The sequence below is a fragment of the Symphalangus syndactylus genome, chromosome 19, assembly GCF_028878055.3.
Source record: "Symphalangus syndactylus isolate Jambi chromosome 19, NHGRI_mSymSyn1-v2.1_pri, whole genome shotgun sequence".
Classification (NCBI taxonomy): domain Eukaryota; kingdom Metazoa; phylum Chordata; class Mammalia; order Primates; family Hylobatidae; genus Symphalangus; species Symphalangus syndactylus.
The window spans coordinates 29203955-29348133 of record NC_072434.2 but is presented as its reverse complement, the minus strand read 5'-3'; the positions used below and the strand labels follow the sequence as shown (position 1 = coordinate 29348133).

Here is a 144179-nt window from a genome sequence, read left to right as displayed (position 1 = left end):
AATTTGAGTTGATGCTTGAGGTGAAACCTAAGGCATTATTAAGTACTAATAGTGAATAGAGAAAGAAAGTGATTTCGACTAACTGTGGCACAGGTCAGATTGACCTAAAAAATGAAATGTGTGATAACAAATATCCAATAGTAAATAAAGGTCGATTTGGAACTGGGTGTAACAAATACTGTTGATGCACCTCCCATATCCTGTGGGCTCCCTGATTTTTATTATACCCATGTACAGTCCCAACCCACTGACAGATTCCCACCTTAAGCAACTGCATATTTCCCTTTCCCTAACTGAGGGCTTTCTCATTGTTACTAGAGCTTGCTCAGCTGTAAAAGATAAACCAGAAAGTTTGAGGGAGCTAATCCCTGGGAGGAAATCCTTAATCTATAAGGGTTGCAGTGGTGGACACCTGCCGTAGCCTCCCTGTCTTGTAGTGATAGGGTCCTGGGGTCCTGAAGTTTGGCTCTAGGGTTTCTCAGAGGATCTCCAGCTAGATTGAGCTCCTCTTGCTTTTTATTCATTTTTCTACCTTCCCTGTCTCACTTTCCTAACTTTCTTACCTGTCTTTCTGAGTTTGCTTTCCAAATTGTCTATCTGCCTCTAAGTCCTTGTCTAAGCATCTGCTTTTAGAGGAGCCCAACTTAAGAATCAAGGTTAACAAACTAGTATAGGAATTATTAAAATTTTGATTATGTAAGATGAATAAGTTCCAGAGGTCTGCTCTACAACATAGTGCTGTTGACCAAAATATAAAGGTTGTTAAAGCAGAAATAATTTGATAAAAGTTTATTGGAAGCCAAATGTGAAGATTGGCCTGGGAAGACACACCCACAAAGTTAGGTGTGTTTCAGAGTCTGTTACACATTGGAAGGCTTTTATAAGAAAGTTTAGGAGAAGTGAGGGGGCTCCTCATATCAGAGTTGTCGTTTTTCTTTGGAGGGTAGGATACATATGCAACATATAGGCTAAAATGTGTACATGCAAGACAATCATTAAAACTTCATGATTCAGAAACAAATCAACAAAACTTCATGGTTCAGAAATAAATGACTGTCCTTTTCAGTGTCAGTAGTTTACATATTAATCAGTACATCAACAATTTGAGGGACTCACAATAAGATTATTTACTCAGTGACAGGATGTAAGCCATGAGTCATAAGACCTCCCCCAGCTGGTTAATTTGGAAGTCTGTCAAATGTGACCTATAGGTTATCAGTGCCTATATTTAACAATACTGTATTGTACACGTGTATTAGTCTGTTCTCATGCTGTTATAAGGACATACTCAAGACAGGGTAATTTATGAAGGAAAGTGGTTTAATTGACTCGCAGTTCCACAGCGCTTGGGAGGCCCCAGGAAACTTAACAATCATGGTAGAAGGGAAGAAAACACGTCCTTCTTCGTATGGCAACAGCAAGCAGAAGTGCTGAGCAAAAGTGGGAAAAGCCCCTTATAAAACTATCAGATCTCATGAGAACCCACTCACTATCACAAGAACAGCATGAGGGTAACCACCCCCATGATTCAATTACCTCCCACTGGGTCCCTTCCAGGACACATAGGGATTATGGGAACTATAATTCAAGATGAGATTTGGGTGGGGACACAGCCAAACCATACCATTCCACCCCTGGTCCCTCCCAAATCTCATATGCTCACATTTCAAAACCAATCATGCCTTCCCACCAGTTCCCGCAAATCTTATTTCAGCATTAAATCAGAAGTCCACAGTCCAAAGTCTCATCTGAGACAGGGCAAGTCCCTTCTGCCTATGAGCCTGTAAAATCAAAACAAGTTAGTTACTTCCTAGATACGATGGGAGTATAGGCATTGGGTAAATACAGCCATTCCAAATGGGAGAAATTGGCCAGAATAAAGAGATGACAGGCTCCATGCAAGTCTGAAATCCAGTGGGGCACTCAAATCTTAAAGCTCCAAAATGATCTCCTTTGACTCCATGTCTCATCCAGGTTACACTGATGCAAGAAGTGGGTTCCCATAGTCTTGGGCTGCTCCACCCTGTGGCTTTGCAGGGTACAACCCCCTTCCCAGCTGCTTTCATGGGCTGGCATTGAGTGTCTGTGGCTTTTCCAGGTGCATGATCCTAGCTGTGGGTTGATCTAACATTCTGGGGTCTAGAGGACTGTGACCCTCTTCTCACAGCTCCACTAGGCAGTGCCCCATATGTGGGGGCTCCCATCCCACATTTTCCTTCTGCACTGCCCTAGAAGAGGTTCTCCATGAGGGCTCTGCCCCTGCAGCACACCTTTGCCTGGATATCCAAGTGTTTCCATACATCCTCTGAATTCTAGGCAGAGGTTCCCAAACCTCAATTCTTGATGTCTGTGCACCTGCAGGCCCAATACCACATGTATGCTGCCAAGGCTTGGGGCCTGCACCCTCAAGAAATGGCCTGAGCTGTATGTTGACTTCTTTTGGTCATAGCTGGAGCATCTGGGATACAAGGCACCAAGTCTGAGGCTGTACATAGCATGGGGGTCCTGGACCCAGCACAGGAAACCATATTACCCTCCAAGGCCTCTGGGCCTGCGAAGGTCTCTGACATGCCCTGTTGTGAAGGTCTCTGACATGCCCTGGAGACATTTTCTCCACTGTCTTGGCAATTAGCATTTGGCTTCTTGTTACTTATGCAAATTTCTGCTGCTGGCTTGAATTTCTTGGACAATGGGTTTTTATTTTCTACCTCATCTTCAGGCTACAAATTTTTCAAACTTTTATGCTCTGTTTCCTCTTGAATGCTTAGAAATTTCTTCTGCCAGATATCCTAGAACATTTCCCTCAAGTTCAAAGTTTCAGAGACCGCTAGGGCAGGGGCAAAATCTGCCAGTCTCTTTGCATAGCAAGAGTGACCTTTACTCCAGTTCCCAAGTTCCTCATTTCCATCTGAGACCACCTTAGCCTGGGCTTTGTTGTCCATATCACTATCAGCATTTTTGTGAAAGCCATTCAACAAGTCTCTAGAAAGTTCCAGACGTTCCCACATTTTCCTATCTTCTTCTGAGCTCTCCAAACTGTTCCAGTCTCTGCCTGTTACCCGGTTCCAAAGTCACTTTTACATTTTAGGTTATCTTTTCAGCAGTACCCCACTTCTGGTACCAATTTACTGTATTAGTCTGTTCTCATGCTGCAAGGAAGGAAAGAGATTTAACTGAAACACAGTTCCACAGGGCTGGGAAGGGCCCAGGAAACTTACAATTATGATGCAGGAGGAAGCAAACATGTTCTTCTTCACATGGTGGTAGCAAGAAGAAGTACTGAGCAAAAGAGGGAAAAGCCCCTTAGAAAACCATCAAATCTCATGAGAACTCACTCACTATTATAAGGGTAACCTCCCCAGTGATTAAATTACCTCCCATTGGGTCCCTCCCAGGACACCTGGGGATTGTGGAAACTACAAGATGAGATTTGGGTGGGGACACAGCCAAACCATATCAACAGTTAAACATTTTGTTAAGAGGGTAGATTTCATGTTGTGTTTTCTACCGTAAAACAAAACATAACAAACAAACAAACACCTACAAGGTGGCATGAGGAAACTTTTGGGGGTGATGAATGTGTTTATTACTTTGATTGTGGTGATGGTCTCACATATATATATGCATGTGTGCAAACCCATCAGATTGTATTCATTAAATATGTACAGTTATGTGTATATCAATTATACCTCAATAAAGACGTTAAAAAGAAAACTCTTATCAATATCACTTTTAACATCTACATGGAAGCCATTAATGTTATTGTTCAACTTTTAGAGTTGGAGGCACCAGTGGTAGAGAATTACTCATTTCCTCTCCCTGAAAGAAGATTATACAGCCCTACTCTGTTGAGTTCAGGAGTGGCCATGTGACAACTCATGATTTTCCATATTATTTTTTCCTCTGGTTAAGGCAGGCCAAGTTCCAAGTGAAGCTACACTGTCAGCCTGGGCTCTGGAGTGAAGATGATAGACCTGGAGCAGAGCCTTAGTTGAACTATAATATACATGTATTAAGAATAAGAATACATGTATTAAGTGAATAAGAAATAAACTTTTTTCCTTGTAAATTACTGAGACTTTGGAGTAATTTGTTGCCACAGCATAACTTAAGCTAAATTGACTAATATGGAATCTTTAAATATAATTTAGTACAGTGGTCTCATCTTGATTAATCATAAGATTAATTAGGGAGATTTACTAGGGAGATTTTTACATGTATAGATTTAAAATTCTGATTCTAATTCAGTAGGTTTGGAGGGGAATGCAGGAATCTGCATTTTAACTGTTTGAAACCCAATCACTTTGCTTATTTTAAAGGTGAAAAGAGATTGACAATTTGAAAAGTTTTCTATTCTTTTAATTAATTTATTAAAAAAAACATTGTCATCTAGATCAGAGTTTGAATTAATTATAAAAATCTTTTCTCCTGAAGAACAGAAAGGTAAGCTCAATTGTACACCTGAATAGGGGAAGTTCTGAATTAGTATTATCAAAACTAATATATTTAATTGTATGTCATACATATAGGCCACCTGGGTTCAAATCTAATCAAAAATTATAAATGCTTCATGTTACTAAGGCCATTAGTAGGCCAGAAAGACAAAGAGTAGTAAGTCTTTAATAAGAGAAGGTAAATTTGTTGTACACATGCACCCAGAAAAATGGTATCCTTGCTATTAAGAGAGGATGTGTCTAGAAGGAGAACTCACTGTGGAGAGCAGAGATCAAATTAAAGGTGGTTCAAGGTCAGCTGATGGAATTTTCTAGCATCACACTTGACAGCTCTATGCCATTCACTCGATTAGGTCACTGTATATGTTTACATTGTAGAAATTACTTATTCAATTTAATTTTGACTTTTTACTTTGTTGTCTCTAATCCGAAGAAGACATTTTAATAGATGTAGCTGATGTCCTAAGTTCTTCTCTCTCCAAGGAGGAGAGAGAAGAGGCAAAAGATTGGCCGACATATAAGTTAATACAAGGCAGAATTTGATAATTATAATAAGAAAGGAACTCCCTCTGATATGGATTGGATCTGTGTCCCCACCCAAATTTCATGTTGTATTATAATCCCCAGTATTGGAGGTGGGGCCTGGTTGGAGGTGATTTGTTCATGGGGGTGAATTTCTCATGAATGGTTTAGTACCATCCCCTTGGCACTGTCCTCATGACAGTGAGTGAGATCTGGTCATTTAAAAGTGTGTGTTACCTCTCCTCTCACTCTCTTGCTTCTGCTCTGGCCATATGATGTGTCTGCTCCCCATTTGTCTTCCACCATGATTGTAAGTTTCCTGAGGTCTCCCCAGAAGCTGAACTGATGCCAGCATCATGCTTCCTGTACAGCCTGAAGAACCACAAGCCAATTAAACCTCTTTTCTTTATAAATTACCCAGTCTCAGGTATTTCTGTTTAGCAATGCAAGAATGGCCTAACACCCCCCAAACTGACTTAGATTCTTTGCTGATCTATTTCTATAAGACAACTTCTGTTTGCAGGGGCATTTGCATATTGTTCAACTTAGGTTCCATAGTCAAGGATACTGCTACATATGTTCCACAAGAATCGTAGCTGCATGAACTGCTGCAAAAGATGAGTTACATTTCCAGCTTTGGCTTCCTCACCACCATTTAACCCATTGCAAACTGGCAGTTGATGGTGCTGTGTTTCTCAAACTAACTCCTCCAAAGATCACCAAGAACTTACCCCATTCATCATCTCTCTAGATTTTGACATTATTGATAAATCTTTTTTATTAAATGCCCTGAGGCAGTCTTCTTTGGGTTAAATCTGGCTGGTGTTCTATAACCTTCTTGTGCTTGAATGTTGATATGTTGCTCCGGGTTTGGGAAATTTTCTAATATTATCCCTTTGAATAAACTTTCTACTCCTTTCTCTCTACCTTCTCTTTAAGGCCAATAACTCTTAGATTTGTCCTTTTGGGGCTATCTTCTAGATCTTGTAGCTGTGCTTTGTGTTTCTTATTCTTTTTTCTTTTGTTCCCTCTCACTGTGTATTTTCAAACAGCCTGTCTTCAAGCTCACTAATTTTCCTTTACCAAGTGAACTACTTGATCAATTCTGTTGTTAAGAGACTGATGTATTCTTCAGCATGTCACTACATTTTTCAGCTCTAGAATTTCTGTTTGATTTTTTTTAATTATTTAAATCTGTTTGTTAAATTTATCTGATAGAATGCTTAATTACTTTTCTGTGTTATCTTGAATTTCTTTGAGTTCCCTCAACACAGCAATTTTGAATTCTCTGTCTGAAAGGTCACATATTTCTGTTTCTCCAGGATTGGTCCCTGGTGCCTTATTTAGTTCATCTGGTAAGGTCATGTTTTCCTGGATGATGTTGATACTTGTAGATGTTTGCATCTGGGCATTGAAGAATTAGGTATTTATTTTAGTATTCACAGTCTGGGCTTGTTTATGCCTGTCCTTCTTGGGAAGTCCTTCCAGGTATTTGAAAGAAACTTGGGCCCCAAGCCCAATAACACTGTGGTTTTTGCAAACTTGTAGAGGTACTACCTTGTGGTCTTGTATAACAGTCAGAAGAATTCTCTAGATTACCAGAGAGAGAGACTGGTTCTTTTCCCTTACATTTTCTCAAACAAATGGGGTCTCTTTCTGTGTGCTAAGACACATGAATTGGGGGGTGTGGTGATGCAAACACCCTGTGTCGACCACCACTGAACTATGCTGGGTCAGACCTGAAGCCAGCATGGCACTGGGTCTTGCCTAAGACCCTTCCTTTCAGGGCAGGGAATTCCCCCAGGCCCCATGCATGTCAGAGATGTTGTCTGGGAGCCTGGGATTGGAGTCAAAAACCTTAGCAATTTACCTGATGTTTTATTTTCCTGCAGCTAAACTGGCACTCAAACTGCAATACAAAGTCCTTCCCATTCTTTCCTCCCCTTTCCACAGGCAGAGGAGCCTCTCTTTGTGGCCATTAGCACTACTGGTTCACAAGGGTTCTGCCAGGCCACTGTCTATGTTCACTTAAAGCCCAAGGGCTCTTCCATCAGCTTGTGGTGAATGCTGCCAGGCCTGGGACTTACCTTTCAGGACAGTGGGTTCCCCTCTGACCCAGGGCAAGTGTAGAAATGCTGTCCAAGAGCCTAGGCCTGGATCCCAGGACCCCACAAATCTATTTTTTTCAAACATCTTTTTCTTGTAGATTTTAAAATACTACACTATTCATTACATGCTTATTATATACTTATCCTGTGCTTTAGAGATGTAACAAGAGTTTTCATTTACTAAGCACTTGTTACATGCCAGAGGTTTTATATATATTATTTTATTTAACACAACAATCTATTGAAGTAGCTAATATTATCTCCATTTCCCATATGAGGAAATTGAGGTTTAGAGAGTTTCAGTCTTTGTAAACCATGGTCGTACAACAACTATATATTAAAGGTGAGACTCAACCCAATGTCCAACTGTAAACTTGTGTTCTTCGCCACTATAGCAGGGTCTCAGAAACCCTTTGTGATAGTTAATTTTATGTATCAACTTGACTTGGCAAGGGGGTGCCAAGACAGCTGGTTAGACATTATCTCTGGGTGTGTCTGTGAGGGGATTTCTAGAAGAGATTAGCATTTGAATTTGTAGATTGACTAATTTGTCTCACCTGTTAAAGGCCCAAATAGAAGAAAAAGGCAGAAAAGCACATTTACTTTCTCTCTTCTTGAGTTGGGACATCCATCTTCTCCTATCTTTGAAGTGCTCCTCATTCTTAGGACTTCAGATTTGGACTAGGCTTTTGTGGTTCTCCAGCAAACAGACAGCAGGTAGTGTGAGCAAGTTCCAATAATAAGTTTCCTCTTCTTTGCCTTCTGTAGCCACAGGCTTGAAATTGCTGAAAATTAAATGCGGAAAATCATCTGTAGTTTACTAAATTACAACATAAGTTGAACTCCCAGACTTACTGAGTGTCTGCTGTTAAAGCGAAGGCATTGATTGGGAAAGAATAGGATCCTCTAAATTGGGATTCGGATTTGTGGGAAGACCCTGATGAATCTGGGGACATTGAGCACCTAGATTCTGTTGCATCCTGTTTGCCAGTGTAAGGGATCTCCTCACCCCTAGTGGAAGAGACATTCTCACCCCAAGTGGTATCTCCATCCCTAGTGGTAGTGGCCTCCCCACTCATAGCATTCTGGTCTTTCTACCTTAGTCTGATGGAATTAACCTTATGTTGCCTAAGGAAATGGTAATGGCCTTCCCTGAGGCAGTTGCCATGCAAGACAATGCTGATTCTCCTCAGGACCTGCTCCCATCACCCCTCTTTGTTTCTAAATTTACAACTAGACTTAAGGCTAAGCAAGTACCTAAAGGTGAGATCAAAGTGTCACCCGTGAGGAAGTGCACTATACTTTAAAATAACTACTTGAGTTTTGTAATTTATGCAAGCAGAAATCTGGTGGAACATGTGGGAATGGATAGTAAAGATGTGAGGGAATGATGGAAGGAACGTTAAGTTGAATCAGGCCAAATTTATTTGTATGAACTTGCTAAATAAAGATTTTACATTTAATGTTGCAGCTTGGGAGTTAGAAAGGGCTCTAACAGTTTGGTTACTTGACTGAAACATGGATCTAAAGATAGCTCACTGCATGTGACTTGGAAATGCCTGAACTACCTTGGATTAACATAGAGAAAAGGATTCAAAGGCTTAGGAGAATTGGAATGGTAGAGTGGATTTTCCATTTAAGATCTACTCATCCACACTGGCTGGGTCCAGAGGCGTACCTTTTATTTTGAGAAATAATTTATGAGGTAAGCCCCAATATTTTTGAAGAGTTCCATGGCCTTTCTTCTATGTTGACCATAAATTACAGTGAGAATTGCAGACACTCAGTTGTACAACTGAAATACAGTAGGAGTAATTGGATCCTGGGATAGTTTGGATGTATCTCTCAAATTTCACTTGTTGGAAACTTAATCCCCAAATGCATGTGTTGATTGGAGGTAAGGCCTTCAGGACGTAATTAGGATTGTATAAGGTCATTGGGGAGGGGCCCCCATGATAGAACTGGTGGCTTTGTAGGAAGAGAAAGGGAACCTTGAGCTAACATGCATGCTCTTGCCCTCTAATTATGTAATGCCTTCTGCCATGTTATGATGCAGCAAGAAGGCCCTCACCAGGTGCCAGCACTATGCTCTTGGACTTCCCAGCCTCAAGAATGGTAAGCCAAATAAGCCTCTCTCTCTCTCTCTCTATATATATATATATATATCTATATATATAAAATATATATATCTATCTGTATTATATATATCTATATATAATATATATCTATCTATATTACATATATCTATATATGTAATATAGATAGATATATATTATATAGATCGATATATAATATATATATCGATCTATATTATATATATCTATAAATGTTATATATATCTATATATAATATATATTGATATATATTATATATATAAAATTATTCCATCTGTGGTATTTATTCTCTTATAGGACAGAAAATGGACTAGGACAGAAAACTGGTACTGGGAATGGGATTGTTGCTAATAACGGATACCTAAAAATGTGGAAGCGGCTTTTGAACTGGATGATGGGCAGAGGCTAGAAGAATTTGGAGGATAAGGCTAGAAAAAGCCTGTATTGCTTTGAACAGAGCATTAAGGGTGATTTTTGTGAGGGCTCAGGAGAAGACATGAAAACTAGAGAATATTTGTAACTTCTTATAGATTATTTTACTGGTCATGCTCAGAATGCTGATAGAAATATGGGTAGTAATGGCCATTCTGATGAAGTCTCATGGAACTGAGGAACAAGGTATTGGAAACTGGAGTAAAGGTCATTCTTGTTATAAACTGGCAATGGACATAGCTGGGTCGTGTTCATAATGCAGAACTTAAGAGCAATGAATTAAGATATCTGGCAGAAGAAATGTCTAAGCAGCAAAGCATTCAGGTAGCTGCTTGGCTACTTTAAATTGCTTACATTAGGCTATGAAGAGGAAAAAATGACTTAAAGCTGGAATTTGTAATTAAGAGGGAAGCAAAGCAGAAAGACTTGAAAAACTCTCGGCCTGGTCATTTAAAGAGTAAACAAGTGTATTCAGAAAAGGAAACCAAGGGTGTAGCCCAGGGACTCTTTGCTAAAGAGATAGAAGGGATCATCAGGACAATGAAAGAAAGAGTCCAAAGGTATTTCAGAGATCTTTGAGGGTGCCCCTCCCATCACAGGCTCAGGGCTCTAGGAGGGCAGAATGGTTTTGGGAGACAGGCCTGAGAACCCTCTGTGGCCTCACTGCCCATGGCTGCCTTGTGTCTCTGCTCTCTGCATCCCAGTGCAGCAATCCTTGGCCATTCCAGTTGTGGTTCAAGTGGCCCTGGGTATAACTTGACCCCTCTGGGTGTGGCTTGACTTGCCACTCTGAAGGGTACAAGCCATAAACTTTGGCTGTGTCTACATGGTATTAATTCTGTAGACCAACAAAATGTAAGAGCTTTGGGGGTATAATTGCATCCACCTAGATTTTAAAGAATGTTGCAGACTGCTTGGGAGTTCAGGAAGAGACTTGTCTCAGGGTTGGAGTAATCAGAGAGAGCCCTCACTGACGCAATGCCCAGCAGAACTGTGGGGTTGGAGCTGCCATAGAAAGTTCCCACTAAATCAATGCTTAGTGGAGCCCTGGGAGCAGGACTACTGCAGGGATCCCAGAATTGTACAGTCACTGGCAACATGCAATGCCAGCCTGTGAAAGCTGCAGGCACCAGTGTGCAGCTACAACTTGAGAAAGCTGAAATGTGGCCTAAGTCCAACAAAGCCATAGTAAAGAGTGAGGCAGTTTTGGGGCCCAAAGCCTGCAGTGTGTCTAAGAAGCAGCACATACAGTGAAAGATTAACTTAATGTCTGCCCTATTGGGTTTTGGACTTGTTTGGGGCCTGTTACTTCTTTTTTTCTGGACTATTTCTCCTTTTTGGTAAGGGAATATGTATCCTATACTCTTCCACTGTTGTATCTTGGAAATGAGAAATGGTTTAATTTCACAGGCTTACAGCTGGAAGAAATTTGCCTCAAGGTGAATTGTGCCTTGAGTTTTACCCATATCTGACTCACATAACTTTGGACTTTTAAGTTTGTGCTGGAACAAGAGTTTGGGGCAATTGGGATTAAATTATTGTGTTTTGCATGTGAGAAGGACATAAATTTTGGAGGTGGCATGCTATGGTTTGAGTGTGTCGCCTAAATTTCATGTGTTGGAAACTTAATCCCCAAGTTCTTATGTTGGTTGGAAGTGATGCCTTTAGGAGGTAATTAGGATTAGATAAGATCATCAGAGTGGGACCCCATGGCTTTATAAGAAGAGAAAGGGAAGCTTGAGCTGATAGGCACACTCTTGCCCTCTTGCCATATGAATGTCCACTGCTATGTTATGGCAAGCAAGAATCTCCTCACCAGATGCCAGTGCCATGCTCTTGGATTTCCTAGTCTTCAGAATCATGAGCCAAATAAACGTCTTTTCATTATAAATTATCCAGCCTGTAGTATTCTGTTGCAACAGAAAACAGAGTAAGACAGGGAGTAAGAGCCAAGTGGCAACGCTCAACTGCCAAAGGCATGGTGAGGATAGTTACTCTAAGGGACAGTAGGGTCAAAGCAGTAATCAGAATAGTCTGATTCTTGCAGACTGGTAAATTTGGCTTGTTAATTATAGTGTTCCTAGAAGTGAAATACATAGGAAGCTATTAAATTCTTACTCGATCTGTATAAGCAGAAACGTTCCAGGTAAAGTGAATCATAAAATTCTAATGTGAATCATAAAAACAGAATCATAGCCCCTCAATCAGTTCTCAGACTTGAGCCAGTTGACAGACCCAGAGCCCCTTGAATGAAGGGAAGACTGGGTCTCCTTGAGGAATGACCCTTGAACACAACTGACAATATATACTGCTGATCTCTCTCTCAGCCTTCCTTCAAAGGACCTAAAGCCTATTACAATGATAATTGTACATTGGAAATAGGGCAATAATCAGGATTTGAGAGGAGGCTCTTGAACATTGACTCTGAACTAACACTGATTCCATGAGGCCCAAAATGTCACTGTGGTCCTCCAGTCAGAGTAGGGGCTTATGGAGGTCAGATGATTGACAAAATTTAGCTCAAATTCATTTCGCTGTGAGTCAAGTGTATCCCCAAACCCATCCTGTGGTTGTATCCCCAGTTCCAAAATGCATAATTGGAATAGACATGCTGAACAGCTGAAAGAATCACCATACCTTTTCACACTTAACAATTATTAAGCCCAAGAAGTTGTGTATGAGTTATATCTATTCATATTTATCACAACAGAAATTTAAACAGGAAATTTGAGAAAATCTATTAATTTAAAAAATAATAGAAGCATTATACATTAACATAAATATTATTATGCCATAGAAATAATGATTGCTAAACAAAAATTGTAGTAATAAAAGTGGCACTCCTTTATTTTTTGTAAGCCTTGTTGGTGTCTATCTTGAAGATAGCTGAATTCTCATACCTGCTTCTGCATTCAATCTGTTGCTGTACGATATGTGGTTGAAGTGTGTGAAGAAAATTCAGCCTCACATAAATATGTGGCTGGACAAAGGAAGACTATTGTAATGGCATTTTCAGGTAATTGTGTATTTCTTTCTTTGATAGTACATAAACATTCAACAAGTGGAGGTTTTTTAAGAGTTAGTGATAATGTGGACCTGAAACCATGTCAGTGAACTTCTTGTGTTCTTTTATATCAGAATTCACTGGCCTATTTTGTGTAATGCTTTGAATGGATATTTTACCTGGGCATGAAGCTAATCCAGAGCTCCACTTACAACACTGCCGTTTATAACATTCTGAAGAGACTAAACATGAATAACAAAACATGAAACTCAGCATGAATTATAATACATGAAATGAAATAGGAATTTACATGAAAAGAGCTAGAGGTTTCTAAAGCAAGTTGATGAAAACTGATAATAAAACTACAGACACTTTAGGCAAATTTCTGATTTTCGTGCCTATTGAATCAGACTGTGGACTTGGAACTGTCTTGATAGTGCTATGAGGCTAATTATACTATTTCCTAGGTGCCAAGGCATTCACTTTATTTGGCATTAAATATAAATAGCTATTCATCTGTTGCCATTAACCAGCTAATTAACTTTATTACCATTGATAGTTTTTAAATTCTTCAGGTCAAGGCTATTGAGTTCTAATTTTATTTTGGCAACATCTTAAAAATGTTACTTTGCCCATCTATGGCTGCTTTCCACCAACCCATTCAGCATAGGTGACATCTCCCTGCTATAGATTTTCTCTCCCTTTTACAGAGTGGAGATTCATCTATACTCATTAACATTTCTAAAGGCTACTAAAGATGAATATTCTCATAAAAGTGCCAGGTCATTTTGATTTTGTTATTTTTTATTTAAATGATATGTATGCCATGACTCTGTGTAAAGTGAATCAGGGCTGAAGACACCACACATTAGTTGATTCCCATTGTGGGGAGAAGCATATGACAGGTTTTCATTCTAGAGTCCTTTTCAGCCTCCAGTTGCCAAGAAGAGTTATGGATATACAGTTATGGATATACAGTTACATCTCGATGATGGGGATGCATTCTGAGAAATGCATTGTTAGGCAATTTTGTCATTGTGCAAACATCATCATGTACCTATAGGAACCCATATGGTATAGCCTGCTACACATCTAGGATATATAGTAGAGCCTATTTCTCTTACACTAAAAAACTACACAGCACATTATTGCACTGAATACTGTAGGCAATTGTAACACAATAGTAAGTATTTGTATATCTCAACATATCTTTAGCTGTTTACATAGAAAAGGCAGTGCATTGTGGCTATGACATTATGATGGCTATGCCACTAGGCGATAGGACTTTTTCAGCCTCATTATAATCTTGTGGAACCACTGTCATATATGTGATCTATTGTTGGCTGAAATGTTGCTCTGCAGCATGTTACTGTCAATTGTTTTCAGTAAGAAAGTATGTTGATTAAAGTGCAATTTTTGTCCATGAAGAGGGGGAAGCATATTACCTTTTCTATAATTTGGTTTTTGTGTGTCTTGTTTTCACTCAGAAGGCAAGGCTGTCTGTCTTTATACAGAAGATCCTTGACTTATTATGGGTTTAAGTCCCAATAAACCTATCACATGTTGAAAATATCATAAGTTGCAAATTCATTTAATACACTGAATCTACTGAACATCGTGGCTTACCCTAGAATTCTGTAAATGTGCTCACCCTTGCAGTACAGTATTTAATAAATTACATGAGATATCTAACACTTTATTATAAAATATGCTTTGTGTTAGATGATTTGGCCCAGCATTACCGGAGAATATTGCATCACATATTGCTAGCCCTGGAAAAGATCAAAATCCAGAATTGGAAGTACAGTTTCTATTGAATGTGAATCACTTTTGCACCATTGTAAAGTAAAAAAATCATAAGTCAAATTATCAGAGGATCCAGGGGCCCTCTGTACTTTCTGTTGTCTTGACTATGACAAAGGGAGACTGATTTTGTTGCTAACTTGCATAAGTATATAAAACACAAGATGTTGATATATAGTGTTATGTACATTTTAAAAATTACCAAGCACTTCAATGTCCTCTCAAACATGTGTACATATCTGTGGATCAAGTTCCTCCCTTAATTGTGGGTAAACTAAGCCTATTTATGCATAACAGGCTACCTTTCAGTTTTTAATAAGGTAAAATGCTGAATACTGTATTTTTATAAAATAAGGTCTCTCTTGCTGACCTTTGTGGAATTAGTAAATTATGTTGGTAGCTGGAACTTCATTTTTTTTTTTTTTTTTTTTTTTGAGACGGAGTCTTGCTCTGTCACCCAGGCTGGAGTGCAGTGGCGCAATCTCGGCTCACTGCAAGCTCCGCCTCCCGGGTTCACGCCATTCTCCTGCCTCAGCCTCTCCGAGTAGCTGGGACTACAGGCGCCCGCCACCACGCCCGGCTAATTTTTTTGTATTTTTTTAGTAGAGACGGGGTTTCACCGTGGTCTCGATCTCCTGACCTCGTGATCCACCCGCCTCAGCCTCCCAAAGTGCTGGGATTACAGGCGTGAGCCACCGCGCCCGGCTGGAACTTCATTTCTTAAGAGGTTTATAAACCTCTCAGGACCTTTGTTTTTTCTGCAAGTGGTAAAACCCAGGTAGAGCTGAGTAGAGAGATTTGTTTGAACTATCAGTCCTAGCAGGTGTGGGGCTCACTTTCACCTCTGCTATTCACAATGTTCCTACGAACTCTTTGGTTCATGGGATTGCAGAGAGTCCTGACCTTCATTGCTTGAGTTGTGTTCCATTTCTGTGTCACCTTTCATCTAATGTTCTTGGGGAGCTTTTACAGAAAGAAAGGAACACAGCGCATCACTGATTCCCTCACCCCTTCTATGCACAGCTGACTTCAATTCCTTTTTAAAGCCTCAGCTTGTGTCTCACCTCTGGCAGGAAATGTCCATCATCCTCTCTGCCCTCTGCTTCTGGGCCACATTCCTCTTATGGTATCTTTCACATGCCCCCATTATGACACAGTCCTCACACTGTGGAAAAAAACACATATCTTAAGTGTCTCTTTCTCTCTAGATCATGAGACAGAAGATTCATTTCTTTCTCTCTGGTGCCTGGTACTGTGTCTGGTATAGTCAGTGATGTGATCCAATGGTGCTAAATTGGCCCCACAGTACCAAGCAGGGAGTCTGTGAAACGTCACGGCTTAGCCTCCTGTACCTTCAGAGTCCTGCAAATTAAAGGGAGAGGCTACACTTGAGCCAGTGGGGAGTGGGGGTGGAGAGAGGAAGTTAAACAGAATTTCAGTAAAATAGGGTCAAAGGAGTAGCAGAGCATAAAAGGACACTATTCTCACTAATATTTCTGAGATACTTGTGTAGCTAAGTCTGTACAAAAAAATAGTTGTTGCTAGGGTAGATGAGTCAAATTTCACATTTTAAGGTAAGAATATCCCAGTAAGAGCAATGGGGTTATATTATCTGATGCGACTTTCTCTTGTTAAATGTTCTATTAATATTGCAAGCACATTGTATAAATTCCAGTTATCAACTATGTTGATAAAGAATGAAAAAACCTCTCTTATGTTGCTATTTTTTTGAAGAATTGGCGGCAGGAGGGTGAATTTTTCCATAAAGGCAAGGTGGGGATACACTTGAATCCCCAAGCTCCTTGAGAGGACTCTTTGAGCTCTTGTAGCACCAAAATGAAGCGCTCAGTGGCCACTTTTTTAATACTCTAGTGAAATCTGGGATTTAGCTTTTCTGTAAATTATTAAATAATTTCTTAAATATACATTATTTAATATTGATTTCTCAGGAGCTAGTACAATACTTAATATATAGAAAGAGGCCAGAAAATATTTGTAAATATCTCTCCTAGAGATTAACCCAGAGCAGCCATATGATAGTCCCATCTCTCCAATGAGTAGTGGTAACTTTTTCTTCTTATTTTTCCATTCCATCTCAACATCTAAGTTCATCTAAAATCACTGAAATTGGATAAGATCTTTTGGAAGACCTACACTTTTGGCATCTCTCCCTTCCTGTTCTTGCTGCCTCCTGTGGGCTCTTTATTCTTAGAATTGGAGGAAGTCTGTGGACATCAGATGAAGATGGAAAGACTTTCAAAGAATAATGCTGTCTATATACTGGCAATGAGAAGGAACTCATTAAAAGCAAATTTAATGTGACAATATCCAAGGAGGACACTATATATTTCTTTTCACTTTGGGCAGGCATAAACCTAGGTCAGCTATCTCCTCCATCTCCTTCCTTTGGGCAAATTTCTCGATTCAATTTTATCTTTTAGAAAAATGGTATGTCTGTGGAGGAGGGTGAGGGTTGAGATCTTAAGCAACACATTATGATATTGGAATGTTAAAAATAAATGCCTCACACAGCAGTTTGCCATTTGAAGAGACTATCATGAAAAGATTGAGAAAGTGGTTGAAATCAATTTAGCTGTTCTTTATTCTACAATGAAGAAAACAGAGTTCACATTATTTTGGTAAAAAATATTTTTGAAACAAGCAGCTTGTTAGGTGTGTGAATGAAATTTACCACTAAGTCGTAAAAAACCAAAAAACCCAAACCAATGAAAAACCTTACCCCAACTTAACCCTAAGCCTCAAAGGCACTGAGGCACACATATTTTAAGAATAGATATGCACACTGAATTTCTTCTCACACATCCATTTGTGAATTAGGGTCTGATTTCTCATTTTTAGATCTCATGTAAACTGGTTGACACCAGTGGGTAAAAGTGCTGAGCCTGTTTTATAGAGAATAATATTCTCGTTGTGTATGGCCTGGGGCGATGCTCTACAGATTTTGGTACCAACAAAATTGTTTCCGTTTGGGTGCCCACAGAAACGGACTTTCAGACAGGCTTTTAGTACAAAATAATTTATTTGAGAAATGTATGAAATGCCAGAAGGGAAATAAGGAAGTGAGATGGGAAAGGGAAGGCAACCAATAGAAGGCACATCATCAAGCCAGTTACTACTAATGGCCATTATCACTTAATACCAGGGGGAAATTGGGAAATGGTGTAGAATGTACACTTCACAGCTATCCCTCCTGGGGAATGAGAAATATATACATCTATATACCTATGTCTCTATCTATCATTGATCTATCTCTATCTATCTATTATCTATCTATCTATCTATCTATCTATCTATCTATCTATCTTCCATCTATCATCTATTATCTATTATCTGTCTTTAAATCTGTCATCTGTCATCTATTTAATCTATTATCCATTTATCATCTTTCAATCTACTATGTATCTATCAATCTATTGTCTATCATCTATTATCTATCAGTCTATATTATCATCTATTTTTCAATCTATTATCTATTTATTATCTATCATCTATTATCCATCTATCTATCTATCTATCTATCTATCTATCTACCTACCTACCTACCTACCTATTTCTCTATCTTATCATCTATCTATTGAGCTAAGTATAAATTCCTCACTCCTATCAGTCATTGGTTGAAGGTTGCTCCAGAGGAGTTAATTCCAGAAACTTCTGGCCTACTATTTGCTCAGGTAGTCCAGGCTTTCAGAAGCTTCAGAGAAAAGCCCTCAGGCAACAAGATTTTGACAGGTATGTACAAATTGGCCCCTAAACACTGAGGGCACCAGTATATGTTGGTGCATCTGAGGGGCCTACTCTGCATCTACTGTGGTAACCATTTGGTTTCTGAGAGGGCATTCCTGTGTTGACCACTGAAAGTGTGAAATTTCTTTAAAGTTTTGTGTTTTAAGATACCAATAAATGTAAAATGTGCATTTTGCTTCATAATATATTTGTTATTAATTATAAATATGAAATGTTTAAAATCACTTATCAGTAGAATAACATAATGTTTTGCCTAACCTAAAATTTTTTGACATGAAAAAAAATGTCTTAGCCTGATTTCCTTTGAAAGCAGAGCTTAAGACAAGTCTTGCTTGCAAGTTTATTTGGGAACTAATTGCAGGGGCCAGGGGTGAAGGGCTAGGGGCATAGCAAAGCTAGGGAAGCCAAAATAAGGATGAGCTATCAAGTTGGCTACTGCTGTGGGTTGAATGGTGCTGGATCTTGCTGGGATCATCTGAGGACCCTATCAAAATTAAATATATTTCAGAACTGTCCAGCGTGGGGACCAAAGTGGAAGCATTTATCCACTATCTGCTATTCCCCAGTGGCCAGTGGAAACCCCATAGGCATTAACTATGCTCCCTACAAGGTGGTGCACACCTGAGTGATGATCAGATTCAGAAAAGTCCTGGGATAAAAAGCACAGGTCAAGATGCAGAGTTGTCAGATTACATTTTGGGAAGGTGGTAGGAGCCTGTGCAGAACTGGTTGCTGTAGCAGGGGCTGAAGTGTGGGGTGGGTGGGCTAAGAAGACCTATAATGGTGCACGTGAAGTGCCAATACAGTGATGCTTCAGGAACATGTGAATAAAGGTTGAGGATGATAAGAGGCATGCTCTAGGGGGAGGTGTGTGGTTATTGATATGCTACTCCTTTGCCAAGATCCAGCACTCTTTTGCAGAATCCAGATGCATTTTGACAGTCTCTTTCTGTTAAAGAAATTCAAAATTCATTCTTCCTTTCCCCTCACAATCATTTATTAATTTTATGTTATTATATAGAGTTAATTTATTAGCCTTTCAAGGTTATTAGAATCATAAGTTTTAAGACCATTTGAGAAGATTCAACATATACAAATAATTTTTCTTTCAAAATGTAAAAACTCATTAATATGAAAGCATATGGTATATGTTTCATAAAACAAAACAGAAAATGTAATGACTTATAAATAATCTTCAGTTTGACTCTATTCTCATCATAGCCCACATTCTCCATTGTTACTCTTGAAAATGGAACCCTGCTTTTCCAGTATCCATGTAAAGGAAAGGCAATGAAGAGGTGGTCTAATTCCAACTATGCTGGCAGCTACAGCTTTCTTGAGCTAGAGACTCAGAGGGAGTCAGGAGAATCATTTATTAGAGTAAATATTCAATGTGTAGTGTCGTAAAGTAATCAATACCATATCAGCTGCTGCTGGCCCTCCCAGCTCTATTATCTGTGAAATGGGTTGGCATGACATTGGACCCAGGGGAAATGGGAGGAAAGTCTCTGGCCAAAGGATGCTTTATTTTACTCTACAGAGAGATGTAAAATGCATATAAATGAATGTTTAAATATTTGATTTAAGCATTTGGTTTTATTGGTTTGAATACACTATGTGTTGTATTACATCAGTGAAGAAGTCTTTTCAAGGAAAGATTATGGAAAGCCTTTTCAGCATGTGTGATTCCCCCCAAAAAAGATGCTTGTACTGTTTTTTTTAGTCATTCCTAACAATTAATACTACTGAGTCCTAATGAAGAGGATTATAAAATGTTCCCTTACTCGTGACCACTTCAAATCAGAAGGTATATATGATTTCCTCACCCATTAAGCAGGCATAATAATCATGCTTTAGTTTAGTATACATGAGATTTAGAACAGTGCTTGGCATATAGTAAGCTCTCAGAAATGGTAGTTGTTAATATTATTATGTTTATATGTTGTAACCCGCTTTGGTTACCATATGCTTGTCTAAATCTAGGCAGTAAAAACATCCAAACATTCCAAGCAAATTAACAGGCTAAATAAAGATGCTATTAACAGTACTACAACTATAGTTAATAACATACTGCATGCTTGAAAATCACTAAAAGAGTAGAATTGAGGTGTTCTCACCACAAAAAAAGATAAGTATATGAGCTAATGCATATGTTAATTAGCTAGATTTAGCCATTCCACAATGTATTCGTATTTCAAAACATGTTGTACACCATAAATGTATATAATTTTTGTCTATTAAAAATAAATTTAAAGGCCAGTCATGATGGCTCACGCCTGTAATCCCAGCACTTTGGGAGGCCAAGGCGGGCGGATCACGAGGTCAGGAGATCGAGACCATCCTGGCTAACACAGTGAAACCCCGTCTCTACTAAAAATACAAAAAATTAGGCGGGCGAGGTGGCGGGCGCCTGTAGTCCCAGCTACTTGGGAGGCTGAGGCAGGAGAATGGCGTGAACCCCAGGGGGTGGAGCCTGCAGTGAGCCGAGATCGCGCCACTGCACTCCAGCCTGGGCGACAGCGAGACTCTGTCTCAAAAAAAGAAATAATAAATAAATAAATTAAAAAAACCAAATAATAATAATAAACAAGAACACAACTATTTTTAAACCTAAAACTTTAACACCAAAGGCAATGCATAATTTTGAAAATGAAGTATGTGGAAAATTTAAGCCATATCTTCAATTATTTTTCAAATATCCTCTATGTATATATTATAGGTAAAATGTACCAGAAACAAATTTCTTCATTTATTCAGCAGATCTTTAGTGAATTTCTGCAATGTGCTAATGCATTAGGTGCAGAAGATTCATCAGTGATCAAGACAGTCAGATTCCCTGTCATCAGTGGGCTTCAACTACAATGAGAAAGACAAGACAATGAAAAATAAGCAAATATATAAATAAGGTAACTATGGATTGTAATTAGAGTTTAGGAAAAATAAACATAATGAGATAGACAATATCTGTGGGAGGCTACTCTAGAGGGAGGCTAGTGAAGACTTCTCTGAGGAGGTGACATCTTTGCCAAATGTTGAGAATGAGAATGTCAGTCAAGTGAAATGGGGGTAAGAGGAGAGGAGGGAGAGGAAGCATTTCAAATAGAAAGATCAGTACATGCAAAGGCCTAGAGGAAGAAAAAGATTTGGTGTGTTCAAACAATATACAGGAAGGAAGACCATGTTCTTGCACTACTGTGAATGAAGGGAGTGTTGTGCAGAGTGAGGTTGAATAGGGCACAAACCTATGGTTAGAAACTGGGTTTTATTCTGAGAGAAATAGGATAACATTGAAGGATTTTAAGCAAGGGATAATGCGATCTAACTTATCTTTTTAAATATCTGACTATTTTATGGGGAATGAGTAATTGGTATTGTGGGAGTGATACGAAACAGAAAACCAATTCAGAGACTGTGGAAGGAGTCCTGGAAAGAGACAGTGCCTGGAATATGGTGGCTGTACAGATGCAGAGCAGTGAAGTGACTTGAGATGCATTTTGGATCTGTAGGACTTGACGGCTTAGAAAGAATGGGGAACGAAAGAGTCATTGATTTTGGCTTCAATAATTCAGTGGACTGTGGTTCCATTTCCTGAGTTGGGAAAGACTTTTTTGTCTTATGAGATGCCTATTACACGTTCAAGAGGAGTTTGCAAGTAGGTGATGGTGAAGTCTGGAATTTGATCTAGGTATAAATTTGAAATTTGTTATCATAGTTAATATTTAAAAGTGCAAGAATGAATGTGACCACCCAAGGATGCTGCTGAAGAAATACGTGTAATAAGAACAAAAAAAGTAATCATGGATTTGGCAAAAAAAGGTTGTTGGCAACCTTAATAGATTGAAAAGTGACTTCAAAATAAGGAAGTAGAGCTAGCAGATGTAGACAATTCATTCAGGGAGTTTTGTTGAGGAAAGAAGGAGAAAGAGAACGTGCTGGATTGGGGACTATGAGCTTAAGAGAGTTGTTTTTTTTTAAGATGGAAGATCGTGAAAATATATGGGAGACAGTGAAAATATATGTAAAAATATATGGGAGATAGTGAAAATATATGCAGAAATGATCTAACGGAGAGAATGGGTGGATGGTAGGGCATGGGGAGATGGCTGAAGCTGTGCAATTCTTGAGAAGGTGAGAGGGTTGGAGCAAAAGCGCCTGTGGAAACAATTTCTTTTGATGGGTGTAAAGACACTTAAAATTGCAAAGAGGAAACATTGGCAGAATAGATTTGCGCTATGAAGGAATTCTAATCTAGTAGTTTCTATTTTTTTGATGACTCTGAGGCAACATCCTCATCGGAGAGGATAGACAGGAGGTTTAAAGAGAAAGGAAGGTCATCTTGGAAGGGGAAAAATAAACTTACTTGGGAAAAATTTTAACGTTGCTAGGCATTGGTATCTGATCATTTTAGGTCTGTTATCATAAAGTTACGGTGAAACCAAGAAGCCAATGTGTAATATTTTTTAGATTCAGCTGCTGAGTGGCAGGCAGAGAAGAGGAAGAGAACAAAAAAAGGTTCCCAGTTAATTACAATGGAATGAAATATGATGAGGAAGTTGAGGGTGTTTCCTAGAGAATGATTATAGTCATAGATCTTGACATCTAGTTTGAATAAGAAGGAAAATGAACAGGATGGGAATGAAAGTAGTGAGGCCATGGATGAAGGTCAGAGTGAAGTAGAATGAATGAAGTGAACATTCTAGAGTGAGCTAGAAGAAGAGAAGGATCGAAGTGGTAGATTTCAAATGGAAATTTTGGTGGTGACTCATTTACTGATATTTACAAGGTGTCAGTTGTAACAACAGAAACGGTTGGCTAAAGTGGAAGAGAACTATATGGAGGTGAACTAGAAGAACTGGTAAACCAAGGTTTCTGATGAGACATCATGTGGTTGCTGAAGGAATGTTAAATGGTGTAGGGGTAGAAGACATGTAGGGAGTCGGCAATGTCTTCAATAAATGGGAGGGCCATGGCCGGGCGCGGTGGCTCACGCTTGTAATCCCAGCACTTTGGGAGGCCGAGGCGGGCGGATCACGAGGTCAGGAGATCGAGACCACGGTGAAACCCCATCTCTACTAAAAATACAAAAAAAAATTAGCCGGGCGTGGTGGCGGGCGCCTGTAGTCCCAGCTACTCGGAGAGGCTGAGGCAGGAGAATGGCGTGAACCCGGGAGGCGGAGCTTGCAGTGAGCCGAGATCGCACCACTGCACTCCAGCCTGGGCGACAGAGCGAGACTCCGTCTCAAAAAAAAAATAAAAAATAAAAAAAAAATAAATAAATGGGAGGGCCATATGAATGAAGTCCATAGAGGAGAGCACAAGAAGGTGGGTGGCATAGCAAGATGGCGTAGCTTCAGAGGAGCTGTGGGTTTTGAAAGCTTTTGGAGAAATAAACTGTTTAGAAGCAGCTATGTGGGTCAAAAAGAACACCGGCTCCTTTTCTGTCCCTGAGACAGCTGCAGAGACGAATTTTAGATAAGCACAGTGCAAAGGGTTATTTAAAGAAAAGGTGAAAATATGAGTAGGTTTGTTGGTCACAGATCTGAAGTTTCAGAAGGCACAGTGAATAGGTGAAGGAGGGGTAGGAAAAGGTTACTTGGGAAAGGTAACCATATGTCACTCCTGTCCATACTGAATGTTTTGAAAAACTTGGATTTCAGAGAGTAATCGACTGTTCTCTTCTGAGTGCTGATGAGGTGATACAGAACACAAACCAGGGATACCCAGCTATTAGACACAGACATGCCCCGAGAAAATGTATGTAAAAACCACGCTGTGACACAGAATTGCATAAATGCTTGAAATCTTTGAACTATCACTCATGTGTATTGTGGAATGTTTGCATGATTAAATCTTAGGTTGCAGCATTCACTTAAGGAGTCTCATTGGATTCCCACTTCTGTTCTATGGCGGATCAGTTTTTAGGCTGGACTAGACTTGGAAATTTCTCTTGTCACTGAGAGGAGCTGGGTAGAAACTTAGAGAATGAAACTTTCGGGTTAGAATAGAAAACACATGTTGAGTTGCTGGTTATAGGCATTGTTTTTTTCATATTGCAGTGTAGAGGGCAAAACATCTCCTTAGGAAACAGTGGACTAAGACTGTTATTTTGAATGTGAATTCTGAGTGTCTGTAGACACAGAGCCTGGATTAGTGCTGTCATACAGAAAATCGGCCACAACAACACGCATATGGGAAAAGAACAGCATTGTCAGGAAAAAATGGACACTAAGAGAAAGAAGAAAGCAGAGGCAAGAGGCTCCAGGCTTCACTAATTCCTGGCGAGTAGATTTAATATAAGAACATCACTGTTCATTTATAGTTTTTTTTGCGTGTAATTATGCTAATGCATGTACAGTAACCTTTTAAATTTCAGTTCCCTAATGTTGGTTGTTATGCTCAACCACTTTTGTTTTTTTTCCTCCTAAAGTCCCAAGACAAAGAATATCTCTTGATACTATTAAATATAGATGTCTGGACTGAATTGAGCTTACACGACAATTGCAGTCAAGATTCTGCAACTCAGAACGGGCAAACCAGGTAAGCGGTGCCATTTTTAGAACGTTGTTTTAATAAGGTTTATTCCTGTCTTGGTCGGCTGCATTTTACATTTGTAATCGTCAGGCTGTGAGTGTGAAGAGTTATTGCCATGACAACCAGGACTGACTGACTTGCCTTTCAGAAATGGTAACGATTCAGCATGTTTGTAGATGATACCTGTGGTTCTCAATGACTTTCTAGAAGGTCATACGGTTTTGGCAGATGTTCCCAGTGGTGTGGAAAGACTACTGGATGAGAAAAAATGTGAACTGTGTTCTAGTCCTGCCTCTCCCTGAACCAGGTGTATAGCCTCAGGAAAATCTCCACCTACTGGGGGCCTCAGTTTCTTCATCCATTTAATAGGAAGCTATAGCTAGGTTATATAGTCTTTAAGGTTGTTTACAGTTCCAAATTTCTCTGATTTCTTAGACTTTTATATTTATGAGACTGTTGAGCAAGGTAGTCTATCTACTCACTTCAAAATCCTGTCTTCACTTTTAAATGTTTTGTGAATTCTCTATTTTTAAATCTTACCTTCAGAACTGGTTTGAATCACAAAGAAAAACACTTTCTTAATTTTATAATTTTGGATCCAGCTTACTCTCCAGCTTTTATTTTTTAAAAAACCAAACAGCTCCAAACACTTGCAGGTTAAAAATTATCCATGAAGAAAGAACAGGTCTAAAAATGTTTTGAGCAATTGCAGCTTGATTGGGATACAAGTGTAATTTTTCAAGGTAATAGATTTGAGTGCCTCAACTCATTTGATACACATGTGTACACTGGATTTTTAAAAAAATATCAAAGCCTGCACTTCAACCAGCGGTTGATTATTTTGATTATTGTTCGCAATAAAAACATGAACTAACTGCTTTGTGAATATGTTCTTTGTTCTTCTTGGCTGCGTATAGTGGCTGGCAATCCTTTTTAGCCATCATATATAATAGCTAGCTAACTCCTGATTTTTGTGTAACATAAAGTGGTGTTTCATAATGAATCATTTTGTCTGTTCGTGTTCAAGTGCCCTATCTATTCTATCATTTGAAAAGCTAGTTATGATAGTATGGTTTCAATTGTCAGACATTCTCTTTATTCTAAAAAAATAGGTTGACCCACATTTAGATGTTTTCCTACTCAAAGGACTTTGAAAGAACTTTTATATAACACTTAGTCATTGCCCTTTTCACAGTCCCTCTTCCGCTGCTTCTAATTAGGCTCCTTGGTAGCTGGAATCGTCATTTCCCTGGCATGAAGGCACATGGTACCAACTTGTTGGTTGCTTGATTTGGAGGGTCAAATATGGACTTGCTTCGTTTGGTCCACCTTGCTATTGTGCCTTTTGCAGGCAGAGTTGACTTAGGTTTGTCTTTTCACTTTGGCCTTTCTTTTCTATACATGTTTTCATCTTTATTTCCTAGTCTTCTCCCTCTATTCTCTGACACTCAGTTAATCTAACCCCTTTTATCAGGTCTTCCAATATTTCCCTTTCTCATGCCTTAAATGTTTCTAGACTTTCATCCGAATTTATGTGCTTATCTTGATCTTTTCTCATTTTATAATACTTATAAGCTCATGTCTTCATATCAAGGTGGGCTTCATGGGCACATGACCTACGCAGGTAAACACTCAGAAGGACCCCACATTTGGTTTAGTGCTCTGCTCTTACCATCTTATTTTTTTAATACGTTTTGAGCAAGACTGTTCAAAATGAACAAGCCTGTTCATTTTGTACTGGTCCCCACAAATTAGGTAGCTGTTCCTGATTGTATTTATTTTTTTCCCCTTGTAGTTGGGTAAGTGGTTTTTGTTTTAATCTTGAATTCTTTTTCATTCCTCATAATATTTTTAATTTATTCCCTTCCTGTGGTACATTATTCTGACTGCTATTTTAATGTAGTCATATTAGCTCCTTTTATTTCTCATGTCCTTCAGGAACATTTAGCTTTATAGAAAAATTGTATATGGTCAACTTTTTATTAGCCACGCTGACTAAGGAAGAAGAGAATGAGAGAATCAATAAAGATTACTGTTTGCAAAGGGAATAATTTTGGGAGAGCACTGTATGGTTTTTCCCCTTTGTGAGACTTATCTTTTTATTCTTGTTTGCTCAGGTTAATTGGTTTGCACTCCCTGAATACACAATAATTGGCGTTTGGGGGAGCCTGCTGAGTGGCAGAGGTTAGCTAACCTGAAGCTAAATATCTCTACTAACAAAGGAGATTGATTGTTCCCATATTTTCTGTTTTTAGACATAAGAAATAAATCATTTTTTGGTTTTCAGTTTTACTTGAGAAGATTGGTAGGATATAAAGACTTTTCTAATAATGTTAAAACACCATTTTTGGATTTGACAAACCAAATGTCCTATCCTTATCTTTTTGTCTGGTGGCAGTCTGAATCAATTTACCCTGTGATCCTGTCTGCTGGGAAGCATTGAAATAGTAAGGAAGTCTGATGTGCCTGCAGGTTAATCCAGCTGTCTGGGTGTAAGTTATTATTATTATTTTATTAAAAACATTTTATGTCACTTATTAGGTGCCAGGCATTGTTCTACACACTTAAAAATACAATTTGATTTAATCCCATGAGGTAGGTGCTATTAATTATCCCTATAATATAGTTTAAGAAACTAAGGGACAAGTAAGTCATATGACTTTCCCAAAGATACTGCCATTTAATGTTAGAATGAGGATTTTCACCGGGACAGCCTAGTTCAAGTTCGTGTGCCTACACCCTATATCATGCTGCTGTTCTTTTATTATTATTATTATTATTCTTATTTTTAATTCTATCTATTCAGCCCCTTATAGAGTTGGAAGTCTGGATGACTGATGGAATAAAGCCTTATCATGGTAAAGGACTTTCTAAAAGTCTCTATTTCTTTACTTTTCTTCAATTGGCAATACATAATAACAATGTAAGTGATTCACAATATGTAAACATCTAAACAAACCTAGATACTAAAACTGCATGTGACTCTAAAGTGAAAATATCTGAGATGCCACCTGGATCTTACTGAGACAAATACTTGACAGTATATTCCTGGGGACTAACGTTAAAGAGATGCTTCACTAACTGTCACAATCCCTTTTGGAAACTTGTGATCACAGCTGGTGACATTCCTGACATCTTTTATCTGTTCCTATACTTTTTCTTTCGACTAGACATTACAGAGTGTGGAGTTAGATGGCCAATCAATGTGCTGCATCAGAATCAATAGATCTCAGTAAGCATTCCATTAGGCCCAGGAGCCTTTCCATTTCTCAGTTCTGTCTGGGCTTTGCACATTCTTTCATGAAAAAAGAGAGTTTGGGGATTATTTTCTCTACCTGTACCTTCTCCTGGACAAATGAATCCCCTATCATTATATAAATCTAGTCAATAAAGCTGTCAGAATTCTTAAAACATTGACAGTAGAGCCAATTTCAGTGTACCTAACCTCTGTAGTAATTTCTGAGTGTGAAATATAAGAGGAGGAAATGATATTTATAAGAAAGTGCCTTGAAGTTAAAAAAAACACAAGGTAAAAATATTAGATGATAGAAAATAATCATGAGCTTGGAAGTTGGAAGAACTCAGTTCGTGGCTTGGTTTTGCCACTGAGAATTCTGGTTAGGTAAATCTCTGCAAAATGAGTGAATTTAACCTGATAATTGTTAGTGTTCAGAACAATTAACCTGATAATTATTAGTGTCCAAATGCCACATTTTTTAACTTTAAATAATTTTACTCCAGCAAGCCCATTTCTATCCCAGGTTCCCAGGCAGATAGACACCTGTGGAATTCGCATGTTCCAAAATGGTATGAGAAATGGCACAGGACTCTTGTTAGTATGGCCTCTGCTCCTTTCTCTTTCTAGCACCTAAGCATCAAGGGTGGAAAGGGAGACTGGAAGTGCAAGTCTGAAAGGAGAAAAAAGAAGGTGAAACCAGTCTGCGGGAGAAATGACTGGGAATTTAGAAGGAGCGGGCACCCACGAGAGAAGAGAAGACACGAAGTGAGAAAAGGCTGCTGCTTGCCAAGGCACTTTTAAGAACGGGACATCTTACCACTTTTCAGTTGTTTGAGCTTCTGTCTCCCCAAACTTTCAGTAAAATTGCAGCTGTTTTGTTGGTGGTGAAAAGAAAATGAGTTCTGTGTCTAGTTCAGTTTACAGCAGAGGCAAGAGGATGCCTGAAGTAGGTGGCAAGGAGTGAGAGGGGAGTGTGCATGGAAGTAGCGGGTCAGAGCCGGAGTTTATTATGAAAGTCTGAGCCCTCGCAAACATGGTTCATGCACAACCCATAAAATTTCATCAAACTCTCAGTCTCAAAAATTTGTGTAGGAAGAGCCTGACATGACTGCTGCAAATACATGATTATTATTCCTAGACATATCTAAGGGCATCTAAAATTATAAAATTTATAGAGATATTACTTAAATTACATTTTTGAATATCTCACTTCCTCATACATGTATTACCTATATTATTATACTGTTAATTACACCTTCATTAATTTTTTTAAATTTTATTCTTTTGTTTTAAGTTTAGATGTGGATGCATTTTCTAAAAACTACAAGATTACCCAAACAGAACAGATTGAATTTCAAGGTTAGGAAGTTTTTCTAATAATAATTTATGGTCCAAGTGTAATGTGATGCAGTGTGCTTGTAGGTACCAACCTGAGACTATATTTGGCAAGAGTTGAATAAAAAATGGGGGAAATGATTTCTAGCCTTGTTAGAAATGCCCTCAGAATGCATTGTTATTTCTGAAGAATGCTGCATTGTATATACGCAGATATTTTTCAGCCAAATCGCTGAATTTGTAGAGATTGCATATCACGTAAGATTTGTTTCCTATGCATTTTCTTCTGAAACTATAAGAAGACTAGCTTCTCTCTTAATTTCTAAGAAAAATGTTGTACACCTTTATTATGATGGTACAATTTATGAAACAATGTAAATTTTACATTTTCACCTTTGAGAGTTATTTTTCCCCAAGCTTCTGCCTTTTTTGAGTATTTGCAAAGCTCTGCAAATGACAGGCGCATCCACAATGCAAAGAATAATCTTTCTTTGGGGCTGTTCCTGGGGTAGTGATTAGTAGCGTCTTCACTGAATATTTAACTTCCTCAAAACTGCTTATCTGTGCTGTGGATCAGTGCAAGATCTGGGTGAGCTGTCGCTACTTTACATAATTAAATTTCTCTTGCCAAAAAAAAACAAAGTAACAAAATATGAAGCAAAAGAAGCCGAAAGTTGGACTTTTAAAACATTTTCCCTTCATGTTATTTTCTCATTGAAAATAACCTGAAACAAAAGCAAAATATTTGAAATTTAGGAGGGAGTTTATGCAGATCAGTCAGGTTGACAGCTCACATTTTCTTGCAAAACTCTTAGGAGTTTTCCTCCGCAAACCCCTCTGCAGTCAGTGATAAGTAGTAAATGCCTTAAAGAAAACAATTTCCCATTGTTCAAAAACTGACTGGTGAAGTATGTGGGTGAGGCAAAAAAGAAGGTAGGGAGAGAAATTCTATTGTAGGGAAACTAATGCCAGACAGAGCTATTAACTCAAACGTACTGAAATGATAGATAATTCAAGCTTCTCATGTCACTTTAAATGAGTAAAAAATCACTGCACAGGATTTGTGCTTAATCCCATTTTTTATATGTAGGAAATAGGCCCCAGAATTAGGTTGACGTGTACTTTTACTGCGTAGATAGGATGTCTACTCACTTTCTAGGCATGTGTGGATGAAAAAGACTTTGCTTGCTTAGTTGCACATCATTCTTAGTTCCTTCTCTTTTGAGTGTGCTAGCGTACCCAATGGAATCCCCTCCCCTGTATTTATTGAACGCTTTAATGTATGGGGGTGTCTTTTCCTGGTTAGTGTAATAGGAAAAATTGCATTTGCTTATCTATTGCAAATGAAAATCATCTGGGGAATATAAAAAGCATTTTCAATTCTGCTACCATTATTTCAGAAGCAATCAAATGTAGAGGAATGAAAGTCAAACACGGAGAAAAATGCTGATGGATTGGGCAATCTGCATGGCTCTCTGGGACCATCATTATTTCAGTATTCAAGAGGAAAATGCACATTTGAAAGATGGTAAATTCCATCACATACAATCAATCATTCATCTCCTCTAGCAACAATAATTGTGGAGGAGATAGTGTTCAGACATTAACTAGGTAGTCGTGCCTGCTTGTTTGTTAGTTTGTTTCAAGGCATACTAAATCTTACACAACATTATGTGGACATCTCAGATGATTTTCAGATATTGGTACTTAGTACCAATCACCTGCAAATAATGAGGTCAAAGTAAACACTGCAACCTCAAAGGGCAAGATGCTTAGCATTGTCTTCTGTCTAAAACATTTTGTCCTTTCATTCCAGATTTTAAAAATAGATTATCTGTCTGCATTTTATGCATTTTTCTATCTTTATAATCTGAAGGTGATTTTATTAATACAGTAAATCTAGGTCGAGTGATACTTTAGGAAGATGCTTTTTCTGGGTAAACTAAAAGCCTGACGTGGCTCTTCCTGATGTTCTTAAATATTTTATTAGCAATGTCTCTCCTCACCCCCTTCCTATTCATAGTCTCTTTCAGTTTAATGATATAAAGCAGGTGGTAGGGTTGTCAAAACTGGGTTTCCATTGGAAACAATCTCTGAGAATGTGGTGTATTCTCTCCCTTATTTTTCTCATTATTAGATATCTCAGGCTCAAAGGCCCATATGGCAGTTTGGAGAAAGATATATCCTGTTCAAAACCAATGTTCTGAGAGTTTGAGAGCCGTGAAATCAGATATCATAGTTTTTACACTTTTTTAAAGCTTTCAATTGTGAATTCTGGGTTTCTCTTTTTCTTTCAAACTCTGAAAAAAGCCCAATCTCTAACAGCACCTCCCCTCCCACCCCCTTCTGGTACTGGCTGTAGCAGTACTAGGAAGGGAAGAGTGTCTTACAGGAGGTGGAGACACATTTATACATCAGTCTTCATGCTTGGGAAAAAGCGATTTAGTCACTGTTAACTTCTTTAATTATTGATGGTTCAGAAAATTTTATCTTTCTTATCTTTTATTTGTAACACTTTTCCCTAAATAAAAGTGAGGCTGGATATTCAAATTATTATTTAGTGCAAGAAACTAAAAATAGCTTTCCCTCTTTTTAGATTTTTTTGACAACAGAGATGGTACATTATATATGTATATTTTACCTTAATAAAAAGACTTAAAAAAAAAAGAAAATTAACAAGAAAAATAGAAAGAAAGGTAGGAAAGGCATAGTAGGGGATATGACACTTTAGAATCTCCTAGCTTAGAATGTGACAGAAGGAGAGTGTTAGTAAAAATGAGGAGGCTGGGTGTAGTAGTTCACGCCTGTAATCCTAGCAATTTGGGAGGCTGAGGTGGGCCGATCACCTGAGGTGAGGAGTTCAAGACCAGCCTGGCTAACATGGTGAAACCCCATCTCTACTAAAAATAAAAAAAGTTAGCTGGGTGTGGTGGCAGGTCCCTGTAATCCCAGCTACTCGGGAGGCTGAGGCAGGAGAATCACTGGAATCCGGGAGGCGGAGGTTGCAGTGAGCTGAGATCAACCCATTGCACTCCAGCCTGGGCAACAAGAGTGAAACTCCATCTCAGAGAAAAAAAAAAAAAAAAAAAAAAGAGGGCCGTTTCCTGCTTTATTTGACGTAATCTAAAAGCTCCTATTATTTCCTCCTTTAAAAACCTTTTATTGAAATACAATATACACACAGAAAAGGGCACATATCATAAGTACATAGCTGGATGCATTTTCACAAACTCACACACCAGGTAATCAATACCCCAGACCAAAAAAAAAAGCAGGCTTAACAGCATCCAGAAGCCCTCCTCATATTTCCTTCCAGTTACTACCTCTCACTCCCAAGGGTGATCACTATCCCAACTTCCAGCAGCATAGCCTGTTTTTTGTCATTTGGCATATATAAATGAAAAATATTATATATACTATACATATATAGTATATATGTATAAATAAATGGTATATATAGTCTAGATATCTCATAGTGTATATACTGTATATATTACATATTGTATTACACTATATGACATATACTATATATAATAATGAAAATAGTATATATTACATCTATATATACTAGTATACTGTATATAATAAATGGAATAATGCAGAATACACTCTTTTGCCTGCCTTCTTTCACTCATATTGTGTCTGTGAGATTCCTCTATGTTGTTGCATGTTGTTTTAGATTGCTCATTGATCCACTACCCTCTAACTATTTTAATTTGATATTATACTTGTGAATAGCCATTATTTTTCCTTAGCGAGATGAGAGTGGTTAAAAGCACAGAATTGGGAACCAGGATATCTGTGTTGAAAGCCCAATTCTTCTACTTATTAAGTATATCATTTTAGGTAAGTTATGCAAGGTTTGTTGCCTTAATATCTTTATCTGGGGGGCGGATAATATCTTCCTTGTGAGGTGGGCCCTTAATGAGGTATATATTAACTTTCACTAATATGTGTAAAGCATTTAGAGTGTCTGGCATATGCATGGCACTATGTAAGTGTAAGCTATTATTGGTTCTAACTTGTGCTTCATTTTTCTCCTTCTATATTGCTTCAGTCTCTGAGCACAGAATGGAGGAATAATGTATGCTAACTCATCAACACAGGGAAGAGGTGCTTTTGGCAGAAATAAAAGAGGTTTTTGACATCACTTGCCTTTTGCTCCTACTCCGTCAATTTAGTTTTTTTTTTTTTTTAATTATTTTGTTGTTGTTGTTCAGACAGAGTCTCGCTCCATCGCCCAGGCTAGAGTGCAGTGGCGCAATCTCGGCTCACTGCAAACTCCGCCTTCCGGGTTCACGCCATTCTCCTGCCTCAGCCTCCCGAATAGCTGGGACTACAGGCGCCCGCCAGCACGCCCGGCTAATTTTGTTCTGTATTTTTAGTAGGGACGGGGTTTCACCATGTTAGCCAGGATGGTCTCGATCTCCTGACCTCGTGATTCGCCCACCTCGGCCTCTGAAAGCGCTGGGATTACAGGCGTGAGCCACCGCGCCTGGCCACCTCCATTAATTTTAGACATAAGTATATACATTTAATTTTCATTGGTTTATTGTTAATTAAAAACCATAATTACTCATTGGAAAAATAATAAATAATTACATGTAGCATATGGTGATGAAAATATAATTTACTACGACAACTGTATTTCCTCAAAAAACCATACAGAGAAGTATTAGCCATAAGAAACTTCATACTTTTGCTTTAATCCACTTCCTTGACCCATTATTTACTATTAGTGTTGACAGCATGGAACTACCTTTGCAGTATTTATGATTTGAAGTATTTTATGGAAATGGTGGTGAGGAAGAGGTCGTACCACCACCTGAAAAGTGACTAAAATATTTTCCACCTTCCCTTCATCTCTTCACCTCCACTCAACTTTTCTTCATCTACCACTCCCACCTCATCTCCCACTTCCTTACACCCTCCAGGGTGAGCTGGGAAAAATAGTGCAATACCATTTAGCTACAAAAAATAACACACTATTAAGTACTAAATAGTTTATTTTTTCCTATCTTTGGATATTGTCCCAACTAGTATCACATGTAGGAAAGAGTCTTCAGACTTGAAAAAGGTTTGTGGAACACAAAATTTTTAAAATAATAAAGGCATTAGAATGTGTATAGATATTATATTATTTAAATTGGACATTAAATTTTTCAGTATATAGCTTACATTTTGTTATTTCTGAAAACTTAGTTCTGTGAAAAAGTTCTAAATGCCATCGGGCGCTATGATTTTCTGAGAAAGTGGTTGAAGAAATTTCAACAAAAATTGGACTGCTATTGTCTTTTGCCTTAGCTTAAGAAATTTATTTCCCATTTTTATTGGTATAAAATGTGTGTAAACAGAATTTCTAGAAGACACAGGATGAAGATATTATAAAGCCTTAAGAGTAGCTTAGACTTCTCTATCTTATAGAGAATTTCTTAACCAGTTTCTCATATATAAAGTTGTAAACAATACTTTAATTTTAGGGTTTATCTCAAAATACAAATCACTGAACATTTCTGTCAAAGTAAATAACTACTTTGGTCTTATTAGCTCCTCATGCTGCGAGGAAGCAAGTATGCATATAGACATGTGATACTAGTAAACTTAGTTTTGAGTAAATTTATCTATATAAAACAAATGTTAAATATTTGAGTAAGTCCAGTTCCATAGAAATCAACCCAAGCATGGAAAAATGTAATCTTACTACATAATGTAATTGTATAGAGGCCTCATGAGTATAGCCAGGGTTCTCTTGAGTATTTCAAGGTGAAATTAGGTTAGTGATATTAAAAGCATGTTTGGGGGTTATATACTTTTCCTTTGCTTCACATTTTTATATAATCATCCATCTTTCTCAAAGTGTCTCCTCAATTAATGCTTATGTATGTGAGTTGGAGTGAATAAAACAATGTATGGCCTTTCTGTACTAGTAGATCAACCCCAAGGGAATATTACTGGAGTACTTTCAGAAGAGTTAGGATAGGGTTATTGTTCTAGTCCATTTTGTGCTACCATGACAGAATACCTAAGACTGGGTAACTTATAAAAAATAGAACTGTATTTCTCACAGTTCTGGAAGCTGGGAAGCCTAAGATCAAGGAACTGAAAGAGTTGGTGTCTAGTGAAGACTGGGTCACTACTTTCAAGATGGTGCCTTGAATGCTGCATCCTCCAGAGGCAGGGAGCGCCATTCCTCACATAGCAGAAAAGTGGAAGAGCAAGAGAGAGAACTCACTCCTGAAAGTCCTCTTTAAAAAAGCATTAAGCTTGCCCATGAAGGTGGAGCCCTCATGACCTAATCACCTCTTAAAGGTCTTACTTCCCAATACTATTACATTGGCCATTAAATGTTAACATGAATTTTGGAAGGAACAAGCATTCAAACCATAACAGTGGTCCTCCTTTGCCTGGAACAGTCTGCTTTTAGCACTGAAAGTCCCGTGTTCTAGGAAACCTTTCAGTCGGGGGCAAACTGGAATGGTTGGTCACCCTAACTTCTTCCTATCCCTAGATATCTCTACCATTGGCCTGTCACGGAATCTGGAATGAATCCATAGGCTAGCATTATGTTTTCACGAATCCTATGTTAAAATGCACCAAGATAATACATTAATACTAGTTTTCATTATTCATTTTTCAGTGGGAATATGTTTTTAGCTATGTAGCTTCCACTTCAGACAACAGAGAGCTGAGCCATGACTGAAGAGTAATTATTGATAGTAGGGAGGAAAAGAAAAGAACAACTATTTGTTAAGCACATACTATATTCAAGGAGTCTTGATGGGCTTTTAATATTAATAGAAACAGTTCAGAAATCAGGCACTGGGTACATGGAGAGGGTAGGAGATTGAGTTAGCGAGTGGGGAGATAAGCGAATCCTCTAAAAGAAGTTAAGTCATTACCTAGCTGAGTGGAGAAGATAGCCTTCAGGTCAAACCCCAGATTTGCATTTGAATTTTGACTCTGCAACTTTCTAAGAGTGGAATTGTGACCAAAAGTCTTAACCTCAACATTGAGTTTCCTCATCGCTAAAACTGTAATATAATACTTTCCTTAAGGGGTTCTATGTTTTGTGCAAATTAAATGAAGTAAAGTGGGAAGAATATTTAGTGCCTACTGCCTAGCAAGCACTATACACATTTGAAACTGCTACTCCTACTGTTACTGTTAGTACATTTATTCAAGGACGCTGTGCTCAGAAAGGCCTGGCTTCTTATTTATCCCCACTTTTGAGGGCCTATCATTGCTTTGTCTTTTTGACATGTGAGCTATTTGATGTCTTTGCTGAAAATCACTGGGTTTCTTGTTGCATATATGCACGTGGGCACGCAAACAGAAGAAAAAAATGAAAAGCAATTGACTTTGTTTATAAAATCATTATCACATTAGTATTGTTTTTCTTCTATGCCTCATTCTGAGTTCCATTCTATTGGGGTTTTCCCAGGCATCTATTCAATGCTTCCAATTTTCATGGGATTTAAGTTACATTTAAGGGGCTATATAAATGCAAAATAATAAAAAAAGGAACAAGTTTGGGACTTCCAGATCTGTGCTATCAAAAGTACTGCATGAAATTTTTCATTTTCTTCCACATAACTCTGCCTGAACGTTATTTATGGTTCAAGCAAAATAGTAGACATGGAATAAGAATTCATTCAGCTAAGGCGTCTCAGTTATTCATAGGTGAACTGAAGCCCTAAACTATCATCAAATTTCACTAGCAACATTCCAATGATACAGTCATATAAAATTGAAATTGTAATGAAATGTAACTTTACATGTATTCATGGATTTAAAAGGAAAAAAGAATACCATTTCCTCTTATTGGTGTCAGTTTAAAGTATACTTCCCTATTTTTTTTTTTAATCTAGGTGCCTGCTAAAGATAGGCCCAATATTTTTGGCAAGAGGAGAACTTTTTTCATTGGCGTTTATTCCCCAAATAAGAATTACATGTAAACACTTGTAATTGATCTTTAAAGCCATCTTTGACATAAATATAAAAAGCAGACTATCACAGATTGCCAAATTTGTAAGGTATAGCAAAAAGTAGTTGGGATCATCTATTCATGTTACATGTAAAAATTTTGCTTTGAGATCGCATACACATATTAGGTGAGTCACATCTGTGTCTTTTAATTTCAATTCTCTTTCTGTTACATTACACTGCTTTTCTTAATGAAAAATTTTAGCAAATGGTATTGAAATAGGATTTTAAGGAAAGAGTGTGAAAGCAGAGGAGTGCCTTCCAGAATGCCAAATAAAGTCCAGTAGTTTTAATAATTTTTAAATATTGCTAAAATAAAGAGTTAATTCATATTGTCAGGAAGAGCATAAGGGAGATTAAGCAAAGTAACATTTTTTTTTTTTTTGAGATGGAGTCTTGCTCTGTTGCCCAGGCTGGAGTGCAGCGGTGCAACCTCAGCTCGCCACAACCTCTGCCTCCTGGGTTCAAGCGTTCTCCTGCCTCAGCCTCCCGAGTAGCTGGGATTACAGGCACCCATCACCATGCCTGGCTAATTTTTTAATATTTTTAGTAGAGATCAGGTTTCACTGTGTTGGCCAGGCTGGTTTTGAACTCCTGACCTCAAGTGATCCGCCTGCCTCAGCCTCCCAAAGTGCTAGGATTACAGGCGTGAGCCACCGTGCCTGGCCACAAAGTAACCTTTTGAAATAGAATCTTAAGTGTCCCAAAATAGCTTTTTTTTTTTTTTTTTTTTTTTTTTTTTAAGAGGGAGTCTTGCTCTGTTGCCCAGGCTGGAGTGCAGTGGCACGATCTCGGCTCACTGCAAGCTCCGCCTCCCGGGTTCATGCCATTCTCCTGTCTCAGCCTCCCGAGTAGCTGGGACTACAGGCACCCACCACTGCGCCCGGCTAATTTTTTTTGTGTGTGTTTTTAGTAGAGACGGGGTTTCACTGTGGTCTCGATCTCCTGACCTCATGATCTACCTGCCTCAGCCTCCCATAGTGCTGGGATTACAGGCGTGAGCCACCGCACCCGGCCCCAAAATAGCTTTTTAATTAAATTCTAGTGAAAATTCTAAGGAAATGATGTGTTACTATTTACTTATTAACCTATGAGAATACATACTATGCTTTTTATTTTTCTCTTGAAAGTAAAGGAATAAAAGTAATGGTTAACCAAGCCCCATTTATTTCTGGTTTCTAATGCCATTTAGTTCAGAGTTTCTTAAAGCGAGGTCTTTAAACCATGAACATCAAAATTAATGTAATCCTTCTTAAAAATGCAGTTTCTAGGCCATGCTTCAAACTTACTGAATCACAATCTCTGAGGAATGGGGCCTACGAGTCAGTTCTTTAACAACCTCCCCAGATGACTCTGAAGTACAATAATGTTTAAGAACCATATTTAAATTTTACTCTTCCATGTTGATTAATGGTTTGATATCACAGATTAAGTAAAAGATGGTTTCTTTTGCATTACTTAAGTTTTAGTGCCATTTGAAGAAGTGGCTGTACTGGTCCTTTGCAGTGATTTTTAATTTTATTGTTACGTGGAATAAATATTTCATTGTATGTGGTAGCATCTGACAGCCTACCAAAGAAATTTCTTAGAACATTAACAGGTGAGTCTGTAAGCTGTGGCTCTGTTGGGGCAGTTCTTTTGCATAAACCAATGGGATTTGAGTAATGGGCTATATGTCTGTTACAATTCTGTAAAAAAATTGGCTTACTTCAGAGATGGAAAAATGATGCCATCAAGCAGGAGTTGACAATGTTTTTTTTTCTGCAAAAGGCCAAAGAGTATTTTAGGCTTTGCAGGCCATACAATCTCTCTCGCAGCTACTGAACTCCACTGCTGTAGTGTGAACACAGTCATAAACAATACATAAAAGTAGCATGTCTGTATTGCAATAAAACTTCAATTACAAAAACTTTAATTACAGTCTGAAGTAAGTCTGTGGATCACTGTTTGTTGATCCCCTCACATAGACCATTTAATATGTGATTCAGTCAATATTTAAGGTAAAAACAATAGCACAAATATTGAATATTTACAACCTGAACATATATGAGAACATTGACAAAATGGATTTAAAAATAGAGTGTTTGCTTCCTGTTCTATTTTTCTTTATTTTCTTTCCTATTGGTGATACAACGGCCCTACTGTGACTAATCAGTGTGGTAGACTGTAAATGTAGCCACAGATTGGCCTCTCATCAAGAGCTTAAGTCTATTTCCACTGCCCTTTAAGCTGGCCCTGTGATGATCTCCGTACAACAGGATGCAGCAGAAGTGTTGTATTAGTTCTAACTTTAGACTTAAGAAGTCTTTCAGCTTCCACTTTCATGCTGGGAATCCTGATGAAGAAAGAAAATTCATGTGGGGAGAGGTCTCAGCTGCCTTCATCATCCTAATTGCCTTTATGAGGCCCACATGAGGCCCACTCGTATAATTGGACCCACCTGAGGAAAGGTAAGCCCAGCCAAATTATCAAGCCCCAAAGTGGTGATCTAAATAAGACAGTTTTTGTTTTTAAGCCACTCTGTTTTAGTGTGATTTATTATGCAGCAACAGATAACTGATACAAACAGGTAGCAAGGTCATGAGCTGAGAATGAAAAGGGGTGGATGTGTTTGAAGTTTGCATCAAAGGTATGGCATGGAGAAAGTGTGAGATGGTATATCTGTGAGTGTCCTAGAATGGACAAGGGAAATACAGTAGGGTGCTGGAGAATGCTGAGTTCACTTGAAGTGAATAAACTTAACATACTTTATGAACTTAAAATAAGGCCAGTTAGAATGGTTGTGTGGTTTTTGCTCCAAAATGTTCCAGCTGTGCAGATACAGACAAAAAGTGGAGAGTTGAATTTAAATATGGGTGGCGAGGTTTTATCAGGTGAACATGATGAGGGTAGAGAGAGGAAATTGGACTAGGCATTTATTATAATCAATGAGGATGATTATAATAATAACCTGGGTACAGAGGAAACTGAGGCTGTGGCGACTCTGAGAGACTTTGTAAACATCAATGGATTGTTGGTCCCAGTGGGGTCAAAGAACTGTTGGGCCAAAGTTCTACAGGAAGTGAGCTGGTAAGATAGGAGCTGGGTTGCCGGAGAGTGCAATACTTGAAATTAAATCATGCAGAAGGCAATAGTTTTGTGATGTGGCAATTTGGCCCAGCTGAGTTTTTTTTTTTTTTTTTTTTTTTTTTTTTTTTTTTTTTTTTTTTTCCCAGAATTCCTTCCCTGCCTGTTTCTATTTAGGGAGGGTGGTTGTGAAGTAGCAGCCATTTTGTTTTTATGCTCAAAAGGTTGGGCAGGATGCTTTGGTAGCTCGCATACATTGTTACTTCTCTGCTGGCTCATTTGATGGCTATGGGGCAGCAGCTCGGCCTGCCACCACCTCTAGGTGTTTCTTCAGCTTCTCCAACCCCAAGGCTGGGTGAGTGTTTGCTCCTTAATGAGGTACACTAGCTTTTTCTGCAGGATGCCTATGTTATCAAGGTTGGAGGCAGCGAGAGACTGGTTGGGTTCCAGTCTGTCCTCACAGGTTTCAAGTTGTCCTTACTTTTCTCTACTTTATTTCCAGCCTCCCTTTTTAACTATATGCTCTGTGGACTTCAGGCTGCAGCCTCTGACTTGAAGACAAAAAAGCCTTACAGAGAATGAGTAGCCGGCTCTCTCAAGTCTGTATGGTTCAATCCCTGTTAATCTATCATCTAATTTGGCTAATCTTTAGTGCTGCTGTTTCTCTGAATCTTAACTGACATAGAGGGGATACTGTCTTAGTTATAGGTATTGATAACAAACTCCAGGATATAAAGATGTAAATGAGGGGATGGGGAAGAGTAAACAACAGGCTTATTGGAAGACAGAGGTCAAGCAAGTGAAATGCAAAGGTATTGCAAGGACTGTCTTTGTGGACATTGAACTCACCAAAAATTAGGACCAAAATAGTGTTGGAAAGAATAATACCAAACCCAGAAGCTAAAATCCTCAAAAACTGTGGAGTCCCCATTGAGAGGCTCTGGATATAACAGCTATAAGGAGGTGGAATCGGTGGTAGTGTCTGATGGCACAAGCTTTTAAGGGAGAGTTTACAGAGGCAGTTGTATGGGTGTGCAGTATGGCAATGGTGTAGACTAGACACAAATTAGTATTAAGGAGGAAAGCTACTAGGGCGCGTGGTTCCAGGTGTGTGGAAGAGTAAACACGTTGCTAAGTCCTGCAGCTCCTTTTATGCAAAGTCACTTTCCTCTTTTAGCAGGCCCAGCACTTTTCTGACCAGGTACTATTGTGACTTGACTTTAATTATTGGTCTGGTGATCAGGAGAATAATTTTAGATCATCTCCAAGGGTGAAGTGAATCTAGTTAATGGAGAAAGGTATGTGGTGATGAATATCAGTTGCAGCCTCAAGACCAGCTGCATCTAATGACAGGTGTGCAGGCCTCTTGCTTCAAGGTAGGGGGAGCTCTACAGGCCTATTCCAGCCTCTTGGGTCCCTATTGTGTTGTCTCCGGATCCTGTTGCCTTTGTATCTCAGTTCTCCCACTGCACTCCCCTGTGTTTCCTAGTTCCTTACTGGAGCTGATCCTGAGAGCACTCCCTAGTAAACCTTCTGCATGGATAGCTCAGTCTTGAAGTCTGTTTCCTAGGGAAACTGGCCAATTCTCTTGTTGAAATACATCCCTCTCTCTGCTTCTGGGACACCACATTCTCTTGGATCTTACCCTGACTCACTAGCCCCTCTTTCTCATTTTCTGGGTTTTTCTTATTTCCCAGGTATGTAAATATTGGCTTTTTTTTTCTTTACAGTCACTTTGAAGTGATATCATCCTGACTCATGGTTTTAAATACTATATATAAAAATGGACTGAATAAACCTGGGTCACTATATTAAGGAGAGGAGCCCACTTTTGAGGTTAATCATCATGAATTTGAAAGGAGACTAGTTGGCAAGATTGTCTGACATTTTTTTCCATGGTCATTTTCAGCTGTCTCATCATAAATAGGCATTTATTCATTCAAAAAATGTTTGTTCAGTTTCTTCCTTGCATCAGGCATTTTTTTTTCTTAGAGGAAACAGTAGAGAACAAAATAGACCAAAACCCTTGTCCCTGTGGGGTTTATATTCTGGTAGACATGATCCATTCAGTGGTCCACATTGGCCAGTGGGTAACCCACAAAAATTCTTTGAGCTTTAGTGTCCTAAACTGCTTATTGAAGAAAATAACATCCATCTTGCAGGTATGCTGTATGTTTAAATGAGAAAATATGTAAAATACTTAGAATCTTATATGTAGTGGGAATTCAACAAATAGCAGTCTATTTTTAGATCTTAGTTCATATATATATATATATTTTTGTTACAGCCTTAGACTTAGTTGTTTCTTATAACTGACTGGGATTTCAAATGTACTTTAATCCAACATATTTGTCTCACAACATTAAAAGAGTTCATTCTATTGATAAATATTTAATGAGTTTCTACTTTGTGCCAGGCACACAGGAACACAATGCAGCTTTTTATTCTCTTTCCCTTGCAGGTGAAATGACGAGTTAATATGCTTTGTACCCTAGAGCATGTTAAAAGAACACTATTCTCAACATTTGATGATCTGCCCTGTCATTTGTCTTGAACAGCCAGTTATGTTGAAAGATGGCTTTCTCTGTGAACTCCCCAAAGTTTTCACAATTTGCATCTCAGCTTTCAGCTGGCTACAATCCTCCCACCAGAATCTAGATTCTTAAAATTTAGTTTATCCCTTTCCTCTTTTGAATTAATTTTTAAAAACACACCCATAGACAATTTTACCATGGTTTCAAATTTCTAGTGGTATCTTAAACACTAACCAGTATTTTGTAGCTCTCTGCTTTTAGCCTAATCTATTCCATCTTTGCTTCTGCTTCCTCAACCTGGCTTCCTTCTGGTGAATAATTCTTCACAGGTTCTCAGTTCCTCAGTTCTCTTTCATTCAGTAGGATCTCTCCATTTGTTCCTTGGTTCTTATGCTTTTCCTTCCTGCCTCTTCTTCCATGCCTCCCCAGTATGGTGTTTCTCCCACTCTCTACACTTCCATTCTTTTACCCTTTCTACTGGAATTGTTTCCCAAGTCTGCTTTCCAGCCAGCTTCCCGTTAACTGCTCTTTCACTGTCTAGCTCATTCTTGCTCATATTTCTGATTATATTCTCCCCGTCCTCCCCATCTTTTCTCTTTTCTCCTTCCATCTTCCTGCCTTTCCTCTCTGATTCTCTTTTAACTACTGTTAATTAGGGCTACTTTATTTCAGAGGGTTAGAGAAGTATAATGAGACATGGACAAGAAGGAGCCTCGGGTCTTTATGCTTCAAAGCTTTATTCATTTATCTTTTTCCTTTGGATGTGAAGACTGTTTCTACTGTTATTTCTCATGGGTGTCAATATCCAACTTCTATTCCCTTTGCTATGTGGAAAAAATTTTTATCTAAGATTCAAAGACAGTCTTATTGCTAGAGAAAAATTTCATTTCTCCTGAAGATCTTGCTGCATTTTCAATGATTTTTCTGGAATATTCTTTATATACTATATCCCTTTTTACTTTTTTTTTTCCTGTCCTGACCCAAACTATAATCTGAATACTGACAACATCCTTAAACTGTAGTTCAGGATTTTTCCATATTTATTAACTTTCAAGTTTGAAAACAGTATGAACAGGTTTGGACCTAATTGCTTCTGTGTATTAGTCTTTAGGCTTTGTGTTAGTGAGACTACATAATCTATGAGGCTGATGTCTCGGACATTTAGCTTTTTGTGATGTTATTTCATGTTGAATTTATAATTTATAGATGGCAGTGTAAGCATTTTGCATAGAATATGGGGTTAAGGTGTGATAGGGTTTGGCTGTGTCCCCACTCAAATATCATCTTGAATTGTAGCTCCCATAATTCCCACGTGTTGTGGGAGGGACCTGGTGGGAGATAATTGAATCATGGGGGCAGTTTACACCATACTGTTTTCATGGTAGTGAATAAGTCTCACGAGACCTGACGGTTTTGTAGGGGGGGACCCCCTTTCACTTGGTTCTCATTTCTCTCTTGTCTACAGCCGTGTAACTCATGACTTTTGCCTTCCACCATGATTGTGAGGCCTCCCTAGCCACACTGAACTGTGAGTCCATTGAACCACTTTTTCTTTATAAATTACCCAGTCTTGGTATGTCTTTATCAGCAGCGTGAAAATAGACTAATACAGGGTGGAAGCCCAGAAGGAGCTAAACTAATTATTTTTTCTCTTGCTTTCTGCTTCTTTACTGTCTGAGATCTGATTCCATTTTTTTCTTCCAGGAGATAAAAAAAGGAAAAGGAAGAAAGAGGGGAAGTAGAAAGATGGTGGGCAGGCAGCTGTAGGAGATTTTCAAGTGCTCAAATGAAGGGAGTAAATGGAAAGATTATCAACAGCTATTCCAAATTTTTCTTTCCAGTGGGTTACCTCCATTCCTTAGAGGTTTTAGTGTTGGCCACTTGTATTTTAAAGGTTTGTTGGCCCCCAAACCTGCTTCTTTCATGGGGCCAACATGAATTGGTTTCTATTCAAGTGAGATTAGAGACTAAAATTTAGAGCTTTATTTACAAGCTACATAGATGAAAAATAGACTTTAAAATGTGTAGTTGTCTAATCGTTTAGTCAGTTAGCTAATTGGAAACAGCTGTGATAGCTCCAAGGCAAATGTATACCTTATAAAAGTCAGATGAGACCTACATGATAGGGTACCTGAAAGGTAGGCTTACAATACAGAAGAGGGAAGGGCTGTGTGCAAACATATTTTTTGTAAGAATTATATCAATTTATGAGAGATGACAGATTTATTTTTTAAGAGGTCAATTTCAGCTGCAGAATTTAAATCTGAAACTTTGACTATCCAGTAACAGACTGAGCCAGCATTTAGCAAAGCAATGAAGCAGGGAGGATCTTAAAGTCTTTAGCTTTAGTTTGGGATGGGGGTTGGCACACTTTTACTATACATGGCCAGATAGTAAATATTTTAGGCTTTTCAGTACACATGGTCTATGTAGTAACTACTTGTGTAAAATGAATATTAGTACACATATGCCTTGGGATGCAGGAAATTTCAGATGATATCATTAGCATTTTGGTGGGAGCAAATAAAGGTAAAGGCAAAGTGCTTGGTTTACAAACTTGAAAAGCTTCCTTAGGGTATTCCTTTATACAACTTAAATGTGTTGGAAACCATATAAATGAACAGGATGCTCTCCTCAAATTTAGGACTTCCTTGGAAAAGCCATATGGAATAGTGTGTTTCAAATAACTGACTTGTTTTTCTTTCTCTTGTCCATTAGAATATCCCACTGTAATATGCTGCATTACTTTAATAAGGGTCAAATCAGAAGTAGATTGTATTCTTGTTCCATTTTTGCACAGAACAATTTTGGATAGTAGGATTAATTCTGGTTTTCTGTGGTGTTTGGCTGTTTACTGGGGGAATTTGTTGATAATGTTTTAAAAGTATACGTTAGTGTTTAACTCTCATTCATACCAGTGATGCGTTTGGAAATAATAATGTGATTCACTTACTGTTACCCTTAGAATTCTAATCAAACTTATTTTAATACCATATGGAGAGTCATGGGTTGCAGACTATAATATAATCAAGGGAAAATAAGATTTCTAATAATCCAATTGCATTTGTCAACTGCTCAACTTATTGGTGCAGAACAATGCACAGGACTGTAATAAGTGGTACTATTTGGTAAGGGGAAGAAGAAGCCAAAAGTAATGTTTCCTATGACATATCAGAAGGTATTGTTTTTAAAGATTATATCTATGACTACTTATCTATATAAATTCTTACTCCATGTAATATTTTACTGGAAAGAAAGTTAATGTGGTATAATAAAGTTTAGTATTTAATAAAGTAATGTAATTAAAGTAATGTAATAAAGTTTAGTATTAGTTATCTTAATGGAAACCACTTATAGAAAATAACTATAGTAGGCATTTTGATCCCAATGTTATAAAGTTGACTTAGCCAAAATATGTAAGATTGCATTAAACTTTTGTAAGTGGTCCCCAATATTTCAAGAAACAAATGTGTGAATTGAAGAGAAGTCACTTTATTTTTCTGGGGAAAACATATAATTCTTAGAAATGTCAATTTGTCTATATTGACAAAGCTTGCTTCTTTTTCACATAATTTATCTTATTGTGGAGCCTGTCAACTAGGAAGAGGTGAAGACTAGACTGCAATGCAGTAAGACAAGGCATTTCTTGGGGTCTTAGAAATTGCAATTTGAGAGACAGACTGAGCTAGAAACTAAATTGTGTTCTGAAGAGAGGTAGGATGGTAGAGATTTGTAAAAGGATGCTGAGGGTAATCACAAGTTGTTTTGAAAGTTATCACTGGTGAAAGTGGTTGGCTTAGTACATGAGTCCACAGTTCATTGGTTGTCACCGTTTAGGACTTGCAGCATTGGTGAAATTCAGCTGTTTTCCAGGATGTTGTCATGGCGGTGTGACCCAGTTCAAATGTTAAAGACAAGTTCCTGTTTTGCAAGGTTTCAGGTCACGCAGGTAGTTCCTAGAATGGCTTCCTGACTGCATTTCAAGGCTCTGAACCATTTTGTATATCACATTTCACAATGATATGAATGATAACCTGAAAAAGAGAACCAGGTCTCTTTTTCTTAGAATAATAAAGACCAAGGGAGATCAATATTTATTAAATCATAAGCTCCAAGATATTATACTAGACAGCACTACATGAGGGAAAAATGATGAATCAAGCATAATGGTTTTCGTAAAATACGTACAAAAGGAAATAACAATATATGTTAAATAATGTAATTTACAGCTAAAGGCACAAGAGAAGAAATGTCTTTGGGCAATTGTAAATGATAATTAATAGTCAATTAAATTCTACAGATAATTTCCTATTTAATTCTTGTGGATTGGCCACTCAGATTTGCAGCCCTAGTTGTGAGAACCTTCCTAAATCTTTGCCCCATGTGAGGTATGAGAAGGTAAGGTTAGTATTTTCTCACTTATGGAGTTAACTAAATAATCACATAGAAACAGCATAGAATGGTGTTTAGCAATGGCCGGGGGAAGGAGGAAATCAGGAGTTGTTCAATAGATATAAATTTTTAGTTATACCAGATGAATAAGTTCTAGAGATGTGCTGTATATCACAGTGCCTATAGTTAACAATATTGTTCACTTAAAATTTTTAAGAGGGTTGATCTCATGTTATTTTTAGCACAAAAACCCTCCAAACAAAAACAACAAAAAACAAAAGGGCATTTAGAAATGTCTGGAAGTGATGAATGTTGATTATCTTGATTGTGGTGATGGTTTCACGGGTGGGTGCATATGTGAAGTTGTATCAAGTTGTATACATTAAGCAAGTGCAATATTTTGTACATCAACAACAAAATATAGATTCCTGCTTGCCATAGGCTGCAAGGAGGGGAGGAGATAGGAGATGGAAGAGATTGCTAATGGGTACAGGGTTTCTTTTTTACGCATAATGAAAATGGTCTAAAATTGATTGTGGTGGTGGTTGTCCAACTCTGTAAATATACTAAAAACCATTGAACTGTATACTTTAAATGAGTGAATTTTATGGGATGTAAATTGTTAATAAAGCTATTTTAAAAAATAGATTTCTGTGTATTCTGCTGTGTGGCTGAATGAAGCTTCTGTTTTTTGTCGTGATAGATGACAAAAGCCAGCCATGAAGACCGGTTTCAATCATTTAGAATTTTCATGTTATTGTTTTGATATCTAGAAATTGTAGGGGAAATTTGCTATCTTTGCCTGTTTGGTAGCAGGACCTGATTTCTCTCTGGAAGATTATAACCTTGCTTGGTCTTGGTCCATGTGGTTTGGATAGCACAGGGCCACCTCCAACTCCTGGCCTGGCTAAATCAGAGTCCTCCCTGGATATTTACTGAATGTATCAGGAAAAGGTGTCCTCCCTCTACTGAGGCTGCTGAACTGGTAATCTGTGGAGCTTGAAGTTGTCATTAACATCTTTCTCACCTTGTTGGGAAAGCCCAGTTGAAAGTATAATCGGCACATAGAAGAGGGGGGAGATAAGCTGTCTCTATGGCATATGGAGCCCCTTGATCTACCACTCCTGGGCTTACTAAATACAGAAGTCATACATTATTTTTTAAAGAAATAATCTGGTCCTTAGACAAAGGGTTTCCATCACTTGTAATTTATTTCCTCACCTTAGAGCTCTTTCTTTAAAAATTTAAGGTAGAAATTCTCTTAATCTGAGTTTTTATTTGATGCTCTGTAGGAAATAGTAATGATCTTAAATGCTAGATCTCAAGTCTGGGTTCAGTCTGAAACTTTAGTTAACATGTCTAGTATGTTCAGCTTTTTAGAAGTTTATATATGGAGTAATTGTGAATCTGTGTCTCATACTTCCTACTCAGAAATGTCAATTTTGTTCATAATACCACACATTATAATGCAATCCAAACTGTGTTATTCTGGTTGATTAAAAACAAACTTAAGCACATTAAAATTTTAAAGCACTTATTTGAGCATTCAATGACTCCTGAATTGGGGTGGCATTAATCTGCAAGCAGCTCTGTTGGGAGGGGTAAAATGGGCAACTTTTATACAGTATTCTCCCTTTATTCATGAGGAATAAATTTCAAGACACTCAATGGGTGTCTGAAACCAAGGGTAGTAACAAACCTTATGATATACGCCATGTTTTTTAATGGATACACACTTATAATATTTAATAAATTAGTCACAGTAAGAGATTAATAACTAAAATAGAACAATCATAACCATATACTATAAAACCAGTTTTATTAAAATATTAATATTTTCAGACCACAGTTCACTGAAGGTAACAAACCACGAAAAGCAAAACTGGATAAGAGGGGACTACTGTAAAGAGGTTGCAGAAGCAAGGCAAAGAACAGTGTTGATTGGTTAGAGCGGAAAGTTCCTAGTTAGAGGTTAGTGGATTTCTGACTAGTACAATTTCTTTAATTTGCTGTTTACATTAGGCTTTGTTTTGTTCACATAGGAATTTAAAGTGCCAGAGCCACCCGGGTCTAATGGCTACCCAATTAGAATTTTTTTAAACATGGTCAAAGGCATGTGAAGCTTATTCTGATAAGTTTATAATTCTAGTAATACATTTAAAATAACTTCTCCCTCACACCTCATTACATACAAGGTATTGGGAAAAAATATATGTATTTTAAGCTCTTAGCCTATTCCTATATTGTCTTATACTGCTACTAACACAGGCATGCTAACCCTTTGAAGGGATGTTTAAGCAATCTAATGAAATTTTGCTTGAAAGGGACAATTTTTTAAGAAAATGCTTTAATGTCAAACACAAGAGTGGGATATCTTAATATATATCAGCAATTGACCATTTTCTTTAGTAACACAAAGGAAAATAGAATGACTTTAAAATCTCTTTGTCCTTTGAACGCTGAATTTAGGTTTGACCAAATGTTGTATTTGTACCATTGATTTATCTCGATATGAATAAGAATTGTGACCTCAGAAATGCAAGTCAGCCATCCAGGCAGGTAGTAAGATAGAGCAGCAAGCCATCCTGGTAAAGGGAGAAGGGCGGAGGACTTTAGGGTCAGGCATTTGATGTATCTCTAAGTGTAATTACCCGACTCCAGTTTATGGTGAGGAGAGGAGGGGGTAAAGGGAAACAAAGGGTGAAGAAAAAGATGGAAGTAGTAATGCTCACCTAACAGTTGACTATATCACCTGAAGTGCTTATGAACCCGTTTTGGCTTTAGAAAGTTTCTTCAGACATGGATGCTCACCTGTAAGTCTCTCTGTGTGAAAGAGATGGAAAGATTGTGTGGTGGGCGGGGGTTCTAAATCCCTGTTCGAACAAGGTCACCTCTGAAAGCTCCTTGGAGTTGGAGGAGCTTTCCGTTTGTCTTCTGGTGGGAGGGAGAACTTCTAGGGAGAAACATGTACAAGCACTCACTCTTTTTGTCATGGAGGTGGGTACAATGTGTTTAATGTGTTCTAAGGGCTTCTTACCTGTTTAGATCATGAACTACAAATTAGTTGAGAATGAACCAAGTACATTAAAGATATATAATTATAACCTAGAAGTATAAACTTATTAGAATAAGCTTCATATGCCTTGAGGAATGCATTTAATAGGTATTCCTGTATTTAGGCATGGCTATATTCACTTTATCCAAACAGACAACTTCCATTAAGTTATTTCATTGTTTGCCTGGTAAAGTTACTGGAACTGTAGTGACCTTCAAATAACAGAAGAAGTTAATCTTAGATTTGTTGCTTATTTACCTGACAAGAGTAAAATAACTTTCTACGTATTATACACATAAAATCTTTTAGCTCCTACAATCAAATTAACATATTCACTTCAGTTACCTTTTTTTTTTTGTGATGAGAACTGAAGCTCTCATATCTCATCACATTTCAAGTATACGTTAACTACAGTCACCATGCTATATATGAGGCCTCCAGAGCATAGTAGTCTTTTTATATTTGTCAAATTTTATCTTTAATTTTTTTAACTTTTAAGTTCAGGGGTACAAGTGCAGGTTGTTACACAGATAAACTTGTGTCAGGGGGGTTTATTGTACAGATTATTTCATCACCCAGGTATTAAGCCCAGTACGCATTAATGATTTTTTCCTAACGCTCTCCCTCTGAAAGGCCCCAGTGTGTGGTTCCCCTCTGTGCACATGTGTTCTCATCATTTAGCTTCCATTTAGGAGTGAGAACATGCGGTATTTGTTTTTTTTCCTGTATTAGTTTGCTAGGAATAATGGCCTCCAGCTCCATCTGTGTCCCTGCAAACGACTTAATCTGTTTCTTTTTTATGGTTGCATGATATCCCCTGGTATATCTGTACCACATTTTCTTTAGCCCATCCAGAAATATTTGACCTAGCAATCCCATTACTGGGTATGTATCCAAAGTAATATAAATCGTTCTATTATAAAGACACATGAACATGTGTGTTCATCGCAGCAGTATTCACACTAGCATGGTCTTATAACTGCAAGTTTGTATTCTTTGACCAACATCTCCCTCCCTGACCTTCTATGCTATACCTGTGAGTTCAACTTTTTAAGAATTCACATATAAATGAATCATGCAATATGTCTTTCTGTGTTTGGCTTATGTCACTTTGCATAATATTCTTCAGGTTCATCCATGTTACAAACGAAAATTGTTTCTTCTTTTTTTTTTTTTTTTGAGATGGAATCTCACTCTGTCACCCAGGCTGGAGTACAGTGGCGTGACCTCGGCTCACTGCAAGGTCTGCCTCCCGGGTTCACGCCATTCTCCTGCCTCAGCCTCCTGAGTAGCGGGGACTACAGGTGCCCACCACCACGCCTGGCTAATTTTTTGCATTTTCAGTAGAGACGGGGTTTCATCGTGTTAGCCAGGATGGGCTCGATCTCCTGACCTCGTGATCCGCCCGCCTAGGCTTCCCAAAGTGCTGGGATTACAGGTGTGAGCCACTGTGCCTGGCTGAAAATTATTTCCTTTTTAAAGGTTGAATAATTTGTGTGTACATAGAATATACATATCCTATTTTGTGAATGTATATATGAGAGACATGTATCATAGACTTACATGTGGAAGATATGGAAACAACCCAAGTATCCATCAATGAATGCATAGGCAAATTGTGTATACACACCACAATTTATCCATGCATTCATTGATGGATACTTGGGTTGTTTCCATATCTTGGCTGTTGCAAATAGTGCTGTAATGAATGTGCTGTAATGAATGTGAATTATCTTTGAGATAGTGATTTTATTTCTTTTGTGTATATGATGCACATATGATGGTCCCATAAAATCATACCACATGTTTATGGTACCTTTTCTATGTTTAAATATGTTGAGATACACAAACGCTTACCATTATGTTATGATTGCCTACAGTATTTTTTACAGTAACATGCTATTCAGGTCTGCGGCCTAGGTGTGCAGTAGCCTATAGAATCTAGGTTTGTGTAAGCATACTCGATGACATTCATGTGACGAAATTGTCTAAGGAAGCATATCTCAGAATGTATTTCTGTTGTTAAGTGATGCGTGATTATATACCAAGAAGTGGGATTGCTGGATCATATGTTAGTTGCATTTTAATTTTTCAATGAATCTTCATACTGTTTTCCATAATGACTGAACCAATTTACATTTCCACCAACAATGTATAAGGGTTCCCTTTTCTTTACATCCTTAACACTTATCTTTTGACTTTGATAATAGCCATCGTAACTATGTGAGGTGGTATCTCATTGTGATTTTTATCTGCATATCCCTGATGATTAGTAATGTTGAGCAACTTTTCATTTACCTGTTGGTCATTTGTATGTGTCCGTGCTGCCCAAAGCAATCTACATATTCAGTGCAATCTCTGTCAAAATTCCAATGGAATTTTTCACAGAAATGTAAAAAACAATTCTAAAATTCATATTGAACCACAAAGACCTGGAATAGGTAACACAATCTTGAACAAGAACAAAGCTATAGGCATCATACTTCCTGACTTCGAATTATATTACAAAACTGTAGTAATCAAAACAATATGGTACCAGAGTAAAAACAGACATATAGACCAATGGGACAGAATAGAGATCCCAGAAATAAACTCATGCATATATTGTCATCTAATCTCTGACAAAGCCAGCAAGAATATGCCACAGGGAAAAGATAGTCTCTTCAATAAATGGCATTGGGGAAACTGGATATCCACATGCCAAAAAAAATCTGATTTCACCATACATAGAAAGAAACAATGGATTAAAGATTTAAAATCTGAAGCCATAAAACTTAGAAGAAGATATAGAGGAAAAACTCTATGACACTGATGTTGGCATTGATATTTTGATATGACACTAAACGTACAGGCAACAAAGGCAAAAAAGAGTGGGACTAAATGCAACTAAAACATTGCAGCATAGCAAAGGGAACAATATGAGAAGGCAGCCTATAGATTAGAAGAGAATATCTGCAAACTGTATAGCCAATAAGGGGTTAATATCTAAAATATACAAGGAACTTGTACAACTCAATAGCAAAAGAACCAATTTAAAAAATGGGCAAAGAACATAGATATTTTTCTCAAGAAAATATTTCTTCCTCTTGATGCGCATGTTCTCAGAAGACAATTTTTTAAGGGATATTACAAAATGTAAATTCATATTTGTGAAAATTGCTTAAAATCTAGAGGAGCAACAGTTCCCTTTATACAAACATTTATTTATATACTCTACATGTCATATGCCAAGTTATGTCATATTGGAAATAATCTTATAAAAGTTGTGTCTTTGATAGCTTATGATAGGGGAAACTATCCATTGCATGGCATAAAGATCACGTGAGACAAACAGTGCAAGAATTTTTCTTGATTTCAATAGCTTGGGACCCACTGTGAATATATAACGGCAAATTATCTTCCTCACTGACTCATTCTCATAGGCATAGCAGGGTCTACTTCTCCCCCTCCCTCAGTTTGGAGCCTAAGAAATGGTAGTTACCTAGCAAAACTGCAAAGCTAAAATCTCTGCTAATTGGCAACACTAATTACTGTTAGCTGGGGATGTAATGTTCAATATTTACTGTGTTATAATTAATGCAATATTACCAATTTATTTTAACGTCTATCTGATTTATGATGAAACATTTAACTTAGTATTTGGAAAGTGAAATACCACATACCTGATGCATAACACATTTTAAGTTACTTGGCTCTAGTTGATAGCTCCAGAATGAATGTACTTATCTGTAGGTATTGTGTAAAGTCTAAGCATAGCTATCAGTGTACTGGCATTCATTTTGAAAAACAGATTTCTGGACCATTTTAGTCCATGCTAAATGCTGAGTCATTTCTGCCTTCTCCCTGGTTGTGGGGTGGCCAAATGACCTGTTTTCTAATGGATAGGGCTGTATCTGCACTGCAGGAAAACATTTTTAGTGTCGCATTTATGAAAGTATGCCATGAGGCCAGTACGTGTCCTTACAGGAAAGATTTCCTGATGTGCTTATGCAAATTCAAACACTGCAAGCATGTCCTGAATTGGGAACCACATACTGACTTCAGGCTTCTAACAAAGGATATTGGAAGGAAGGGGTATGGGACTGAGCATCTCAGAAGAGTGTTTGGAAACAGAGAAGCCAATTTCAGTAGTATCTCAAGGGGTGCCTTTCTAAGAAGACATGACAAAGCTTTTCTCTGTTTCAAGCAGCAGTAAATAAGCTGTAATTCCTGTAAAGTTTTCCCAGTACATATTATTACTGAAAAAAGTAAACACTGTGTACATGCATGCTTTGGTATGTTCATGTCAGCTGGGGAGATTCATTTTTAAAAATACTTTGTGTTAATACAACTTGAGAATTTTGAGGGGCTGGGTCTTTTTATGCGTTAGAGAGATGCTGGAAAGCACATCAAGTACTTAGGGGAAATTTGCTTCTCATATAACCATAAAAACTCAGGGAATTGTGGTGTCTGCCTGACATATCAAATCTTGAAGGTCTTTTGGGAGCCCTTATTTACTGCTCACAAATTCTGCTGCATTCCAGAGCTGGGATTTAGTCTGAGTCATCTCTTCTACCTCTAAATTCATCTTAACTTCTAGTTCTATGTTGCTTTTATAGCATAGACTGATAGGTAGTAGATTAAAAAATTTTTGGGTTGAAAAGAAAAAAAAATGGTGATATAAAAATGATATGTTTGAGAATTTTAGGATAGAACAGCTTTGAGGAAGGCAAGACCTTGAAATTAGACATAGCATGGAGGAAATCGGGCTCCAGAGAGAGATGAAAAGCAATTGGTTGGAGTCTAGGTGATCGGTTGCAGTCCAATTTTAGGAGATGTAGTTGGGATGGGAATAGCTGTCATCACAAGAAGGGGGCCCAAGAGCAGGCTGCAGGTGGAGATTCAGGCCGGCATTTGACACCACGGAGGCTGGCTGTGGCCCAGTAAGTTTAGAACTATGGTTGAGAGCTCCAAAACTGGACTGCAATTGTCGGGATGATGAGCAAAGTAGGTATACTCATTTTGCCCATTTGCTGTCTAGGCTGAGACGTGACTTGATCTGAACAGTCTCTCCTCAGTAGGAGATGATTCTTCGACATTCACAGCCCCTCATCAAATCTCCCCCACCACCGCCCCATCTCTGAAGGATATCTTGGCAAGTTTCCTTGTCCCTGCCCCTCCACCCCCCACCCCGCCGCTTTTAGTTAATAAATTCCTAGTCCTGCCTATTCAGAACTTGGACTTTTTAATTAGTAGAGGGTAGTGTTTAAGATCATGGACTCCTAAGCCAGAGCTAGAATCTTTTAACTGTGAACTTGGATAAGGGCCCTAAAGTCTCTGTTCTCAGTTTCTTATTATGTAAAGACTATAGTATTTACTTCTTAAAGTCTTTGTGGGGATGAAATTAATCCACAGAAGGCACTCCGAATAGTGCCTGGCATATAAGTGTTGATGTGTTTATGATGAGTATTATTGTCTGATTGTCCCCATTGACTGGGGGACCTAGGCCACATGGGCTGTTTTGTTATTTCTCCTCCAACTTTAGCATGTGGGAACTGGGTGTTGCTTGGTTAGGAACATATTTTGCTTCCTTCTAATTTCTTGTTTGTGTATACAATGTACATGGAGGGGGTAAATTGGGAGGCAGAGACCATCTTGTGTAACTGGTCCCTGGATAACTTGGTGTCCACTGAGAGCCTCTGTATGGCTGGTAGCCAACTGTGGGTCACATGTATAAATTACTTTGAGGGTCCTGTAGGCTTCCCCACTGGATTACTTCTTTGACATGAGAGATGTCTTCCATCCTCCCAGCTTCTACCCCCAAAGGCCCTACAGCCTCCTGCTACTGATGACCGGTGGACATCCCCGTTAAGCATCTTTCCTGCCTCATCTCCAGCAAACTAAAAGCTTTCAGGTGTTGGAATCTTAAAAGTAAAACCTTCAGAAAATCTCTCAACAGAGGTCTGAAATTTCAGTTTTTGAATATGAAGTCCACTTTAATAGGAAACATTCAGACCCACTCCTATACAGTGCCACTCTGGCATGGCAAAGAGATTGGCCTAGGGCCATTTTTAAAGGAACGTTGTCCAAAAGAAGGGGCAAATGGTAAGGCAAGGTGACATCGTAAGCACCTGGCCAAAGGGGCATTACTTATATGAGTGGAAAATCAGGTGAGAGAATCCTAGTGATGAAAAAGTCTCCAAAAAACTCACAATGTGCACCATCAGAGAATGTCAGCTTTAAATACCATTTAAGCCCAGAGAGAGCTGTGCCACTGTGATATAAAAAGAAACATATATTTGGTCTCTGTCCTCCAGTTCCTGAAACAGCTGCTAAAACCCTGGTGTGATGGAATGATAGAAGCATCTTTTGTTTTAATAGTTGGTCTTAGTCCATGGTTCCTGACAGAAGAGATTCTAAGACCCTTGGAATCTCCAGAGTAATGTGTATCTTTTTGTGTGCTAATGAATGACTGGTGGCTGGGGTCCCTAGACAGAATCAGGATATAGCTTTTTGCCAGAAAGACCAAGGCATGATTAGTGGGTTGAAACTTTCAACCCCGCTCTCAACCTCTTGAACCTCCATATAAGCCCTAAATGAAGGGATTTGGAGACCTTCCAGGTTGGTGAACACATCCACATGGCTGGAGGTTGGTACCCCCAAAACTCCATGGGGACAGAAGCTCCTGCGTTTGGGACCCTTCTTCAAGTTTTGTTCCTTATCATTTGGCTCTTTGATTGGATCCTTTGTAATATTTTTTTTTATGGTAAGCCATTAATAGTAAAGAAAATGTTCCCTTGAATTTTGTGAGCTGTCATAGCAAAGTATCAAACTTGGGGGGGTGTTGTGGAAAACCCTGATTTGTAGCCATTCAGATAAAAGTGTGAGTAACCTGGGGACCCACTACTTGTGACTGGCATTTGAAGTGGTGAGATGGTCTTCTAGGACTGAACTCTTATTGTTGGACCCCCCCAGTTGGTGTCTGAAGAGAACTGGAAAATTGCCCAGTGTGAGGAACAGGGTTCTCCTCTATCTCTAACTATTCCTTACCCTTCATCTCCATCTCCAGTGCTCATTCTAGAGGGGTCAGAAACCACAGTTCTGAAGTGTGAAGGAGAAGCCTAAGCCTTGGAAATAGAGGCACAACTTGCTGTTGCCTTTGCCATTGTTGGCCTCTGGCTCAAAGTAGACAGTTAAGCAGGTGGAAGAAGCTTACCTTTAAATGAAGTTTACAATTTTAACTATTACATGATACTTAAAAAATGTAAATGCTGTACTGAGAATGTCCTTGAGACTAGGTGTAACTTTTTGTTACTCAATAGTAACCAGAATGGCTTTAGGTTTTACCTGAGATTTTGTTCAGCATCAGGGAGAAAGGAGTGGCATGGTTGGTTTTCAGGAGGTAGTTGTGGGAAAGGATATGGCTGCTATAGGATTGCACTCTTCTGTATCCCACTAATTCACAATCATAGTTACATGCCCTTAGTTTTAAGAATGATTTAGGTCTCATTGATATTTTCATTGTTAATGCTAATACTTGTAGTGAGTCTTCTACTTCATGCTGCATATGGCCAGCCAGCTATCTCAGCACCATCGATTGAATAGGGAGTCCCTTCCCTATTGCTTATTTTTGTTGACTTGTCAAAGATCAGATGGCTGGAAGTGTGCAGCTTTATTTCTAGGTTCTTGATTCTGTTTCATTGGTTTGTCTGTTTTTGAACAAGTACCATGCTATTTTGGTTACTGTAGCCTTATAGTATAGTTTGAAATTGGGTTATATGATGCCATTGGCTTTGTTCTTTTTGATATTGGTAGTTTGATAGGAACAGTGTTGAATCCGTAGATTGCTTTGGGCAGTATGGCCATTTTAACGATATTGGTTCTTGCTTCAGGAATTTGTGTGAATTGTCCCATTGTTTTCTAAAGTGGAATATATCTGGAAAAGACTGAGGCCTTGTCTGATTTTTATTATCCTCATAGATAACTTGATCATTTTTTTGCTCGGAAGCTCAAATGATTCTTCATTATCCTTGAAGTACAGAAGTTTGCTAGATTATTCCTGGTATTTATGATTCTGGTTAGTTTTCCTCGAGACCTGATGTCCCCTTTTAATGTTTTTCATTTCAGAATTTTTTTTAAGTTACGTTTCTAAATAAGTGTCCTGCTCTATCATTTCACTTTTCCCCTTTGGATAGCAAGCTATACATATGCCTTTCCTCTGCAGCTGTCATTTTACTTATAATTCTTTTAAAAGATTTATTTCATTTTATTCACTTCATTTCTCTTTGTATTTCCTTCTGCATTTTCAGCTCTGTCCTTCTCCATATATAATCCTTATAATTTTGTGTTTGCTTCTGTCAGGGTTCCACTGCAGTACTACCTTCCTTGTCACCCCCACCCCCAAATTATCAAATTCTGCTAGTCATGTTTCATCTCAACCTAATTTTTCCTCTATCTCTACCCTGAGCTTTTTCATCTCTGCATTGTGTTCTTGTTTTACAGAGCCATTTTTTTTTAGGCTTTAAATATTCATGGTAAAAAGTTTGACAATATTTATCTGCCTCAGGGCCAAAGGTTTCTGGTGAGGGTTATTTTTCTGTTTGCTTTTCTTGTTTCTTTTTTTTCTTGCAATCCTTTCTGTAGATCTTATTTTCCTGTTTTGCTTTCCTTTTGATTACTCATCTTTGAAAGAGATAAAGTTTTCCCATACTGGTTGTTGCAGGGTGATTAAGTTGGGGGGGCGGGGGTAAGACCATGTTATAGACTAGATGGAATTTTTATCATCCAGCATTTTTTTTTCTGTGTTTAAACTTTATTTTTCCCAAGACAAAGAGACAGTTGGTAAACATTTTACTACTATTTTCTTTTCACGATGGCAGCCACTATTTACAAACAGCTCATCTAGGGAGCTTTATCATCTCTGCTTCTCAGAGCCATATCCAGTCCAGTGAAGCTTGTGGTACTTACTTGTGTACCCTGCTCTTCCTTTGTGAAAACGGACTGAAATTTTTGTATGTTGACACATATCCTTTCAGGTTCAAGACATGGACGCTGGTGACTGCCTTTTAAATCTGAAAGGTTTAAGGAGAATTAAGATTTGCTATACATACTAAGTAAATCTTGGTTTGATTACTAGGCTCTGTCTCTGCTCTCCATTTCACATCTTCAGACATATAACTTCATCTCTACTGTTTTTGGCAGCCCTTTCATGTATATTTGAGGTTTGGGGTTTTATGTATACTCTAGTTCCACTGAAAGTCAAGTTTGCATTTTTGTTTCCTTTTCTCCTTCATTGAAGTGTTTCTCAAAACACAGTTCTCAGACATATGCATTGTAATTACTTGGAGTATTTATTAAAAATTCAGATTCCCAAGTATGATGGTTAATATTGAATGTCAACTTGATTGGATTGAAGGATGCAAAGTATTGTTCCTGGGTGTGTCTGTGAGGGGGGTTGTCAAAGGAGATTAACATTTAAGTCAGTGAACTGGGAGACCCAGACCCACCCTCAGTCTGGGTGGGCACCATCTACATACTGCCAGCGTGGCTAGGATAAAGCAGGCAGAAGAACATGGAAGAACTAGACTTGCTAAGTCTTCTGGCCTTCATCTTTCTCCTATGCTGGATGCTTTCTGCCCTCAAACATCAGACTCCAAGTTCTTCAGCTTTTGGACTCTTGAATTTATACCAGTGGTTTTCCAGGGGCTCTTGGGCCTTTGGCCACAGACTGAAGGCTGGACCGTCAGTTTCCCTACTTTTGAGGTTTTGGGACTTTCATCCACTGCTGGTTTCCTTGCTCCTCAACTTGAAAATGGCCTGTCATGGTACTTTACCTTGTGATTGTGTGAGTCCATTCTCCTTAATAAACTCCCTCTCAAATATACATATATCCTATTAATTCTGTCCCTCTAGAGAGCCATAATATTCCAAGGTTCTTTCCAAGGCTTGCTAATTCAAAGCCTCTTAAGCTGGCTTTCAAGATTCAAAATTTTTAGTAGGGTACCCATTATGAGTTTTACATACATGGAAGTTGACAATCACTATTTTAGGGAATAAGTTTTAAAGAGGTAACTTTTTCCATCTAATGTGGTTTTCAAAAAATGTGCTACCTAACACATTTCGTAATGTAATTTCTGCACCATTGTCTTGTCTTTGTATTGCTCGCTACTGTATAGAACCAAGATTCTACATATGGTTACATTCTTATTTATTTTCCAAGTCTACAAAAATCTGCAGAGGCTTCAATTCACTTTGTGTATATCAGTCCATATACCATGCATATTTTAAAATCTTACCCATTGTCTAAAATTCAGAAAGTTTTCCCATCTTCTTGATTTGTCTCATTCCCCAGTGAGTGATGACTTCAAACATAAGTATTGGCAGCTGTGAGAGCTATATAACATATCCAAGTCTCTTGAGCACCCCTTAAAGAACTTGTAAGGTTTACTTAGTATGTATAGCAGGTCTTAATTCTCCCAAGTTAAACCTCTTGTGGCCAGCTTACTGGAGCTGTGAAAATGGAGATGCTTTATTGAGAGTGGAAAGGGAATTTGTAATTGTCTTTCATCTCTCCTGCCTACCATTCCAAATATGACAGCAAGGACTGGGAATTTCAAGAGTAAAGAAGGTGGCATTTTGTGTTTCAGATGCCTTGATTTTTGTCACACTCAGTTTCCTGTGAGCTGATCCCTTTCATGCTGTTTAGAGGTTGACTTCAAAATGACAACTAATTAAAAGTAGAAAATTTGGTATCTTTTGAACATGAGTACCTCTTTAGAGATGAGAGGGGTAGATGCCCTAGATTTAAAATGATTTACTTTTAACTCTTTGGCCAAATTGAGCATCCTCGTGGGTTACTAGTAAATACAGCTCACAGATAGTTTTCTATAAAGATATATCTTAATTTTCTTTTTGGATCTAACAAAGTGGTATATCTCTGTCCCCAGGGTGTTTTTCCCATGGACATTAATATGAGCTGAATATTAACTCAAAAAGAAAACACTTTTGGAGGTCTTTGGAAGGGTATGTACAGGTTTAAATCTTAGATAACAGAGCTCAAGGCTACCAAGGCTATAGCATATTGAAAAGCATTTAATTAAACTTTTTCCTCCAAATAGCTGTCACGTTTTAATTTTTTAGCCTTACGATTTTTGACATCAGTGAATACAGCCAATGTGCAGCAGAGTTTCCCTGACTTAGCCAAGGTGTTTGCTAGTGGGGAAGTGCACAAGGCAGGGTCAATGCCAGAGATGAAGCAATCTCCCCTAAAGCAGCTTTCGAAGTGACATTTGTGGAAGGTAAATGTTGCTGCCTATTGCCAGCAACTCTTGAACAGCAGTTCAACCTGACTTACATAAAATGTTTAGGTTAAAACACAGAATTTTATATAGAAACACTTAGGGCAACCATGCCTTGGACCAAGAAAAGCAATATATTGTGCACTATATGGTTCCTTTTGCTAATGGCACTGAGGGTTAGCAATCAAAGAATACTTATGATTGAAATTGTTCTGTTATGCACACAAATCATAAAAGGTGGATAAGAGAAGGGTGTTAACATCTAGAATGCCAGCTATGTACCAGATATAAAAAATTAGGACCTTTTCATATTTCATTGTATGACATCTTTACTTTTCCCAAGTCAAAGTAAACAACCACTTGTTAGGATTCACATTTAAGTGACATAAAAACTGAGAAGAGTTAAGCGGCCAAAAGTCACTTAGGTTGTAAGTGGCAGAGTTTGGGGTTTGAATCCAGGCAGGACTGGCTAGAAAGACACCTCACAAATCCTTCACTGTCCTTTTACCACCTTTCTGCTTCCTCACAGGGATATTTGGACCAAGTTTGAAAATGTATCAAAATGCATTGAACTTTCTGCAGTGGTCTGCATGTTGGTCACCTTTGTTTATTTCTTTGGCAAGAATCATAGTGTAATCTGCACAATCAGTACATGTACATTTGTAGAAATAAAGTTTGGCAGAATTCTTACCCTGAGTAGTGAAAAGATTCTGGTCTTTTGATTCAGAAAGAATCCAAAGGGAACTGTCCTTGAGCAAGTTACCTTGTAAACCTCAGTTTTCTCTGCTGTAAAATGGTAATGATTATCATACTATAATAGCATACCATTACCATAATAGCAACCTTTAAGATTGTAGAATGAATTAGAAATATGTAAAGGGTCTAGAACAGTGTCTAGCATACAACAGGAGCCTAAAAATTATTACTGTTACTATTGACATGCATGAGATTGTGAAACAATGATTACTGAGCCTCTAAATCTTATTTACACCTGTTTTTACACTACAAATATTCTCAGATAATGGTACCAATTAGGTATGGTAATGACAATTCAAATATTCTTTACTTACCTATATAGTAAGTCAGTGACAATTTCAAGACAAAAATTGGCTGTGTATATTTTCTGCAAGAATTCAGATACTTCTATAATGGTGAATTCTGCCTAGTTTCATGAAGAGATTTTTATTTAAATTTGACTATTTCAAACATTTACAATAGAATATTAATATAAAGAACAATAAATACCTATCAGATTTATCAGATCGATGGAGATTATCAAGATTTTGTCACATTTATTTTTGTCCTTTTGTTTTTTTCTCCCCATTTTTGCAGTATGTTAAGGAAAATCCTAGATATGTTATTCCTATGGCTTTCAAAATGCATCTACATAAGGGCAGTTTCTTCCATATGACAATATTATAGCACATCCAACAAAACTAGTAGTTTTTTGGTGTTATTCCATAGTCCACTCTCAAATTATTCCAGTTGTCCCAAAGACTAGGAAAATATTGCCTTAACATAACATGTTAACTTAACTAAATGCAACTTGTGGGACTTGTGTTAAATCCCTTAAGCATTTTTGTTTTTGAATCTAGAGCAGCCTCTTTTCCCCTAAGGCCCCTTCTTTTCATGTCATTGATTTGTGCAGAAACTGGGTCACATTCTGCGGAATGTGCCACATTCTGGATCTGTGTCTTTACTTCCTTGTGACATTTAACTTGTTTTCTCTATTTCTCTGTTTCTTACAAACGGAAGTTAGCTCTGTACTAGAGGCTTGATTATATTTAGGTGCAACTTTTTTGGCCAAATATATTCAAAGATGATTCTAGGTGTTTCATAAAGAGGCCACAGTAGCTGGTTGTCCTAGTTTTCAGGATGCTAAAATTGAGTAGTTCAAGGTACTGACAGATTTCTGTTGATAGTCATCATTGGATATTATTTCATTAGAGGATACAAAGTGGTGCATTTCCAATTCTATTTCTTTTTTCAAAACAAAGCTTTATTGAGCAGTAATTGACATACAATAAACTGCACAAATTTAAAATGTATAATTTGAAAAGTTGACATAGGTACACCTGTGAAACTATTATCACACACAAGAAAATGAGCCTATTCATCACCCTTTAAACATTTTCCTTATGCTTCTCCATAATCCTTCTCAATCCCCCTTTCTACCCCCATTCCCAGGCAACCTGATCTGCTTTCTGTCATTATCAGTTAATTTGTATATTTCTTATTTTTCTCTAATGCTCATCTTAAGTGAAATAATTGTGGTTTATAAAATAATTTTAGAAAAATGAGGCTGGGTGCAGTAGCTCACGCCTGTAATCCCAGGACTTTGGGAAGCCAAGGTGGGCAGTTCACTTGAGATCAGGAATTCAAGACTAGCCTGGCCAACATGGTGAAACCCTGTGTCTACTAAAAATACAAAAATTAGCTGGGCCTGGTGGTGAGTGCTGAGGCAGGAGAATCACTTGAACCCAGGAAGCAGAGGTTGCAGTGAGCCCAGATTGGGCCACTGCACTCCAGCCTGGGCGACAGAGCGAGAATCTGTCTCAAACACACACGCAACAACGAAAATTGTTTGTCATTCAGCATGGTCATTTTAGAAGTTGTTAACTGGGTAATATGTGATTGATACAGCAAGCAACAGGGGAATGAACTGGCTCTAGAGCTTCCCAACACTACTTAGGCTTTAGCTTTTCCCCATGAAAGTTATTTGATGAACCTTTTTTTTCCCCTACAACTTTTATAGATCTTTAGAATACAAAAGGTAATATTAACTGGATTAATTAATTTCCCTTTATTACCTTAACTATTCAGGCTTGGCCGCTTGTATTACGATAAAATATGTAATTGCTATCATCTACACAAAGTGTTTTTCCCTTTTATTGAAACTGTAAGAGAGTGAGTTATTTTTTCCTTCTAGTTCTCAGATTTTAATTTATCTTTAGCTAGCTACCTTATGAAGAACAGAGTACAGTGTGTTATCTTTCTTCCTCATTTGCAAGGCATGTGAATTGTGGATTCAGTAGGATCAATGACTTTTAGGCAGTTCACCTCAATTCTTAGCACAAGGAATACATTATAATCAAATGTTGGCTCATATAGATTGTTGTGCTATCCTGGAAAGACAGAAACTTGGTAAGCAGCAAATGAAACGCTGCAACTATTGAAAAAGATGGGTCAGATGTGGTGGCTCACACCTGTAATCCCAGCACTTTGGGAGGCCGAGGTGGGTGGATCACTTGAGGTCAGGAGTTCGAGAGCAGCCTGGCCAACGTGGTGAAGCCCTGTCTATACCAAAAATACAAAAATTAGCCAGTCGTGGTGGCATGTGCCTGTAATCTCAGCTACTCAGGAGGCTGAGGCAGGAGAATTGCTGGAGCCCGGGAGGCGGAGGTTGCAGTGAGCCGAGATTGCACCACTGCGCTCCAGCCTGGGTGACAGAGTGAGATTCCATCTCAAAAAAAACAAAAATCTCACAGTGAAATAGGAAACAAGTAATTTCAAAATAAGTGCAACATGAGTGTGATGACAGCTAAATTTTTAAAATTTCCCAAACTCCTTTTTTAGACTAAACAGACCAACAAGGATAATAAATGAAAATACTCATGGATATAGCAACAAATTGATAGGGAATTCTTGCTAAATGCCAGAATGTGTGTGTGTGGCCAAATTACCAACAGCAATGGGAACTGTGCAAGATGAATAGCTTTGTTGCAGTGAAGAACAAAAAATGAAAAGGCAAAAATGCCAAAAATAATACTCCTATACCTTAACTGACTACATAGTTACTCTCTGGCCCTGGTGATGCTTTTTTTTTTTTTTTTGGTCTTAAAGTCTATTTGTCTGATATAAATATCACTTACAAATTTCTTTCATTATGTGTATCATATATCATCCACTTTATTTTTTATTTGCAACATTTATGTGTCCATGCATTTTAGATATGACTTATAAAAAGAGAATATGGCTGGATGCAGGACAGATAGTATTATTCCACATGGATGTACTGGTTATGACCAGTGTAGTTCTATTAGTTGGTAAATCCACTGATTGGTCAGTACCTGTGCTATACCAAATGTCAAATGTTTGCAATATCCCTAGCTGAATTTTATTTTTTAATGCAATATAACAATCTTTGTCATTCAATTAGAGAGCTAAGTCCATTTATATTTGTTGTGATTAATAATTTTTTTCTACCATCTTATGTGGCTTATGTTTATCTCACTGTTTTATTTTGAGGCCTTTGCTTGGTATCATTTTGCTGAATATTGTTTCTCCAGACTTTCATTTCTGGTGCTTCGTTTCTTATTTAGTTTGAGATTTTTGTCTATGAGCTGTTTGTTTTTCTTAGATATTTCCTGGAGAAATGCTTTCAGAGATAAGGTGAGGTTTATTGCTCCAAAGAGGATGTACGTTTGGTAGTGCCAGTCAATTATAGCTACTACCCACCTGTGACTAGTTTCAACTAAACTCTGAAATATTTTGGATTACACAATTAGAGTGAATTCAAGCTGCAAAACGTTGTAAAGACCAATAAATCTCAAGGGAGACTATTTCCCCTTTATTCACAGAAATGGCCAATTTCCTCTTTGATATTTTATGATCAACCAAATAATTCCTACCCCTGTCCCATCCCCTCCAAAATGTCCATTTCTTAACCCCTGGAACCTATTAATATTACTTTATATGGCAAAAGGGATTTTGCAGGTGTGATTATGTTAAGGATCTTGAGATGGAGAAATTATCCTGGGCTAAATGGATGGGGCCAATGTAATCACAATGGACCTTATAAAAGGGATACAAGAAGTTAGAGTGATGTCAGGATGGAGCCACAAGGCAAGGAATAGAGTAGGTCTCTAGAGGTTGAAAAAAGCAATGTCTTAGACTGCGTGGGCTGCCTTAAACTATCAGAGGCTGGGTGGCTTAAACAAAGAAATTTATTTTCTCACAGTTTTGGCTGCTAAAAATTCTAGATCAAGGTTCCTGCCTGTTCAGTCCCCAGTGAGAACCTTCATCCTGGTTTGTAAATGGCCACCTTCTTGCTAAGTCCTTGCATGGCCTTCCCTTGGCACATGATCTTTTCCTTTCTCTTCCTCTTCTAACTCCACAAGCCCTATCAGATAAAGACCCCACCCTTGTGACCTCACTCAATTTTAATTATCTCCTAAAGATTTTATTTTCAAATATAGTCAACATGATTTTTTAGGGGGCAGCGGGGAGGGAACAGTTCAATTCATAGCAAGCAAGGAAACAAATTCTTCCCTGAAGCTTCCAGAAGGAGTGCAGCCTGCCAAAACCTTGATTTTAGATTTCTGGCCTCCCGACTTGTAAGAGAATACATTTGTGTCGTGAAGTAACTAAGTTTGTGGTAATCTGTTACAGCAGTGATAGGAAATTAATACATTCCTCTTGATATTTTTTGGTGACCTTTCAATGTGAGATGAGTGACCTTTGGAATTCCACCTTTTCTAGGAAAACGTGATAGTCTTCTATGAAACTACCCACTTTGGGTGGTTTAGATCTACCCTCTGGTGCTCTGTGCAGCTGCCAGTGGGGAGCTAGCAGGTCCAGAGCTTGGCAGAAGCCTTTGTGGTAGAAAGTTGCTTTGGTACCCTCAATTGCCCCACCTCCCAGTCACGCTTTTTTTTTTTTTTTTTGTTCCTATAGATTTTCTCTTTCGAACAGCTCATCAGTGCCTTTTACAGATCGTGTTTTAAATATTTTATCCAGCATTTTAGCTGTTTCAATCAGGTAGGGTTTTCAGAGTGTGAAGTCTGTCATAATGCTGGAAATGGAAGTCTAGGGAGCCTTTCACAATTAGCTTCCTAAAGTATTCCTTCCACTGCACGGCAGGGTGCACAGGTGTCATCAATTTCTATCTTTCTTACTGGCCCTCTGGAGCCTGGAAATTCCCTAAAGCCGGAATTTCTCAGTCAACTTATCTCAGGAGAGTGAGAACTTAAATACTAATGACTTATATCACGGGCTCCTTAGAGACTGTTCTTCTAAACAATTCATTGTCTACTATTCATAAAGTATTTCCTTGGAGGGAAGAATTTGGCTGCCAAGTTGCACTTGAGGAAATAGCTATTGAAACTGACCATGTTTATACTCCTGTATCATAATTATCTGGTGGATAGTTCTTAAAGCTTTTAGTAGTTTTCTTCTTTTTAATCTTCAAAATGCAAAGAAGTCTGGAATAAGGACATGAGTTGCATCTGCTGTTACTGTGCCTCTCTTAGAAGATTTTTATTTTCCTTTTTTCAGTGTATAGGTTCTCAGCTAATTTACTCAGGGCTTCTCCGTGTTTAACTCTGTCAAGAAAAATAACCCTGAAAATAATAGAAGGAAATGATGAGGCAAGGGATGGGGATAAGGGGCAGAAACTCAATGAGCTAGATGATTGTTTTTCTTATCCCACCTTGAATCATCTCTATTAACAAGGAGAGCTTAGTTTCTTTTCATATCCAGCATACCTTAGAGCCAAGCATATTACTGCTAAGAGCTACATTTCATGTTTTTCTTTTTGCCCGTAACAGTATTTATTTTGTAATAGCTTTAATAAAGAAGTCAGTGTGGTTGAGTCAGACAATGTTTTTTAAAAAGTACATTTTCTATAAGGATGTCAAGACAAGCCACTAAAATGCTTGAGATATAGAGAATAAAACCCATTAATAGTTCAGTAGAGTCAGAATGTTCTCGTTTTAAATACAATTGGCAAAGCCCAAATATTTGATGTTATTAAATTGTAGAGTTTACCAATATAAATTGGAAACATGTAAACAACGTAAATGAATATACATTTTTGGTGAATTCTGAGGATTTTCTCTGGGGGAATCAAGGTTATTAGAAAACACGCTACAGTTAGAATGTATTTATGTCAATGAAATTTGGGGGAACCCAAATGTGGAGTTAGTTTTACCATAATCATCAGAAAAGTGACTACATTCTTAGTTTATTACATATTGATGAAGCATTTTGAAAAAATTGCTGCTGTATCAACTATGTATAGTTGTTCTGAAAAACTACATGATATAGTTATTGGCTTCTAATCTTCTATAGTGAATGAGATTTTATTTAAAAATTTTGATTTTTTTTGAAGGCATTATTTTGCAATTTACTCTCACTGAAAGAGAACCATTTTTTGTTTTACTGGAGATAATTAGTTTTCTGAATTGTTTCTTATACATTATATTATTTTCTATGAATCTACCTTGCCTTTTAGATGGCTTTTTATTTCTCAACTAAGTGGCTCTATTATTTTTAGTATCTTGTAATGCTGAACACTACAATACTCATTTTACTGCTTGTTTGGGAAAATGTTTTGTTATATCCATTTTGATTTGTGGTAATCAACACTGAAGGCAGTAGTCAAGAAAAGGCTTTAGATAATTTCAGTATAACGTTTTCACTACTTTTTATATTACATCCTCAGTACAGTTTAAATTTTGTTTATCCTCGAACTGTTTTTGCACACTGAGCACATGTCTTTGCCTGAAGCTGGTGTGGCCAGTCAAGAACTGTGAGTTAAACTATAAATTGTTCCTTCCAGTGTACATTACTATGTAGTTCTATTTGGTAAATTTCAGATAATGATATGAACTTTCCAAAGATATTTCTGACTCCCGCTCTCATCTCAGTGTTGAATAATTGTATTACAATGAGAGCACCTTCGCCAAACTCTGCTCCTTCACCCAGGCCTGGCTTACCCAGGCCCTCCGTTCTTCAGTAAGGCATTGTCTGATGCTCCCTGGTGTTAATCCCTTGTAGCAGTGGATTGTATATCAGCACATCCACTTCTACTCTCATCCACTCTTTTATACCTACCAAGAATTATTTTGGCTGTTCTAGGGTACAGTCTTGATTTCCAAAGATAAAGAGAAAAAGGTACATTCTTTATAAAGACATATTACTTGCAAAGGAAATATAATTATTCTAACATTGGTCTTTGCTTTCTCAGTAATAGGGAAAGTTAGAAGACAGTTAAAAAAAATCCATACACTGTTGAAATGGAGGGCCTTTAACCCAATAATCTTATGCAGTTAAGCTATCATTCATTTATGAGGGTAAAAAAGTAACATTTTTGGACATGGAAAGATTCAGCATGTACCATTAATTCTACCTAAAGAAAATATTGAGGAATTTAATCAAATGGTAATTAATTCAGAACAAATTTCAAGATAGGGGAAGCAAGGAAAAGAAGAAAGCATTGTGAGCAACGACTCTTGCTAAATATATGTGATTAGATCTCAAATGGGCATTTGAAATAGAGGTACGAATTCTTGACGCATCAGATTATGCTCTAAGGGATATAAGCTATTATTCAACTGCATTTCACTAATATTTACGTTTTTGAGCCCAAGAGGTGGACAGCATGGGGAAATAAACACATTCATTTTTTCAGTAAATATTTTTAAAGCACATGCTATATGCTTTGCTTTAGGCACTGAGGTAGACAAGCTCACAATTTTATATATCCATTCTAGTAGAGAACAGATAACAAATTCACAGGTAAACAAGATAATTTGAGTATTAAGTACTATGAAGGATTTAAAATAGGTTAATTGTGTAGCAGTTGTGGGGGGTGGGTAGCACCTTAGAATGGATGATTGTGGAGTATCTCTACAAATGCAGTGACTTTTGGTCTTAGACTTGAATGAGAAGGGGCAGCACAGTTGAGGAAACTGGGAAATGAGATGATTTTATTATTTGGCTTAGAATGACTTCTTTTCCAATGACAAGGTTTATACCTCTCTGGAGCGTGATGGCTGCAGGGAACCGTGGGCAGCTGGGTTCAATGTGCAGTGTTTTCTTTCTGGTGGACTGGCCATATCCCTGGAGTTATAAAGCCATTGGATGTGGGGAACTCTGGCATTCCATAGATTCCCTGTTCTTAAGAGGCCAAGGAGAATTGTGCATGGGCCAAATCTTTCCTGCATCGGAGACTTAAGAGTATAGAGAGAACAGAGCATGAAGGATTCTTTCAGATTCTTCAGCAGAAGGTGGAGAGTTTGCCTGCTTCTACACCATAAGCCCAAGGGACTATCCTTCACCTTCTGCTTGTAGATTTCCTGCTTTTCAGGATAGTGTTAAACCAGATCTAAGTCTTCAGTGAGCCACTGAAGAAATGTAATAATGCAACTAAGGGAGGCTCAGAATCCAGAGAAATAAAGCAGAACAATCAGATTGTATGTGCTTCTGCTTTCAAATTATAAAAAAATAAAAATTATAAAAAATGTGCTAATACTACACAAATTAGGGAGATACTGTAAGGAAATCTTAATCTCTGCAAAACGTAGTGTGTGGGAACTAGGACAAGAAGCAAAATAATTTTAAAGTACTTAGGGGACGGGAAGGATGAGGGAGCAAGGCTTTATCTTATTAAAGCCAGGAAGGAATGAAGGAAACATAGACACTTTGTATGACAGAGTAGGATACAATGCATCATCACAGTAGTGCATTATGGGAAAAGATATGTTGTTTCAATTAACTGCAGAGTTACAGCTATTTCATTATCAGTGCCGGCAGTCAAAAATTAGTAAAGTTTATCAGAATTTTCAGAGACAGGAGGAAGAATGGAATAAGCAGCAGTTTGGTCAACAAAAGAGAAGGAAAAAGAAAAAACTATATTAAAGATAAATGGAAAAATAGAAGGCTAAAATCAAGTATTTCACACACAATACATATGAATGGATTAAACTCTTCCATGTGAAAATTTCAATATCAACTATAAGACATACCTCAAATCCGTGTTCTTTACCAAAAACACATATACAATCATGATCAAAGTTAAAGGCATAGGCAAATAATTGGTAAGCAGATACAAAGCAAAAGAAATCGGGATTGGTAATGCTAATAGTAGTAAAAGTGTAATGTGAAGAGAATTAAAGAGTGACAATATGTAATAATAAAAGGCAAAATATACAAATAAGATACATATGTATATATGTACATGCATGTGTGTATGAAAGCCCAGGCTATGCAGAAATGTAAGAATATTTATGGAAACTTGTCTCACAACAGGCTGTGTATGATCCAGAATGCTGAGGGAAAGCTACAACAAAACATTTCTTGAGGAATGCACTTTAAACCTAGACTTCAAGAATATCAAAGATAACTTTTCAAATAAGATGAACCTGTCATCAATTACAAAATGAAGACCAAATGAATTGCAAAACAAAGCCATCATGAATTACCTGAAACGGCATACTGTGAATGGGAATCACAGTCTGCAGATACTAGAATTTATCTGCACACAATATAAACAGAATGTTTACTATGTTTAAAGAAACAAGGTATATCTAAATTATGATCATAATACTATGAAAATGACCAATCATGTGGTAAAACAGTTGTATAGAATTTATAAAGACAATTTTTTTCAAAGTGAAAATTTTATTGGCTAGTTAAAGCTGAAGAGAGAATCATCCAAAAATAGATGCAAGACAAAGCCAACTGGCATGAGGAGAATAAGGGATATACATATTAGAACTAATGGCTGAGAATTTTCTAGAATTGCTGAAAGATTACATTTATCAGATTCAGAGTACCCAACATACTCTACATCAATCAATACATAGACATATGAAACTAGACATTTGGTAGAAAAACTACAGAACAGCAAAAGGGAAGCAATAAGGAATGATAGACTTGCTGAGTCTAGTCAACAGCAATACAAATCAAAGCACAGTATAAAATCCTCAAAAGCTTAGAAAAATGAAATTATATACCCATTAAGTAAAACTACTTTTCAAGAACAAGGGCAAAATAGATATTCTTTAGACAAAATTAAAAGTGTATACCAATTTTAGTGCATATAAAACATGTACTTAAATATTCCAGAAGCAAGCATTAGAAATGCAAAAAAAGCTAGGAAAGAAATCTGTAAACAAATGCTAATTATATACAAGTACTACATGCAATGTCTAATTTGTGAGTTTTAAAAATAAGAAGTAAAAGATGGACAGAAGTAGCATATTGGGAAACGGGTAGTCAAGAGTGAGAGCACTTAGGTTTTCATACAAGCTAGGAGAAAAGGTAAACATGGGTTCTAAATTTTTAAAATATATGTGCTTATTGAATTAGGGTTGCTCTGAAAGAATAGAATAAAATAAAGAAAATGGAAATTAAGGGAAAACTCTAAGCAAAGATCACAAGAAATGAATAAAAGCAACTGATAATGGTTTGGCTGTGTCCCTATCCAAATCTCATTTTGAATTCTCATGTGTTGTAGGAGGGACCTGGTGGGAGGTGATCGAATCATGGGGGCAGGTCTTTCCCATGCTATTCTCATGATAGTAAATAAGTCTCATGAGCTCTGATGGTTTAAAAAGGAGGAGTTTCCCTGCACAAGTTCTTTTTGCCTACTGCCATCCATGTAAGATATGATTTGCTCCTCCTTGCATTCTGCCATGATTGTGAGGCCTCCCCAGCCACTTGGAACTGTTTAAACCTCTTGCCTTTGTAAATTGCCCAGTCTTAGGTATGTCTTTATAAGCAGCATGAAAATGGACTAATACAGCAACACAGCAGAAGCAAATTGAAAGTACTACATAAGATATTAGAAATGATTCCATGTATTAGTAATAACTATAGATAAAAATATAATTGTCCATTTAAAAGATGTTTAACAGACTATGATGTTAACAGACTATGTTAAAACAGTATTGCTCTTGTTTACAAAAGGCACAATTAAAACATTAGGGTACAGAAGCCTTTGAAATAGAGAGATGGAAAAAGACAATGGAAAGAAAGATGGCATAGCTATTCAAATATCACAAAATACATTCTAACAAAAATTATTAGAGATAGTATCATACTCCATATTGATGAGGGAGTCAAATACCTAGGAAGATTTAACAACTTTTATTTATACACCCAACAATAGCTTCAAAATATGGAAAGCAAAAATTGACAGAGCTCAAGGAAACTAATGACCTTCACCATCATAGTGGGAGACTAATTAATACAAACTGTCTCTGTAATTGTTAAATCAAGCAGACAATATATCAGGATATAAAAGATTTGAACAACACAATCAGTATTGATCTAGTAGACATATATAGAACACTGCATAAAACAATTGAATACATACACTTCTGAAGCACATAGGAAACATTACATAAATTGATCATTTAGGAGGACATTTGCCATCAATATATTTCAAATGATTGAGACTTCATACCACACTCTTTTACCACAATATAATTAAGTTAAAATGGTTAACATAAAAATAACAAACTCCAATGGCAGAAAATGCTAATTATCCTCCAGTGTCCATTCTTTTAGAACTAGAATTGGGAAGGTTTGGCTAGGAACATGGTGCTTCTGCCTACCTTGTAACTAGCTTCTGGAGGTCAAGTTTTGGAGTGGTAAGTGCTTTATCCAACTTCCTTGTGACAGGTTTAAAAAAGGAAATGGCTTTTAAGTCATGTTTTCTCTTTGTTCCTATCCACAGACTGGGATGCAGGTAGAGTCTGGGTGAGGCAGCCTCCTCTTACAAAGGAGGGGCTCCACCCTAGGGTTTTGGGAGAATAATAAAATAGACCAGCTCTTGGGGCAGAGCAGCCATCTCAATTGGGTCTGCCCACCTGACTGAGTGAGAAATAAACTTCATTATTTTTTGAGCCACCTTATCTTTAGTTGTTATGTTATAGCACCTTAGCTTATGTCATAGCTGATTCAGGCTCTCACATATATGGAAATTAAAAAAAACTTCTAAGTAATTAGGAGTCAAAGAAGAAATCAAAGTGGAAACTAGACTATACATAAAACTAAAGAGTAATAAAAATATATTTTTGCTTCCTTATTTATGCATATATCTATACATGTTTTGTAGGATGCCAGTAAAGCGGTGCTTAGAAACTGTAGTCTTAAGTGCTTGTTCAACGGGCAAGGAGAAAGGCTGAAATTTCATAAGCTAAGGATGCATTTGAGAAAGTTAGAGAAGGGAATAAACACAAGGAAAGTAGAAGTAAGGATGTATTAAGTAGGCAGACAAAATACTGAGAGGATTAATAAGCAAAAAGTTTCTTCAAACACTTTATTAATAAAAGTGACAAACCTCAGGCAAAACTGATCAAAGAGAGAAAGCACATGGAAAATATATTAGAAAAGGAAAAGGGGACATGTGGATGGAACTGATGTGGCAGAAATTAAAAGATAAAGTATTTTGAAAGATTTCATGTCAAAAATTTGAAAACTTAGCGAAAATGGACCAAAATTAGAGTTTAGTATCCACAAAGAACAAACAAGGAGAGGCCTAGGTTAAAAAAAAAAAAAAAACAAAAAAAACAAACAAACAACTCAGGCTTTGTTTGGGAGCCAAAGGGCTGCACCCTAGAGCAGGGATCCCGTATCCCTGGGCCACGGACCGGCACCAGTCTCTGGCCTGTTGGAATGGGGTGGCACAGCGGGAGGTGAGCCTCAGGCAAGCAAGCATTACGGCCTGAGCTCTGCCTCCTGTGGGATCAGCCACGGCATTAGATTCTCATAGGAGCACAAACTTTACTGTGAACTGCGCATGCGAGGGATCTAGGTTGTGTGCTCTTTTTGAGAATCCAGCCCTGCCCCCGTCATTCATGGAAAAATGATCTTCCACAAAACCAGTCCTTGATGCTAAAAAGGTTGGGGACCGCTGCCCTAGAACAAGGAGAACCAGCAGAGATACAGCAACCTTCCAAAGGCTGTGTCCTCTCCATTGCATCCCCTTAGCATGTGCACAATTTTGATTTATCCCATTACTGATGTTTATGCTGATCACTTGATTAAGGTGTTATACCTGCCAGGCTTCCCCACTGTGAAGCTATTCTTTTCCCTTTTGAAATTAATAAATGTTTGGTGGGGAGGTACTTTGAAACTATGTGAACATTCCATTCTTCACCAAACTTTCAATTAGTTAATATAGGCTTATAGTTGACTATTTTATTAAATGGGTTAATAATATGTTACTATCATTTATTTTGATGTTAACATTTTCCTGATTCAGCTAGCCAGCTGGGCCTGAATAAAGGTGGGGAATAAACACACACAGGGCATAACTTTAAGGAGGCACTCACTTTTAGGATTATGCAAGTGAAGGGTTGGTACTCATATGATCCTGCTAATGAGTGTCTCCTTAAATTTTGCATCCTGAGCATCTCTCTTCCCTGGTTCTGACCTTATTGTGATGTTGGCTTTTTGTGTCGTTTTTGGCACGTCCCTGTCAATTCCCTCAATTATGTGAGCACAAGATGTTCTAGGCTTATCCTGTACTTATCTTGTTCTAGCCTTAGGATCAATTGCTTGTGGAAGAGTCCTGGTTTCTGTTAGCGGGGAATGGAACTGAGAAGTCAAAATCTAGGCACTTATTGTGCTCCTTGATTTGGGGGCATGGGTGATGATGTTCATAGGCTCTCTTAGCAGAGCGAAAGAATAAAGGGGGTGGTTACCCTCATGCTGTTCTTGTGATAGCGAGTTCTCATGAGATCTGATGGTTTTATAAGGCTTTTTCTCCCTTTCGCTTGGTGCTTTTCTCCCCTGCCACCATGTGAAGAAGGATGTGTTTGCTTCCCCTTCTGCCATGATTGTAAGTTTCAAGGCCTGAGGCCTCCCCAGCCATGCTGAACTGTGAGTCAATTAAACCTCTTTCCCTTATAAATTACCCAGTATCAGGTATGTCTTTATTAGCAATGTGAGAACAGGCTAATACAGTGAAATATCTGGAGTCTATTATCTTTAACATATTATTTGACCAAACTTCTGTCTATAGCTAGTCTCCCATTTCTGCCACCATGCAATCCTATACTGGCGCACGCTCCACATTTCACTTGGATGTGAGTGCCCTGTGCCGGGCTGCCTCCACATACATTTACCTTCCTTACCCTACTGGAGCTCCTGCTCCTCATGCCAGGCATCCCCTGTGCATATGTGTTGTGCTGCTTGGTGTCAGAAGACAAAATTACAACAAATTTAGTTTAAACATAGTAATTGCCTTTTATTTGCCCTTCTAGAATTGGCAACACCCCATTCTACAAGACAGAATGAGTGCTTGAATGAGCTGACCAGAGGATTTTGGCTGTATAGACAGAAAAGGGCTGAAGAAAGTAGAAACAGAACAAAAAGTGGATTGATCATTTCAAAGTTACTTACAGGGTTAAAGCAGAGGAGAGACTTTCTTATGCTGACTAGGGTTGACTAGAATCTCGTGTGTTTTGGAAAACTGGCCCATTTTAAATTTCAGTTTGATTATGTGACACCTGTAGCATAAATGACTACATTCTGATTTGCCCTGGTCTGCTGGGGCTGTGTAGGATGCTTGTCTAAAACAATGGCCTCTCATAAACATTAAGATCGGGCTCCCTCACCTGACATCAGGCGCCTCTTGTGTGAGCACCCTGTTGTCTCTGCTCAGGCTCTGGCTCCCTGCAATTGGGTTGTCTACATACTTCACTCTGTTGGGCCACTCCCACGCATGGGTTCTCATTCTGTCTCCTGTTCCTCACACACTGCATGGATGTCCTTCGCAGATTGGCTGGGCTTTCATATTGGGATGCCTCCCCACAGGGATTACTACCTAATCTGGGATTACTACCTGAGCTGGGATATTCATGCTGGGTGACCATCCTTCTCAGGTCACCTCCTCATTTTAACTAAGGCCTGATACCTTGTGCTGTATATCTATTATGTGGATGACCTCCTCAACCTGCTTGGACTCTGATAGACTCCTTTCAGCTAATATGGATGTTTTCCTTGTTCTAGCCCATTTAATGACTTTAGCACTGATTTTTTTTTCTTCAGAATTTATTTCAGGAAGGCAAGGAAAAGGAAGAAATGGAAAAAGAAGACAAGTAAACCCAACTCTTTTCCCTGCTGAGGCATGAATAAGCTCTTAGCAAATCTGACAAATATATTAGAAACAGGGAAACTGCAGACAAATCCATCATAAAAAGAAATGAAGAAATTCTAAATGAAATATCAGAACTTGAATCAAAATGATATTAATAGAACATATAAATAGATCATGACCAAGTTGAATTTATTTCAGGAATTTAGTGTTAACTTGATATTAGAAAAGAAATAAATGTAATGCATTGCATTCAAAGAATAAAAAACAAATCATGTAATCTTAATAGATACAGTAATTTTACTTGTTATTTCAATATTTATAGTAGAAAGTTTAGCAAACTGAACTTAAAATCTGATAAGAGTACTGAAAAAATCCTACAGCAGGCATGATACTTAAAGTACAATGTCGAACACTTTCTTTCTGAAATAAAGAATGAGACCAGAATGCTTGCATTTCCATTCTTAAGAAAAAATTACTTTAAGTTCTGGGACACATGAGCAGAATGTGCAGGTTTGTTACATAGGTTTACATGTGCCATGGTGTTTTGCTGCACCTATCAACCCATCATCTAGGTTTTAAGCCCCGCATGCATTAGGTATTTGTCCTAATTCTCTCCCTCCCTTTTCCCCACACCCCACAACAGGCCCTGGTGTGTGATGTTCCCCTCCCTGTGTACATGTGTCCTCATTGTTCAACTCTCACTTATGAATGAGAACATGCAGTGTTTGGTTTTCTGTTCCTGTGTTAGTTTGCTAAAGATGATGGCTTCCAGCTTCATCCATGTGCCTGCAAAGGACATGAACTCATTCTTATTTATAGCTACATCATATTCCATGGTGTATATGTGCCACATTTTCTTTATCCAGTCTATCACTGATGGACATTTTGGTTGGTTCCGAGTCTTTGCTATTGTAAATAGTGCTGCAATACACATACGTGTGAATTTGTCTTTATAGTAGAATGATTTATAATCCTTTGGGTATATACTGAGTAATGGGATTGTGGGGTCAAATGGTATTTCTGGTTCTAGATCCTTGAGGCATCACCACACTGTCTTCCACAGTGGTTGAACTAATTTACAGTCCCACCAACAGTGTAAAAGTGTTCCTATTTCTCCACAGCCTCATCAGCATCTGTTTCCTGACTTTTTAATGATTGCCATTGGAACTGGTGTGAGATGGTATCTCATTGAGGTTTTGATTTGCATTTCTCTAATAACCAGTGATGAGCTTTCTTCATGTTTCTTGGCCACATAAATGTCTTCCTTTGTGAGATGTCTGTTCATACCTTTGTCCACTTTTTAATGGTGTTGGTTTTTTTTTCTTGTAAATTTAAGATCCTTGTAGATTCTGGATATTATACCTTTGTCAGATGAGTAGCTTGGAAAATTTTTCTCCCATTCTGTAGGTTGCCTGTTCACTCTGATGGTAGTTTCTTTTGCTGTGCAGAAGCTCTTTGATTAGATCACATTTGTCAATTTTGGCTTTTGTTGCAATTGCTTTTGGTGTTTTAGTTATGAAGTCTTTGCTCATGCCTATGTCCTGAATAGCATTGCCTAGGTTTTCTTCTAGGGTTTTTATGGTTTTGGGCTTTACATTTAAGGCTTTAATCCATCTTGAGTTAATTTTTGTATAAGGTGTAAGAAAGGGGTCCAGTTTCTGTTTTCTGCATATGGCTAGCTAGTTTTCCCAGCACCATTTATGAAATAGAGAATCTTTTCCCCATTGCTTGTATTTGTCAGGTTTGTCAAAGATCAGATGGTTGTAGATGTGTGGTGTTATTTCTGAGGTCTCAGTTCTGTTCCATTAATCTATATATCAGTTTTGGTACCAGTACCATGCTGTTTTGGTTACTGTAGCCTTGTAGTATAGTTTGAAGTCAGTTGGCATGATGCCTCCAGGTTTGTTCTTTTGGGTTAGGATTGTCTTGGCTATACAGGCTGTTTTTTGGTTCCATATGAAATTTAAAGTAGTTTTTCTAATTTTGCAAAGAAAGTCACTGGTTGCTTGGTGGGAATAACATTGAATCTATAAATTACTTTGGGCAGTATGGCCATTTTAACGATATTGATTCTTCCTATCCATGAGGTTGGAATGATTTTCCGTTTGTTTGTGTTCTGTTATTTCTTTTAGCAGTGATTTACAGTTCTCCTTGAAGTCCTTCACTTCTCTTGTAAGTTGTATTCCTAGGTATTTTATTCTGTTTGTAACAATTGTAAATGGGAGTTTACTCATGATTTGGCTCTCTGCTTGTCTATTGTTGCTGTATAGGAATGCTTGTGATTTTTGCACATTGATTTTGTATCCTGAGACTTTGCTGAAGTTGCTCATCAGCTTAAAGAGATTTTAGGCTGAGACAATGGGGTTTTCTAAATATACAATCACGTCATCTGCAAACAGATAATTTGAGTTCTCTCTTCCTATTTGAATACGCTTTATTTCTTTCTCTTGCCTGATTGCCCTGGCCAGATCTTCCAACACTATGTTGAATAGGATTGGTGAGAAAGGGCATCCTTGTCTTGTGCTGGTTTTCAGAGGGAATGCTTCCAGCTTTTGAACATTCAGTATGATATTGGCTATGGGTTTGTCATAAATAATCCTTATTATTTTGAGATATGTTCCATAAATACCCAATTTATTGAGAGTTTTTAGCATGAAGATGTTGAATTTGATCTAAGGCCTTTTCTCCATCTGTTGAGATAATTATGTGGTTTTTGTTATTGGTTCAGTTTATGTGATAGATTACATTTATTTATTTGTGTATGTTGAACCAGTCTTGCATCCCAGGGATAAAGCCTACTTGATCATAGTGGATAAGCTTTTTGATGTGCTGCTGGATTTTGTTTGCCAGTATTTTATTGAGGATTTTCACGTTGATGTTTATCAGGGATATTGGCCTCAAATTTTCTTTCTGTGTGTTTCTGCCAGTTTTTGATATTAGGATGATGCTGGCCTCATAAAATGAGTTAGGGAAGAATCCCTATTTTTCTGTTGTTTGGAATAGTTTCGGAAGGAATGGTACGAGCTCCTCTTCATACCTCTGGTAGAATTCGGCTATAAATCCATCTGGTCCTGGGCTTTACTTTGGTTGACAGGCTCTTAATTACTCCCTCAATAACAGAACTTGGTATTGGTCTATTCAGGGATTTGACTTCTCCCTAGTTTAGTCTTGGGAGGGTGTATGTGTCCCAGAATTTATCCATTTCTTCTAGATTTTCTAGTTTATTTATGTAGAAGTGTATTTGGCATTCTCTGATGGTAGTTTGTATTTCTGTGGGATCAGTGGTGATATCCCCTTTATCATTTTTTATTGTATCTATTTGATTCTTCTCTCTTTTCTTTATTGTAGCTAGTGTTCCATCTATTTTGTTAATCTTTTCAAAAACCAGCTCCTGGATTCATTGATTTTTTTTTTTTTTTTTTTGAAGGTTTTTCGTGTCTCTATCTCCTTCAGTTCTGCTCTGATATTAGTTATTTCTTTTCTTCTAGCTTTTGAATTTGTTTGCTCTTGCTTCTCTAGTTCTTTTAATTGTAATATTAGAGTATCGATTTTAGATCTTTCCAGTTTTCTCTTGTGGGCATTTAGTGCTATAAATTTCCTTCTAAACACTGCTTTAGCTGTGTCCCAGAGAGTCTGGTATGTTGTCTCTTTGTTCTCATTGGTTTCAAATAACTTCTTGATTTCTGCCTTAATTTCATTATTTAACCAGGAGTCATTCAGGAACAGGTTGTTCAATTTCCATGTAGTTGTGCAGTTTTTGAGTGAGTTTCTTCATCCTGAGTACTAATTTGATTGTGGTCTGAGAGATGTTATGATTTCCATTCTTTTGCATTTGCTGAGGAGTGTTTTACTTCCATTTATGTGGTCGACTATAGAATAAGTGCTATGTGGTGCTGAGAAGAAGGTATATTCTGCTGATTTTGGTGGAGAGTTCTATTAGATGTCTATTAGGTCCACTTGGTCCAGAGCTGAATTCAAGTCCTAAATATCCCTGTTAATTTTCTGTCCCATTGATCTGCTTAATATTGACAGTGGGGTGTTAAGTTCTCCCACTACTATTGTGTGGGAGTCTAAGTCTCTTTGTAGGTCTCTAAGGACTTGCTTTATGAATCTGGGTGCTCCTGTATTGGGTGCATATATATTTAGGTTAGTTAGCTCTTCTTGTTGCATTGATCCCTTTACCATTATACAATGCCCTTCTTTGTCTTTTTTGATTTTGTTGGTTTAAAGTCTGTTTTATCAGAGATTAGGGTTGTAACCCCTGTTTTTTTTTTTAATTTTCATTTGCTTGGTAAATATTCCTCCATCCCTCTATTTTGAGCCTATGTGTGTTTTTGCACATGAGATGGGTCTCCTGGATACAGCACACCAATGGGTCTTGACTCTTTATCCAATTTGCCAGTCTGTGTCTTTTAATTGGGGCATTTAGCCCATTTGCATTTAAGGTTAATATTGTTGTGTGAATTTGATCCTGTCATGATGCTGGCTGGTTATTTTGCAAATGTGTTGATGCAGTTTCTTCATGGTGTCATTGGTCTTTATATTTTGGTGTGTTTTTGCAGTGGCTGGTACTGGTTTTTCCTTTCCATATTTAGTGCTTACTTCTGGAGCTCTTGTAAGGCAGGCCTGGTGGTGACAAAATCCCTCAGCATTTGCTTGTCTGGAGTATTTCCATTTTATTCATCATCGTATGGGAGGTCTTATCAGTAATATAAGGAAAGTCTAAATTATAGGCAGGAACCAGACCATATTTCTAAGTTTCTAACTTAAAAAATCTTTAAATCCTTTTACCATATTAAAAAACTATATAAGCTACCGTCAATTCTTAGAAAAAGCAAGACGGATGTGGGAAAGAAAAGATAGCCACAAATTCTTTCTACTACTTTAATTCCTTTCTCCTTGAGTCTAAGTTGGTCTTGATGACTTGCTTGACTAGAATGTGACAGACGTGATAGACTGGGGCTGCCAATGCTAGGTCATGAGAAACTAAGAATTCTGCCTGGTTTCTTGGAACACTGATCCAGGGATCCCTGAACCACAATAAAGAAGTTCAATACTGGAGAAGACACATGTTAGATCTTCAAGCCAACAATCCAAATTGAGCCCCGTATTCCAGCTCTCCATGTTGATGTACCAAAAAGGTGTACGAAGCCATCTGAGGCTGTCCTGATCAGCCCATCAGTCAGCTGAATCCTGCCAAGAAACCTCTGTCAATATCACATGGTACAGAGAATTGCTGATCTGAACTCTGCCTGAATTCTTGACTCACAGAACAATGAGATATAATTAAAAGATTGCTGTCTTAAGCCACTAAGTTTTAAAATTTGTTTTACAATAAAAGATAACCAGAGCATAGATATAACAAAAAGTAAGTACAAAAATGATAGCTTCTAAATACATACATGGATATTTTCTTATTTAAATTTTACTGCCTTTTCTCTTATTTATCATTTTGTGAATTCCTATATATATTTTCAAAACTTGTTGACACAGCTGAACCAATTTCTTTTTTTCATATTAGAGTGGCAGACATAAAATAATTCTTCCAAAAGCAAAGTGTGTATTTCTATTCAAATATTTTCCCTGAAAATCTTTCAACCAAGAGATTAATAAGTGTTCCCTGATTAAATTCAGTGTTCACTTCCTGACATGTGAGGTTAGACTGAATGGAAAGACATAAGCCTGATTTCTTATGTTAGAAATGATTTAAATTAGTTCATCTGTAGGATTCACTAAGGCCAGCCTTGTTGAGATAAATGTATTTCTAATTATGTGTTTAGAATCCTAGGCAGGATGTGTTGACCTCTCTCAGACAATTTAGCTGAGCACATTACTCAAACATTTCTGTTAAAATATGGAGTGCTCGAGTCAGGAAGTAATGCATGATAGGTTTTGAAGCTTGGAAAAATAACAATGTTTATTTTATTCTTTAAAATTTTGAGAATAGAATCACTGAAACATAAAGAATGAGTTCCTATGACAATTCTGGACTTATAATGAGATGGAAAATATTCAGAAGTTGTTCCTGGAATCAAATTTGGTTTTGATTATTATACTTGTAGATGGCTTTGAATAGAAAGATCTTTAGAGGAATATATATATATATATATATATATATATATATATATATACACACACACTGGCATAGAAGAGTCTGAGTCTGAAAGTCCAGGCACGGGCACTCTGGTACTGTACCTTCCTCCAAATAATTTGATCTTAGAAAAATTCTCTCTCCAGTCCTCAGTCTCTTCACTATTAAGTGAAGAGGGTGGGTTTGCTTTAATAAAATTTGAGACCCAGAAGAAAGCTGAGAAGTCATCTAGTTGGACTTCCTCATTTTATAGATGAGAATACTGTATACTGGTATACACCCAGTATACATATGATGACTATGCAATTTGTTGATTGTGATGGTTATATAAATATAATAACCGAGCAGAATAATTATTCTTGGTAATGTTTATTTACCTTAATCAGTTTCTTAACATGGACTCATCTGTCATATATCAATTGCATAATTTCTGAAAAACATATTTTTTTTCCTCAAAATTGACTTATTTTTAGGTTTCTCAAAATTGCTTATAATACTTTATAAAGTTGCACTTGGTTAATGATTTTTGTATGCTAACACTTTAATTGACCTTTCTATGTAGATCTTATTCTGAATTGAGTAAATTCTCGCTACAGGTAATGGGTAACCTCAGAATAAATTCTGCTAAATGTGATTATATTTTTATGTTAATACATATAATTATTTTAGTCAAAATATTTTAACTGGTAATGTCTTTTTGCCTCCAAAATTATATTTCTTTGCAAATATTTTACAAGCCTAATCTCATTAAAAATTATCTCTGATCTTAAACATTTAAAATCCAAATTTAGAAGGATGTTACAAAATTTTAAGTCTGTTTTTTTTTTTTTCACAAGTTTGAGGAATAAAAAGTTTAGAAGTAGGAGGTCCATCAAAAGATTCCTCCTACAAAAGTGATAATCTAAAGCACAATTTCTAAGTATCCTAAATTAAATATTGTACACTCTTGAGCTCTTATTTTTCAGTCCTTCGTTGACTGCATAGGACTAATTTAAATTCTTACTGTGTGTAAGATTTGTTTTCAATAATTGCAGTTAACTAAAAGTTTCAAAAGGTGAAGCTTCTTGATGCTCCATTTATTGGATATGTTGAATAAAGATTTCCAACTTATTTTAAAGAAAATATATCCAAAACTTAGATTGTTGATTTATAAAAATTTTTCAGTACTATTGTTGGGTACTTAGTTTGATACACAAATTAGTTTTTCAGTGGTGCAATTAGTTGGGTTGATGATGATCAGCAAAAAGGAAAAAATATACTGCCCTGCTGAAGTATGTTTTTATATTTAATATCAGCTTCATTAAAAAACATTTTGTGATTCAGATAATCTACCTCAGGAGTCAGCAAACTTGTTCTATAAAGAGCCAAATACTGAGTATTTCAGACTTTGTGAGCCATATGGTCTCTTTTGCAAGTACTCAATTTTGCCATCATAGCATGAAAGCAGCCATAGACAATAGTACTCAAACAGATGTGGTTGTGTTTCCAGGGCCATCATAACAAAGTATCACAGACTAGTTGCTTCAACTACACACAGTTATTCTCATACACTTTTAAAAGCTGGAAGTCCTAAATCAAGATGTTGACAAGATTGGTTGCTTCTAATGGTTCTGAGGGAGAATCTGTTCCATGCCTCTCTCCTAGTTTCTGGTGGTTGCCAGCAATTTTTGGCATTCCTTGACTTATGGCAGCATGACTCAAAAGTCTGTCTCTGAAGTCACATGGCATTCTTCCTTTGTGCCTGTCTCTGCATCTCTGGTTCAAATTTCCCTTTTCTTATAAAGATACCAGTGATTAGATTGAGGCCCATCTTAATCCAGTATGACCTCATCTTATCTTGATTGTATATGCGAAGACCCGATTTCCAAATAAGGTCATATTTTCAGGTGCAAGGGGTTAAGATTTGAACACATCTTTTGAATAGACACAATTCTACCCACTGTACTATGTTCCAATGAAACATTATTTACAAAATCATGTTTTGTGGGCTGTTATTTGCTGACCTTCCTCTAACTGAACTTCAATTGTATTAATGTTTGTAAGTTTTCACAGCTATAGATCTTATATTAATTGGTAGAATATTGCAGCTTGTTTAAACACAGTTACAAATTATGTAGGCAGTGCAACCAGTTCCAAGTACATTTCTGCTTGTAAGTTAATTTAGTAAAGAACATTATTTTTTCATATCACTATATCAACCTAAATTTATATTCACATAAATACTTTTATATGTATGATTAACTTTTAACTGAATTTCTATAGCATTTGTAATAATTTCAAATGTTTTATCTTTTATAGAATGACTCTAAAAGTTTTACTTTGATTCCTTGGATTGAAAAAATTGAGTCATGATTAGAATCAACTGACTTTTAAGAAATTAATGATACTTATATAAAACTGGCATTGTGCTGTGTGCAAAGTTATGGTTCTACTAATAGAACTAACACATTAAATAGTACAGCTTCTTTTTTTAATCTTGCATATGAGAATTTAGAATTAAAAATAAGCAAAAATTAGATTGCATTTGATCTAAAGGCAAAGTCTTGTTTCATAGAGTGATATTTAAATTCTATGAAACTAGCTAAAGCTTTTATATCATCACCCCTGGTCACAGCCTTATTAAAATAGTTACTAACTTTTGAAATTGATGTTCTGCAGATTTGTCTTCTGATTTCTTGTGGTTAGTAATGTCACTTTTGCCCTCATGGTTGATGACAAATGCTAATATTAAAGTTATACTTTATCATTAATCTTCTTCTGCAATGGAGAATACTAGATTTTTCTTAGTCATATATTTAAGTGACTCATGCTGAAAAGTCTTATCAGAGGCAAAAAAGGTACCCAACAGCCATAGATTTACATCCCATAGTCTAAGTGATGAACAATCATAGCAAAAGTATTCAGACTACATTTTCTACACCCGTGGTAGGACTGCTTAGCTTCTATTTCTCATGCATGTTAAATGCATTTCTGTCTTGTAATGTCTACTTTCTCACTGATCCCACCAACTGGGAGCCTGGTTTCCTGCATCACACACTGACCGTGGCATGAACCATCTCACCTGGATGGTTCACATGCTGGCTAGGGGCAGCAGTGTCAAATGCTTCGCCCTCCTACCATGATGACCAGAAGAAGGTAACTCTTCCTGCCTCTATTGTCTGATCATGTTTTGTTTTCTTAGCAAATGCCCTGAATCACAACCCTGGAAGAAGAAGACTTAGTTACAGTGCATCTGAGAAAGGGCAAGAAAAGAAAAAGCCTGTGTACCTTTCAGATTTTATGAAACTGTATGTTAAAGTCAGAACACTGTTAATTACATATGCTTGTCACACATAGACATGCCCATGGCAGAAAAGGCACATACCAGTGGAATTGTGCTTAACCAATTTAGGCTTCTTTTAATGTAACTATTAATATTTCACTTAAAATAAATCCTGAATAAATGCTGAACTTCCAGGATGTAGCATAATAGGCATACATTATAGCTGTCATAGATAACTGCTACTTATGGTCATCCTTAGAATGTCATATAGTAAAGTAGACTTTCAGGCTCTTGAGCCTATCAGAGTTAATTTATTTTTATAAAAGTATGTTTAGGTTTAACTTCTGCACATTATCTTCTGTGTGTTATTTTAATTTTCTTTAATTTACCTAAACAAATTTCCCTAAAGTAATTTGTCCTTCCCTCAGAATATATTCAGCTTGAAATGAGTTAAGGAAAACAGCTTTCTTCTGGAGAATACAACATGCTTAGTCTCCGGAGAAATGTAAAAAACCTTCTCCTGAGCTGATGGTTCTTAAACCTTAGTGTGTATAAGAATCACCTAGGGTGCTTATTAAAACTGTACATTTCTGCTCTTCACTGGTAGTAAAAATTAAAAATTCAATTACATTTTGGACATTTTTAAAGGCTATTGACTTGCTTATCACCCCTCCCTTTTTACTTTCAAAATGACTATTTTCTCTTCCCTTTCTTGCATGTAACAAATACTTACTGAGTTTCTAACTGTATCAAGCAAAATCTTGATAAATAGGTTAAGGTCACCCTGAGCAAAGAAGGCAGGGATCTCAGATTAAAAATAATAATTGTTGATGTGTTATTTAGAAAAAATCGAGATATTATAAGGGCACAACTATAGGGAAACTTAACCTAACTTGAGTGGTATGGTTAACTGAAGAAGTGATACGTGTTCTGAGTTTATTTTCAAAATTTGTTTCAAGTACTTGAATGTGACTAAGAGGAAGGTTTGTGGATACCATCCTGGAAATAGTAACAAGAAGAGAAAATATATACTAGATGTGTTAGGATATTTACAGTGCTAACCTTTCCTATCTTTAATGGATATTTCAGAATATCAGACATTTTCTTTTTTAGAATTTACTAAATTGTTTTTTTGAATGGTGCAATATATTGATTTTCATAGTTTCTTAAAATGATTTAGAAAATATACGTTCTTAAAACAATTATATAATAGTAGCAATCCTTGTCAGTAATATATAGATTCAGTAAAATTTAAAAATAAACTTTTAAAGTAATTGAAGATACTGTACTTCAATTACTTTAAAAACTGTGAAAATGAAAAAGACCTATGAAAAATATGTTTTGATTCTAATGGGGGTTTGACTGAAGTGCATATCAATTTACATCTAGAAAAATGTAAATTAGAAATGCACTATGCCATTTAATATGCAATATAAGTCTTTATAAAATGGACCCACCTTAGATGACTTCTAGTTGCATTTTTCAAAAAATCAAATCCACTTTTTGTTGCAAATCTCTTTCCCTAGAAATTACTCTGATGGCACAGCTCCAAATTAGTTAACTGTACAATGCTAATGACACAAAGACCAAGGCTATGTAATCTGTTTATGACTGCCCACCTGTGTGGCCATGCCACTCATCACCAGAGTAACTTTCACAAGAGTTTGAAAGTGTGAATGGAGCAATTCAAATTTATGCTCACTCCTGAAAATAGCTTGCATTTTATGTCTTTCTGTTGAAAAATTAGCATCACTTTTGATAAGGTAGAATGATTATGCTAGGGATTTAACTTGTATATTTAGTCTCCTAAAAATATTAGTAGGATTAGATGATTATTTAGATACCAGATTGAAATTTGCAAGCAGTGGGGATGAGAGGGAGAAATGTCGACAGTTAAGAGATCCTGGTTAAGGGATGGTCTACTGGATGCAGGCAGGATATATTGAATATTTGTATTTACCTATACTTAATGGCTCAAACTCAGTTTGAAGGTCAATTTCAGAAGAGTGATAAGGCCACCTCTCTGAGTGAGACTTCCTATACTACTTGACGTAGTCAATAGAAGCAGAGGTTTATGGAAAGCAGGGAACTATTTCTAGATAGTGAAGGTCTAAGTTGGGACTGTTATAACAGAATACCATAAACGGGTGGCTTAAACAACAGGCATTTATTTCTTATTTTTCTGGAGGCTAGGGAGTCTAAGATCAAGGCACTAATTAACTCAGTGTCTGGTGAGGGCCTGGCCTGCTTCATAGATGATTATCTTCTCCCTGTGTCATCACATAGTAGAAAGAGTGCGAGAGAGCCATCTGGGTTCCTGTTCATAAGGGCACTAATCTCATTCATGAGGGCTCCATTCCTTATGACCTAATTACCTTTCAAAGGCCCTACCTTCTAATACCATCACATTGGGGATTAGGATTTCAGCATAGGAATTTTTTGGGGAAACTAACACTTAGTCCATTGCGAGGTATTGAGTGAAGAGAACTGAACTGACAAGAAAATGAGAATTGTATTCTCCCGGTCTGATCATTGACTCCAGACCTTTAGGAGCCACCTGGCAGTGGCCTCATGTCAGCCGGTGTAGACTGGTGTAGACTGCCACAAGGAAAGCACACCTACCTATGCAACTCTTTTCGTTTGTAGTAGAGGTGTGACGGGATACTATTTTCCCCTTGGTTACTTCTAGTTATCCATGACACTTTCTTCATTAGGACAATTTGACCACAAGCTCTTCATTGCCTCAGACAACTTCTGCTCTGGAAAGTACAAAAAGGATCAACAGCCTCAAATTTAGACTCTCAGGGGATATAGGGAAAAATGATTTTCAGTTAAGGATTTATGCTCCTGAGACTAAATATTTTCCAGCTTCGAGCATAGAAAATAGGAGGTGAAGTGAAAACTTAAGACACTGGTAGGTCTCCCTGCTTATGCTTTTCCAATCCCTTGGTAAGAAGATATGCTGAGAGAGGTGTCAGAGATCCCATAGCAATGGGAACTTGGGCTCCTATCCCCCAGGGAGAGCTCAAGGTATGAAATTTCATATTTCCTGGCCCGAGCTGGAGATAAAGATCATGCATGACTGACATGGCAGGGAAGGAGCAAGGCGAGTTGCCAGACCTAGAGGGGTGTTTTGGACAGAGACCAAAGAAAAGACCAGAACAAGAATGTCTCAGTGGATGCTAGCATGGACAGATGACTCCCAAGGACAAGAACTGCCATGTTTCTCACCAAGAGCTGGGAATTAGGTAGAATAACTTTGAGGGAAAGTTTGTAGTTTTGGGAAAGTGATACATATTCTGAGATTGGATGGAAGGGGGGGACAATGTAGAAATGAAAGTGAGTCATTGGTCACCTATAATTGTGAACTGGGATTTGTTATAGCTTTTGAACTACTTGATGGCAGAAATACTTTCCCATCCTCTGTCTTCATCCCACCCCGCTTATCTCCGTCTATATTAATAGATTTTTTAATTAATAAAAATCTGTATTAATACATTTTTATTTAGTACCCGCTAAGTGCTGGGGAAATTAGAATAAGTTCTTGGCCTCAAGGAACCCCCAGTCACACTGCACATGGTATTTGCACACATGGGTGGGCAAATAATTGCAATATAATCTGGTAGGCACCATAATAGATATGTACTCTACTCAAGGGGTAGTGGCAGCACAAGGGAGGCAGTGATTTACTTTGTAGGTTGAAGAGTAGTCAGACTACTTCAGAGAAGATAGCCTTTGAGAACTCTTTAAGGATGAATAGGAATTTGCCAAATAATTTAGCAGAGAAAAGTTTTTCAGGAACAGGACATTGACAAAGGTGCAGAGTCATGAATGGTTTGTGTGTGTGTGTGTGTGTGTGTGTGTGTGTGTATCTTGTAAAGAGAATGGTAGCAAAAATTACTGTTCTAAGCGTAAGATTGTTGCTTATTAACCTTAAATTGTGGGAAGATGGTGAGACTCCAAGACAGTAATGTTTGTAAAACACATCAAAAACTTCACAAATGTAAGGTTGTGGTGTTATTATCTAATAAAATGCTACTAAATAAAGATTATAAAGGCCTAACTTGTTTTTTAGATCTTTAGGTATTGTTACCTCTTTTTAAAAATATATATGAAAAAGCCTCCTTTAGAATCTTAACTTCTCCTTATTATTCTGACCCTGAAATAGAATTGTCTTGTCATTTACAAAACATTTAATAGTGCCCAATGTTGTCATAAAGAGAAAAATAATCTTTGATCTTTTCTAATAGCTGATATTCATAAACCCTTCTTCTTAGAGGTCTTAAAATGTTTCCGGAGAATTATCAGTTGTGCATAATTATATTGTTTGCCTATTTTTTTGAGACAAAGTCTTGCCCTGTTACCCAGGCTGGAGTGCAATGGCATGATCTCAGCTTACTGAAACCTTCGCCTCCCAGGTTCAAGCGATTCTCCTGCCTCAGCCTCCCGAGTAGCTGGGATTACAGATGCGTACCACCACACTTGGCTAATTTTTTGTGTCTTTAGTAGAGACGGGGTTTCAACATGTTGGCCAGGCTTGTCTCGAACTCCTGACCTCGTGATTCGCCCGCCTTGGCCTCCCAGAGTGCTGGGATTACAGGCATGAGCCACCGTGCTTGGCCTGTTTGCCTATTTTAACACTGGAAAACCAGAAGCAGTCGGAACATTAACGTTGAACACTGGAATAAATCTGTAATGGCAAAGTCAATAGCAGAACTTCACAAACCAGAGAACTTAAGGGGATTTCAGTTGTTATCACTTGTAGAAGAAATGTGTATTAATTCATTATCTTAAAAGAGGAGTTAAGTCTATGCTACAAAACTAATAGAAAACAATTAAAAGACTTACTACTTTATTTGGCATGTCATTTTCTTTGGGTTTCTAGAAGACTTAAAAATGATTGTCTACTTGCTATCATACCATATAAATTTTTGACTCTTTGGTCAAATTTGTCTGAATTGATTAAACAAAAATAACATGGGAGACAGTAGGAAGATTAAAATTCACGGCAGGCAGAGGCAATAAACCAAATGACTGAATTCGAAGTTTGACTTCTTTTTGATATTTTTATTAGATTTCTCACAAGTAGAGTTCAAGCTTAACACTTTAGAATGAGAGATTTCTAACATCTTGGCTTTCAGTGAACAAGGATAAAAACAGAAAAAAACTGCCCATAAAAATTTAAGAAAATCTAGAATGACTTACACAATCCAAAGTTTGGCAGCCGATATATTTCCTTCTTATATAATCTCAAGAAAAAATGTCAAATATTTATAGATGTACTACCAAATTATAAGAACAGGTTTTCTGATATAAGCTGTAACACTTAACATTTCTAATTTTATTAGAAACCTTTAAAATATACTAGATTCTTCTAACAAACTGGCAGATTTGTAACTCTTCAGTTATATTTAGTATTCAGCTCTTTTAACTCTTATTTTGAAGATTTCGTTACCCACTGGGAGACATTAATTTATGTTTGCAGAATTCTTGGTTTATCTTTGGGAATTAAAGTATTTTTTTTATTTATTCACCCACTTGTTAGATCTTTGTTTTTCAACATTCAATATTGAACAGACATGTTTCATGCAAGAATTTGCTAAGTCATTGCCAAGGGCAGTGATTACTTGTGTAGGTTTTGGGGCAGATGGGTAAATGTTGCTGTTCCAGCTTTATCAATTAACATCAGCATGCTATGCATATTATTCAATGTCTCTAAGTGTCTCTTCTGTAAAATGAAGAGAATAATAGAACTTACAATTTTGTAAAAATAGAATGAGAACACTTAATTGGTAGTACAAAAACCAAATTTCAAATTTTATAGAGATCAATCTCTGTATGTACAAATTTTTTCAGTAGTAAAGCAGATTTATGTCATTTGTCTGATCTACCTCACTATTGTTATAAAGATAAAGGGCACTACATATATTATACTTTGTAAACCCTACAATGCTAGAGTTAGAAGTCTTATTGAATTATATCTATATCTATATAATCATATAATATATAATTATATCTATATAACTATAATCTGTCTATATAGTAATTATATAATATATAATTATATCTATATAATATATAATCTATATAATAATTATATAATATATAATTAGATCTGTCTAGTTATATCTATATGATCTGATATGTAGACCTGGGATGGAGAAGGTGCTGAATAAGGATTTGTTGAATGAATAACATATTTATTCATTAATAAATATTTTATTAGAAGCTTATTGCCAGGATTAAATAGAAATGCATTTAAAGAACTAGCACCATGCTTAATACTTAGTAAAATATTCAGTATGAGAGTTGTTGCTATATTATAGCTATCATGCTCTATAAGTCCAAAGTAAATGTAAGCAATAATTTTCATTTTAAAAAGCCCTAAATATGCAACAACATATGGAAACATTTTGTTTAGGATTGAAGAGCACGTTGTACCCCTTTAACACTTACCACATTTGTCTCATATTTTTTCCTGTGTGCATGTGACATGTCCTCTTCCCTCCCCTTCACTCCAGACTCATGTTTTAAGCTTCCTTAAGATTTGATGCATCTATTGAGTGCCCAGAGGGCTCACAGCCACTGGCTGCGGTCTCTTAGTTCTTCCCCTGCAAGCTTGGTTAAAACTTAGTACTTCCCTCCAAATAAGACTTGATCCTCGATAAGAGCCAGAGACCCAAGTTTTCTCTAGAAGTTCATAGTGGTCATTACATACGCATAAATAGTTATAATCAGGCAGAAATTCTCCCTTAGTTTTGGATCTGTTTAGTGTAGCAAGTGTTTGTATGAGTAGCTGCTTCAGTATTTTAATGGAAAGGAGATGTAAGCTCTCCACTAGAATAGAAGCTCTACAAGGGCCTGAAATACTTACTATTGTCTGTCAGGGAGGGAGGAAGGTCAAGTATTATTGGCATGGTGTCATGTAAACCTAGAATTCTGAATATCTTTATGGCATCTATCACAGTTGTTTAAAACCTTTTTCATTTCATATCCATAAGTTTCCAAACCCATTCTTTTCACCTCTAAAAAAGTGGATTGAAAAACTAAATTCTAGTCTATGAGAGCTTTGTTCTCTGAATCAGAGTAGAATAGATCCTTTTATTAATGCTGTCCAGAAATATTACTACTTATGTTATCAGCATAATCCATTGACCTCACATTCCTTCATAGCTTAATTTAAGAACTAGTGGAGAAAAGTTTTTAGGTATTATTTTTTGAACGTATGTGTTCAGATTGGCTAATGAAGGAAATCCTTGCATTTAGAAAATGCCTTCAGGTTATCAGAGTTTATCTGATTCCAAGTCTGTGAGTAACCATTTATTAAGTTCTTATTTGCCAGGCTGAAAAATTCTATCCCTTCAGAGATGATTCATAATGTAAGGGCAAGATACTTAAGAGCAGCACCTATTTTAAAGTCCAAAGAAGGAAGAAAATGAAGAGAATCATGTTCACAGACTGGTTTAACCATGGTCCTCAACATAAACTAGATAAAGGAGTAGAAAGTATAGAGCCTAGAATTGGGTTTTAGGAGATTGCCTTAGAAAAGCTGTGGAATGAAGCAGAGTTATCAGCAAAGATTTAGAGAAACAATAGTGAGAGTGACTGGAAAAATACTGGTGTCCTACGAGCTAAAAGGTAAGTGTTTGAACAAGGGAATGGCAGAAAGTTGAATATGAAACAGAAATGGCTGTTGTGTTTGGCTTAGAAAAGAATGACTTCATGTTAGAAAGCAACCTGGTGGAAGGTGACAAAGCTGTAGAGGCAGGAGTTAAAGCAGTGAGGATGTGGAGACAGCAATGGTAGGTCTAATGCTGGAAAGAATTTAACCAAGAAAGAATGAAATAGGCCAATAGCTGAGAAAGGTAAAAGGCTCAAATGAAGACTTTTGTTTGTTTTTAGTCTATTTGAACTTAATGATGTTTACTCTAAGTTTTGAAGAGCTAAACCAAGCATTTTACTTAACCATGTTAGCTGGCATTTTATTTGCCAACAGACTATTGATTATAGTTTTCATTGGCAAGAGGTAGTTGTTAATATAGTTAATGAGTATCCTATTGTAGTATAAATGGAGCTCATTGGCCTTTGCCTTAGGATGCCAGCATCAAACAAGTCAGTAACTGTTGCTGATGGTTAATTTCTTAGAAATTGCTACTTCTCTTACAGCATCAGAGTGGTTACCCCCTTGATCTTCAGTAAGTAAATAGTAAATAGAATAAGTTACTAAATATACAGACTGGGATTGCACATGTGAGTTCTTCTACAACAGGGAGTAAGATTTTGGCAGGAGAAATTAAACCCACTGAAAAGGTTGATGTGAACTCCTCCTTAAGTCATTCCATTTCCAATGGCTAACATAGTCACAGAGGAAAGATGACCACAGAGCCAGTGTAGTCAGAAAGCAACTTTAGACTGCTGAATAGTGGCTTTCTCCGCTATACTTTATTTAGTAAGAAGTGTTAAGCTAAATTTGGCCTGAGGATGCCTCCATACTTTGAGTCTGTTATAACAAACTGCAACCTTAGTATAGAAACTCAAAGCCTCATATAGGTGTATACCTTTGTAATAGGTAGCTAAGTCACAATCAATCACAGCAGCCAAACTTGAGTCACAGGCTGCCAGCTGATCTGACCGTATTCAAATAAGGTAAACAAAGAGCTGTGATGGATCAAGCTGCTCCTGTATGTCACTTCATTTTTTCTATTTATAAATGCTGTCTGTTCACAATACAGAATGGAACTCTCTGAATGTCTCCTCATTCAATGTCCCCAATTCCTGAATTCAGCTGCCCAATTTGTGAATTGTTCATTGTTCAAATAAACTGTTAAATTTAATTTATATAAAGTTTTTAGCAGGTGAAAGACTTCTCTCGAGTGGAATTTCGTGCTTTGATATTTTACAACTCAGAAATATGCCTATTGCCATCTCAAGAGCACTTTTTATTTTTGAAGCAATGTCAACAAAAGACAAGGATGTGTGGTTGTTCAGGTTGAGGGTTGTTTTATTTTCATTTAGTTTCTGGGGGTAATTTGAGTATTTAATTGTTGCTTTTTTTTTTTTTTTTTAAGAAAAATACTAGTTGTTCCAACAATCTTGGATTCTTAGTATTTAGGCATACCAGGAGGTCCTCAAATTGTTTTCAATATCCATAAGCCTAATGGAAGTCAGGCATTTCCTGTCGATCATGCTGTATATCTCAGTAAAATAGCACATTGACTTTTTTTAAATTTTTGGCTAAAATTTTTATCAGTCTCTTGCTAATCAGGAGCTCTGGTGGTTAAACTTGCTGATAATTTATTAAGAATGTTAATTTAACAAACAGAATTATAAAGAAATATTTTAAAAATGGGATTTATAAGGAAGTTGTCTTAGTCTATCTTGTGCTGCTATAACAAATTACCACAGACTGTGTAATTTATAAGAAACAGAAATATATTTCTCATAGTTCAGGATTCTGGGAAGTCCAATATCAAGGTGCAGGCATCTGGTGAGGGCCTTCTTGCTGCATGATAACATGGCAGCAGGGCAAATAAAGGAAGAAAAGGGGGTAGGAAAGGGAGAGGAAATTTGCCTTTCCTCTTTTTGTTTTATCCAGATCTTTAGCCAGTTGGCTGGCGCCTGCCCACATTGAGGGCAGATTTTTCCCACTCAGTCCACTGAATCACACACCAATCTCTCCTAGAAATAACCACACAAACACACCCAGAATTACTATTTGGACCAGTTCTCTAAGTATATTTTAATTCAGTCAAGTTGGTCCTAAAATTAAGCATCATAAAAGTTAATACAAATATACTTAATAATGAAAAAGTTGAGAGTTATTGCCAGAAATTTTCAATTAATGGCATGGCTTCTTGCCTGTACTGGAAATCTGTGATTTTCTTAACTCAAACACTTCTTTGAAAATCTAATGCCATTACTTAAAAATAGCCTAATATGTAGAATTATCTAAATTGCCTAATTATCTGTATTTTGTAGGCAGGTTGTGTGATTTGAGGAGCCAGTTTCTTCTGAGACATTTTGGGAAGCTGCCCCTCCCTGTTTTACCTGTAACTTTGCTATGTAAACTCATGCTGATGCTGCTGGGGGTGGATTGGTTTCCTTAGGGAAGCCTTAGACAGTGTGAATAATTGGGGTTTTATTTACTGCTGAGGAATAAACACATGCTGGCATTTTTATTACTATTCTGGGACTTGTATGCATCATTTTCCATGATTGCTGTTGCCCAGCCGAGTTGCTACTTGGGCAATCTGGCAGAAAGAGAAAATGTTATCTCATTGCAAATTCTCTTTTTAATTATCAGGGATTTGGAATTCCAATCCAAGAGATTAAAGCTGTGTAAATAAAAAAAAAACCACACAAATAAAACCTCCAAAAGTCAGTTTTTAATTTTTTGAGTCTTCAAAATCCATGTCAATTCAAGGTCCTTTTTTTTATAGCATGGCAATGATAATCTTTTATAATATGAGAAAATCTATAGGCTTTAATTTTTTTGTTCTAAGATTAGGATAAAAAATGTTAATGTATTTGCATTCTAGTTATTGAAATCAGAAATTTGGGGACATAAATGCTAATTATTAGGTAAAATGCATACCACATTTGTTGAGAATACTATGTACTACATCTCTTTAAAAATGCTACACTTCATTAACCCCTTTGAGTTTTCATGTAATTTTTGCCATATTGGGGTAGAAGAAAATTGAAATGGAAATGATCTAATTATGAAAGTTAAATTTTTACTTATAGTTCTAAGTCTTAAGTCAGACATACTTTATAGAGATGAAAATACAGAAGTATCACAAATAAACAAGTTATTCAATAGTAATAATTTTCTCACTTTTGTTCTATAGACAGTTCTTCTTTCCCTTTATTAAAAGCTCCACAGAAACTTCCTAGGATCTTGCTGACTTCTAATGCTTACTTAAAAAGTTCCATGGTATGTATCAGAGGTAATCAAGTAACCAAGTATTTTTGGATAAATGGAAATGTTAAAAATTAGAAAAAAAATCTATCATGTGGATATCATATTTGGGATTAAAAAAGTTGTATTCCATTCCTGGATTTTATGTATCAATTTTATGAGCCTGGTCATTTCAAAATTTCTTAGAGCTATAGCTTCCTCATATTCAAAATGAAAGGGTTGGACTAAATAGTATTTAGGCTTCTCTTCAGAGCTATCTCTTTGACTTGTTTTCTGCAGTTAATAGTTGTGAACGAGCAGAAGGTTAGGCTGTTTTAAGTTGGGTCATAATTTTCCTGTTTTATTTGAAAGAGATGGTTAAGAATATGCCACTCAGACCAGACCATCTGGACTTGAATCATGGCTCTGCTGCTTACTACCTATTTAATTTTGGGGCAAATTAACTTAATCTCACAATTCTTTTTCTTTATCTGCAAAACCATGATAATGTATTTACCTCATAGGATTGTTAGGATATTACATTAATCAATATATGCAAAAGCTTAGAACAATGCCTGGTATATAGTTGTGTTCCTTAAGTATTATTTGTTGTTATTAAATATATATAAATAAGATTTCAGTGCAGGACTCAGGAACCACAGTATGTGTTTCAGAGAGAAAGGGGTTTAATATAGATGATTCAGGTGCTCATGAAATGGGGAAGGGTTGGGGGAGTTACGGTTGAGACTGGGACACTGGTTCAGGGTACACTGTCATAGCTGCAACCCAGCAACCAAATTTTATATCACATTGGTGGATTTAATTTCATCTGGAACTCTCACTACAGAAGTGTCTGGGGAATGTGGCATTAACTTTTCAGGAAGGAATGAATGCTGAGTGCCAATTACCTATATCTAGTTCTAGCTGCCTAACAACCTCAACTTCTTCCCAGAGGGTCCCAATTCAGTGTTTCTGAGAAGTCTCTCTGATATGTTATTTTTTAAATCCTAACAACAACCCTATGAGCTACATATCCGCAAATCAGAGAAGAAAACAGGCTTAGAGTGAGCAGTCAAGTGACGTGGCCAAGTTGAAATTGTTGAACCAGTTCTGAGTATAGGTGGTCTGATTCCCAGAGGCTTGTCTATGCTGTATGTTTCATGCTTCGGACTTGCGCCCTTTGTGCTCTCCAATGACTTAAAGGAATGTGCCCCTTTCAGTCCAGCTTTACTCATTGCAACTGATGAAATTAAAGCTAGAGATAATTTTAAGAAACATATTGATGAGGATTTAATCTGACAAATTGTCTACAAACCATATTGTTGAATAATAAGATGGTCCTATGGGTGGGAGTAGAGGGGAGACAGCATGAAAGAATGACAGTAAGACTCATATTTAGGGCCAGTGGTCAGTTAAATCCTTGTGATCTTGTCCAAAATGGGCAGAGCCTGATTATTGAAGATACGGTGGCTACCAACGGAAAAATTATCACTCGATGTTAGGTATTAAAGTACTTTTTAAAAAATATGCAACAGATGCTGCTTCTTGAATTTTCCAATGTTTTAACATTCTGCTTTCTAGGATTCCAGAAAATGCTATAATTTGGTAATATTTGACTCATAAAATGAACGTGAGCTCTTAGAAACATTTTCAGATGTTTATTACTTTGTTTCTTTATTTGTTGAGAACATACTATGTGGTGAGTACTGTTCTATGAGCTGCTAATAAAATGGTAAAAAATTCAAGGTCCTACTAATAATAGTTTCATTCCATGGGGAGAACAGGCAGTAAATAAAAAATAAAACGAACAAAAAGTGTACTTTAAGGGTTTGAAAAATACCAAGAAGAAAATAAGATAAAGTTGGGTTAGAAAGTAAGGGTTTATTTATTTAGAATCTTGCTGTATCAGTCAGGCGGAGTGCAGTGGCATAATCTTGGCTCACTGCAGCCTCCTCCTCTTGGGTTTAAGTGATTCTCATGCTTCAGCCACCCAAATATTTGGGATTACAGGCATGCACAAGCTAATTTTTGTATTTTTAGTAGAGACAGGGCTTTGCCATATTGGCCAGGCTGGTCTTGAATTCTTGACCTCAGAGATCTGCCTGCCTTGGCCTCCCAAAGTGCTGGGATAATAGGTGTGAGCCACTGCCACTGTGCTCAGCCAGTAAGGAGTTACTTTAGCTAGGCTGATACAGGAGGCTTCTCCGGGAAGTGACATTTGAGCTGAGATCAGCATGAAAGAGGGTCAGTCAGTCAGTTATGTGGACACCTGGAAAGGAATGATACAATCAGAAGTAATGACAAATGCAGAGGCGAAAAGTGGGGGATGACCTTTATGTGTTTGAAGGCAAAAAAGTTCACTGTGAACGGAGAGTAGTGGACAAAGTGAGAAGTGGTGGACGTTGATGTTAGTGAGTTAGATTCAGATCTAGATTTTTATTTTTTGCATGGGAAACGGTTAGATTGTTATTAGTACAGGTATAACCCAATTTTTATTTTGTAAGGATCATTTGGCTACTGCATGGAGAATGAACCCTCAGAAGAGAGTGGAAACAGAGAACCCACCAAGATGCTTTTAGCTTGAGTGAAAGTTGATGATGTCTTGAATTAAAATTATAGCAGTGAAAATGGTGAGAAGTGGTCAGATTCTAGGTGTATTTATTGGTGGAACTGATGCAATGTCCTGGTAGATGGATTTGGGCTGTGAGAAACATAGAAGAATCAAGGATGATACAAAGGTTTTAGTCTGACCGACAGGGTGGATGATGATATCATTTCTGAGGTTGAGAAGGCCAGGGAAAAAGTGACCTTAGAAAGTCAAGAATTCTTTTTTTGATACATTAAATTTGAGGTGTATATTAGATTTTCAAACAGAGATGTAGAGTAGTTGGATATACAAGTCTAGGGTTTAGTGGGGAGATTGAGATTAAATATTTGAATCTGGGGATCATCAAAAATATGGATGCTATTGGAAGCTATAAGTGGGATGAGATTGTCTAGGGAGACTAGAAAGAGAAGTAAGAGGGCCAAAAAGAGAATCATGGTTAATCGAACAAATCTGAGAGTGAAGGAGGTCAACAAAGTAGACTGAAAGAAAGCAATGTGCTAGGGGAAAAATCTGGAAAATTAAAGTGACACAGATGGTTAGAGAATACAGAGATGACAGAATTAGCCTAATGTGTCAAATGCTGCAGGATATCTAATAGGCAAGATAATTGACCATTGGGTTGGCAAAAGGAGGGCCATTAGTTAACTTAAAAAAATGGTTTTCAAACAGTGGTGAGGGAGTTTTATTGAAAGTAGAAAATGATGATGAAGTTACCAAAAGCAATTGTATCAAAAACAAAAATTAGCAAATGGGACCTAATTTAAAGAGCTCCTGCACAGCAAAAGAAACTCAACAGTTTGTGGTGGTCCACACCTGTAATCCCAGCACTTTTGAGAGGTCGAGGTGGGTGGATCACTTGAGGTCAGGAGTTCAAGAGCAGCCTGGCCAACATGGTGAAACTCCATCTCTACTAAAAAATACAAAAAATAGCCAGGCATGGTGTGGGTGTCTATAATCCCAGCTACTCAGGAGGCTGAGGCAGGAGAATTGCTTGAACCTGGGAGGTGGAGGTTGCAGAGAGCCAAGATTGTGCCACTGCACTCCAGCCTGGGTGACAGAGCAAGACCCTATCTAAAAAAAACAAAAAGCAATAAACAGATTAAACAACCTACAGAATGGGAGAAAATACTTCCAAACCAAACAGCTGAAAAAGGTCTAATATCTAAAATCTATAAAAGACTTAAATTTACAAGCAAAAAACAACCCCCTTAAAAAGTAAGCAAAGGACATGAACAGATACTTTTCAAAAGAAGACATACAGGTGGCCAAGAAGCATATGAAAAAATGTTCAACATCACTAATTATTAGAGCAATGTAAATCAAAACCACAATGAGATGTCATCTCACACCAGTCAGAATGGCCATTTATACTAAAGTCAAAAAATAACAGATGCTGGTGAGATTGCAGAGAAAGGGGGATGCTTATACACTGCTGATGGGAATGTAAATTAGTTTAGCCATTGTGGAAAGCAGTGTATCCAGTCCTCAAATAATTTAAAACGTAATTACCATTTGACCCACCAATCCCATTACTTAGTATATACCCAAAGGAATATAAGTCATTCTACTATAAAGATACATACACACATATACGTTACATTAGAGCACTATTCACAATAGCAAAGGCATGGAATAAACCTAAATGCCTATGAATGATAGACTGGATAAAGAAAATGTGGCACATACGCTCCATGGAACACTATGCAGCCATAAAAAAATGAGATCATGTTCTTTGTAGCAACATGGATGGAACTGGAGGCCATTATCCTAAGTAAACTCAGGAGCAGAAAACCAAATACCACATGTTCTCATAAGTGGAAGCTAAACAAAGGGAACACATGAACACAAAGAGGAGAACAAATGAGACCAGGGCCTACTATAGAGTGGAGGTGAGAGGAGGAGGGAGAGGATCAAAAAATTATCAGGTACTATGCTTACTACCTGGGCAATGAAATAATCTGTACACCAAAAGCCCAAGACATGTAGTTACCTATATAACCTGCACATGTCCCTCTGAACCTGAAATAAAAGTTAAGGAAAGTGAAAAGTGGGTAGTTCCTTCTGTGACGTGCCTCAACATGCCTAGAAAAATACAAGTAGGGGTTCCTTAATGGGGTTATAAAATTGGCACTTTTTTTTTTCTTGTCTCCAGTGCTCTGTGGTGTGGTTTGAAGCTAGTTTTACATAGCCTTCCCTCATATTAAATTGGAGATTCAGGATTAGGATTTCTCCCACCAAATTGTATTCTTATTCAGAATAATAGTAAAATAGCATCATACTACTACCTTATGGTATGTTTCAGCTGATTCAGTTGATAGAAAACCATATAATTTTTCAGCTTAATTTAACATTGTATCTAGGGCAAGCTCCAGGAGGAATTAGGTAGTGAATGCCCTGTTTCGTAGCTGGTTTATGGAAAATTTCAATAATTTACAAAAACATACTTTCCTGAAATATCAAGCAGTTCGTTGAATTATGTTGGCATTCCTAAACACTAACGCACATAATGAGAGAATACACTCCATTATACACGACATCTGGACTGGGAACACAAACGGAATGTCAGCAGATATAGTAAAGGTTATAATAATGGCTACAGCCAATCTGGCTGACAATACTGTGTTCTTTTGACTGCTCGTGGGTGAACAAGACAATCTTTTAAAAGCAAATTAACACATTAACACAAGATAGGCAATGTGTTGAGACAGTGCCAAGTTGCGAATATCGTGTGTGGACTTCTCAGGGGTTTTGAATTTGGGGAAGTACGTTTTGGGACATGTCATTAAATTTGCTGAGATGTGGAGCTTTCTTTCCTCTTCCCTATAGAGAGAAGCTGGAAATGTTTAAGGGTTAGTAGCTCATGCCAAGATGTGGATGTTGATGTCCTAGTTGTTTCCTGACTCCCCCTCTGCGAGCATATGTTCGGCTTGGCTCCTCCGCATTGTCTGGAGGAGGCTTTCAGAGTGGTTCTGGGCAGAGCTAGACACTTGCTGAAGAGCATCTGATCCCATTTCATTTCCCTATAGCCTGGCTTACTGTGCCAATCACCAGTGGGAAGCTGGCAACTTGAATTCTGGGCTTTCTCCATGAAGTGAGGCACCACAGCATTTGCATGTATGACATTGTGTTTGTGGGTTATTAAAGTAGACATTTTGACTTGTTTTTGCTAATGCTTGGGCAATGGAAAGATGCTGTACATATTCCATAGTCAAAAGGATCATCAGGACGGCTGTGACATAGAATGCACATGAAAATACATGAAGTGTAAAGCCCATGAAAACAACCAACTCTAAGGTGCACTCTAAAGAACTAGTTGTTATTGTGACAAATATTAGTGTTTCTCAATGGGTAAAAATATTTACTATAGAGCAGTGTTTGAAAACTCAAGTGTTTCAAGTCCAGAGAGGCAGCTTGAACGTTTGGGTCAGGATATAACTGTTAGGAGTGGCGGGTCTTACAGAAAACTGGTGATTGCACACCCAGCCGTATTCAATTAGAGAACACCACAATAAAAGCCATAAAAAAGACCTTTGCAGGATAAGAGCCTGCTAATTGCCAGCTAGTGACATAATGGCAGAGAATAACAGAATTTTCCAGATGAAACAAAGCTTTGAGATTATTAATCTTTCATTTCACCAATAAATGAGGTGAAATCTCTCGATTAAAGTCCCATAGGTACTTAGCGATAGGACTAGAATACAGATGCCTGGTGTTTTCTGTGTCAGGCTGTGTAAGGCATATAGACTGATGTAGCCGAAGACTGGGACCTAAGCAGTACAATTATTTAACTCTGATAAAATAGTATGGTGCTACCGTATATATTTTTCTTTTTCTCAGAGGATAATGATCAATCTTTGCAAAACCCACTTCTAAGCCCTGATCATAAAACTCTGTTTTTAAAGACAACATTGTCTTCTGATTCTATGTCTTATTTTTTAATTTTAATTTTTAAATGTTTGTGGGTACATAGTAGGTGTATATATTTATGAGGTACATGAGATATTTTGATACAGGTATAAACTGTGTAATATATTAGGGTAAATGGGACATCCATCACCCCAAGCATTTATCCTTTCTTTGTGTTACAAAGTATCCAATTATACTCTTTTAGTTATTTAAAAATGTAAGTTATTGTTGACTGTACTCACCCTGCTGTGCTATCAAATACCAAGTCTCACTCATTCTGGCCATTAATAACTATTTTTGTACCTATTAGCCATCCCCATTCTTCCTCTACCACTACTATCCTTCCTAGCCTCTAGTAACCATCATTCTACTCTCTATGTTCATGAGTTGAATGATTTCAATTTTTAGCTTCCACAGATGAGTGAGAACATGGGAAATTTGTCTTTCTGTTCCTGGTTTATTTAACTTAACACAATATCCTCCAGTTCCATCCATGCTGTTGCAAATTATAGGATCTCATTCTTTTCTTATGGCTGAATAGTACTCTCATGTATATATGTACCACTTTTTCTTTCTTTTTTCCAGATAGAGTCTCTATCTATCACCCTGGCTAAAGTGCAATGGCAGCAATCATGGTGCACTGCAGCCTCGACCTCCCAGGCTCAAGCTATCCTCCCATCTCAGCCCCTTGTGTAGCTGGGATTACAGGCGTGCACCTAGCTAATTTTTTTACTTTGTAGAGATGAGGTCTCACTATGTTGCCAAGGTTCATCTCGAACTCCTTGGCTCAAGCAATCCTCCCACCTTGACCCCCTTAAAGTGCTGGGATTACAGGTGTGAACCACCACACCCAGCCACATTAACCATTCATCTGTTGATGGACACTTAGTTTGCTTCTAAATCTTAGCTGTTGTGAATAGTTGAATAGTGCTGCAGTAAACATAGGAGTGGAGACACAAAACTGTTGGAACCAAATTCATGTTGTTTTTTTAGACAGAGTTTCACTCCTGTCGCCCAGTCTGGAGTGCGGTGGCATGCTCTTAGCTCACTATAACCTCTACCTCAGCCTCTGAAGTAACTGGGACTACAGGCTTGTGCCACCATGTCTGGCTAATTTCTGTATTTTTAGTAGAGACAGGGTTTCACCATGTTGGCCAGGCTAGTCTGGAACTCCTGATCTCAAGTGAACCACCTGCCTCGGCTTCCCAAAGTGCTGAGCTTACAGGCATGAGCCACTGCATCTGGCCCAAATTCTTGTGTTAAATAATGTCACAGGAGAATATATTCATGTTTCTTACAATATAAGTGGAATTTGCCTGGAATTAGAAAAATTTGAACATGTAGGAGAGACAGGGCTATTTATAAATGAAAATTCAATGACAAACAGTAAAGAAATACATCAAATGAATTATTTGTGGATGTACAACATAGACCTTCCACATTGCAGGAAAAATATGACCAATTTTTAGATAATATAATTGAAACAGAAATGTTACTTTTAAAAAATAAGAACTTTTATACTTCGGCTTGAAGTGTCAATTGTATAACCATTTTGGAAATAGTTTTGCATTTTACTTAAAAAGTGAAATGGGTGAACACTCTAAGACACAGCTCTATAGCTTGGTGAAACTCACACGTATGTCAGGAGACACGTCAATGTTCAAAGCGACATCCTTAAAAGCAAAAAAACATAGGAACAAGCCAAATGCACATCTCCATTTACAATGGATAAATTGTAATGCATGCATATAATGGAATAATATATAATGTGAAAATGGACTACAGCTACATGTATTAGTAAGTATGAAACAAAAGGTGCCTTAAAAATATATACACAGAATTTCATTTAAAATTTAAAAAGCAGCTGAAACTGAGCAACATGTGGATAGGAAATTCATGTGAGTTTAAACCATAAGGAACAATAAGGGAATAATTAACATAAAAGTAAGGATAGTGGCTACCTCTGAAGAGAGAGACAGAGGAGGTATATGCAATTAGGTAGGGAAATGGGGGGCCTCGGGGATATTGATAATATTCTGTTTCTTTAAATGGTGGCATTCACTGGTCTTATTCTTAAAATATATATTCATCTTTTATATAAATTTTATGTCAAAAGTATAACTGAGCAGAATAATTGGTAAGAAGTATTGAGTAATTATTATCTGAGTTTTTTCCCCTCATTCTTGACTGATAGTTTGGCAATTGATTATAGATAATGAATTATACACAGTCATGCACCACATAATAATGTTTTGGACAACGACAGACTGCAGATACAACAGGGGTCCAGTAAGATTATAAGGGAGTTGAGAAACTCCTGTGGCATAGTGGCATGTGGCAGCTGTCTTAACGTAGCACAGTGTGTTACGTTTTCTATCTTCAGATATATTTAGACACACAAATACTTATCGCGTTACAATTGCCTACAGTATTCAATACAGTAACATGCTGTACATGTTTGTAGCCTAGGAGCAATAGGCTAAACCATATAGCCTAGGTGTGTAGTAGGCAATACCATCTAGGTTGGTAGAAGTACACTCTATGTTGTTTGCACAATGACAAAATCACCTAAGCAACACGTGATTGACTGTATTTAATTGTATTAAAAATGTTTGTTGTGGAAAAAATGGAAAAAATGAAGTTTGTCATCGTAACTTTTTCTAAGTTCAATTGTTATAATTTTTACCTCCCAGTTGTTTTTAGTAGTTTTAAGTATATTCAAATTGTTGTGTGACTGATCTCCAGAACGTTTTCATCTTGCAAAACTGAAACTCTTGATTCATTAAACAACTCCCCCTTCCCCCTCCCCCAAGGCTCTGATAACCACCATTCTACTTTCTGTGAATGGGTTCCATGAATCCGACTACTCTAGATACCTCATGTAAGAGGAATAATACAGTACAGTAGACTCCCCTTAGTTGTGGTTTCACTTTTTGTAGTTTGTTACCTGCTGTCAACTGTGGTTTGAAAATATTAAATAAAAATTTCCAGAAATAATTCATAAGTTTTAAATTGGGTGACATTCTTCGTAGTGTGATGAAATCTTGTCCCATTCAGCCCAGGATGTGACTCATTCCTTTGTCCAGCATAGCCCTTCCGCATATGCTACCTGCCTGGTAGGCACCTAGTAGCCTTCTCAGTGATCAGATCACCTGTCCAGGTATTGCAGTGTTTGTTTTCAAGTAACCCTTATTTTACTTAATAATGGCCCCAAAGTACAAGAGCAGTGAGGCTGGCATATTGTTATAATAGTACTATTTTATTATTAGTTATTAATCTCTTACTGTGCCTAATTTATAAATTAAACTTTATTGTAGGTATGTATGTACAGGAAGAAACATCATATATAAGGCATCATTAATATCCTTGGTTTCAGGCATCCACCGGGGGTCTTGGAATGTATCCCTTGACGATAAGGGAAGACTCTTACACTTGTCTTTTGTGACTGGATTATTTCACTTAGCATAGGGTGTCCAAGATTTATCTGTATTGTAGGATGTGGTCAGAATTTCTTTCCTTCTTAAGTCTGAATAATATTGCATTGTATGTGTATTAGTCTGTTTTCACACTGCTGATAGACATACCTGAGATCGGGTAATTTACAAGAGAATGAGGTTTAATGGACTTACAGTTCCCCATGGCTGGGGGGGGGCCTCACAATCATGGTGGAAAGCAAGGAGGAGCAAGTTACATTTTACGTGGATGGCAGCAGGCAGAGAGCGAGCGAGTGAGCTTGTGTGGGGAACCTCCCCCTTATAAAACCTTCAGATCTCATGAGACTTATTCACTATCATGAGAACAGCATAGGAAAGATCTCCCATGGTTCAGTTACCTCCCACTAGGTCCCTCCCACAACACATGGGGAATTCAAGATGAGATTTCGGTGGGGACACAGTCAAACCATATCAGTATGTATATACCACATAATGTTTATCCATTATCTGCTGATGAACACCTACGTTATTTCCACCACATGGCTATTGTGAATAGTGCTGCTACAAACATAGGTGGGCAAATAAGTCTTTGAGATCTTGCTTTCAATTCTTTTGAATAGAGATCCAGATGTAGAATTCCTGGATCATATGGCAATTCTATTTTATTTTTTTTTTAGGGATATCTTTTATAGCGGCAGTACAATTTTACATTCCCACCAATACTATTTTTCCCATCCTTGCCAATTTTTTCCTATCCTTACCAACATTTAAATTCTATTTTTTTTTTCTGATAGTAGAATTCCTAATGGGTGTGAGGTGATATCTCATTGGGGTTTTGATTGGCGTTTTCCTAATGATTAGTAATGTTGGGTCCCTTTGCATATATGTGGTCATTTATATATCATCTTTGGAGAAATGTTTATTCAAAGGACTTGTCCGTTTAAAAAACTTGGGCTATTTTCTTGTTAAAGGCATTTTTGTTATATTCTGGATATTAACCTCTTATCAGATACATGATTTGCAAATATTTTCTCCCATTCTGTAGGTTGCATTTTCACTCTGTGGATTGTGTCCTTTGCACGGAAGCTTTCACTTTTGTTTCCTATGTTTTTGTTGTTATATCCAAGAAATCCTTGCCAAATCCAATGTCATGAAGATTTTCCCCTATTTTTCCTTGTATGTTTTACAGTTCAGATCTTTTAGGTCTTTGATCTACTTTGAGTTAAATTTTGAATGTGATGTAAGGGTCCAACGACATTCTTTTGCCTGTGGATATTCAGTTTTCTCAACACCATTTGTTGAAGAGACTGTCCTTTCTCCATGAATGGTCTTGGCGTCCTTGTTGAAAATCTTTTGGAGATTGAATTATGTATATATATTTAGCACCTTGAAGACTTCGTTCAGCTGTTTCCAGCTTTCATTTCAGTTTTCGAGGAGTCAGCTTTCAGTTTCATTGTTCTACTTTTCTAGTTGCTTTAAAGATCTTTTAAAATTCTTTTTGGTTTACTATGAGTCTAGGTGTGGATTTCTTTCTATTAACCTGGCTTAAGATGTTCTGGGATACCTAAGTCTTTGGATGGGTGTCTTTTGTCAGCTGCCCATCAATATTTCTTCTGTTAGAGCTTCTGTTCCATTCTTTGTAGGATCTTCTGAAAATCTTAGTAGTTTTTCCTGTTGTGTGTGAGACAGGGTTTCGCTCTGTCACCCAAGCTAGAGTGCAGTGGCATGATCACAGCTCACTGCAGCCTTGACTTCCCAGGCTCAAGCAATTCTCCTGCCTCAGTTTCCCAAGTAGCTAGGACTACAGGAGGCACCACCACATCGTTAGTAGATCTTTATTACACCTTCTCACTCCAAACTTCATGTTTCCCAACATTCAGATGTCATATTTTCCGTCTGTCTCTTTGTATTTCATTCTGCATTCAATCTTTAGCTCTCTCTCTTTGAACTTACTTTCTTTTCTGCCATATCAAATAAGTTACTTAACCCTTCCTTTGAATTTCTCACTTTAATATTATACTCTTCTTTTCTACTTAACTGTTTTGCATATCTGCTGGTGCATAGTTTTGGTACTTGCTTATTCTGCCATTATATTCTTTTACTAACTGCTGTGGACTGAGTGTCTGTGTCCCCCCAAATTCATGTGTTGAAACCCTAATCAAGAATGTGATGGTATTTGAAGGTGGGGCCTGTGGGAGGTGATTAGGATTAGATGAGGTCATGAGGGCAGAGCTCTCACAGGGCTCTTACGAAAAGAGGAGGAGACAGAAGATCTCTCGGCATGCATACACCAAGGAAGGCCATGAGATTTTGTAACCAGGAAGACAGCTTTCACCAATACCTTGACCGTGTTGGTACCCTATTCTTGAACTCCAGAACTGTGAAAGTCTCTAGAACTGTGAAAAATATTTGTTTAAGCCACTAAGTCTATGGTAATTTATTATAGTAGTCTGAAATAAGATATGATCTCTGTTCTTTTTTAACATTAATTATTCATATTTTACATTGTGTTTGATAATTTAAACACCTGCAGTTTTCGTGGAACTGATTTGTTGTTTAAGTCTCAGTCACACAGGCTTGTTTCCGATTGTGATTTGTGTGTTTCAATTGTGAGCTTATGCTTGTTGAGAATTTTATCTGTGGGAATTCTTTGGGGTCTGGGGTTGAGGTCATTTCTCCAGAGAGCATTTGTTTGCCTCTGTCTAGCATCTGAGAGCACTACAATTTGGAGTACCTTAAATTATTTTCTACTCGAGGTTTTTCAGGCTGTAAAAATAATGTAAAGTCTGATCTCGCATCTGTTATGAAGTTTGCTTTATTGTTAGAAATTCTCAGGCAAGACATTTTTTTCTCTCCACCCATGGCCTAGGCCTAGTCAGGCAGTTTTCCTCACTGTCTTCCTTCATAGGCACTTTTATTTATGTAGTTCACTCTTTGACTTGTCATCTCTTTTGAGTACCAACTTTTTGGAGGATTGTAATTTGACATCTCATCTTTTGGGATCCTTAAGCTTTGTTTTCTCAATCTCACGTTTATCTGTAAAAACCAAGTGATCTGCAGATGCTTTTTGGAAATCCACTGGTGATTTCAATACTTGGTCTCTCTCTGGATTCGCTCTTTTCTTGTCACTTTTTGCCTTTCAGAGTTTCCCCAATTTCTTGCTAGGTTAGATGAATTTTAAAAGATATTTTTAAATCCTGCGTCTTAAAAGATATTATTAGGTCAGAGAATATCTTGCTATAATGCTGGACATAGAATTCCTACATGACTTTTATATTCAAAATTTCTGTGTATTAAAACTGTGATCACTTATAATTGAATGTGCTGTCATATTTATTGAAATTGAATAAACTGTATCCTCTGTTCACTTTTTGGATTACTGGGTAATTCCAAAATTCAGTTTTTTTTTTTTTTTTTTTTTTTTTATTATACTTTAGGGTTTCAGGGTACATGTGCACAATGTGCAGGTTTGTTACATATGTATCCATGTGCCAGGTTGATTTCCTGCACCCATTAACTCATCATTTAGCATTAGGTGTATCTCCTAATGCTGTCCCTCCCCCCTCCCCCCACCCCACAACAGTCCCCGGAGTGTGATGTTCCCCTTCCTGTGTCCATGAGTTCTCATTGTTCAATTCCCACCTATGAGTGAGAACATGCGGTGTTTGGTTTTTTGTCCTTGTGATAGTTTACTGAGAATGATGTTTTCCAGTTTCATCCATGTCCCTACAAAGGACACGAACTCATCATTTTTTATGGCTGCATAGTATTCCATGGTGTATATGTGCCACATTTTCTTAATCCAGTCTATCGTTGTTGGACATTTGGGTTGGTTCCAACTCTTTGCTATTGTGAATAGTGCCGCAATAAACATACGTGTGCATGTGTCTTTATAGCAGCATGATTTATAGTCCTTTGGGTATATACCCAGTAATGGGATGGCTGGGTCAAATGGTATTTCTAGTTCTAGATCCCTGAGGAATCGCCACACTGACTTCCACAATGGTTGAACTAGTTGACAGTCCCACCAACAGTGTAAAAGTGTTCCTATTTCTCCACATCCTCTCCAGCACCTGTTGTTTCCTGATTTTTTAATGATGGCCATTCTAACTGGTGTGAGATGGTATCTCACCGTGATTTTGATTTGCATTTCTCTGATGGCCAGTGATGAGGAGCATTTCTTCATGTGTTTTTTGGCTGCATAAATGTCTTCTTTTGAGAAGTGTCTGTTCATGTCCTCTGCCCACTTTTTGATGGGGTTGTTTGTTTTTTTCTTGTAAATTTGTTTGAGTTCATTGTAGATTCTGGATATTAGCCCTTTGTCAGATGAGTAGGTTGCAAAAATTTTCTCCCATTGTGTAGGTTGCCTGTTCACTCTGATGATAGTTTCTTTTGCTGTGCAGAAGCTCTTTAGTTTAATGAGATCCCATTTGTCAATTTTGGCTTTTGTTGCCATTGCTTTTGGTGTTTTAGACATGAAGTCCTTGCCCATGCCTATGTCCTGAATGGTATTGCCTAGGTTTTCTTGTAGGATTTTAATGGTTTTAGGTCTAACATATAAGTCTTTAATCCATCCTGAATTAATTTTTGTATAAGGTGTAAGGAAGGGATCCAGTTTCAGCTTTCTACATATGGCTAGCCAGTTTTCCCAGCACCATTTATTAAATAGGGAATCCTTTCCCCATTTCTTGTTTTTGTCAGGTTTGTCAAAGATCAGATAGTTGTAGCTATGCGGCATCATTTCTGAGGGCTCTGTTCTGTTCCATTGATCTATGTCTCTGTTGTGGTACCAGTACCATGCTGTTTTGGTTACTGTAGCCTTGTAGTATAGTTTAAAGTCAGGTAGTGTGATGCCTCCAGCTTTGTTCTTTTGGCTTAGGATTGACTTGGCGATGCGGGCTCTTCTTTGGTTCCATATGAACTTTAAAGTAGTTTTTTCCAATTCTGTGAAGAAAGTCATTGGTAGCTTGATGGGGATGGCATTGAATCTATAAATTACCTTGGGCAGTATGGCCATTTTCACGATATTGATTCTTCCAACCCATGAGCATGGAATGTTCTTCCATTTGTTTGTATCCTCTTTTATTTCATTGAGCAGTGGTTTGTAGTTCTCCTTGAAGAGGTCCTTCACATCCCTTGTAAGTTGGATTCTTAGGTATTTTATTCTCTTTGAAGCAATTGTGAATGGGAGTTCACTCATGATTTGGCTCTCTGTTTGTCTGTGATTGGTGTACAAGAATGCTTGTGATTTTTGTACATTAATTTTGTATCCTGAGACTTTGCTGAAGTTGCTAATCAGCTTAAGGAGATTTTGGGCTGAGACAATGGGGTTTTCTAGATATACAATCATGTCATCTGCAAACAGGGACAATTTGACTTCCTCTTTTCCTAATTGAATACCCTTTATTTCCTTCTCCTGCCTGATTGCTCTGGCCAGAACTTCCAGCACTATGTTGAATAGGAGCAGTGAGAGAGGGCATCCCTGTCTTGTGCCAGTTTTCAGAGGGAATGCTTCCAGTTTTTGCCCATTCAGTATGATATTGGCTGTGGGTTTGTTGTAGATAGCTCTTATTATTTTGAGATACGTCCCATCAATACCTAATTTATTGAGAGTTTTTAGCATGAAGGGTTGTTGAATTTTGTCAAAGGCCTTTTCTGCATCTATTGAGATAATCATGTGGTTTTTGTCTTTGGTTCTGTTTATATGCTGGATTACATTTATTGATTTGCGTATGTTGAACCAGCCTTGCATCCCAGGGATGAAGCCCACTTGATCATGGTGGATAAGCTTTTTGATGTGCTGCTGGATTCGGTTTGCCAGTATTTTATTGAGGATTTTTGCATCAATGTTCATCAAGGATATTGGTCTGAAATTCTCTTTTTTGGTTATGTCTCTGCCAGGTTTTGGTATCAGGACGATGCTGGCTTCGTAAAATGTGTTAGGGAGGATTCCCTCTTTTTCTATCGATTGGAATAGTTTCAGAAGGAATGGTACCAGTTCCTCCTTGTACCTCTGGTAGAATTCAGCTGTGAATCCATCAGGTCCTGGACTCTTTTTGGTTGGTAAGCTATTGATTATTGCCACAATTTCAGAACCTGTTATTGGTCTATTCAGAGATTCAACTTCTTCCTGGTTTAGTCTTGGGAGGGTGTATTTGTCGAGGAATTTATCCGTTTCTTCTAGATTTTCTAGTTTATTTGCATAGAGGTGTTTGTAGTATTCTCTGATGGTAGATTGTATTTCTGTGGGATCAGTGGTGATATCCCCTTTTTCGTTTTTTATTGCATCTATTTGATTCTTCTCTCTTTTCTTCTTTATTAGTCTTGCTAGCGGTCCATCAATTTTGTTGATCTTTTCAAAAAACCAGCTCCTGGATTCATTAATTTTTTGAAGGGTTTTTTGTGTCTCTATTTCCTTCAGTTCTGCTCTGATTTTAGTTATTTCTAGCCTTCTGCTAGCTTTTGAATGTGTTTGCTCTTGCTTTTCTAGTTCTTTTAATTGTGATGTTAGGGTGTCAATTTTGGATCTTTCCTGCTTTCTCTTGTGGGCATTTAGTGCTATAAATTTCCCTCTACACACTGCTTTGAATGTGTCCCAGAGATTCTGGTATGTTGTGTCTTTGTTCTCGTTGGTTTCAAAGAACATCTTTATTTCTGCCTTCATTTCATTATGTACCCAATAGTCATTCAGGAGCAGGTTGTTCAGTTTCCATGTAGTTGAGCGGTTTTGACTGAGTTTCTTAATCCTGAGTTCTAGTTTGATTGCACTGTGGTCTGAGAGACAGTTTGTTATAATCTCTGTTCTTTTACATTTGCTGAGAAGAGCTTTACTTCCAACTATGTGGTCAATTTTGGAATAGGTGTGGTGTGGTGCTGAAAAAAATGTATATTCTGTTGATTTGGGGTGGAGAGTTCTGTAGATGTCTATTAGGTCCACTTTATGTAGAGCTGAGTTCAATTCCTGGATATCCTTGTTAACTTTCTGTCTCGTTGATCTGTCTAATGCTGACAGTGGGGTGTTAAAAGCTCCCATTATTATTGTGTGGGAGTTTAAGTCCCTTTGTAGGTTACTGAGGACTTGCTTTATGAATCTGGGTGCTCCTGTGTTGGGTGCATATATATTTAGAATAGTTAGCTCTTCTTGTTGAATTGATCCCTTTACCATTATGTAATGGCCTTCTTTGTCTCTTTTGATCTTTGTTGGTTTAAAGTCTAGTTTATCAGAGACTAGGATTGCAACCCCTGCCTTTTTTTGTTTTCCAGTTGCTTGATAGATCTTCCTCCATCCCTTTATTTTGAGTCTATGTGTGTCTCTGCACGTGAGATGGGTTTCCTGAATACAGCACACTGATGGGTCCTGACTCCTTATCCAGTTTGCCAGTCTGTGTCTTTTGATTGGAGCATTTAGCCCATTTACATTTAACGTGAATATTGTTATGTGTGAATCTGATCCTGTCATTATGATGTTAGTTGGTTATTTTGCTCGTTAGTTGCTATAGTTTCTTCCTAGCCTCGATGGCCTTTACAATTTGGCATGTTTTTGCAGGGGCTGGTACCGGTTGTTCCTTTCCATGTTTAGTGCTTCCTTCAGGAGCTCTTTTAGGGCAGGCCTGGTGGTGACAAAATCACTCAGCGTTTGCTTGTCTGTAAAGTATTTTATTTCTCCTTCACTTATGAAGCTTAGTTTGGCGGGATAGGAAATTCTGGGTTGAAAATTCTTTTCTTTAAGAATGTTGAATATCGGCCCCCACTCTCTTCTGGCTTGTAGAGTTTCTGCTGAGAGATCAGCTGTTAGTCTGATGGGCTTCCCTTTGTGGGTAACCCGACCTTTCTCTCTGGCTGCCCTTAACATTTTTTCCTTCATTTCAACTTTGGTGAATCTGACAATTATGTGTCTTGGAGTTGCCCTTCTGGAGGAGTATCTTTGTGGCGTTCTCTGTATTTCCTGAATCTGAATGCTGGCCTGCCTTGCTAGATTGGGGAAGTTCTCCTGGATAATATCTTGCAGAGTGTTTTCCAACTTGGTTCCATTCTCCCCATCATTTTCAGGTACACCAATCAGACGTAGGTTTGGTCTTTTCACATAGTCCCAAATTTCTTGGAGGCTTTGTTCATTTCTTTTTATTCTTTTTTCTCTAAACTTCCCTTCTCTCTTCATTTCATTCATTTCATCTTCTATCAGCGATACCCTTTCTTCCAGTTGATCGCATCTGCTACTGAGGCTTCTGCAATCTTCACGTAGTTCTCGAAACTTGGCTTTCAGCTCCATCATCTCCTTTAAGCCCTTCTCTCCATTGGTTATTCTAGTTATCCATTCTTCTAATTTTTTTTCAAAGTTTTTAACTTCTTTGCTATTGTTTTGAATTTCCTCTCGTAGCTCAGAGTAGTTTGATCGTCTGAAGCCTTCTTCTCTCAACTCATCAAAGTCATCCTCCATCCAGCTTTGTTCCGTTGCTGGTGAGGAACTGCATTCCTTTGGAGGAGGAGAGGTGCTCTGTTTTTTAGAGTTTCCAGTTTTTTTGCTCTGTTTTTTCCCCATCTTTGTGGTTTTGTCTACTTTTTGTCTTTGATGATGGTGATGTACAGATGGGTTTTTGGTGTGGATGTCCTTTCTGTTTGTTAATTTTCCTTCTACCAGACAAAACCCTCAGCTGCAGGTCTGTTGGAGTTTACTAGAGGTCCACTCCAGACCCTGTTTGGCTGGGTGTCAGCACCGGTGGCTGCAGAACAGCGGATTTTCGTGAGACCATAAATTCAGCTGTCTGATAGTTCCTCTGAAAGTTTTGTCTCAGAGGAGTACCCGGTTGAATGAGGTGTCAGTCTGTCCCTACTGGGGGGGTGCCTCCCAGTTAGGCTGTTCAGGGGTGAGGGACCCACTTTAGGAGGCAGTCTGTCTGTTCTCAGATCTCCAGCTGCGTGCTGGGAGAACCACTACTCTCTTCAAAGCTGTCAGTCAGACAGGGACATTTAAGGCTGTGGAGGTTCTCGCTGAGTTTTTGGTTGTCTGTGTCCTGCCCCCAGAGGTGGAGCCTACAGAGGCAGGCAGGCCTCCTTGAGCTGTGGTGGGCTCCACCCAGTTCGAGCTTCCTGGCTGCTTTGTTTACCTAAGCAAGCCTGGGCAATGGCGGGCGCCCCTCCCCCAGCCTCGCTGCCGCCTTGCAGCGTGATCTCAGACTGCTGTGCTAGCAATCAGCAAGACTCTGTGGGCATAGGACCCTCCGAGCCAGGTGCGGGACACAATCTCCTAGTGTGCCGTTTTCCAGGCCCGTTGGAAAAGCGCAGTATTAGGACGGGACTGACCCGATATTCCAGGTGCCGTCTGTTTCCCCTTTCTTTGACTAGGAAAGGGAACTCCCTGACCCCTTGCGCTTCCCGAGTGAGGCAATGCCTCGCCCTGCTTCGGCTCGCGCACAGTGCGCTTCACCGACTGTCCTGAACCCACTGTTAGGCACTCCCTAGTGAGATGAAACCGGTACCTCAAGCAGAAATGCAGAAATCACCCGTCTTCTGTGTCGCTGGGGCTGGGAGCTGGAGACCGGAGCTGTTCCTATTCGGCCATCTTGGCCCCAAAATTCAGTTTTACGAAATGTTTTTATGCTCATATTAGCTGCTTAATAGGTGTATACATATGTAACAAACCTGCACGTTGTGCACGTGTACCCTAAAACTTAAAGTATAATAATAATAAAATTTAAAAAAAAGGATGAACTCTGAAATATCAGTGTCTTAATGTAGGTGAAATTTATTTCTTACAAAAGTTCTCTTGGTGTGGTGGTGGAGAGAGGGTGGCAATTTTCTTTCATGGAGTATTCACAGACAAATCCCTTCACAGATAAAATCCCTTTTTCCATACATGACTTTCAGATGGCAGATGGGGAAGAATTATACTAGAAGTTATTTTGAACCAGGTGTGGAAGTGCTGTACCTAGCTCCTGCCTAGAACACATTGCCTCCTATTCACTTACAGGACTCATATTGGAGAGTTGGGAAATGTAGTCCTTGGTGTGGAAGTCACTTCACAGCGATGGCTCTGGACCTTGGAATGGGAGCCTGAATCTTTGGTATACAGCTAGTCTGTCCCTACTACAGTCCTCTTCTCTGGCCACCAAGTATCTATCATGTACCCTTCTTTGTATACACACCACACATTTACCCCTTTCCCCAAAGAGAAAACCTGAAATCCATCTCAATTACACATCCAGTGCTAAGTTTAGAATCCCTATGTGACGTGCAGTTTTTTCCATCAGGTCCATATGTGGCTTCTTGTGGCCTGGCAACTCACGTAGTAAAAGATAAGTTAGGTATCTCTAGGGTGTTTCTTTAGATGTAAGAAGTCTTACATGAACCTCATGAATTAGTCTGCCAATTTTATCACGTATTATCTGGCCCCATTCATATCTAATAGTTCTCTGTAACCTCTTCTTTCTTTACAAAACAACAACGACAAAAAAACAAAAACAAAACCCTGTGTTTTACCCCAGTCACTTTTGCTCTCAACTGTTTTGGTGCCAGGAATACTCACTCAGCAGTTTTTTTGAAGTGCGATAAACACTGATGTCTTCTGTGTCATGGGGTCCCTCCACAGGGTTGCTTGCATCCCTGAAGTGTTTTCACTTGGTAGGATGACTCTTTCTGCTTCAAATCTTTCTTATGTACCTGAGTGCACACGTGCCGTGAGTAGAGTTGGGTAAGGACAGGCTCCGGTTGCAGCTGCCACTGTGTGCCTCTGGCCACGTTGCTAACTCTGGTTTGTGATGTGAGAGTCATTCATTTCCCCAGATCCCTTCTCCTTTTTAGGCTCATCTCTTGCAGCACTCCCAATCTTGCTCCAATACATCTTGCCTTTACATGGCACCTCACTTTCTACTGTATGTAAAACAGCATGTATAAAAACAGAACAAAACACTCAATTTCTTAGGGAAAGAGATGTTACCTAGTTTTCTATACTAATATCTGTGTCTCAGCTCCTACCCAGGCAGGAGAAACTAGAGCTTTTTCAGTGCTTTACTATATTTTATGATAGTCATATAAAATACTTTTTCAGAATAATTTTCTTTAAGCCAAAATGTCCCAAATGAATGTATAGCACTGAGAACAAAATAGGAGAATGGTATTTGAAAAGAAATACCTTATATCAATTCATAATTTTCCCTTTACGTAGGTGTATCGTCTTTCTATAATAAAACCAGCATGAGGCATATAGGCATGTGGAGCAGATGAATCAGCCCCTCTGTCCACTTGCCTGGAAGTGTGGCCTTGAAGAAACAGCAGAACTGCTTTGGATAAGATAAAAATTGGGCCCCATGTGGAACTCAACATTAACTTAGGAAAATAGAAACCAGATCGTTTGGGGGTTCAAAAACTGTATTGTGTTGCGTTCTTCACCTTGTATTTAAGATTCTCTTAGATTGGTTTGTAAACTTTGGCTCCACTGGGCTTCTGTAAGGTCAGAGGCATGCTGAGAATTTTAATACCAGGAATGCCACCAGGAGCTTTTGTATTCCAGGATGATATCTGAAGGAAAATAACCTGTCTCGGTGGTTAATTGCTTTTACTTTGGGATCCACCTTTTTCCTGCCATCTTTTTTCTTTTCTTCTACCCAGAATACTATAAAGATGGCAGATAGGCAAGATGCATAACTTTAAGTTTGCCGAGGGAAAAAAAAAAAAGGCTAATCTTTCCTCAGCCTAAGGGAATTGCTAAGCAATCAGAAGTTTGCTAATGAGCACAAATAGACCATCTATTCTTGAAGATGCGATGAAGAAAAACATCTAAAATAAACTCTGGAGGAGGGAGGAGAGAAGAAATAAGAGATTCACACTTCCCCATTCTCTTCAGATCCAAAATGTTGAGAGAAAAGTGAGAGTACTTGAAAAGTTAAGTTAAAGCATGAATGAATTAATTGTTTCAATGAGGGGTGGCTGTTTATTCAATAAAAATATGGCAAAATATAGAAGAGTTCCAAGAAGATAAGAAAGTACTTTATATAAACTTTCCAATAATTTGAAACTTGAAACTGTTTAAGGTGCCATTTTGAAAGTTATAAAGGGAAAATCTCTTGTTACTATTGAAGAAATTCTAAAATATTATCAAGCCCCAAAAAGAAAAAAAAAGTATCTATTTGGTGATAATCAGTGTGAAACTTGATTTATACTCTTCCAAACTTATTTAACAATTCAGTTGATACATTTAAAGTGAAATCTTAAAACGGACTATCAGTATTTTGGGGGCAGATATAATATTGTACTGATGGCAGCCATTTATCTAAATCTTGTCTTAAAAATGATAGCTATTTCCCAGCTTTCCAAATCCACAATTATTTAGGGGAAAGAATTCCTGCTGGCTGGCCAGTTGCCTGGTTGAAGAACTAGGATGATGCTACATAAAATAAATGGCAAACTGAAGGAAACAGGGAGGCTGGATCCATTTATATCAGTGATATGAGAAAGGGGCACCAGAATTCCATAGGACCAGAGTAGGAGAAAGAGGTCTGAAGAAATGGAATAGTCTTAGAATAAGAGAAAAGCAGACAGGAAAGAATCTCAGAAGTGTTGCCATGAGTTTAAAATTAGGTCCTCTTTCAGGTACTTTGACTTGTATAATAAATGTTGTTGTATATTTTCTACATACTCTTGGTTATTCTTTGAATGTAGCAGAATAAACATGCCATGTGGAAGCCTCTCCTATGTTTATGTATATTTATGTATATTTATGTAATAGTTCCCATGATGGACACTAGTAAAGAAGATCATTGATAGCAGTATCATAACTTTTGTAAAAATTTGTCACGAATTACCTAAATACTGAGTGTCCAATAATAATTTGAAAATGATTGTTTTTTTCCTCACTGTCCTCCTGGCCATGAACATCGTTAAATGCAAATGCAGTGAAATGAGTAGGCTTTTGTAATTGTATGTTGAACAATGAGTGAAGGGTAGGAAAGAATTGTTTTTGTATATTTTTCTGTGTTTTGTGTACATGTCTACAACAAATTATATAGCCCAATTTTGGTGTTGAAGAGGCGTGGAAGGAGTAAAAGTTGAGAATATGACTATTATTCTGTTAAGGTATTTTTCGGTTTTCTTAAGGCCTTTGGATTCTGTATTTCTTAGGCACTAAAAATTATGCTACTTGAGCAAGTCTTTGGGAAGGTCTGGGCTTCAGTCCAGGCACCTGCAGGGCTGGCTCATGCAAAACAGAGAAATACAGGCAATTTATCTCTGGCAGTTTCCTTTTCAGCTTCCCTAGTTTCTTGCTGTGCTTCAACCATCAAGGATTATTCTGCCATTTGTAAGTTGTCCTTAGTTCCTATCAGGGGTAAGTGAATATGACCCTGTAGGAATAATTTTTTAAACAGGAGACCCTTAAAAGACTAAAAAGTTTTTACTAAGAAACTTCATTTACTCTTTCATTCATTCGTGCATCCATCCATCCATCAATCCATCTGTCCGTCCATCCAATACCTGTATAATGACCAAGTGGTAATGAGTTTATGCTTCTTGAACAGTTAGCACATCCCAGGAACTGTTGTAAGCATTGCATCTGTATTATAAACTAATTTTTACGTTCACAACGACTCTATAAGGCAGGAGCTATTGTCATCATTTTCTAGGTGAATTAACAGGAGTGAATGTTACATGACTTCCCCAAAGTTCTGCAGTTAGTTAGCAGGTGATAACACTGAACCAGACAGGCTGAATGGGCCCAGGGAACAGTATCATTTTTAATTCTTCGGGTGACTAAATTATGTAGCCAGGACTGAGAAACACTGCTATCAACCAATTGCATCCTACCAATTTCTTTCTTAGAATATGAAATCAAAGAAGACCATCCACAGAAAAGATGCTTGCCAAACTCCCAGGTTCCTGGCAGAATGAATAATGTGAATAAAATGCATGTTCAGTCCAACAGTCCTTCTTAAGTGGTATATAAATAAATAGTATACAATAATAGATTTTGTATGGTGCAATTGTTTTTATTCAGAAGTGTGTAGATACATAGAAATACAGTATCTTAAAAACAGGAAGTTCCGGGGCTGCCCACTTACTGCTTCCTGTATCAGGTGGCATGAGAGTTACTGAGGATACAAAGATGAGTGAGACACTGCCCTGTAAAGCCATAATTGAGTTCACCTTTATGAGTCCCTGTCTTAATTTTAACACATCATTTCAAAGCCATTTTTGGGGTAAAGGGGAAGGAGTCAGGAGAAGATTAGAAAAATCTCCAATGACATCTTAATTATAAAGGTAGGGGAAGCTTTGTTTTGGAGGGTACTTTAGAACTAAAGTATTTTATATAATCCTAGCTTTCCTATCTGCTTCTCCAGCTTTTCCAGAAGTAATTATTGGTGACCCATGTGCCAGATGCAAAGTTCAGTTTTCAGTTATTTCATATAAACACTTAAAAATACTTAATTTTGAATTTTCAGTAAAAGTTTTGCAATCAATATTTCTCAGATTTTTATGAAGCAAATACTAAAATTGCTGCAAACAGATCAATATCCATGAGATCAAGGTTCAAATACACTCAAGTTTATTCCACTATTGAACCTTTCTTCTTCCAGCAAACATTTTTCAGAACACACAAGTAGATGTGTTTGAAAGAGTTTCTGTGGATGGTCTTCTTTGACTTCATATTCTTCCTAAGAAAGAAATTGGTAGGATGCACTTGGTTGATAGCAGTGTTTCTCAGTCCTTGCTACATAATTTAGTCACCTGAAGAATTAAAAATGATACTGTTCCCTGGGCCCATTCAGAGAGTTTCTGATTTAATTGACCTGGGTTAGAGCCCTCGCGTCAGACATTTTTACAAACACTACAGGGAATATACATATGTTGAACATTACTGGATTAGAGGGTAAAATGATTTTATTTTCCTCCCCCCATAGCTTTCTTTACTGCTCTTCCATTCTTAGAACTTGGTATTAATTAATCAAAACCTATTTTAAAAAATGAATCAAACCCCAAATAAAAATGATTTGTAAGTGATCAGTAATTTTATACTTAGCTATTCCTTGAATATTAAAAAATGAGCAAAATGGCATTTAGAATAAAAATCAAATTATAGCACAGCTGTGTTAATTATGAAAACAGATTAAAGCTTTAGTCCTTCTCATTTGTGTTTCTTATTTGGAATCAGGCTTTTATATTTCCTTTTCCTCATACCCCTAGTCCCCTTCCCTCTCTTTCCTTCACTTCCCCTCTCACTGCGTTTAACATTTTATTGGGATACAAAAGCTTGACATTACTGTAGTTTCCTCAAGGTCTTTCACAGGTGCCACAAGACACTCTTTGCATTCCTTATCTGTGATAAGGCAAAGTGTAAGGAGTAAGGAAGATTAAAAACAAACTTGAATGATACATACCCCCCACTTTCACATTTAATCCGTGCCTGAAGATATTGTAACCTAAATTACAAAATGTATTATTGTTTCAGAAAAGGCAGCTGTTCAGGTTTACTCTTAGCAAGTTCAAATTGAACTCCATGGAATATGGAACAGGAGAAATTATTTATAATCTATTCAATTGCCATCACTTCTTTGGGCTGCAAAGAATATACATTTGTATTCCTGTTATACTCTATTGTGCTCTTCTGTCTTTCACCATCCCCTAGGACAAGGAGAGGGTTGGAAGAAAAAAAGATGCTTGCTAAACTCCCAGGTTCCTGGCAGAATGAATAATGTGAATAAAATGCATGTTTAGTCCAACAGTCCTTCTTAAGTGGTATATAAATAAACAGTATACAATAATAGATTTTGTGTGGCCCAGTTGTTTTTATTCAGAAGTATAGATACATAGAAATACAGTATCTTAAAATCATAGGAAGTTCTTTTATTTATCTCTAGAAAACGTATTAGCACTTACGGAAAAGCAACCAGACTCAGTGACTATTATGTAGAAGCCAAGTATATGACTTAAACCTGTAATAATTTTCTTCATTACTGCCATGACTATTTTTAAAAAGCAATTTTAATGATTAAATAGTCTGATTATGAACTTTTCCATCTGAGTGACCATGTAGACCTGACTTTATAAAGAAAGTGAAAGTAGGAAACTAGTAAATTGCTCTGCAAAATACCAAGATCCTTGAAAAACTTTCAGCCTCGTTTCTAATGGGGGTCTTCAACTGAAAACTGATATGCATGAAGGTATTAGTTTTACTTTTCTTTTTAAATGTTTAATAATGAAAGTATTGATCTATTTTATAATATCATTTGCTCCTGATGCATTTCACAATCATCAAACTATAACACTGGAATAGCATGCTTTCCATAAGTGGTTATCACATGACATAGCTAATATTTACTTTTAAAATAACAATTGGCAATTTCTATGATGATGATCCACTGCATTGGATAGCTAATTTTGAGTGGAATCAATAATACAGCAAACTGGTTACTATTTTGGTGGAAAAGTTGGCTTTTGTAAGTGATATTTTCAACCTGCCTTCAAAATTGCTGCCAAAGCCATTACTCTTCACCTAATGAGAGACTTTCCTGGACTCTTAATGAATACGGCCATTCTCCAGTGTAGTGTTCAATACTGACTGTGGACCGTGCTGTTTCAGACCTGAATTGAAATTCATCAATGCCTGTCTTGTTGGTGAAATCATTAGGAAGCAATGCATTATTAAAGAGTTTTTCAGACACAGAGGGTTTGGAATTGCTATTGATAACAAATGTTGCTAATGTTTTCCTGCAAAATTGCATGGTGAAAGGCCATGGATCTAAAGCTTCAAGCAGTTTTGAGAGCCTGGAGTGGAATATGTAACTACTTGTGGTAGGTATGAGCTTTGAGTGATAGCTGCTTTTTTCTGTCCATTAGCTAGAAACATATAGGAGTTCAACCAGCAATGACAGAATCCCCAGGAAAAAATATTGTAATGTTGAATTTCCCTCACACACACAAAAGTTTGTAGTGTTAAAGCCTTTTCGCTTAGATGAGCTGTTCTCCAGTGTTTATTAAAGAGTGGTAGGTCCAAAGGTGAACAGATAAATGGAGCCCTTCAGTTGCTGAGTTTGAAGTCTGTTGATTTTATGAGTACCAATAAGGAAAGACAGCATAGCTATAAAAAAGCACAAAGAACTTCAAATGTTATGTTCTATTGTCCAAGACCTGCAATTACTCTACTCCTTGTATTGTCTCTGGATTTTGCACATTTGACCTGATCTTTTCAAAGTTTCTGATTTGGCAATATAATCGCCATTTTCATTATCATAGATTTTAGAAATTTATTTTTATATTGAATTTTACTGTGAGAGTGAAGGATTTTATTCAATCACTTAGCTACATTCTGCACTGATATTTGTAGTTAAAATGGCTTTTACCATTCCTAACCACACCTAGCCTGAAAATGATTGTCAGTTAGCTGACTTGGGAGCAGTGAGCACAAACTAGATTTTTCTTTATTTATGAGTTGCTTTTTTTTTTTTTTTTTTTTGAGACGGAGTCTCGCTCTGTCACCCAGGCTGGAGTGCAGTGGCGCAATCTCGGCTCACTGCAAGCTCCGCCTCCCGGGTTCACGCCATTCTCCTGCCTCAGCTTCTCCGAGTAGCTGGGACTACAGGCGCCCGCAACCACGCCCGGCTAATTTTTTTTTGGTATTTTTAGTAGAGATGGGGTTTCACCGTGGTCTCGATCTCCTGACCTCATGATCCGCCCACCTCGGCCTCCCAAAGTGCTGGGATTACAAGCGTGAGCCACTGCGCCCGGCCATGAGTTGCTTTTTTTAATTTTTAAAAAATTTTAGGTTCAGGGACACAAGTACTGTTTTGTTACACAGGTAAACTTGTGTCATAGGGGCTTGCTGTACAGATTATTTCATCACCCAGGTATTAAACCTAGTACCCATTAGTTATTTTTCCTGATCCTCTCCCTCCTCCATCCTCCACCCTCCACCCTTTTAGAGGCCCCAAAGTGTGTTGTTCCCCTCTGTGTGTCCATATGTTCTCATCATTTAGCTCCCACTTATAAGTGAGAACATGTAGTATTTGGTTTTCTGTTCCTGTGTTAGTTTGCTGAGGATAACGGTGTCCCCCTCCATCCATGTCCCTATAGAGGACATGATCTCTTTTTTATGGCTGCATAGTATTCCATGGTGTATATGTATCACATTTTCTTTATCCAGTCTATCATTGATGGACATTTAGGTTGTTTCATGTCTTTGCTATTGTGAATGCTTCAATGAACATACATGTGCATGTATCTTTTTTTTTTTTTTTTTGAGACAAAGTCTCGCTCTGTCGCCCAGGCTGGAGTGCAGTGGCTCAGTCTCTGCTCACTGCAAGCTCCGCCTCCCGGGTTCACGCCATTCTCCTGCCTCAGCCTCTCCGAGTAGCTGGGACTACAGGCGCCCGCCACTACGCCCGGCTAATTTTTTTTGTATTTTTAGTAGAGAAGGGGTTTCACCGTGGTCTTGATCTCCTGACCTCGTGATCCGCCCGCCTTGGCCTCCCAAAGTGCTGGGATTACAAGCGTGAGCCACCGCGCCCGGCCTGCATGTGTCTTTTATAACAGAGTGATTTATATTCTTTTGGGTATATATTCAGAGAAAGGACCTTTCAACAAAAAAGTTTATTAATTACTAAAGTTCCTTTGAGTTAATTTGAAATTCATTTGTTGGAAGTCATTAGGATTTTAGCAAGCTCAATGTTTGCTTGGAGGAATCTAATGGAAGGATATATTGAGATTCTGCGTCATGTCTAGACATAAATTAGAAAGCTACAGGTAGGGTGAAATGAGAAGTTGGTAGCATAGTGGCAATTTGTTGAATATATGAGCCTGTCTATGATTCAGATGATTTAGATGTTTTCAGTCTCATACTACTTTAAAAGTAGAATTAGAATAGAAACTGACATTGTTTTTAACATTCATATATGCGAGGTTCTTTTTAAGTACTTTATATGTATTAACTAATTTAGTCCTTTGAAGAATCTCATGAGGTGGGTATAATTACTGCATTCTTTTAAAGAAAGGGATTGGGGCATAATGAGAATAAGGAACTTGTCAGGACTTGAAGCCAAGCGGTTGGGCTCCAGAGCCCTCACTCTTTTTTTTTTTTAGACAGGATCACACTCTGTCACCCAGGCTACAGTGCAGTGGTGCAATCTCAGCTCACTGTAGCCTCTGCCTCCCAGGTTCAAGTAATTCTCGTACCTCAGCCTCTGGAGTAGCTGGTATTACAGGCATGTGCCACCATGCCCAGCTAATTTTTATATTTTTAGTAAAAACGAGGTTTCACCATGTTGGCCAGGCTGGTCTTGAACTCCTGACCTCAAGTGATTCACCTGCCTTGGCCTCCCAAAGTGCTGGACTTGTAGGTATGAGCCACCGCACCTGGCCCAGGGCCCTCACTCTTAAACCTATCTACAGGGCTATCTAGGTTTGGGAGAGACATAAGAAATATAGTATGAATGAGAAAATGATATTTGAATATCTTATATGAATTAAAATGATATTTAGATAATTTGAAACAATTACAAGCTCACATAACTAGTTTGTGGCAAAATAGAGACTAGAATTCAGGTCTCCTAACGTGTCAATGTGAGACTGAGGACAGAGGCTGGGAATGTGGCTCTAGTGTGTGGCTGTGTTGGCATGAAGCCTTGCTGAAGGTCTAAAAGACCTTAGAACCATGCCCACCTCTGCCACTTTCTAGCTTGGTGAACCAGGATAGCTTAGGCTCCCTGGGATTTGATGAACTTGTCCTAGAACAAAAAGGTCAAACAAAATGATCTCTAAGGCTTTTTCCTTCTAAAATTCAGTGATACAAATTTAGTCCCTGCCCCTCCCCACCAACACACACACACACAGGTTTAGTATCCCTAATCTGACAATCTGAAATCCTCCCAAATCCAAAACTTTTGGAGTACTGACATGACACCACAAGTAGAAAATTTCGCAGCTGACCTCATGTGACGGGCTGCAGTCAAAATGCTGTAAACACTTTGTTTCATGCACAAAATTATAAATATTCTATGAAATCACCTTCAGGCTATGTGTATGAGGTGTATATGAGTCAAATGAACTTTGTGTTTAGACTTGGGTCACATCCACAAGGTACCTAATTATGTATAGGCAAATATTCCCAAATCTGAAAGACTTCTGGTCCTAAGCATTTTGAATAACGGATTTTCAATTTGTGTATCTCTCTCTCTCTGTGTGTGTGTGTGTGTGTATTTTGGAACTACCTCCCTTAAGGTTTTACCTGTCATAAGTCATTTATGTAAAAGAGAAACAAGTTTTCTATTGGTGGGAAATTTTATTTAAGAAATAAAGAGTAGTTCAGTGGTAGGTAGAAATTTGGACCATCAAAGTTTTATTCTCAGTTAATATACTACATCAAAGTTTGATTTAACAAAGGCAAGTTATAAATCATCAACAGAAGAAAATAGTATTAACTTATTTTTAAAACTTTAAAAGTGAGATTTTTATATGTTACCTTAGTATTTGTATAATATAGCAAATACCCATAGGTTAATATAAAAACACTCTTTATTCTTCTTTCTTCAAAGCACCTCCCAGTACCTGAAAAAATGTAGCATATTTGGGTATGTACTGTTTACTGTCTGCTCCCTAGTAGTGTAAGTTCCCAGAAGGTGTGACTTGTTTTGATCCTATTGTATGTCTATCATCAAGAGCACAGGTCAGGAAACTTTTTCTGTAAAGGGCCAGATACTATTGTAGGCTTGGCAGGTCATACTGTCTTTGCTGCAGCAACTCAACTCTGTTGTAGCATGAGTGTAGACATAGAAAACCCAAGCACTTAGTTGTGGCTGTGTCCCCAAAAAGTTTTATTTACGAAGGCAGATGTTGGTCTGGATTTGGCCTGCAGGTCATAGTTTGCTAACCCCTGATGTGGAGAAGGTCCTCTCCTATAGTGGAAACTCAGTAGCTGTTTATTAAGTTAATGAGCTAAAACAGTAATTATTATTCATATAAGAAATGTTTAAAACATTTTATTGCTTTTCCGTGCATCATTAGCTCACTCTGGACAAAAGTCCCTGCTTGGAAGACATATTAGTCTCTGATCCATTCTTTTCTGTAAGATTTCATTTATCTAACATTTGGCCATGTGGCACCAGCTTCCTAAGTTTGGATCAACTTCCTATTTGCCTTCAACAAGTGTCCTTTCTCTTGTTTTTCTTTCTCTTGTTTCCTTGTCCTGTCTTAAAACCTATCTTTTTATCAACAGTCTTTTACTGATTTTTTTTCCTCTGACATTTCCACTTTCTAAGCTTGTACTGTCACCCCAAGAAACATGTTCTTGGCTTAAATGATTTCTTTAGCATAGAATTTTGAGCTTTGGAACTATCATATATAACCCTGTGATTCAAATAAATTCAGAGAAACCCTTCAAGATTTTGATTTAGGCTTTATTTTACTTTTAAAAGCCTTGTTAAAATTACAAATTTCTGTTTAGGAAGTAGGAAGAAAAAAGAAATTAAGGATATAGTTTAAAGTTGATAGCTGTTTTAGGAACCTTTAGACTTTTTTTAAATTTAATAAATTGAGCAGAGAATAAGAGAATCTAGAAATCTAAGGATTTTCTATAATGCTTTTTAGTCCAGATTTTCAGTTTTATTAAAAGAGATTTTTATTTGGCCAGAGTAGAAAATAAAATTTAAATACCATGCTGTGTCTGATTCGAGTTTCTTCTACTTACCAAGCTAATAAGTTCACCTGTTACTATTTCATGGATGCTGGCAGAAAATAGAATACTCCTAGATTAGACACAAAGGACTTTATGGACAAATGGGCATGGCTGTGTTCCAATAAAACTTTATTTATATAAACATGCAGCTGACCAATAGGCCATGGTTTGCACATCCTTTTTGCTGCCAGCAATTAGAAAGATGGACAATGGCAACTTTTTCAGGCATGTAAGAATATTGAAATCCACATGGCGCTGGTAGGAGTTGTTTGTGGCAGCCACATACTACCTTGTTATATTTAGCATTATGTCATATTAAGTATCCTTCAACACAAACTTCTACTTCTGAATATATGTCCCACAGACATTCTTTAACAGATTCATGGGACGCATATCTGAGGCTGTTCATTGCAGCATTGTTTGTGGTGGGGAGAACTGAAGGCAATCAGTTACCAGGGGAGTGGATACTAAAATGTGGTGGATTTACTAAATGGAGAATCAAGCAGAACTTCTGTGCAATGGGCTAGATGAACAGACAGTTATACGGATGGAGCTTAACAGTTCTGAGTAAATGGTGAAAAACAGAAGAAAATAGAAAATTAACTCCCATTTATAAAAATTAAAATGTACGTACACTGCGCAAAACTACAGTCTTTCAGGAACACATGCAAACAAATGTATACATGTAAACGCATTAGAAAATGTCCATGGAAGAAATTGGGAAATGGCGATTACAAGAAACAAAATGTGAGATAGGACTTTGGGAGACCCATGATGACAGGGTGTTAGGGACTCAGGAGAATGAGACACTCAACCCTGTAATGGAGAGAAAAGGAATAGGAAATGGAAGAAGAGGCAAATCTTCTAAGGAAGTGCCACCAAAAGAAGGCTACTTCAACATTCTGTGAGCAGTGAGCAGCCAAGCTCCCCAGAAGCTCCTTCCCTGGTGAAGGGCTAGGCCCACATTCCTTTTCCAGGATCTTTCCTGTGTGAATTGATGCCACAGGACATCCTCCCTGGCTCCATTCTGGTTCATGGGTCCAAACCCCACCCTTAACAACTATCTCCATTTTGCTTACCTGGGTCTAAGACCCGTTGTTTCAGGACCTGTTTTTGACTGTTTGCTCATGGCACCTTTAGATTTGACATTTCCAGCTGGGCGCGGTGGCTCACACCTGTAATCCCAGCACTTTGGGAGGCTGAGGCAGGCAGATCAAGAGGTCAGGAGATCGAGATGATCCTGGCCAACATGGTGAAACCCCATCTGTAGTAAAAATTCAAAATTAGCTGGATGTGGTGGCACACGCCTCTACTCCCAGCTACTTGGGAGGCTGAGGCAGGAGAATCGCTTGAACGTGGGAGGGGGAGGTTGCAGTGAGCCGAGATTGTGCCACTGCACTCCAGCCTAACGACAGGGCAAGACTGTCTCAAAAAAAAAATTTAAAAAATATATTTGATATTTTCATTTTTTGCCTTCACTTGGAATTGTGTGTTTAGTCCTGACTTAATCTATTCCATAGTGGTTGGTCACAATCCTACCTCAACCATAGTGCCTCAAACTAGACCCATGATAAGGTAGATGGGAAACTCAGAGTTGATAAAAAAGAAAAAATTTCCTTGTATTAATGCAAGCTATAAAGAGCTGTCCTAGGCATCCTCTCTACGCCAATCTGTAAGAGAGTCCACTTCTCTAAAATAAGCAAATGAATAAAGTACACAAGATTAGAAATCCTTAGAATTTTTACTTTAAAATTTAAACCCTTACCACAGATAAACTTCTCTAAGTGAATAGTTGAAATTTTTTGTGTAAAATTCATTGTAGTTTTGGGGTATGAATAGCCTCATCTTTGCCAATCTATATGCTTTCTATTCAAAGCCTTAATTTTTATAGGTAGACAGAGAACTGGGCAAAATAATTTTCCTAATCATTTTGGAGGCTACAGAATAGTAAAGAGAGTGGTATCTCTGAAATGATTTGAGTATTACCCTGTTTCAAAGAAGATGAGATTTGGAGACTTTCTTCAACCACCTGCTTGGATACTTGTACACCCCACAACAAAACAGCCTAATATTTGGTGGTACAAATTTACAGAGAAAAATGCATGTTGCTTTCTTTAATGTAGGATCTTCATTTTGATAAAAGGACTTGGTGCAATATAGTTTTTAAATAATAGTTTGTCTAATAAGAATCTGATTTTGTTAAAAAATAGATCCATGTTGAATTTCCCACATATTAAAAAAGCAAGGTAGACATTTTTGTCAAATGCATTCCACACATGATACACTTTGTAGGTACTTATAAATCCTTTATCTTAGAGAGTATTTCTTCTCAAGTTTGCTCATTGTTGGAATGACTCCCTGTGTAATTTCCACTTACATTTAGATTTTGTTGGCTGTAACAATATGTGTTCCATTCAATAAAAAAGTGAAGACCATCTAGAGATGACTCATAATCTTATAGAGGTGGTTTAGTCATAGCTTTTCTAATTCTGTTCAACCACTGGAGCTATTACCTGTATTTCCTTCTCCCAGATCCAAACCATAAACACCCTACTGCCTTAGCATCTGCCAGCATCACCAGGCATCTGGACCAGTGGTAACGGTGTAGCCAGAAGTCACACAGAGTTGTCCAGGTCACTTCCTTGGGCAATCTTATCCTGACCTTGGCACTCAGATCTGTTGGGTGTTGTCCAACAAAAGTTTCCTCTTTTAGTGAGAATTCACTAAGAATGTCAAAACTTCTTTGCTTTTTGTGGGTATGCTTGGCAGGCAACCCTCTTTCCTCATTTCTACTTGATTTTTCTCAACCTCCTGATTGTGTCAGCAATTGTTGACTTTTTGGTGAGTGTTAGTACCAATTTGACTTCTCTGGATGAAATAGCTGGATACTGATTCTTATTTTACTTTCTGTTATAAAGGTAACTATTTGTCTTCTTGGTGACAAAAGTGATCTGGCTGCCTGCAATGTCATTTTACTGAAGCTGTGCAGAGTGGGTGAACATGATGCAAAAGCATGGTTGTGTTAGGGGGACAGTTCTTGGTCTGCAATCAGTGTATTTTCAAAAGGTCTTTAAAAATTAATTTACAATTCGGGGAAGAAGAAAATGCATTTGACACCTGGGCCTCTAGGAGAATATATTTTATAAAAATAAGTAAATATATATCTTGAGTAATATAAATGCCTTGGCTCTAGTAAATCGGGCGACAATACTGACTCTTGGATTTATGATGTCATAGGAGGAGGATTTTTTTAAAAAGAGGATTTTCCTCATTCCAGTCTTTCAAAAGCATAATCCTCTAGATTTAAAGAGATTCACTGCTGTTTGAAAAGGGGGTCTGAGCTGTTAAAGGTCTCTTGGGCAGCCAGTATGATGAAGCCTCTGAGTAGGTATGTGAATCAGCAAAATATTTTTTTCCTTTTAGCTTCAGTGCAGTGGGTAAAGCCTGACAAATAAATCCAACGGGAGTAGGAGATTGGAGATGAACCGTATTTTAGTGAAAAAACTACGAACAAGAGCTGTTAGCTTATTTTTTTGCCACATAAAGTGCAGAACCAAGTACAGTGCTAAGTAAGTATCCTTAAGGCACTTAAATGGTTGATGACTGACTTGCTAGAAAACCATATTCACTCACTTCGGGTGGCCTCTTTTGACTGGGGATCCTTACAATGTTAGCTGTTTAGCCTTGTGTAGCTGTATACTTCTAGCAAGATCACACATGAAACTCATGCTGTAACTCAGATGAGCAGAAGATATATGATGGGTTCTATCTATAAACAATCTGATTTTAAAGATGAATTTCAGCGGTTGATTTGGATAAATGTCCAGTCTTTCTTAAGAATGCTCATTCTATTAGAGTTTCAATCAGGACCTAGGAAGGGAGGAGTATGGCCTATGCAATCTCATGATGAGGCAGAAGAACTGAAGTCCATGGATAAAATGCCCTTAGAGTGTCCTCTGGTATCGAGGCAATACCTCTATCCACTTTTCCATACGGGCATTTGTAGATGAAACCTGTGGATGATATAACCACTGATCTGGTCTCTTTCAAATTTGCTTCTGCTGACTGCAGGTCCTGAATGTCTGATGCATCCTGTAGCCCACTGGTCCTTCTTCCCTTATCGATCCCTCCTGTAGTGGGCCTTTTTGATGTGCTACTCTTTTTCAGCTCAGAATCCACAACATAAAGGACAGCTGAAGAAAGTGATTCTCAGTGTTTCCAATTGTCTGACCCCATAGCCCTACCAGATTTACTATGACGTGTCTTGCTCGAGGGAGGAAAGGGAAGCCCTGCCCTGCGTCGTACCCTCCTTTTGTTACTGAGGGCTGTGACCGCTGACTTTACTTTCCTCCCTCTTCTTTCTCTCTTCTCCAACTCAAAATGCCTAGGGTCTGGATTAGAATGACCAGCCATGCTGGTTTGCTTAGGCCTAAGGTGGTTTTGTTGGATGTAGGACTTTCATTTTCAAAATCTAGAAAGTCTAGGCAAACTGAAAATAATTGGTCACCCTGTTTCTCAATTCCAGCCTATAGAGTGATTCTCAATAGTAAATAGGGATATTTACACACAGAACTCTATGGACTAAGTTCTTTTGATCTTGTTAATGATATTCTGATGAGGGAGCACATCTTTTCGCAAGATTTGCTTCAAAATGCTATTTATAAACATTAGAATCTCACTCTTCTAGAACTCTGTCCCCATACCAGAAGAAGAAAATCTTGAGCCAGCTCTAGAATATATTATACATTTAGGAAAAATAAAGAGAAAATGTGAAAACTATCATTATTATATGAAAAACTCTCCTTTTAAGAATAGAATAAGCTTATCCCATTTAACTGAAGGAGTGATTTTCACAGTGAATTTCTGACAGCTATGTTTTAGTGAGCTGTTTCAGGGTTTTGATTCAGCTTTCACTAAGCAATATGTGCATATTTCTTATATATATTCATATAGATGTATAGATATCTACATGTATACGTGTATATGAATAAAAACCATTATTGAAAGTCAACACATGGCTGGGCATGATTGCTCATGCCTGTAATCCTAGCACTTTGGGAGGCCAAGGCAGGTGGATTGCCTGAGCTCAGGAGTTCAAGACCAGCCTGGGCAACAGGGTGAAACCCCGTCTCTACTAAAATACAAAAATAAAAGAAGCCGGGGGTGGTGGCAGGCACCTGTAGTCCCAGCTACTGGGAAGGCTGAGGCAGGAGAATCGCTTGAACCCGAGAGGCGGAGGTTGCAGTGAGCCAAGATCGCACCACTGCACTCTAGCCTGAGTGACAGAGTGAGACTCCAGCTCAAATAAAAAAAAAATGTCAACACACACTTTTAAAATAATATATTCCTTAAAATACTGCCAAATGAGACAAAGTAACCTTTCCAGAATAATACATTTTTTGGATTAGTATTTTATGCATATTAATTTCTCTTGCCAGAACTTGCAACAAATTTCCTGTCATCTCACTCATAACTTCACATTTTAAATTACCGCAAGTGAATAGAGACCTTTTTTGTTCTGGTTTATTGTTTTATCTCTTACACCTAGCATGACTCCAGGTCCATGGGAATATTTAATAAACACTTTTTGAATGAGTGACTAAATTCTGAGGTTGCAATGTTTTGTCATTTGTAACTATTTACCTGCAAAAATCAAAATTTTTCTATGTAGTATGCATGCAAAGCCAAAAACTGAAGCAAATGGAAAATGAGGATGATATTAATACTGTAATGTTTGTAATGGCTCTTTGAAGAATTATTTCTATTTTGTTAACTTTTGTTTTCTGAACACAAGAATAATTTCCATCACTTAGCAAGGGTTCAATAAATATTTTTTGAACTAGTGAAACTGGTGTCCACTGATTGCAAATATTTGTAGTCATCTGTGATGAGTAATGGGACCCATAGATGTACATTTCCTAAGTCCTGGAAGCTGTGACAGTTGTCTTACATGGCAGGGGGAAGTAAGATTGCAGATGGAAATAAGGTTGCTAATCAGATGACCTTGAAATAATTTTTTCTAGATTATCCAGGTGGGCCCAATGTAATAAGAAATGTCCTTAAATGTGGAAAAGGAAGGCAGAAGAATCAGTGATAGAGTGATAGGATGTGAGAAAGATTTGACTAGCATAGCTGGCTTTGAAAAGGGAGGGACGGGGCACAACCCAAGGAATGCAGGTTGATGGAAAAGGCAAGAAAGGAATTCTTGCATAGAGCCTGCAGAAGGAAAGCAGCCCTGTGGCACTTTGATTTTAGCCTGGTAAGGCATGCTTTGGACTTAGGACTTCCAGAACTGTAATATAATAAATCTGTGTTGTTTACAGACATGAAGTTTGCAGTTAATTTGTTACAGCAGCAGTGGGACAGGGATATATTATCAAAATAGTAATATATCATTGTTCTCATTTTCTTTTTAATAAGTAAATATTTTAAGTTAGAACTTATAAAGACACTACTTGTACAATACCACTCAGTTTTTATTTTGTGTCCCTCACTAGATTGTAATAAAAGGGTTCTGCTTTTTGTGCTAAAAATGATAATTTTTATATAAAAAAGGCACAATAGAACTAGCTGTTAAAGTTTTAAAATGTTTTCTCCTACTTAGATTTACTAAACATCTTGAGTATCTTAAAAATAACTTCTATAAATTTTTTTTTTTTTTTTTTTTTTTTTTTTTTTTTTTTTTTTGAGACAGAGACTGTCTCTGTTACCCAGGCTAGAGTGCAGTGGCATGATCTCGGCTCACTGAAACCTCTGCCTCCCAGGTTCACATGATTCTCCTGCCTCAGCCTCCCAGGCAGCTGGGACTACAGGCATGTGCCACAACACCCAGCAATTTTTTTTTTCTTTTTTCTTTTTTTAGTAGAGATGGGGTTTTACCATGTTGCCCAGGTTGGTCGCAAACTCCTAAGCTCAGGCAATCCTCAGCCTCCCAAAGTGCTAGGATTACAGGCAGGAGCCGCTGCGTCCAGCCTAAAATATTTTTTTAATTACAAAAGTAATTACCAAAGTAATGTTCACTGTCGAATATTTGGTGAAGCAAAAAAAAAGACCCTCTAACTCTAGTATCTCTCTCATCCAGATATAACCACTGTTAATATTTTTGTGCATATCCATCTAGCTGTTTTGAAATGTTTATATCTGTACATTTTTTTTGCAAAATTGCTATCTTACATATGACTTTAGTCAATTTTTCTTAAGATTTCATACTTTTCCATGTTATTAAATTTTTTTTATGATACAGTTTTAACAGTTGGATAGTATTTCATTACATAAAAGTTACATGATCTACATCTGTAATATTTAGGTGGTTTTGTGAAAATTTTTAGCTTTTATGTGCTTATTGTATAAGCATTCAGATAAATAAAAGGAATTCTTATATTGTCTAACCAGAAATAATTACTGTTATCACTCCTTTTATATTCACAAAAATTAAGTGTGTGAATATCTACATTTCTGTTGTCTCAGAATATATAGTTCCTGGCGGCCAGGCGTGGTGGCTTACGCCTGTAATCCCAGCACTTTAGGAGGCCGAGGTGGGTGGATCACGAGGCCAGGAGTTTGAGACCAGCCTGGACGATATGGTGCAACCCTGTCTCTACTAAAAATATAAAAATTAGCCGGGCATGGTGGTGCACTCCTGTAATCCCAGCTAGTCAGGAGGCTGAGGCAGGAGAATCGCTGGATCCTGGGAGGCAGAGGTTGCAGTGAGCAGAGAGGGCAACTCTGCACTCCAGCCTGGGTGACAGAGCAAGACTCTGTCTCCAAAAAAAAAAAAAAAAAAGTATATATTTATATATATATACTTTTATATATACATATATATTTATATTTCCTGGCATTTTTAATGACTAGTATTTTATCTTATTAATTTATTGTATCTTAATCCAAAATACTGTTAGCTGTTTAGTTTGTTGGCAGTTTTTTTCTTTTTAGAAACAATACTTATTTTACAAACAAATCTTATTCATATTTAAATTGCTTTCTTGTGATAACTTTAGAAAAGTGAAATTTACATGTAAAGAGGATGTTTAAATTTCAAGGCCTTGGATTGGCATTTAGGAAATGATCCTCAGTAACCTGAACAGATTTTCATTCTGATTAGGAATAAACATATAGATTAATTACCACCTGTCGATGAAATTCAAATCTAATTGTTTTGATTTGCTTCTCCATAAATATATTATTAAGGTTTGGTTTTTCTTTTCTTTTTTTTTTTTTTCCCCACAAACTGACTTCCTATATGCTTTGTCCATTTTATGCTGGGATAGGCGGCAGTTTAGTAATTGATGGCAGCTTTTTACAGACTAGATTGATTTTTTTCATAAATTTACATTTCATCTTTCAATTTTATAATTTTTATTGGAAAGTGAAGCCTTTACATCTTATGTAGCCAAATCTATAAATCTTATTTTTAAAGATTCTTCCTTGGTTAACTTATGCAGAACGAAAGTTTTTGTTCAATACAATGTAAATATTCACAAGTATTTTTTTTTTTTTTTTTTTGAGACGGAGTCTGGCTGTGTCACCCAAGCTGGAGTGCAGAGGCACAATCTTGGCTCACTGCAAGCTCTGCCTCCCGGGTTCACACCATTCTCCTGCCTCAGCCTCCCGAGTAGCTGGGACTACAGGTGCCTGCCACAACGCCCGGCTAATTTTTTTTTTGTATTTTTAGTAGAGACAGGGTTTCACTGTGTTAGCCAGGATGGTCTCGATCTCCTGACCTCGTGATCTGCCTGCCTCGGCCTCCCAAAGTGCTGGGATTACAGATGTGAGCCACCGCGCCCGGCCTATTCACTAGTTTTTATTGCTAGTGTTTTTGTTTAATTCAACTCATTAACCCAATGTTTTTGTTGTATATAGACTTGTTGAAGGTCTAGCTTATTTTCCCCACATGATTAACTAATTGCCCACTTATTAATTTATCTGCTCAGATTTGTAATGTCACTTTATACTATAGTGTCACATAATTTCTCATAAATACTAGGGTCTGAAGGGCTCTTTATTCTGTTTTGTTGGCTTAGCTCTTTCCTTGAGCTAGTATTTTATTGTACCCATAAATAATATTTTGAAAATGTTGATAGGCCCTTAAAAAGAACTATATTCAGTGCTTGTAGGACTTAAAATTAGAAATATTAAAGTTTAGTATATATTAAATCATCCTTATTAGTTGTAGTTTTCTAATCCTCTCCGTCTTATTTTTCGCCACTTGGTGTTTGCCTGAGGATGATGTGTCTCATATTCCTGTGTTTCTATCAGCTTTTTAAATGCATTTGCTTTTCATACATTAATGCCATGTTATCTGATATATAGACATTCAGGACATATCATTTTTATAGATTGTACTTTTGTTAATATAAAACAATCCTCTTTATGACATAATGTCTGTGACTTTAATTCAACTTCTTCTGATATAGATATTGTCATACTCTTTATCGTTCTGATATATCTTTGACTTTCCTCTCACTTTTCATTTTCTTTGTATTTTGTCTAAATTGTTTCTTGTAAGTAGTACAGTTTATTTTTTACCCAGTCATCAAATTTGTCTTCTAAAAAGAGAATCTAATTCTTGTGCATGTATAATCCAAAGTAATATATTTGTCTTTTCTACTTCACTTTATACTCTGAAAATAATTAGTAGCACTTTTTTTGGTCTTTTGTCAAATAGACTGCACTTTCTTGTCAGTCAGTAAGACTACAAGAGAGCACAGTAGCATATTACAACACAGACAGCAAATAAACAGGAGCTCTCACAAGTTAGGTCATAATATGCTCTGGGCCGAAACCTCATTTATGAGCCTATTTGTTAAAAAGCTGGACCTTTGACAAACTGAACACCTAGGTGTTGGTGTGAATTATTTTTCATATCTTTTATTCTATTCCAGTGTCATAGGTATTCATCTAGTGCATCTCTACTGGATTGAGGTACAATCTTTCCTTGCCTCCCTGCCCTTTTTCTGGTATTTACCAATTCAGCACACGTGAAACTAGAATTTACAAGGTGCATTTTTGCCAGTGTTCTTCCTAGGTGGAATCTTGCTACTTTAGAAACACTTTATCCCAGGGTGCATCAGACCACTGTTCATGCCTAATATGTCCAGATACTTCCTAATACTTCGATTTCTCGAAGGTATACCTATGAATTTTAAGAAAAGTACTGGCTTCACCCTTTGGCTGACACATGTCTCGTGTCATATGAATATACCTCAGTATACAGACTCTGTATTAAACTTAGCTCTGAGGTTGGAAGGAGAGAGAGAGAGAGAGAGAGTGTGTGTGTGTGTGTGTGTGTGTGTGTGTGTGTGTGTAGCTACTAGCTGTGATTCTCATTACAGCTTCCAAAATCTCATAATTAGTAGACAATCTTTGAAGATTCCAGCAACGGGTGTGCTCTCATTCTATTACTCCTTGCTCCATTATTTAGTGCACTTAAGAAAATCTTTTTCTGAATCTCTAAAGGTGTTTCACTGAATAATTCCTAACCAAGGTTCATTTTAGTCTGGGTCTTGGCTTTCTCACTTCGTCGTTATTTCTGGATGACTGGAAGAGCTGTCTTTCCATATTTTCTTCTCCTCCCAGCCCAGTCTGCCTTACACACAGCTGTCAAGATAATGTTCCTAAAGTTTCTAATGGTTTTTATTCAGTGTATCCACTCCAGCTTAGCACAGAAGTCTGCCACCATTTGGTTTCAACCTTTTTACTTGATCCTTCTCTACTGTAACCAGACTGACCTACTTGCTGTGTTCTAAATATTCTTGTTTTTCTACCTCTATGATTTCAGTTGTTGTCTTTTTTGAGACAGAGTTTTGCTCTTGTCGCCCAGGCTGGAGTGCGATAGCATGATCTCAGCTCACTGCAACCTCCGCCTCCCGGGTGCAAGCGATTCTCTTGCCTCAGCCTCCCAAGTAGCTGGGATTACAGGTACGTGCCACCACGCCCAGCTAATTTTGTATTTTTAGTAGAGACGGGTTTTCTCCTTGTTGGTTAGGCTGGTCTCGAACTCCTGACCTCTGGTGATCCGTCTGCTTTGGCCTCCCAAAGTGCTGGGATTACAGATGTTGTCCTCTTTACCTCGAGTATAAGTTCCTTCTTTCTCCTTTGCCTTTGCGGACTATTAACATGCCTGTCTAGACTTTGAGGCTGGTCTCTGCAGAGCCTACTTTAGGAAATGTTCTGACTTTCCTGCACGTGACCCTGCTCTCCTTTGCTGTTCGGCAGCCCTCTGTTCTTGTGTGATTCCTGTCTTTCTCCACCTAACAGCATCACTTGGTTACTAATCTATTCCCACTTACGGTCTCTATTTTCTGCCCTAGCTCCTGGTACCATTTTACAAATAAGTTACCATTTAGCAGAAATTGGGACATTTGAAAAGTTTGCCCAACTATGAACATTAGTTGCCATGTGATTTTGATAGTCATTTAGCAACTCTGTGCTTCTGCACAATGCCATGTAAAATGGAAAGTGAGACGGAGCTCGTCAATCTACTTCCAAAGAGTGTGATTTTTGCTCTTTGACAGACTTTCATCAAAATGTTAAAATACATTTTCCTTCTTCTACTTTATTAGCTACTGTCTGGTAACTTTTCTGCTTCTTAATAGAGTGGATTTTCCAGAATATTTCCATTTTCCCATCATTTCATTTTTCCTGTCTGTCCTCTTTAGAAATAGTAGTGTCACTGCAACATAAGAACTTTTGTAAACCTCTTTTTTAGAACTGTGATCCAGTAAAGCTCACAGGTTCTCAAAGATCTTATCATAAACATCGAAGAAATGAATAGTCTAGTCATTAAATTTGAAACTTGACTTTTATGTGAAAAGTCAAATAATTTGCATAAGTAATAGCATTAGAAATAATCTTTTCCTGACTTCATGTAAGTGGAAACATTGGAGTCAAGATGTTACAAAAGGTTATCTCCAGTTCCAGGAAGATGACCCCATACTCATGGGTCACCTACTTCCACTCCTGTAGCCCATGATAAAGTGAGTCTCCATGTTTGATAGAGTTTGAATAACTCGATACTTTCTTTTTTATACTTCCTCCACTTAGGCTCCAAGGAGACACATTTTTTCACAATTTTTTTCCCCGTTTGGAAACTTCTGTATGCTTTTTACCTTCCCTTAGTGTGTAAGTTACTTCCTTTTTCCTCTCTAGGTGCAGCCAAAGACTCTTTACAGCATTTTTAGTTCTCAATCCTATTTTCCAATTAAAAAATGATGCAGCAAATGTTCTGATGTATAAACCCTTTTGTTTTTCCTTTGGTAACATTCCAACCTTCCTGCAGGTTTCAGAGCTTCCTGTCATCTTAAGGTTTGGGTGTTGGCTATGTGTGTATTTTATCAAAATTCGAACTGGTATCTGTTTAATTTGTAAATGGTGACTTGATAGTAATCATAAATGCTAATGTTAACAATTATTTTCTTTGTATGGTTATCGATGAAGGAAGATTTGATTTCAATGTGTATTACTTTAGAAGACTTGATAAATTGTTTCTGATTAAATGTTCTCTCTTCAATGAATGTATTCCCTGTGAAGGGAAGTGAAAATTGAGAAAGGACAGCAATGTTTGCTGTGACAGGTAAGATTTGTTTTAAGTGCTTCCTACATGTTATCTTAGTTGGTGCCATATGGCATTTTTAAGATAAGATGGAAAGAAAGGAGTTGGGAAATTCTTTTTATAACTACTTCTAGCTGTTTTATGAAAATATATTTCTAGCTGAGTTTTATAAAAATATAAAAAGGTAAAACTGGGGTGGAGCCAAGATGGCCAAATAGGAACAGCTCCGGTCTCCAGCTCCCAGCCCCAGTGACACAGAAGACGGGTGATTTCTGCATTTCTGCTTGAGGTACCGGTTTCATCTCACTAGGGAGTGCCTAACAGTGGGTGCAGGACAGTCGGTGAAGTGCACTGTGCGCGAGCCGAAGCAGGGCGAGGCATTGCCTCACTCGGGAAGCACAAGGGGTCAGGGAGTTCCCTTTCCTAGTCAAAGAAAGGGGAAACAGACGGCACCTGGAATATCGGGTCAGTCCCATCCTAATACTGCGCTTTTCCAACGGGCCTGGAAAACGGCACACTAGGAGATTGTGTCCCGCACCTGGCTCGGAGGGTTCTATGCCCCCGGAGTCTCGCTGATTGCTAGCACAGCAGTCTGAGATCAAGCTGCAAGGCGGCAGCCAGGCTGGGGGAGGGGCGCCCGCCATTGCCCAGGCTTGCTTAGGTAAACAAAGCAGCCAGGAAGCTCGAACTGGGTGGAGCCCACCACAGCTCAAGGAGGCCTGCCTGCCTCTGTAGGCTCCACCTCTGGGGGCAGGGCACAGACAACCAAAAACTCAGCCAGAACCTCCACAGCCTTAAATGTCCCTGTCTGACTGACAGCTTTGAAGAGAGTAGTGGTTCTCCCAGCACGCAGCTGGAGATCTGAGAACAGACAGACTGCCTCCTAAAGTGGGTCCCTCACCCCTGAGCAGCCTAACTGGGAGGCACCCCCCCAAGTAGGGACAGACTGACACCTCATTCAACCGGGTACTCCTCTGAGACAAAACTTTCAGAGGAACTATCAGACAGCTGAATTTGTGGTCTCACGAAAATCCACTGTTCTGCAGCCACCACTGCTGACACCCAGCCAAACAGGGTCTGGAGTGGACCTCTAGTAAACTCCAACAGACCTGCAGCTGAGGGTCCTGTCTGGTAGAAGGAAAACTAACAAACAGAAAGGACATCCACACCAAAAACCCATCTGTACATCACCATCATCAAAGACAAAAAGTAGATAAAACCACAAAGATGGGGAAAAAACAGAGCAAAAAAACTGGAAACTCTAAAAAACAGAGCACCTCTCCTCCTCCAAAGGAACGTAGTTCCTCACCAGCAACGGAACAAAGCTGGATGGAGGATGACTTTGATGAGTTGAGAGAAGAAGGCTTCAGACGATCAAACTACTCTGAGCTACGAGAGGAAATTCAAAACAATAGCAAAGAAGTTAAAAACTTTGAAAAAAAATTAGAAGAATGGATAACTAGAATAACCGATGGAGAGAAGGGCTTAAAGGAGATGATGGAGCTGAAAGCCAAGTTTCGAGAACTACGTGAAGATTGCAGAAGCCTCAGTAGCAGATGCGATCAACTGGAAGAAAGGGTATCGCTGATGGAAGATGAAATGAATGAAATGAAGAGAGAAGGGAAGTTTAGAGAAAAAAGAATAAAAAGAAATGAACAAAGCCTCCAAGAAATCTGGGACTATGTGAAAAGACCAAACCTCCGTCTGATTGGTGTACCTGAAAATGATGGGGAGAATGGAACCAAGTTGGAAAACACTCTGCAAGATATTATCCAGGAGAACTTCCCCAATCTAGCAAGGCAGGCCAGCATTCAGATTCAGGAAATACAGAGAACGCCACAAAGATACTCCTCGAGAAGGGCAACTCCAAGACACATAATTGTCAGATTCACCAAAGTTGAAATGAAGGAAAAAATGTTAAGGGCAGCCAGAGAGAAAGGTCGGGTTACCCACAAAGGGAAGCCCATCAGACTAACAGCTGATCTCTCAGCAGAAACTCTACAAGCCAGAAGAGAGTGGGGGGCCGATATTCAACATTCTTAAAGAAAAGAATTTTCAACCCAGAATTTCCTATCCCGCCAAACTAAGCTTCATAAGTGAAGGAGAAATAAAATACTTTACAGACAAGCAAACGCTGAGTGATTTTGTCACCACCAGGCCTGCCCTAAAAGAGCTCCTGAAGGAAGCACTAAACATGGAAAGGAACAACTGGTACCAGCCACTGCAAAAACATGCCAAATTGTAAAGACCATCGAGGCTAGGAAGAAACTATAGCAACTAACGAGCAAAATAACCAACTAACATCATAATGACAGGATCAGATTCA

The 144179-nt window shown here is 37.7% G+C and overlaps 1 long non-coding RNA gene across 1 annotated transcript; it reads left to right on the top strand.

Annotated features, from left to right (window-relative positions):
• Window positions 1-40459: 40459 nt before the first annotated feature.
• On the top strand, window positions 40460-97737 carry LOC134731973 (uncharacterized). Its single transcript, XR_010114731.1, has 3 exons — window positions 40460-40710; window positions 44355-44417; window positions 97651-97737. It is a non-coding gene; the product is annotated as an uncharacterized lncRNA (long non-coding RNA).
• Window positions 97738-144179: the final 46442 nt, after the last annotated feature.